This window comes from Amblyomma maculatum, chromosome 6 (assembly GCF_055883805.1).
Source record: "Amblyomma maculatum isolate TAMU_Amacu chromosome 6, ASM5588380v1, whole genome shotgun sequence".
Lineage (NCBI taxonomy): Eukaryota > Metazoa > Arthropoda > Arachnida > Ixodida > Ixodidae > Amblyomma > Amblyomma maculatum.
In genome coordinates this window covers 157,509,501-157,653,358 of record NC_139349.1, presented here as the reverse complement: position 1 = coordinate 157,653,358, position 143,858 = coordinate 157,509,501, and the positions used below count along the sequence as shown (strand labels likewise).

General features: G+C 47.1%; 4 protein-coding genes across 5 annotated transcripts; 2 read left to right on the top strand and 2 right to left on the bottom strand.

Annotated features, from left to right (window-relative positions):
- Positions 1 to 25,723: 25,723 nt before the first annotated feature.
- LOC146187254 (uncharacterized) lies at positions 25,724 to 41,891 on the bottom strand. Its single transcript, XM_084607590.1, has 3 exons — positions 41,392 to 41,891; positions 37,133 to 37,306; positions 25,724 to 26,131 (listed from the first exon to the last, which is right to left on the bottom strand). Exons 1-3 carry the CDS (start codon positions 41,699 to 41,701, stop codon positions 25,965 to 25,967), a joined length of 651 nt encoding a protein of 216 aa, XP_084463716.1. The 5' UTR covers positions 41,702 to 41,891; the 3' UTR covers positions 25,724 to 25,964.
- A 497-nt stretch (positions 41,892 to 42,388) lies between these two features.
- Positions 42,389 to 84,307, top strand: LOC146187253 (SMAD family member 3-like). Of its 2 annotated transcripts, none has more exons than XM_084607589.1 (8): positions 42,389 to 43,003; positions 47,130 to 47,323; positions 52,326 to 52,463; positions 53,213 to 53,281; positions 54,121 to 54,156; positions 54,293 to 54,505; positions 62,545 to 62,682; positions 73,683 to 84,307. In XM_084607589.1, the coding sequence occupies exons 1-8, from the start codon at positions 42,807 to 42,809 to the stop codon at positions 73,949 to 73,951; spliced, it is 1,254 nt and encodes a 417-aa protein (XP_084463715.1). In that variant the 5' UTR covers positions 42,389 to 42,806; the 3' UTR covers positions 73,952 to 84,307. The 2 variants fall into 2 exon arrangements, with proteins under 2 accessions (XP_084463715.1, XP_084463714.1); XM_084607588.1 differs by having other exon boundaries at positions 47,109 to 47,323.
- Positions 84,308 to 86,540: 2,233 nt separating this feature from the next.
- LOC146187252 (uncharacterized) lies at positions 86,541 to 130,484 on the bottom strand. The gene is made up of 5 exons (XM_084607586.1): positions 128,930 to 130,484; positions 126,478 to 126,602; positions 100,161 to 100,347; positions 94,563 to 94,725; positions 86,541 to 87,238 (listed from the first exon to the last, which is right to left on the bottom strand). The coding sequence occupies exons 1-5, from the start codon at positions 130,241 to 130,243 to the stop codon at positions 86,922 to 86,924; spliced, it is 2,106 nt and encodes a 701-aa protein (XP_084463712.1). The 5' UTR covers positions 130,244 to 130,484; the 3' UTR covers positions 86,541 to 86,921.
- Positions 130,485 to 130,571: 87 nt separating this feature from the next.
- LOC146187251 (E3 ubiquitin-protein ligase RNF180-like) lies at positions 130,572 to 132,054 on the top strand. The gene is made up of 2 exons (XM_084607587.1): positions 130,572 to 131,061; positions 131,738 to 132,054. The coding sequence occupies exons 1-2, from the start codon at positions 130,870 to 130,872 to the stop codon at positions 131,966 to 131,968; spliced, it is 423 nt and encodes a 140-aa protein (XP_084463713.1). The 5' UTR covers positions 130,572 to 130,869; the 3' UTR covers positions 131,969 to 132,054.
- The last annotated feature ends 11,804 nt before the right edge of the window (positions 132,055 to 143,858 follow it).

Below are 143,858 nucleotides of genomic sequence, written 5' to 3'. Positions count from 1 at the left end.
AGTCTTCTTTTGCAACAAATTTAGGGTGTACTACGTCCATGGTTGCGGCCGAATCCCTGAGAACTCTGCACAGCTGACCATTTACTGGGCACTAGTATACGGTTTCAGGAGGTCGTTGTTACTCGGGTGGTCTCTCACTGAGGCAAACACCTGCCTCTCTTTCGTGCAGTTTCGCTGATTACTGCTCTTCTTACTTCCTGACTCATCGGGTCTACGCGAAGTATCGGGGCGCAGTGAACCACGGTCTTTGATGCGGGGTTCTACATGAGGCTTCTGTTGCTCTCAAGGGTAGTAGAGTTTCTGACTTTGATTCACGTTTCTGAAATCCTGCCCAGCCTTAGCTGGCCTAAACCTGCGGCTTGCCACGTATTCGTCCGCAAGCTCTGCTACTTTCTCCACGGAGAGACCCCCTTGCCTGTCCCTGACCCACAAACGAATGTTTTCAGGTAAGGTCTCATAAAATTGGTCAAGGCAGATCAAATTTTTTAGCTTTTAAGTCCTTTAGCCTTGGTCTTGATACCACCGCTGCCTACCAGATTGCTGCGAGGTACGGGCTGCGGACTCCGTGAAGGTTTTAAACGGGTCTTTATTTAGATAAATGCGACCCAAAGAAAAGAAGAGGGCCCCGGGCCCTTAAGAGGTAGCGGGCTCCCCGAGCAGCCGTTCTTGTCCGCTGCCGGAGGAAGACTCTTCTTCACCGCTGCTGGCCGCACTCCGCACATCGTGGTAACGTGACCCAGTCGCGGTTCCAGGAAGCGATGGTCCTTGGGTGGCCTAGCCGGGGCCACCCCAGAGTTCCAATGCGGGAAGAGAGGAAGGTGACGGTCGCTCTTCGCGACCCTCATAAACATGTCAAGTCCGAGCAGGACGCTTTCCTTCCTAATGAGAGCACCGCGCGCTCAATGGCACTCCGTGGTGCGGAGAGTCGGCTGGCGCGCTCGCGGCACAATTTACAAGAGTTCGAGTGTTCACAGCCACCAGCTACTCGGAAGTAACAAGGAACATACGCAAACTCAACTTACCGCAACATTTTTTCTCGTTTCGCAGAGCAGCAAAAAGAGGTGGCCCGTCGCTAAACGTTGGCGAGAGTTTTTAAGAAATCTGTGACAAAGTATGCTACGTCATTCCGGAAGCAATCTATATTTAAGGCTCCGCTAAAAATGTGGATTGTGAAGGCGACATACAGCCGACAGGCTCGTTATCCGCATAGTGTAGCTCCTAATCCCGGAAGATCCTCTTGTAGCCTGATATGCTGACATATGTATTGAATTTCCTTACTAATAACGGTCGTTCAACGTGCGCAGCCTAGGGAAAACTGCATTCAAAAAGCACTTTTCTAACGGCATGACAAGGGAACGAAAGAAAACGGTCCACTGTAACAGACGGTGACCCAAACGAAGCTCTGTTGGAGCGCGGTCGACGCCAGCGTCGTCGCACGTTACGGTCGTCTGCTGCTGCGCGCATTTCGTTCATCTTGCCTTGTAAGTACTGCCCTCAGCTCAAAATTTCGTATAATTTGAGTGGCATGCAGTACAGGGAATGTAGCCTGCGCGGCAACATGATTCCTAGCACGAGAAGCTGTCGCGATTGCGAGAAGCACCCAGCGGGGCTTCTGCGAGAAGCACCACAGCCGACAAGGTTGCCCTACCGCCACAATGTCGCGAGAACATCATTGTCCGTCCTCTCCCCCGCAACATGCACCCGGAATACCACAAGGAGAGACGGGAGAAGAGAGCAGAAGCACTGGTTAAAAGTGCAAAAGAATTCAGAGTTAAAGAAGTTGGCTACGTAGACGCTGCAAGCGGCCGATCAGGGGCGGCAGTCGCCGCGGTAGTTGATGGTAGCGGCGCACCAGTCGTCTCCGCCACCATCCGAAGCAGAAACATAGACACGGCTGAAGAGGTCGCAATAGCGCTCGCTTGCTTCGGAACGAAGGCTAGATTGATCTTTAGAGACAGTAAAACTGCTCTCTGGAATATCGGAAAAGGCAGGGTCTCGAAAGAAGCCGCCCGAATTCTAAAAGCTGCAGCTAAAATCGATCGCAAAATCACCCTAATTTGGGTCCCAGCACACACGTCCGTCCCTGGCAACGAAGCAGCCCATGGTTTAGCCCGAGATCTCTACTTCCGGGCAAACGCGGAGCCACTCGACTGCCAGGCGATGGACGAACGTTTGCAAACCTATAAAGAAATAATCGAAAATTATAGATCAGGAAGACGTCTGATGCCGCCACCGGATACTAGCTTAAATAATAAATAGGCCATAGCCTGGCGGCGATTACAAGCCGGAAATTTCCCGAACCCTGTCTGGTTGTTTCACACCCAGATAGATGAGAGAAAAAATGATAAATGTAAAGCCCGCGAAGCGAGGGGGACCCTCGACCATATACTTTAGGAATGCCCTAAGTCTCCGGGCGCTATACTCCGTTTCATACATCAGGTGCAACGCAGCGAAAGCTACGCAAGTAGTCCGCAAGAAAAAAAATGGAGGCGTATCGCTACGCGCTCGTTTTGTGGCCGAGTGGTTCTTGCGGAAACGGACTCTATTCCGAGCATACACGTTTGCAATAACTTGCTTCACGTGCCTAGAGATCTTCGCAGTGCGGATCTTATAGAAAAAATGCGGAACGAATAACCATTTTCTCAAAGAGATGCGCAGCGCGGAGGGCACAGCCAGCGCCATCTAGTGGCACAGCTGGCAAAGTTGCGGGGCAGCGAAAACACGACACGAACGAAAACGACATAAAAACATACAAATTCACCGAATCCGATCCTTTCTCCCTAAAAAAGGTGATCTTTATGAAGTTGATGGCAATTATGTAAGATGTATTAAGCTTGCAGACAAAATAATTATTATTTTCTCTCGTCAAGAGCAGGCACTATTTTTCATCGCGGATGCGGAGAGCGCTAACAAGAGTTGTAGCTTTGGCAGTGTTGCACTTGATGTATGAAACGGAGTATAGGGACAACATTAAAAGTAGAGAAGCCTGGGTAACCCTGTTGCGAAGCGACGTCCCCGCTGACCAGCAGAAAGCCATCCGCCTGGCGGCTGAGGCCGCGAATAACCAATGTATATTCGCCAGTCCTTAGTCGCGGAGGTTCCAGCCCCCGTTCCTCAGGCCTGCGTGCCAGGAGCGGGGAGTAGGGGGCCTCATAAATCGGTGGAAATTAAAGTTTTAATCAATCAATCAATTTGTAAAAATGGTAGATTTTGAACGGAAATAAAGGCACGTCAAATTATTTTTCTGCTGGCCAGTAAATATGCGCTATATTAATAAAACATTGACAGCGTTCAAAAGGAAAATTTAAAAAAAAGTTTTATTGATACTAATTTCACAATCATCTATAAAATAAATAGGGGCGTCAAATTATTGGAAAAGTTTCCCCATAAATATCCTGTTTTTTTTTTTAATCTGCCAGTGATAACTATCAGGAAGAAATTGGGGAATAATAAACAAAACTGGTCGTTTCGGCGTGGAAATACTGGCGAATGGGATTATGCGTGGGGAAAGCAAAAACCCGACCTACTTCCGGCTCCATCCTTGCTAGTTTTAGTAGTCTCTAATTCGTATCGACGATTAGAGCCACACATTTGGGCTAACAGTGCTCAGCTCAACATATGCCTTTACAAGTCACTCCAAGTCTACGACTAGGAGTTTACATCAGCACCATACCACCGAATCAAGACGGTCGCGGAACAGCGCAAATTGCAAACCATATAACGTTACTTAAAAAATAGTATCATACACTCGCCAACATTTCAGAAAAGAACAAGCGAACCGATTCCTTCTATCCCGCACAATATATCCTATTCCCAGAGGTAAAACTGAGTAATTTTCGTTGGCGACGAGATGCTGGCAAGTCAACCCACCCTCCGCCTATCGAGTTAGCCCAACCTCCGAGTTCCGAACGCTATCAGCTTCCCTGAGATTTGAGCAGTCTGCGGGAGTGAGCGGCGTCCTAATTCTGGGGGCAACGGGAAGCTCTGTGACCTCGGCGGCGGCTGCCGGATGTTTCGTGTCCTTTGTGTTTGTGGTCATAGGGCCTGGACAGCGAAATGACGGGCTTTTTTTTTTCGGCTCCGCCGCGCCAGAGGGCAACGGCGACACACTACAAAGGGCGCAGTCACCATCACTATCCCATCCCCAGGAGTGTGTACGAGGCTTCCAGGCACATCTTTTTTTCCCCGACAGGTGGGCATGACCCGATCGTTGGGGAAACATGCATCACACTTTGCTGTGTGCTGGAGATAAAAGTTAGAATGATTATAATACGTATAACCACTGCATCATTACAGCGCGAGACAGGAAAGAAAGAAAAAAATTGCAGTCTGATTTCTCTCGATGTATTTTTGTGTGCGGTTTGGTATATCATGAGTTACCAAATAGCTCAGACGAAAAACTAATCTGGCTGCCCGCCTTTGGCGCCATTCCTGGCTCTGTAATAACTGAGTTGATGTAGTGCCGTCTAGCCCGACAAACGACACCTCATACAGTTGCTAGCTGTGCGCAATTCCTTATTGAGCAATAAAGAGCTAACTGAATGTTTTCAATAAAAAAACTTACTTGAATGTGATTTGAACGCTTTCCTCAATGACTCTATCGCGACTCTCATAAGCCTCTTCACCTTTCAGCCATTCGATCAGATCTGCTTTCAATTTCTACGAAAAGTCCTGAAACGTCTCGCCTTGCTTCCGTGCTGCCTCTCGAAAGCGGCGCCGGAATGCATCAGCTGATAACCGGTACTTTTTAAGGAGAGCTGTCTTAACTTTATCGTACCTTTCGGCATCCCCTTTCGACAGTCTGGCAATTGCTTCAGCCGCTTCACAAGGAAGTACGTTTAATATTTTCTGGGGCCAGATGTCCCGCTGAATTCCCTCCTTTTCACAGATCCCTTTCAAAATTTACGAGGAACAGCCCAATATCCTCGTTTGTCTTGTAGGGCTGCGGGATATCTTTCATTTCTATTGTTGCGCCCGTCGGAATAGCCTGATTGTTAGAATTATTTCCTGAGCGCGTTGCCTCAGCAATTTGAAGATCTAATTGCCTGAGTGCAATTTTCCTCTCCTCTGCTTTCTCAAGTCTGATGGCCTCTTCTTTAGACTCCCTGGACTTCTCCTGAATGAAATCCCAAGTCTCCGAAATTTCATTGCCATCCTCTCCACCCTCCTGAATAGCCTCAATAAGTTGTGGCCTTCTGTGGCTTTTCCCCACCTCAATACCGAGCTCTTCGCAAAGCAAAATCAACGCCTGTTTCTTTAACTTGCTGATGTCCATGGCCACTTTTGAACGATGACTTTCGTAAACACTGCTGCTTCAAAGCACAAAATGAAATCTACTAGTTTTGATAAAGTCCCTGAGTTATCAAACCTGGCAAATTCTCAGAGAAAGTCAAGCGCTCACCATTTCCGATGCCAGGACCACGCGTGGACGATTCCACCGCGTCGTCCAGACCAGACTGATGAATTTTATGGAGCAGGGTGATCTGTGGCCACATGAGATGGTCGGGTTCCGTCCTCACTTGCGTACGCAGGACGTCATGCTCCAAATCAAACATGACATAATAGACTCAAAGTCTAAAGATGCGAAAGCAATTTTGGGGCTCGATCTCACGAAGGCTTTCGACAACGTAAAACATGAGGCGGTCCTGGAAGGACTGAACAAGATTAATGTAGGTACCAGGAGATATCGGTACATCAGGGACTTTCTGACGGGTAGAACGGCCTGCATGAAGTTCCAGACGCTAGAATCCCCCGCAATAGAGCTAGGGAGTAAGGGTACGCCCCAGGGATCAGTGCTGTCCCCCCTACTCTTCAACGTGGCTATGAGGGAACTCCCCGAGCAATTGGCAAAGCTCGAAGGATTAAAATTTAGTATATATGCGGATGATATCACCCTTTGGGTCAACCGGGGAAGTGATTCGTGCGTCGAAAACCTGCTCCAAGCCGCCACCGACATTATAGTCGATTACGCGGCAGAGAGAGGCCTAGCGTGCTCGCCGCAGAAATCAGAATTGTTTATATACAATCCGAAGCACTTAAGGTGCAAGGCACCGTCGGTGATAAAAATTAAAGTGGCGGGTAACGAGGTACCAATAGTCGAGCAAATCAGTATCTTGGGCTTGATTCTCCAGTCACACGGACATAATGGCGAGACCATCAAGAGGCTGGAGAATCACGCGATGCAGACCCTGAGCCTAATTAGGCGGGTGGCCAACAGAGGCCGAGGGTTAAAGGAAAAAAATTTGATGAAACTGATACAGGCCTACATCTTCAGCCGAGTGAGCTACGCAACGCCGTATCTAGATTTGAAAGCGGTGGAAAAAGAAAACATTGAGTCTCTAATGAGAAAATGCGTAAAAAGAGCGCTGGGACTGCCCATATGCACATCCACAGAGAGACTGATGGCTCTAGGGGTACACAACACATGGGCAGAACTTGTGGAAGCGGTGCGAACCTCTCAAATTGAGAGACTTAGCACCACGAAGACAGGAAGAGTCATTTTGACGAAAGTTGGAATAAATCCGGATAGGGGTCCCACGGTCAAGGTGGAGGTAGCTGGAGAAGTCAGACAAAATTTGGTGATTCCCCCGCTGCCAAAAAACATGCACCCGGAATATAACAAAGACAGGAGGAAAAAACGAGCCGAAGCATTAGAAATTAGATTCGGCGAAATTTCGGAACATGAAGTGGCCTATGTAGACGCGGCGGGAGGTGGTGGCAGTTTCACGGTAGCAACGGTCGTCAGCGGCCGGGGCAATCCCGTGACAGCTGCCACTTTGCGCGGGCGGAGCATAGAAATAGCCGAGAAAACTGCGATCGCGTTAGCTTGCGTCGGAACGGAAGCGAAGTTTGTCATAAGTGACAGCAAAACTGCCATACAAAATTTTAGCAAGGGCAGGATCTCGCCCTTAGCAGCCAGAATCCTAGGCCAGAAAAAGTTGGATAGGAAAATTCAAATAATTTGGACTCCTGCGCACGAAGCCGTCCCCGGCAACGAGGCGGCCCACAAGCTGGCTCGAGGTCTCTACCGCCGAGCCGCTACAGGGCCACTTGATGACCGAGGAAGCGGAGAGCGCTTGCTAAAATATGGGGAGATCACGCAGCACTACAGATTGGATCGTAGACTGGTACCCCCACCAGACCCGAAATTAAACAGCAGACAAGCAGTGGCGTGGAGGCGACTGCAAACTTATACATATCCGCACCCGGTTATGGCGAACCACATGTTCCCTGAGGCTAGGAGTGACAAGTGCAATCTTTGTGGGGCGAGAGGGACCCTCGACCACATAATATGGGAATGCCCGTATTCTCCCAGGAGGACGAACAATATAGGCTGTAGAAACACCTGGGAGACCCTGCTGTGCAGCTCGGACCCTGAGCTCCAGCTCCTACTCGTCCAACTGGCTGAAGAGGCTGCTGGGACCCAAGACCTCCCGGCCTGCCTCTGAGGCGGCGGCACCCGCCCCTTGACCTGCGTGTCGGGGGGTGGGTACATCACCTTATCTGTTGGACATTAAAGTTTAGTCCATCCATCCATCCAACCAGTTTAAGTGTGTCGGGATCAGGGGGCGAGCTTCACTGCAGCGGGCTCAGGAGGCGATGAGGCATCGAGGCGGAAGACAGCCAGGGAGAAGAGGCAAAAAGTAAAGTTTATATACACTTTCTACATACTGAAGAAGGTACAAGTCATGAGAGGAAAACGGAGCTATCTGTCCAAACAAAATCCATCAGTTAAATATGGTTTGTTATCCCCGGTTCCCTAGCTGGGGAAACAAAGTTCATCGATACTATCCAATCAGTGGTGGCAAGGGATCACTCGAGGTGCCGCCCACTGCCGAGGGTGAACCTCTTTGCACATCTTCCGGTGGCGAGGGCGAATCTGATGTCGATGACGATTTTGTGCGGGCGATGGAGTTTCGGTACCAGGGCAAAATGGTCCGAGAAGTCGCCTTTTGACGGTGGTTATTCACCCCGCGAAATTCCAAGGGGGTCACCTGCTTGCCTCGAGAATTCGGCGAGCGGGGTCAATGCTGCTCGGCGACGCGTCTCGTGCCCATTAAGCACAAGAATAGGTGCCCTGTTGTCGCTATCGTGGCGCCACGGGGATTAAGGCTCGAAGGGCAGCTGGTCTTTATCCTGAAGGAGGGGGGAGGGGTCTGGAAGGGTTGGCCGTCGCAGCCGGAAACACCTGCCGTCGCCGCCGCTTCGCTGCTTTTGTTCGCGGTCGCTCGCCGGCGTCCGCTAAGCACGCCTCCATTGTCAGCTGCTGGAGTCTGGCCGGAACTCTGGTTACAACAGTACGCCTCAATTGTCAGCTGTGGGAGTCTGCGCATACCTCGGCCGGAACTCCGGTCACAACAGCCCGTCCGCCGCCCGAAGAGGTCTCGTAGTGTTAGCAGCCAACGCTGCACCCTGTAGAGACCTGGAGTCGGTTCAGCCTGGTCGGTCTGGCCACGTCAAACCTAGCCATCTGGTTCCTGCTTCCTTGTTGAACAGCGCTAGCAGACTCAGCCACTCAAAGCCCAAAACACAGCAAGCAGCGAGCGCAAAACAAACTCTCAGAAGTGCCAGGCTGCCTTCATAACAATGATTGCCACTTCAAAGTAAAGAAAACAAAATAAAATTCGTCCAGAGAATTTTAAGTTCTCTTCCAAAAGAGACCATGTCCGAGAAACAAGGAAAAAAAACGAGATTTTTTTTTAGCACATATACTAGCTAAAATTTTGATCTATGTTGTAACATGAAAGATGCCATAGAAGGCCACTTCCTGTGAGAACATATACCAAGGTGGAGCGGTAGGTAAACGATAGTAAGAACAGCAGCAGCAACAAAAAACAACAACTACGCATGCAAAAAAAAGTAAAATATATGATATGCGTAGCCAGTTAACGTCTGGGAGCCCAACCAGAGAGCGTTACCCAGGGAAACTTCGGCTGAGGCCATCAGCGTTAGCATTATCGCGCCCCTTTCTATAACGCACGTCAAATGCGTGCTCCTGCAAGGCTAGACGCCAACGAAGCATCCTGCCATTTTTGGCCGACATATTACGAAGCCAAGTCAAAGGACAATGGTCAGTCTCTACAAGAAACGGAGACCCTGCCAAATAACACTGCAGCTTCTGAATCGCCCACACGAGACAGGCGCATTGCTTTTCTGATGCACTATAGGCCTGCTCGCGTAGGGTACGTGAGCTTCCTACTTACAAATACTACAGGGTGCTCCTCCCCATTGTCATCTTGCTGGCTGAGGACGGCCCCATACCGCGGTCACTCGCGTCGCATTGTAGCACAATCAGAAGCGTGTAGTCTGGAGTTCTCAAAACAGGCTGACTGGCCAGAGTCGTTTTCAGGACCTGAAAAGAGCGTTCTTTGTCCGAATTCCATTCTTCTTTGACAGGTTCATTCTTTCGCAAACTGTCGCTGGCGACGCATTGTAGCACAAACAGATGCGTGTAGTCCGGAGCTCTCAAAACAGGCTGACTGGCCAGGGTCGCTTTCAGGGCCAGAAAAGAGCGTTCTTTGTCCGAATTCCATTCTTCTTTGACAGGTTCATTATTTCGCAAACTGTCGGTAAGGGGGCTGGCGATTTCGGAAAAATTGCGGATATAATATTGATAGTATCCGGTTAGTCCGAGAAATGACCGAATATCTGTCTTGGTAACTGGCCTGGGGAATTCTGATATTGCCGCTACTTTTAGTTCTAGCGGGTGCCGATAACCGCGTCCGACAATGTGACCCAAGTAAGTCACTTGAGCTTTTCCCAACTGACAAACATTTCTCCGCTCTCACAGTCAAGCCTGCCTCACGTAACCGTGTCAGTACATCCCTTAAATGACAGAGTTGTTCCTTCCAGTTCTTAGAAAAGACAGCTATGTCATCTAAATATGGAAGAGCATAGTCCCCCAGACCCTGCAGCACACGGTCCATGAGACGGGAAAAACAAAAGGGCGCATTTTTGAGGCCAAAAGTAAGGGCGAGAGGACGAAACGTTCCTAGAGGGGAAATAAAAGTTGCGATTCGGCTCGCTTTCTCGGTCAGAGGAACCTGCCAATACCCCCTAGTGAGGTCCAGCGTGGATATATAATGAGCACCACTTATGGCCTCAAGCCTTTCCTCAAGATTCGGAATCGGGTAGCTCTGATCACGTGTGATCTCATTCAGATGGCGGTAGTCGATACATGGACGAGGGTCTTTACCCGGCGCCTCAACTAATATGATGGGGAACGTGTATTCACTCTCGGATGGTACAATCAGCCCCATGTCTAACATCCGCTGAATCTCAGTTGCCAATATTTCTTTCTGCCGGGGTGAAACCAGGTAAGGCTTGCACCGGATGGGCTTGTCGCAAATTAGCTCTATATCATGTCAGATCAAGTTAGTCCTGCCGGGCCGGTCTACGAAGCAATCTCTGAACTCTCGCAGAAGCGTTTCTAGATCTTCTTTTTGTTTATCTTCAAGTTTGGCGTCGCATTCAATTTTCTGGCAAAGTTTTTCGAGTGCGGAATCTAGTTGTAGTTCTGGGGAAAAAAATCAGTTTCCAACTCTTCAGGAACATTTAGAGCGAGCTGCACAACGACTTCCCTCTGTCTGTACGGTTTCATTAAATTGGTGTGGCAGATCCTCACCTCTTTGCGTCTTCCCGGCATTCTAATAACATAGTTAGTGTCTGAAATCTGCTCTGCGGGACCCTCCCATAAAACATCTAGTTTGTTCTTCCGCGACGCAGTCAGTAAGAGCACTTTGTCTCCAACAGCAAAAGTTCGTTTTCGGGCGTTCCGGTCGTAATATAGTTTCGCCTTGCCCTGAGCTGATTTAATGTTAGCCTCCACTAGCTCGCGACATGACTGAAGACGTTCTAGTAGCTGCAACACATACTCAACCACTGTGGGGTCCTCTCCGCGCCCTTCCGATGCCTCGCGGAGCATCTGAAGCGGGGACCTCATAGAACGGCCGTACACTAGTTCTGCTGGGCTGAAGCCGGTGGCCTCATGTGGCACGGACCTCAACGCAAACATGGTAGCTGGCAAGGAAGCCTCCCAATCTGTTTTGTTTTCATGACACAAAGCCCTTAGCCCTCTTTTCAACACGGAGAGGCCTCTACACTGTTGCTCTGTGGGTGCCACACGGAACTGTGTATAATGCGAATACCGCATCTCTCAAGGAAGGTAGTTGTCAGAGCGCTGGTAAAGACGCTGCCCTGCTCACTCTGCACTTCGACCGGAAAACTCACTCGAGAAAACACAGAAAGCAGCGCTTCGACCACCTCTACCGAGCTTACTTTAAGTGGTACGGCTTCCGGGAATTTGGTGGCCGGACATATTATAGTCAAAATATATCTGCCTGACGTAGTTACAGGCAACGGTCACACTACATCTACAACAACACGCCGAAAGGGCTCTGTGATTATGGGCACTAATTTTGTAGGTGCCTTTCTGGTCTCGTGTGGTTTGTCAATTCTCTGGCAAGTGTCGCATGTCTGAACAAATTTTTCGACGTCTTTATAAAACATCCGGGCCAGTAGGATTCTCTCAGCAGCCTGTCTTTAGTTGTTTTTTTTTTATACCCAAGTGACAGGCTCAACCTTTTCCATGCGAAAGGGCGAGAACTTGAGCCCTACTTAGACGGGACAAGCTGGTCGTGTTCTACTCCTTTCCTGTTTTTATACTGGCGATACCATAGGCCAGACCGGCACTGGAAAGTGATGTTTTTGCATGACACACCCGTTTCTCTTTGGTCGCTATAGTTTTGCAGAGATTGATCTCTCTCTTGCTCAGCGGCAAACATTTCTCGGTCCACCCGAAGGAGCTCGAGAAAACCCTCTGAATGCGGCAGCACCAGATTCGTACTGACTTCCTCTCCTGGCTCAGATTGAGCAGTTGCATATAATTCGGGACAGTCAGTGCAGCCAGCACCGCTATCGGTGCTGTCTAGATCAGCGCTATTAGTGAGTAAATCCTGTTGTTGCTCGCCACCGCGATCCTGCACTTGGCTTACAGTTTCATGCTTACCCTTTTCCTCTACCTTTGTCTACGCTGCGATTTCTCGCGCCTTCGCTCGTGTGAGAGCCTGTACAGCATGGTCTCCAAAATTCAGCCCCTTTTCCCTGAGCAGCATGTCCGAGCAATTGGAAAATATGTAGGGATACTGCTTGGGTAGGTTTTGAGAGACGGCTGCCTCAGTGTGAAGCACCCCGAACGGTCCCTCGATCTCGACACGGGCAATCAGCAGACATACGCTATTCTCCTCAACCACCTGCCGTATCCAAGCGCATTCACCCGTGAATTCTCCAGCCCTAACGTATTCAGGGTCGATGACGTCCATTGTAGCAGCGGAGTCGCGGAGAACTTTGCATTGCCATTTACGGTCAGATCCCTAAGATAAGGCTGCAACAATCGCAAGTTCTCGTCCTCGTTATCCAGAAACGAAAACGCCACTTTTGGATTACGGCAGCCGGCCGGTACGTGCCCAGGCTGCTGGCAGCGGAAGCAGACGACCGGCTTCTTAGATTCGAAAACCTTTTCTTTCCTCGCGTCTTCCTTCGGGCTCCTTACTCCACCTTTTTGCTGTGCAACAGGGATATTAGACGACGCAATTCCCACTTTTCCCTGTGTGTGAGAGTGCGCCCGATTATCCCTACCGACTTTCGCACTGGATCTGATGCGTGCTTTCTCCGATTCTGGACGGGTCGGGAACTCGTCAGCTAATTCTGCCGCGCGTTCCAAAGTCTTTTTGCAGGGCCTGTCCTGCACCCATTGGCGCATTTCATCTCCCAGCCTACCGTAAAACTGTTCAAGGCAGATTACCTCAATGACTCTATCGCGACTCTCATAAGCCTCTTCACCTTTCAGCCATTCGATCAGATCTGCTTTCAATTTCTACGAAAAGTCCTGAAACGTCTCGCCTTGCTTCCGTGCTGCCTCTCGAAAGCGGCGCCGGAATGCATCAGCTGATAACTGGTACTTTTTAGGGAAAGCTGCCTTAACTTTATCGTACCTTTCGGCATCCTCTTTCGAGAATCTGGCAATTGCTTCAGCCGCTTCACAAGGAAGTACGTTTAATATTTTCTGGGGCCAGATGTCCCGCTTAATTCCCTCCTTTTCACAGATCCTTTCAAAATTTACGAGGAACAGCCCAATGCCCTCGTTTGTCTTGTAGGGCTGCAGGAGATCTTTCATTTCTATTGTTGCCCCTAGCAAAAAAATCCGATAGAAAACTAATAGCCTATCAGATTATTGATATTGGTTTTATAGGTCTGCCAGAGTATTGGTCTTATGGGTATCCTAGCCGATTGGTTTTACAGGTCTACTGGAGTATTGGTTTTATAGGTCAATTGTTTACTGGTCGTATAGGCTATGGTTTTATCGGTCCTATGGCATCTGATAAACTGATAGGTCTGTAATGCTAGTACACCCATAGCTGTCAATAATCTGATAGACCTACAAAACCAGTAGGCTTCCTATTGGTTTTGTAGGCCCTATGGAATATTGGTCTCATCGAGTAGCTGCGGGTGTTTTACCTCTCCGGACACCTGAAAGGAGAGGGCAGCTATGTTCCATTTTCTAGGGATGAGTTACGCAGCAGGTGCATGTATACACATTTTAATCCACAATGACAGCGGCAACGCATACTGGCACATAATCCAAACATTGATGCATCCAGGTAGCCCCCGATTCCAAGATTGCGGATTTCGGCCCGATGATGTAGTCTCTCGAATGCAAGGCACCTGAAAGAAATAAGAAATTGCGTTACAGCTTGAAAAATAAACGATTTCAAGAACGCGACACCACCATGACTTCAAAAAATCGGTCCACACACATACCGGCAACCGCGATTGCGCGCGTCAGTTAAGGTGGATTCACACGGCGGACCAAATCGCGAATCGCTCTCACGATTCGCTGTGACGTGGCCCTACGTCAGTGATTTCCGCTGCTTCGCTTCAGTCCGCGAGCAGCAATTCGCGACAAGGTCGAGAGTCCTTTTCACAATTCGGATCCTTCACGGACAAGACATTTTTTTATTTATTTATTTCTCTCGCGGAACGCTTTTCAGCTATGCTCCCGGTGCCCAAGCATAGACAACATAACATACATTGCACTAAAACGCTGTAGGAAAGCGAGAAGCGGCTTCTGACGACTGACGGCAGTCGTTTCTATTTTGGAGTCGAACTAGCCTGTTTTTGCCTTCATTCGCAGTACATGGTTTTCACAGAATTTACAGTGACAGGCTCTTGCACTGCGCGATACCGAATGCGTGAGTTTTGTGACTGCACAGAGCAGTCGCTTGAATGTATTCATCGCTTTCCTCAAGCGTTTTGGCATTTGGCACGTACCGGGAGCATAGGGGCAGTCCGAATGGTCGTCTTCCAAGGGTTGAAAGCAGTATTTTCATGCAGCTCTCATAGAGTAAGCGCGATCGTTTGCACTGCAGAGAACTGCCTGCGTAGTATACCACATCGAGCGAAACAGTCACCACAATACTTTGGCAAAACGGCGCAGCAGCAGTAGCTGTAGGCCGCCGCAACCCGCGCATTCACCCACCGTCCATGCATCGTCCATGGTAGGCTACCCTCGATAACAGCGCGCCAGAACAAGGCTCTCCTCTCGCGCAGTGCCTGGGAGAAAGAGTAAGTCCGCTCTGTCGTCTGCTATTCTCTCCCACCGTGTGAATGCTCGCCGCGGACGGACGGACCTCGGATCAGAGGTCACGTGACCGATCGCTTCGCTATTCGGTCCGTCGTGTGAATCCACCTTTAAGGTGGATTCACACGACGGACCGAATAGCGAATCGCTCTCACGATTCGCTGTGACGTGGCCCTACGTCAGTGATTTCCGCTGCTTCGCTTCAGTCCGCGAGCAGCAATTCGCGACAAGGTCGAGAGTCCTTTTCACAATTCGGATCCTTCACGGACAAGACATTTTTTTATTTATTTATTTCTCTCGCGGAACGCTTTCCAGCTATGCTCCCGGTGCCCAAGCATAGACAACGTAACATACATTGCACTAAAACGCTGGAGGAAAGCGAGAAGCGGCTTCTGACGACTGACGGCAGTCGTTTCTATTTTGGAGTCGAACTAGCCTGTTTTTGCCTTCATTCGCAGTACATGGTTTTCACAGAATTTACAGTGACAGGCTCTTGCACTGCGCGATACCGAATGCGTAAGTTTTGTGACTGCACAGAGCAGTCGCTTGAATGTATTCATCGCTTTCCTCAAGCGTTTTGGCGCGCATCAGTTTTGGCATTTGGCACGTACCGGGAGCATAGGGGCAGCAGTCCGAATGGTCGTCTTCCAAGGGTTGAAAGCAGTATTTTCATGCAGCTCTCATAGAGTAAGCGCGATCGTTTGCACTGCAGAGAACTGCCTGCGTAGTATACCACATCGAGCGAAACAGTCACCACAATACTTTGGCAAAACGGCGCAGCAGCAGTAGCTGTAGGCCGCCGCAACCCGCGCATTCACCCACCGTCCATGCATCGTCCATGGTAGGCTACCCTCGATAACAGCGCGCCAGAACAAGGCTCTCCCCTCGCGCAGTGCCTGGGAGAAAGAGTAAGTCCGCTCTGTCGTCTGCTATTCTCTCCCACCGTGTGAATGCTCGCCGCGGACGGACGGACCTCGGATCAGAGGTCACGTGACCGATCGCAAGGTGGATTCACACGACGGACCGAATAGCGAAGCGATCGGTCACGTGACCTCTGATCCGAGGTCCGTCCGTCCGCGGCGAGCATTCACACGGTGGGAGAGAATAGCAGACGACAGAGCGGACTTACTCTTTCTCCCAGGCACTGCGCGAGGGGAGAGCCTTGTTCTGGCGCGCTGTTATCGAGGGTAGCCTACCATGGACGATGCATGGACGGTGGGTGAATGCGCGGGTTGCGGCGGCCTACAGCTACTGCTGCTGCGCCGTTTTGCCAAAGTATTGTGGTGACTGTTTCGCTCGATGTGGTATACTACGCAGGCAGTTCTCTGCAGTGCAAACGATCGCGCTTACTCTATGAGAGCTGCATGAAAATACTGCTTTCAACCCTTGGAAGACGACCATTCGGACTGCCCCTATGCTCCCGGTACGTGCCAAATGCCAAAACGCTTGAGGAAAGCGATGAATACATTCAAGCGGCTGCTCTGTGCAGTCACAAAACTCACGCATTCGGTATCGCGCAGTGCAAGAGCCTGTCACTGTAAATTCTGTGAAAACCATGTACTGCGAATGAAGGCAAAAACAGGCTAGTTCGACTCCAAAATAGAAACGACTGCCGTCAGTCGTCAGAAGCCGCTTCTCGCTTTCCTACAGCGTTTTAGTGCAATGTATGTTATGTTGTCTATGCTTGGGCACCGGGAGCATAGCTGAAAAGCGTTCCGCGAGAGAAATAAATAAATAAAAAAATGTCTTGTCCGTGAAGGATCCGAATTGTGAAAAGGACTCTCGACCTTGTCGCGAATTGCTGCTCGCGGACTGAAGCGAAGCAGCGGAAATCACTGACGTAGGGCCACGTCACAGCGAATCGTGAGAGCGATTCGCGATTTGGTCCGCCGTGTGAATCCACCTTTAGGAGAGGCGCCGCCATTACTGAACGCCGAGGTAGCTGCTGAACCAACATTCCGCCTTGCGCCTCACCACAGGTTCTGCCACTTAAACACAGTGCGCACGATATTCGAAAACAGATTAACGCTAAAAATTTTCATCAATACTTTCAAGAAATCGTGCCGACAACTTTAAAACTCGACGCTGGGTTATATCACACCGCGCGATTCAAATTCCTTTGTTGGCGTGCAGGCAACGGCATTCTGCAACGCAAAGCCACATCATACACTGACAAAGTATAAACGTCAGCCCGAAGTTGCAAGTGATGCACACGCACCTGATCAAAAGCTGAACGTGCGCTGGAACGTTGATATCCTCGAGAAGCACCCCGAAAAACGGCGAAAACTTATAAACACAGGGCACCGACCGATCTGCGAACGGCCGCCAGCCAGACCAGTGATCGCGCCAGCGCCAATGCCTCTACGGCGCTGCGCATGCGCGCCCAGAGGAGAGGTGGAAAGGAGGATGAGAGAGGCCAGCACGGGAACGCTTGCGCGGGAGTAGGAGTGAGAGAAAGGAAACCTACCTCTCCGCTGCGAAGCGCCGCCGGCATCGCGCTACCGCGTCGGCAGCTCGAGCCGTACTCGTCGCGTGCTCGATGTCGACTCCTCTCGCTTCGGCGGCGGTTGCAGCGTTGCAGTTGCTTGGACGCGCGCCTCTCAATCCATTTCACCGTCCTGCTCTGCACATGTAGGTGATTGTGACTGAGCTGGGCCCCGACAGAACCGTGCTATATCCGCGTGCTTTCCCATCTCCATTCAGTGATCCAGTAGCAACAGCGTCGCGCGTCTTGCGGCTCCAACCGTACGTAGTTTGTTGACACCGCGCGCAGCGTTCTCAATTGTTATTGCGGCTAATATTGTACGTTACGGCAACACTCAATAAACGGGATGAATGCGTGAGTTTTGGGGATGTGTCCGAGATGGAAAAGGAAACAATGACAAAGACCTAAAATCTCCAACGTACTGATCCTGCATGCAAGACCCATAAACAAAGGCATACTGATGTATCAGACACATGAACCAATATGTAGTAGTCTACAAGACAAGCATGTATCAGCCTATAAGATGTATGGGCTTCTGCACTGGTCTGATACTTTTCTTATACAACCCACCGATAAACCTAAGAAACCAATACTATTGCCTATAGGACAAATATGTACCAGTCTATAAGATTTATGAGTTTCTGAATAAGTCTCATAGAAATGCAGATAAAACACATAGAATACCTACAGAACCAATACCGATTCTTATAAAACCAATAACGCACCCTATTGGTCTTTTTTGCTAGGGGCGCCCGTCGGAATAGCCTGATTGTTAGAATTATTTCCTGCTCGCGTTGCCTCAGCAATTTGAAGATCTAACTGCCTGAGTGCAATTTTCCTCTCCTCTGCTTTCTCAAGTCTGATGGCCTCTTCTTTAGCCTCCCTGGACTTCTCCTGAATGAAATCCCAAGTCTCCGAAATTTCACTGCTATCCGCCCCACACTCCTGAATACCCTCAATAAGCTGTGGCCTACTGTGGCTTTTCCCCACCTCAATACCGAGCTCTTCGCAAAGCAAAATCAACGTGTGTTTCTTTACCTTGCTGATGTCCATGGCCACTTTTGAACGATGACTTTCGTAAACACTGCATCTTCAAAGCACAAAATGAAATCTACTAGTTTTGATAAAGTCACTGAGTTATCAAACCTGGCAAATTCTCAGAGAAAGTCAAGCGCTCACCATTTCCGATGCCAAGACCAAGCGTGGACGATTCCACCGCAGCCAACCAGTTTAAGTGTGTCGGGATCAGGGGGCGAGCTTCACCGCAGCGGGCTCAGGGGGCGACGACGCATCGAGGCGGAAGACAGCCAGGGAGGAGAGGCAAAAAGTGAAGTTTATTTACACTTTCTACATACAGAAGAAGGTACAGGTCATGAGAGGAAAACGGAGCTATATCTGTCCAAACAAAATCCGTCAGTTAAATATGGTTTGTTATCCCCAGTTCCTTAGCTGGGGAAACAAAGTTCATCGATACTATCCAATCAGTGAGGGCAAGGGATAACTCGAGGTGCCGCCCACTAGCGAGGGTGAACCTGCTTGCACATCTTCCGGTGGCGAGGGCAAATCTGATGTCGATGACGATTTTGTGCGGGCGATGGAGTTTCGGTACCAGGCCAAAATGGTCAGAGAAGTCGCCTTTTGACGGTGGTTATTCACCCCGCGAAATTCCAAGGGGGTCACCTGCTTGCCTCGAGAATTCGGCGAGCGGGGTCAATGCTGCTCGGCGACGCGTCTCATGCCCATTAAGCACAAGAATAGGTGCCCAGTTGTCGCTGTCGTGGCGCCACGGGGATTAAGGCTCGAAGGGCAGCTGGTTTTTATCCTGAAAGAGGGGGGGGGGAGGGTCTGGAATGGTTGGTCGTCGCAGCCGGAAACACCTGCCGTCGCCGCCGCTTCGCTGCTTTTGTTCGCGGTCGCTCGCCGGCGTCCGTTAAGTACGCCTCCATTGTCAGCTGCTGGAGTCTGGCCGGAACTCCGGTTACAACAGTACGCCTCCATTGTCAGCTGTGGGAGTCTGCGCATACCTCGGCCGGAACTCCGGTCACAACAGTACGTTCAAAATTAACCAGAAAGAGTCCTATGTCCTCACCGAGCTTGTACGGTTGTAGGAGATCCTTCATCCTGGCATTTTGTGTCCCGTGTACTCTTAAGGAGTCGGGTTTCTCGCGCCCATTAGACTCGGCTAACTGTATGGTGAGCCGCTTACTCTCCCGTTCATGTTGCCGCTCCCTTTCACGCTCCTCAAGAGCTTTTCTCGCGTTCTTCTTCCCTTTCTCTATCCAGCCTCTCCTGTTCCTGTTCTTTCCTAAGAGTTTCCTGTTGTTTCTTAAGCGCTTCCTGAATCTCTTCCCAACATTCCTTTATTTCCTCTGCAGCTGCTCCGCTTTCCTCAATTGCCTGTACTATGAGCGGTTTCCTATGAAGCGACCCACAATCGATCCCCAATTCTCTGCATATCAAAACCAGGTTCACTTTGCGCAGCTTTTTCCAGTCCATGAATGCTCCGAAGTGACGGCTATACACTCTAATCTAGTGGTTAAAAAAATTACTAAGGAACTACAACCACCAGTAATTATACCGAAGCTTCACAATTTCGACATGTTTTGTAAAACCTGGCAAATCTCAAGAGAAAGACCGTGCACTCACCCGACTGGAGCCAGGATACTGCGCAGACGACCACACTGCTGCCATCCAGATGATATGAGATATGAATGGAAGACCGGGACCTATAGGGACTTCACCGCAAGGCGTTGAGGAAGGCCGAAGACGGCAGGAGTTGTTAGGAAAAGAGCAAACTGAAGATTTGTTTTAAATATTTACAAATCATAAACGTGCAAGCACGTGAAAGGAGCGAGATAGCTCTTAATCAACTGAGAGCACAGGCGAGTCACTACACGACGACTTGCCGCGGCTCCTGGTTCGCCCCGGGCCGTGGTCAATTGCAGGAGGGGTGCCGAAGATCAAGAGATGGTTGGTTGGTTCATAGGAAAGGAAAGGCGCAGTATCTGTCACACTTGCTCTGTGGACATCTGAACCGCGCTGTAAGGGAAGGGATGAAAGTGGGAGTGAAAGTGGATAGAGAGAAAGGGGGCCGTAGTGGAGGGCTACGGAGTAATTTCGACCACCTGGGGATCTTTAACGTGCGCTGACATCGCACAGCACACGGACGCCACTTCGTTTCGCCTCCATCGAAACGCAGCCGCCGAGGCCGGGATTCGATCCCGGGAACTCCGGCACAGTGGTCGGGCGTCTTACCACTGCACCACCCCGGCGGGGCAGATCAAGAGACGCCTGTTCCGGTTGCCGACAAAAGCGCGTGACTTCAATTAGCCTGTCGGAAAGATAAGGATCCGTGCTTTTTTGTACTGACGTCCCCCGTCAGCCCGCCTCGGCCCGCACTGTCGCAAGGAAAAACCACATCCGGCCTTCCAGCGGCGCTCTCCATACGCGCGGACCCTCCGCGACGATTTAGGGCCCCGGGCATAACACCAACGCGCAAGTTAGCCTTGAAGCTGCAGCAGGAACAGAATCCGCTCCCGCGAAAACTGTCTTGCTCCAAACGGGTGCAACTGTGGGTTCTTTTCGACGCGGAAGCCAACGCTCGTACATAACATATCGAAAAGAGTGGGATGCACATTTCTTAGTAAAGAAAGGCTAACTGTCGGAGTCTTTGGCGGTCACCAAGAGGAGGGAATGTTCAGGAGAGTATTGGTGGAAGTTTAATCTAAAAAGGGGAAAAGACGCAAACTAGGAAGTTCTTGAGACAGACGTCATTTGCGATCAGCATATCCCAAAATCACCCGTGACACTGATGAACAGGCTGAGAACGCTCCGTTTCAGCAACGACGGACGGCCTGGAGATATTGGGCTTCTCATAGGATCCGATCACATTTGGGAGCTAACGACCGGCCGATCGACCCACCAAGATTGGTGATAAACTGAGAGTAGTGGAAACGGCTGTAGGTTGGATCATTCAAGGACCAGTTCAGGGCATGGACGAATGACCTTACTGCATGCAAACAGTTGCCCTGAGAACATCGGTCATGGAAAGAAACGCAACTGACATACTAACGAAATTCTGGACCTAGAACCGATTTGGACAAATGAAAATGAACAAAAACCTCTAAGAAATATGATGCTGCGGACTTTTTGAGGACACCGTTCAGATGAAGGAAGGTCGTTATGAGGTAGCCCTCCCATGGAAACCTGTGACGGCTTTGGAAGGTAACAAAGAGGATGCCCTAAAGCGCCTACACCAGCTCCAATCTGGCCAGTTAGACACTCCCCAAAACGTCTATTTGTGGACGGATTAAATCATTGCATTGCACCCGAGTAAAAAAAATTCAGTGGGTCCGATTGGGAATTTCCCAATTGAAATGAATTGGTCAAAGCCCAATTGTGTTCTCGCCACCCACTGGGCCTGACCATATGATATGAATTGGTGCTCCCAATTGAAAATAATTGGTCACACATGAAGACCAAATGGTTCACCAATTGAACTCAAATGGCATACCCATCGAGCCCAAATGGTTTGAACTCACACAGCTGAGAAAAAAAACAGAATGGAGATGCAATTTCAATGTTTTGTGTCCAGAAGTTATAGGGGAGTCGACTTTTATACAAGTGAAAGTAAATTAGGTTTTTACAGAAATCATATATGAGACAAGCAAGCATTACACACACGGAACTAACAGATTCAATGTATATATTCACAGGTTGCAGACTTATATACTCCAATATTTGCTGCTAATATTGTATAATTTTATTCTTTTCATTATGTAACAATGTGAATTCACTCCTGCTTGGGCCAAGCAATGGTCTGCAGTATTTTCAAATAAATAAATAAATAAAATATTTGAACAGTGCTGCTGGGACCAGTCACACATCTTTGTTATTCAGTTAACTTATTTAATTATGCCTGCACTTACAGTGAACACGATATAATCAATTATTAAGGTTAAGCAGCATATACGTTTTATAAGAACTTAAAATTTTCACTGTTCTCTTTATTGAGGCATGTATATCTGTGCACATCTCAGTCAAGGATCTCACTGAGCTGACTTTCCCAATTGGCAACGTTTGCTTAGGACCAATTAGAACCAATGGGACGCCCAGTTGGAAGCCTGATTTGTTTCAAATGGGCGTCCCAATTGGGAGCGAAGGAATCCCAATTAAGATTGAAGTAACCCATTGGGTTTATTCAATCACAATTGGGATGCCCCGTTGGTTTATTCAGTCCCAATTGGTTTCTTCATTCCCAATTGGGAGTCACGAAACGAGCTGGGCATCCCAATTGGGAGTGAAGAAACCGTTGGGTTGGGCAGTACCCATTGGACAAACAGTTTGGGATTGGCAGAACCAATTCTGACTGGTTTTCCCAATTGGACCCATTGATTTTTTTTTTACTGGGACTGGATTAATCGGAACGCCGATCGCTGGCAGCAGTTCGTGCGCAACTTCATTGTTGAAATTCATAAACTGACCGGAGGATTTACGTGAAGGCATTGCCCCAGGAAAGAAAATCCGGCAGATCTTACCCGCGGTATACCTACACAGAAGAACGGGCTCTTGTAGACGGGTCCACTGTGGATTCGCATGGATGAACGCCACTGGCCTCAGAGCGGAATCGCGCTGACATCCAACGAGGTGGAGTTGGAACAAAAAAGTGAAACGAAGGCACTAGCTGCGGCCGCAGCTGCACCGACTACGGATGCCGTGACAGAAATACGTTTCCGTTCTCTCTCACGCTTGACTAGAGTGACCGCCTAGGTGCTGTCCAGTCAAACAGAAAATATCAACGGGTCTAGTTGGGACGAATTGGTTCTGCCAATCTCAAATGGTTTGTCCAATGGATACTGTCCAACCCAACTGGTTTCTTCATTCCCAATTGGGAAGCCCAATCGGTTTCTTCAATCCAAATTGGGATGCCCAGTTGGTTTCTTCACTCCCAGTTAGGATGCCCAGTTGATTTTGTGACTCCCAATTGGCCTCGTCTGCTGCGTCAGTGACTTGCTTGAATAGTTGCAAAGATCTCAGTAAACATGGAATCCATGACACTAATGGAGTGGGCTTGCCTTCCCGGGTATCTTGCTGCATCAGTGTATCTGCTTTCCAGATTTCGTCCGTGCACTGTGATTAGGGCTCGAACTCTTGCCTGGCATCAGTCTATGTGGTATGTAGGATGCATATTTCGCAGGATGGGGGCTAGTGTAATATATGAGCTGATCTCATCAACGATGTGTGGCTTGCTGCACTTTGGTTCTACAACTCTTCTGGTTGGTAGGTTGGTTTGTAGTGTTTAATGTCCCAAAGCAACACAGGCTATGGAGAAGCCATATTAGATGACTCCACCAGGGGTTGTGCACTGATATCGCACAGCACACCGACGCCACTTCGTTTCGTATCCATTGAAACTGTCTATCCCAGTTTCTTGAGGGTTGCATGCCCAGATTCAGTTAATGTTCCAATTGGTTGACATTGTGGGCCTTGGAAAGACTATGGCAAAAAGTGTTTTCTGTTCCATACCCAACAAATTGGGCTGCTCCATACCCAACAAATTGGGAAGTGTATTCCTTTCCTCGGGTTTGATACTCAGTTCACACAAATTGTTGTATTAGGCTATATCTGGAAAAGTGATTTTAAATTGTGTAATATCAAGACAGTTTCTCTGCAGAAAATTTCTTGATATAGTTCCCAAAGTGTGAACTCATTTTGGAGAATGCATAAGGTCATTTTATGTCCAAGGTATATTTAACAAACTGCCTGATGTTTTTGACTCAGATACACTTGCAGTGCATTACGTGATGCCATTGCATAAAACGAGAAACCGAGATACCTAGTTTTTGTTGGAAAAAATATAACAAAGTATAAAGGAAAGAGATTGTTGCTGCTTCTGGATGATGCCTTTCAAGCCCTAGCTTCAATTTGGTGTGATCATCCTGTATTGTGACACTGAAGTTAATTATTATCACTTGGATAATTACATTTTTCTGCCTATTTTCTGCCATGGCTAAGAGTTTGTTCCTGGAAATTATTTTTTCCTATCTTGCACTTGCTATATTATGGAATTTTGTGAAGTGCTTTGAGACACCCGGTATGAGGCAAGTACTTCATTAAAGCAATGGCAGCTCTGCTTGAAACTACATTTTCTATTCCATTTCTATTTCATTCTCTATTTCCTCCTCCGCTCACTTCCCACTCTTGTTTACACTCTCTCCTTGGTGGGAACTGACAAAGCACTGTTTCAACTGCCTAAGTTGCAAAAAGAAAATGGTTTACCCTTATAAGCAGATGCGATAAAGCATTTAACATTGCTTTTCAATGTTCGATACTGTGCGACTGGCACAAAGTTTGGTATAGGAGACCTACATCGCAAGCTACCCTCCAATGTGGTTAGCAGATGGATGGTAAATGGGAAGCAAAATGGTACGATACTACCTTGAATGATTCACAAAAAACTATTCTGATATGAAATCATGTATATTTTTTTTCTGGCAAGTTTCTCAATTCTGGGTTATGGTGACAGAGATGCCTTTTCGACTGAACGAGCTGTATATGCTATCGCGTAATAAGGAACGGCAAGTTTCCATTCCTTATTTCTCCTCTGACGACTAAGAAATTTATAACAGCTACTGCATGTTTAGTATCAAACCAGGATCGCGCATATACTCGAAATACCGGATTATGGCTTATTCCAAAGTTTTGTAATAACTATAAATTACAGACGGAGCAGTACAATTTGCCATATATCTTAAACAAATACAGTATGGCGCAAAATCCCACTCTAAGCGATGTCCGATCACTTTTTCTTAGTATGGAATAGGCTTTTGTATTCACTTGGTTTCGTAGCTACTTTCTATATATTCATGTAAATTGTTCCAGATAATTTACACTGTATTTGTCTCACACATTGTAAATACTTTCATCTGCCAAACTGTTCGTTGAGACTTTTTTTTTTTACCTTTTTTCTATATGCACTAGTATGCCATTTCATTTCTGTTTTGCACTGTTGTTTGTACTCCTTAACTCTATTATTGCTCTCAAATGCCATATTTTTTGCTTCTGCTTTGCTGTTGTCTAATAGTTGTACCGCCATCTGCCAAGCGATAGGGTTCCACAGCCTCATCAAGCTGTTAGAACAGCTTTTAGTCGTGGGACCCGTCCGGGATGTTTTCTGGGCAAATAAAGAAATGAAATGATATTAGACATTATAGCCATAACAAAACAATATATTGTTCATTTCAGTCATTATCGCTACATATTTTGCTATTCCTCGACGTGCCTTCCAGCTTTTAAAATTTTTCATTGAATACTCAATTGCATATCACATGCATTGCATACAATACAATTCACAGTATTTTTGCACTGCCTTCCTTATTTGCTTCAGTGAATTGTTTAAACATTAGCTATCTTGCCTTTACGCTGTAGAACATTTAAAAACGTGCAAGCACTCCTTGGCCACTGCCGATACCATCTGCACAGGAGGTGAGAACCAGGTCAAACGATCTACACTAATCTTCAACTGGTGGAAACAAACTACTGTTATTAGTCATCCAGCACTCCCCTGTCCACTGACACAAATGAAAAATGACAGCACGAAAGAAAATATATAAACAGCTTTTAATACAAGTAAATATACCAGAGCACAACAGCTACGTGAATCAAAAACGCTGTTGAGTTGCACTATGTACAAGAAGGAATGCTTTGTGGCATAGGTATATTATTGCAAGTTGCAAATGGGGGAGGGCACACCGGCCATAATCCCGAGAACTATATTTACAAGTTTAAAATAAAGAAAAGGGTACAGAAAAAAAGAAACTGCAAGACGCAGTTGAGCAGCACTCATGCATCTGGGCTGCCGAATCCGCCATAGCTGAGGAGACCGGGGTGAGCTTGGGCGACTCGTTTCTGGCAATGCCTGGCACTGCCGTAGAGGAGGAGACCCCAGACTAGAGTGGTGGTGCTCAGAATTGCTGCTGGATACAGCTTCCCAGCAGTTATGGAGAAAGCTGCAAAGAGAGCACAAGGAAGTCTGAGTCAGTTCTTTCAAAGAGGCGCCGAGGATAAATTTAAGCTTTCCATTAAATGAAACATCACTACTCTGCAATGCACTGATCCACGAACTTAGTTCTGCGGAACTCCTAGGTTCTCTCATGACACAAATTCATGCTTGCCTGCATTGTTGCCACCCTTTTGCTAACCCTATTTTGCGACTAATACTCATACCTGCCTGGCTAAAGAGACCCTCGCCGAGGTAGAAGAGGGTTCCCAGCCCACTTTATTTTTTTTTTTTTCTGAAGTTCTATATGCCTTTATCTTGATGGCAGCCTGGCTCATGTTTTGACTACTGTACTAGGCTTGGTTATAGTTCATGACTTGCATACATCCCTGGCATTACAAAATAATGTGTACCTTAATGTTATCTAGCAAGCATGCCAAGTTCTGAATGTCTGAAAGCCATTCGGAAAAGCTATTTGGGATGCCGTGACAGAAGGATCAAAATAATTTCAACCACCAGGAGTTCTTTAATGTTCACTGACATCGCACAGCACAGTATGCTCACACAGTCATAAAGGATGGGGGCTGCAATGTGAAGTGCTTGCGTCAAAGATACACGGTGTGCAAAAATGGAACATGCTGCCTTTCTTTGATGGCACGGACAACAAAAATTTTGACGTGTACAATTTCAAAAACACTTGAAAGTACTACTGACGTTCTGAATGCCCTTAGAATGGAAGAGTCTCTATGTCAGTCAAAAGCAGTCCATCACGTAACAAAAAAAAAAAAAAAAAAAAAAAAAAAAAAAAGCCCGGCCAGGGTCGACAAGAAAGACTGAACCTGCAAACAAAGGCCTAAAAAAGGCAACTGGCACAAGTACTGCAACAAGTCTGTGAAGGAAGCTATACAGCTCTGGTTACGGATTCATGCCCCTCACAGATGAAACATGCGAGTGACTGTAGTGTTACAGCACCAATGGGGAATAGCTTGAAAGCATCTGCATGATTATTTTTTGCACCCATACTGTGCCGGAAGAGACTATGGGTTTTATGAGCCCCTTTTGAAAGCTGCTGGGGCACCCCATGGCTGAATGGTCAAGAACATGTGCTCCAATGACAAAAAGGCTATGTTTGCAGGAAACAATGTTCTTTAAGAACTCGAAACAACCAAATTATTAAAGGCAGATGGTATTTCTATAAGCAAACCGTTTCATAAGAATTACTCCCAGGTACTAGCACAGACAAAAAAAAAAAAATTCTCGTGCCTTCAGGCATCTTTGCAGTGAGAGTGTAGACATCGAAATGATACATAATCTTTCACACTGATCCAAGAATGAAAGCAAGACAACACTGGACAGCAAAAACTGTTTTCAATACCAAAGTCCATCTTGCGCTGTTGTTCTTAGGAGTACTGAAACACAAGTTACACTGTGCGTAGACGTTGACAAACATTGGAATGTAAGAGGTCCTCCTGCTAAAGCTAAAAAATTTGGAGCCTACGTCTGTTCCAAGAGACTGAAGTTGTAATCTCATTTTCCCACACGCCTTTGCAGGAGAGCGCTTCTTTAAGAAACTCGGTACCGTGTTTTTGTATGTCACTGTTATTGTCACAGTCTGACTTGAAATCGTAACAAAATAATAGACATGCATAACCTACTCACACAACACAAAAAAGTCGTCCAGAGCGTGTTCAGAGAAAGACTATTTCTATCTCTTAACTTCGTCACCCTCAGGCACATGAAAGCTTCATGCTAAGTGTCAGAATACATATAATAAAAACAAATGGATTCAATATGCCCTATGAGCAGCGAGCACGTAGAGAATGTTTTCAAACCATGACTGGCATGCCTGCTCAATCAAGGCTTTTCTTTCAGACACTGTCACTGCACTCTGCTCAACAACAGTGTTCAATGTGGTGATGAAATAATGGGCTTCTCAGAACAGTGAACAAGAACTGCATGGCAATCCCATGTGGTTCTGCAAAGAACAGCCCTCTCATCCGTTAAGCATGGCATGATATGGCGCAGAGAAAACGGCGCTCCACTCAGAGGGTTCAATAGCTGATTTGAACCAATTTTAGGGTCAGGACAGAGAAACACGCTGCAACCCAACACAGCCCTGTAGCACACAAAAGTACAGACAACTTCAACGCCTTTAAAGGTGTCCTTCAATGTGGAATCGAATTCAAGTGTGCCAAGCCCTTCACCAGAACAAATAGACTTGAGTGAAGACCTAAAAAATCACTTTTTTTCTGTAGTCTCTTGGCTGCGCTTAGGAGAATGTCAGCATCAGGGATGCCCATATTCCATTTGCACCCAATAGCTGGCATGTCACATAAGCCAGGGATATGCCATATGTAATTTATGCCCATTATTTATCATTTCACATGACAACACTTTAAAGTGATGCCCTGTTGATACTTCATAAAACATTTCCGCTCAAATTTGGACCAATTCAGGTGCCCCCTCATGCACTAGGTCATAGAAAGAGACCAGTGTACCGTATCTATTGCACCTTTTTCACGATTTAAGTAATGATATGACCACACAAAAACTGAATCAGCATGTGTAACTGAGTGAAGCACTGTATTTTCCACTTTATAAGAGTCGCACACACCTGCAAATGGCACTTTTTGTGATGAAACAAAATCACACATAAGTGTGGAGTATAATAGGATGCCCCTGCTCACTCAATAAGTGCCAGAATAAGACCTCTTCACAGGAGTGCGATGCATGCGCACGATTGGGCAGTTGCCATGCACACACGTTCCTCGAGCTGTGACAAGCCTGCCTTCTTCCCGCAGCCAGCCTTTGTTGCTGGCATCACTGATCAGAGTGCCCTCACAGGTTTGCAATGGTGGCAGGTAATTTTATCGCTCACATCAAACTATCTCCCTGATTTCCGTTCTCCAGTGTACAGTCAACGGGATGAAACTTGAATTTTGTATCATAGCTTCTTTTCCACACAACCAGCGTCATGCTGTGTACAGCTGGAAAGGTTTCAAGGTGGCCACTTGTTTGCAGGCAGAACTGGAAATTTCATGCCACAAAGGAAGAATGCTGTACAAAATGCAAAATCAACCACGCTCCACTCGAGAGGTTCAACTGCTGGTTTGAACCAGTTTTCGGGTAAAAGAAGATATGAAATTCAATCACAAATGTGATTTCAGGTGAACTGACCAAAATAAATTAATTTAATTCACTATACAATGAAGGTCTTGCGACTGAGGGTGGAGATTCCCAATTAGAATGCAGGTCTACATGGCTAGAGCAATTCTTTAGTAGCTTGTACTGTGAAAGTGCGAATAATACACCGGAAAATGTGGTAATCATTGTCCTCTTCCAAGTATGACTGTGCGAGAAATGCAACAGGGCGAAATATAAGGCCCTTGCCCCAGTGCCCGATATCAGTGGCCCTTAAGCAGAACCACTAGGCTACCTCGTTCCATATTTTTCTTTAATTAAATCTTATCTCACTTGCATGCTGCAACTGCAGTATCTGGAGTGAGCTCATCACACACCGCAAGCACTGCAGCACAGCAGAACATTAATCTGGAAAGGTCGATGCTCTCACGCAAGAACACTATCTGTCAACGTGCACGTTATCTTGTGCCTTCTTTGTTCCCAAATGAGCATGCCCTTGGCATTTTTGGCCGATAAGCATGCCGAAAGGAGGGCAAACCATTCTGGGTCACACAGGAGCGAGCACAGTCGTAGGCATTAACTCATTAATGTAAGAGCTCTGTGGCTACAAGTATGCAGTTAATTCAATAAACAATCGCTCTATTGTAGCTTCAAAAAGACTGTTTGAAAACATACCGGAAATAATAACATGCTGAATTTTTTGTTTAAAGGTGGTTGCTGAGCCCGAGGCAAGACAAGGAAGTATTTTTAGTTATTCCGACTACACATTTTCTTCAGCCGCTTTGAGTTAAAATACACAGCTACGACAGTAACACAGAACGCCAGTTGTAGACTATTATGCATAGATCCATGTTATATTTTAGAATGAGAATTAAAACTTCCAACTCAGTACTACTGAAAAAAGTTAGACAGTAGAAGAAAGTAAAACGGCGCACTCTGCCCTGATTGATTGTTCAAGTGGCCTCCTTCGCTTAGACCTGCCTTTCTGCTCCGACCGCACAGATATCAAGCCACGCCTCTGCTCCGTCGAGTTTGTTCGCCTACCGCCCGAAGCTGCCATGTATGTTCCTTTGGCCCCATTTCCTGCTATTCCTGATGGTACATACGTCACTTGTCCAATCACCGATGTTCTCCACCGTAGCGTCATACTCCCTCACACTGTCCTGACCGTCACGGATAACAGAACCTATCTTTCCGTCCTTAACTTTAGCTGCTCTGTCCAAGTTTTGCCCCATGGCATTGCACTCGCTAACTTTCTTCCGTTGGCTGACTGCGAAGTTTCTGCCCTCAAACCTGTGCCTCTGTCTGAACCCCCCGTATCAACTTCTCGTTCGACCCTTTTTACTCCCATGATAGCACTGGATTTGACACCTCAGCAAGCCAGTGCTCACTCCGACCTTTTGTTTTCCTACAGCGACATTTTTGATTTTGGCGACCGACCTTTGGCCCAGACATCTGTGGTTACCCATCGCATCAATACTGGTGATGCCAGCCCTATTCACAGAAGGCCTTATCGAGTCTCTCTTGCTGAGCGTCTTAATCGTACCCTGACCGATATGATGTCAATGTATGTTTCTGACCATCACCGTGACTGGGACATCTCTTTACCTTTCATGACATTCGCTTATAACTCCTCACGGCATGATACCGCCGGATACTCTCCCTTTTATCTACTCTTCGGCCGCGACCCTCTACTTCCCTTCGACACCTTACTGCCTCTTGATGATTCCTCCTGCAGTTACGCTTCTGATGCCATCGCCTGCGCTGATGCCGCCCGTCATATTGCTCGAGACCGGCTTCGTGCGTCCCAGCGTTCTCAAAAGCACCGTTACGATCTCCAGCACCGTGACGCCTACTACCCTCCTGGCTCCCTCGTACTCCTTTGGCTCCCTGCTCGACGTGTAGGCATGTGCGAGAAACTTCTGCCAGGTCTTGCGGCAACTTACCGACGTGACGTACGAGATTATCCCTGTGAACCGCCACTCTCCTGCAAACCATCATCCAGAAGTCGTGCATGTCGCCCGTCTCAAACCTTATATCTCGCGCTCACCTGTGTAGTCTACGCACCGGGACTGTGTTTCTTCCGCGGGGGGGGGGGGGGGGGGGGGGTAATGTTACGGTACGCAGCGAAAGAGACGATGACGAAGTGCTGGGCTAGTGGAGAGAGACGACGCTGCAGCTACGTCTGGTTCTCCTGTGAGTGTCCCTGACGGTGAACTGTTGCGGCTACGACGTACCATCGCCTCCTAACATCTCGACGTGCCTCGTAACAATATGTCTACTTTTTAAGTTATCATCATCATCATCATCAGCCTGACTATACCCACTGCACGGTGAAGGCCTTTCACATTTCTCTAATTAACCCGGTTCTGTGCTAGCTGCATCCACATAACCCCTGCGAACTTCTTAAACTCATTCGCCCACCTAACTTTCTGCCGCCCCCTGCTACGCTTTCCTTCCCTTGGAATTCAGTTTGTTACTCTAAGTGACCATCGGTTATCCTCTCTTCGAACCATGCCCATCTCTTCTTGACTTCCACCGGAATGTCAGTAACGTGGGTTATTTCTCTGACCCAATCAGCACGTTTCCTATCTCTTAATGTTATGCTTACCATTTTTCGTTCCGCAGCCCTCTGCGTTGTCCTCAACTTTGTAAAAGAATGTAAGAATATGTCTACTTTTTACGTCATCATATTCATCAGGTTATACTTCTTACATATTCAGTGAGAAAGTTTACAATGGTATTCCTGGGAGACTGTTTTTCAGCTGTACTGGAAAAATATTAGCTCTTAACACAACTCATCCTAGTTATGGATCATTTAGAGCTGACTTTACAGTTAAACAGACGCTCTCATTACTTCTAGCTCCAGTGATTCCTTGCAAAAGTGGCAGCCTCAAAGAAGCTCCAAGGCCCTTTTGATGCAGAAGAATGGCAAGGCAATTTTAATGACATGAACATGCCCAAAGATTTCTGCCTTTATAAAAAAACACTTCATTAATTCCATAGCTGAAAACACAACCGGGCTTAGTTCTCCAGTATAAACTTTCCCTGTAAGCTTGAAAGGCTTGATACCACTGTCTACAACACTTTCCGAATAACTGCACACAGTTAGGCCTGTATAGACTGCCACTTCTTTTCTGATCCGAATGCTAGACACACTGCAACAATGTAGTACACCTTGTGTCAGATTTTCTTGACAACTACTAAAGCTGGGTAGATGAAACTTGCAAACAGTGCTACGTGCTTCGTTGTTATGAACTGTTATTTACACTAGTAAAACCACTCACATAAACTCAGTTCCCAATAGGCACCCTGCAGGCATATCTCCCCCACTGACAGCAGCGCCCCTTGCGGCGACACGAGCGTCCGCTGACGGGTCAACCGCGAGCAGCTCCGCTCCAGCCCTCAGGGTGTAATGGAGAAGTTTTCTCGTATGTTTTGATTGTTTGGGTCCATGTCCAATAACAAAAGCCACTGTGTTGTGGTGCGCAATACCCTGTACAGGAATTCTCAAAGCGAGAAGTCCCTTGTACTGGTCCTAGGGAAAGTATACAAGAGTTGTATCTTATCTGCATTCACCTACGGGGCTGAAATACGGAGGCGAACGAAAAAGGTTCTACGTAAGTTGAGGACAATGCAGAGGGGTATGGAACGAAAAATGATAGGTTTAACATTACGAGATAGGAAGTGTGCAGAATGGGTCAGAGGAATAACCCAAGTTACTGACATTCTAGTAGAAATCAGGAAGAAGTGGGAACGGGCAGGACATGCAGTGCATAGAGAGGATAACCGAGGGTAGCTAATGTTAACAAATTGGATTCCAAGGGAAGGAAAGCATACCAGGGGACGGCAGAAAGTAGGTGGGTGGACTAGGTTATCGCAGGGGTCAAGTAGGTGCATTGCGGAATGCATTTTATGGTGATAACTCAGTTTGAGCAGTAGCTGTTGCCGTTTCAAGTTTGCAATGTGATAAAGAGGAAAATGGTTTTCTGGAGCTCTAAGAATCCTCTTGAAACTGCAGTGAAACCGCCGTTTTCCTATACCACTGCCTTGTGCGTGACACGTCTGCTAGTGTTATCGTCAAGTGATTGCAAAAGTGGCTATGTTGAGTCTCTTCGCAAAGCCCAATAACGGCAGCACCTGGTGGATGCAAGGTGCCAGTATGCTAGTGTTTAATCCTTTATGTTGCAAGGGGTTAAATTCCACCTACTTCTCAAGTTGGGTTTCCCCACCTGCAGACAAGCATCCTCTGTGACTCAGTTTGTAATGCGCTTGAAATACGAAAAGCTATTTTTATAGTTTTTATAGCTGTCATTGATCATAGTGGGATCAAGAGCAGACCGAATTTGGTATGCACAAATTCTGCTTTTCAGACATGCCTGACAAGTTTTTAGGTTCCCGTTTTTGACATAACTCCTCCATGTTCTAGAAAAAAATATGCAGATACTATACATTCACCGGTACTGACCTTACACATGAACTGCTCATACCAGTGCTCGTAATCATCATCCTCACTTGAGGAACAAAGATTGCAGCCTTCCCTATCACTTGCGTCAGCAGCATCGCCGCTCTTGTGCTCTGCCATGCTTATTTGTGTAGAGACAAGTTACTACTTTCAGGCTAAGTGAAAGCAATAGGCCCTTCAGTATCCATGCTGCTATCTGTTGGCACTCCAAAAAATGCTTTGGACGAGCCCTTCTCATCATAGAATGTAATTAGGGTGCCAGAAAGTGCATGCAATCTGCACTTCATGAGCCAAAAATGACAGGCTGCTTAGATGAGAATGGCTAGCCCAAGTCCACTAAGGGGTTAAGGGCTTAATAAAGTGTGAAGTTTCCTAAAAAGCCACTTATGCACTAAATCTGGTGCCTTTAGGCAGAGTTCTGTCGATCCTACTGAGAGCCTTATTTTCTAGTTTGCAAAACTGCTCCTTGAGCCTACAGAAATTTCTTTACCACTCTGCAGGGACTGATCTGCAGTCACTTATGGTGAATTCCAATCGTATAACCAGAGCGGTCCACACACTCCGCAACAGAGCGCCCGTATCTGGCGGAGAGCATGTGTTCCAACTCATACTCGGGCTGCAGCAAGTAGGTGGCGCTAGCAAACTGATGGAGGAAAAGCCAGTCATTCCTTGCACTTGCCTACCTGCACTTCATGTCTGTTTTCAAACATTTGCATCAGCTATGCACTGGTGGCCTAAAACAAGCAAATTTTGCATAGCTGATACCAGCAGCATTGAGTGCCTACCTGCGGACGCAGCTGTTTTCACCTTTGAAGCTACAATGCATGCAGCGATGTGTAGAGGGTGGCAGAGTGAGCGGCCTTTTGAAGGTGCTTTCTCTACCACTTAAAAAATATTAAGCGCAAAAAGAATTGTCTTCGCAAACTGCCCCAACGTTCAACAAACTTGGTTCCTGCCTGCCGGAATAAAGTGATTTAAGCGTTCCGTTCAGATGCATTACCAGTGCCACAGGTTAGTTAAAAGAAACTTTTTTTGAATTGCCGATGCCACTGATGACACAGATTTCTAATGAATTCTGCTTGAATCAGGCAAGTATGTAATCCAAACAAAATATTAAAATGCATAGACAGTCGTATGCCACCCCTGTGTCAAATTTCTCCATGAATAAGCAAGCAAGCAAGCAGTTTGACCGAAAGAATCACTTTGCAGTTTGCACTCAGTGTCGCAACCGTCAGTAGGGTGCTTTAACTGAAATTTGTGTGGGAGAGGCGGGGATGGGGCAGACGCAGAGTTCCCAGAAAAAGCTTCAGAAGACTCGGGAAAAACGTCTCAGCAGTCTGAGAACTTGACATGAAACCATTGCGGATATATGCAGATTATGTATACGCGTTCACAAATTCCTGCAGTCCTAAAACAAAACAACAACAAAAAAAGAAAGAAAGACTGCATTTCAGGGACTTGGGATCTACAAGCCATCCTCGACACACTGCCATTGTTTTATGATAAGAAACACATTTCTGTCACTCACAGATAAGCTGGAAGCATAAGGTGGAAAGGAAGCCCTTACTGTTGCATATCTTTCAAGCCAGAAAAATTGTGCAGCACGTGTTTTCAAGCCTATCACACAATAAGATGCAACCTTTCATGCTTGTGGTCCTAGAGAAAATTCAGTCTATTTATTTAAGAAACTTCCAAAAAGAAATTTTTTGAAACATGAACTTTAAAAATCAAGCATTTGGATAAAGTAAATGCTTCTTCCAATACCTCAATCCTGGTTGCAGTGATGGCATAACATTTGTGGTGATTTAAAAGAAGAGCTGGACACAAGAGCAGAAAAAATGTAAGGGGTCAAGCACTTTAGCATTCTGAAGCTGCACATGGGCCATGAGAATCCCCACAGCGGTGTACTACAAATTATCGACCATCCGAGGCTGTTCAGTGACAAATACAGCCCATCTTCTCATGCACCTTCGTTTGAAATGTGGCTGCTATGTCTAAAATCTTATGACCTGGCATCACCTTTGGCTTAAAGAGAAATGCTGGGGAAATTTTCAACTTGACTTGCTACCAAATCATATTTCATGGAGCTCCCTGTCTAAGCTCAGATGATTTCTTTCCCAAGATAATGAGGAAAGCAGCGATAAAACAGCAAAAATCCTAAAATTATTGCCTTTCAAACCTAGAACAGAGATTGTATTCTGAATGAAGCATAGATCTCAGACAATATCAAGATCCTCTGGCGTGCATGTCGCTTGCTTAAACTGGTGACTAACTGAAAGTTTTGAACACGATTTTTCTGAAATGACCAAAAACAAGCTCAAAATTTTCCCTCTTGACATATGCAGAGAAAATATCAATGAACATGAAACTTATACAAGCCATGCAAGGTTGTCCAAAGAAACAGCACTGATTAAGGCTACAAAAAAAAAAAAAAAAAAAAAAAAAAAAAAGTAACATGTGCCAAACCCAACTCTGCCTGCCTGCAAAACTTTGCATCAGGTGTCAGAGAATCCAAACAACCTGCCATGAATGTCTCAGCAAAATGCGTGCAGGCAAAAAAAAAAAAATTCCATTGAAATTGCCCATTAAGCAGCCAAATGCCATAAACAATAAGTTACAGCGGTGTGCTCAGGGGTGAGACTGAAAGTACACTATTTCCCAATGTTTCACATTTTTCATCAATATGAAAATATTATAAAAATGCATTCTCAGTATAGCACACATTTGAGAACAAAAAGGTAGTATTCATGCAATGTTCCCACCTTTGCAGAATAAATCCCTGAACAAGCAAAAAGTAGACAATTTGAAAAATAGACAAAAGGTGGTAGTTAGCCTGCCCCACTTGCTAATTCTTCCTCAGGGCTAAGCTTTAAGTAAGGTGCACTTACTTCACTATAAAAGCAGGAATAACATAGTCATGAAAAATGAAACTGCTGTCCTGATAGGCCAGCACATATAGAAATGAAAACATTTCAGTGCAGCCCCAGGAACCAATAAAAAAAAACAGGATGCAGGCAGCAACACTGTGGTACTAATGTGTTCTGTAATGATAACCTCCCAGCATTCCTCTTGAATTCTATAATGACGAAGCAAAAGCATGGCTTAACTGACAGCATATGCTGACAGCACTTGTATCCACTCATTACTAATTCCTTTCTATGCACAGCCTGCATATATGGTACAGGGCTGCTCAAATAAGTCTGTTCTGCAATGCACTGCAAGTATAGCATCAATAAAAGATATTGTGTGCCATTAAGCACTTCTTTGCCAAGTCATTGCAATGCTGTGGTACTGTGTAAAATAAGTCCTCGTCAAAATACTTTCCAACATGTATTACAGGGTTCACAGACACTGAAAGCTGAATTTTAACCCTAAGAAAACAGACACCTAACCCACAAGGCTTACATTCATGCCGAACGACCACCAATGCCCAGTAAGTGGCGGAAGAAACCAGGCTGGTAGTGGACACAATGACACCGAGAACCTTCAGGCCTCCAAGTGTGTGGACATCGTGCCAAAGGTCAAGCCTCTTTGCAAGGTGTAAGATCTGAAGGTGAAGGACTCCTCCCGAAAAGATCCCTGTAAGATATGACATCACATGGATAGGCTATAACGGCATCTGCTACTACATGCTAGATCACGCACATGAAGAGCCTTTTATTTTATTACGCAACCAGTACACCCGTGCTACTGAAACTATGATGCAGTGAATAACATGCAGGCCTTGCAGGATGATGATGTCCTCATTCATAATGGCACATACCCATGGCGGGAGATTGGCCAGGCTGCACTGCAGATACTAGAGTTTTAGCTTACCGTGATACGCCACCGCGCGTTCCACTGCGCATGCCTAGACCCCCCTTGACGCCGACAGACGGCGCCACATACTGGATGTCGGCACACAGACCTACCGCGTCGAGCCCAATCAGCTTGAGCGCCCCGCCCACGCGCGGTAGAGAGTCACGGTGGCGGATCGCGGATCACGGTAAGCTAAATCTCTCTACTAAAGATATGCGGACAAAGAGTGGGGTAATAAGATAATTCATCATCATCAGCAGCAGCAGGACTATACCCACTGAAGGGCGAAGGCCTCTCCCATGTTCCTCGAATTAACCTGGTCCTGTGCCAGCTGCATCCAATTGACCCCTGCGAACTTTGTAACCTCATCCATCCACCTAACTTTCTGCTGCCCCCTTCTACGCTTTCCTTCCCTTGGAATCCAATTTGTTACTCTAAGCGACCATCAGTTGTCCTCACTAAGCAACACACATCCTGCCCATGCCCATTTCTTTTTCTTAATTTTCACTAGAATGTCATTAACTTGAGTTATTTCTCTGACCCACGCTGCGCGCTTCCTACTATTTTTCGTTCCATAGCCCTCTGCGTTGCCCTAATTAGATAACTGTAAGTGTTAAACTAGAATTTAAATTAAAAAATCGCAGAATTATCATTCTAGCAGAGGAATCTACCTGATAAGTTATATAATTGTGAACAACGCTCGTTTCAAGGTGTATCCCTTGGCGCCGAAGGAGAGGAGAATCTGAATATTTAGAGCAAGCCCTAATCTAGTGAGGGGAGGTCCCAAAGTAAATTCTATGAAGAAAAGCGAACCGCTAGCAGAACAGAAAAAAAATGGTCTATGGATTTAATTTCATCACAAGACTCACAGAGGTTGGTAAAAGACAGACCCAAACAACATAAAAAAGATTTAGTTGCGGTATTCTGCAATGCAAGAGTGCCATGGAAACCTCACATTGCCTTGAACTACACATGCACACTCCACAGACATTTCAGGGCCCGTATTTAGAGTTTGCGTCATTATCAAAGTGTCGCTATCTCACGTGACCCCGAGTCATCTGATTGGCCGAAACGCCGGAACCGGGTGTTGCCACAGCGGAACCGGAAAAGGCGGCAACACCCGGTTCCGGCATTTCCACCAACCAAATGGCTCGAGGTCACACGAAATAGTGATCCTTCAATAACGACGCAAACTCTGAATACGAGTCCAGGTGTTCGTAGTCCGCTTCAGCAAGGAGAGGCTCATGGCTCAGGTAGTGGACACGTTGGAAGCCTTGAAAGCGTGCTATAGATTATAGACAGTATTTGGGACGTATGGGACAATAGGTCCACCAAGTGCAGACTTTGCTAAAAAAAATCTGCCCTCTACATTTAATGACACAGTGGCCAGGGATCCAGTGAAAGTGTACTTCTGTAATATGAGGTGGAATAAAAGAATACAGGAAACAGCTAAGCACAGTATCTTTTGAATTTTGAGTGCTATCAAGACTGAAAGACTGTCAGATATTGCAAGGAACCTTGGCCAGAAACTCAGTGACAAAAATAGTCAGGTACTCGAAATGAATAACTCCAGTCAAGAGCCCGGGAGCATATGCCAACAGCTGCCTTTGCAATATGCAGAGAGGCAGCTGTAAAAATGGCAATATGGTTAGTAAAATTGTCTAGATAATCCTCTAAAATGCTATTTAATACATTGATAGACAAATTTTTAGCGTTATCTGGGATGGTGTCATCAAATGAGAATACTGTATCAGGCCATCGGTGGTAAACTTGTACTAAAGAAGCTATTGATATAGAAATTTTTGGCAGTAGGAAATTAGTAAACAACTTGAGGGAATTTATACCTAGGCCAAATATCAAAAAAGTGAGATGAGCTCGAAGTATATATAGGGATAAACAATCCAGGAACAGGCACCAAAGATGTTAAAAACATCATTAGGTATCCACGCTTTCAAGTACAACACAACATTAGCCACTGGTTTGGGTGAACCTAAGCAAAGATGCAGAGCTTGTCGCTCCAAAACAAACAGGACTTCAGGCTTGTACCTTGGGCATCCAGAAAAAAGAATGGAGCCGAATTCAAGTATTGGTCGTACATAGGTCTTATAAAAAAGGAGCAGAGCTTCCTAACGCATACCGTATTTTTTGTTGCTTATCCTCACCAATCGGCCAAAGACACGTTCATCTTTAAGCCCAAGGCTTCTAATTTGGGGCCTCCAGATTAACTGCGGGTTGTATATTATACCCAAGCATTTAATAGAAACAACCTGCGGGATTAGGATAGAATGATACGACAAAGAAATGTTAACAGGGGTTGCCAGTAGGAAAACGAGGACGGCACATTTGTTGACATATAAAGCTAGCTTCAGGTTGTCCAGCCAGACCTCCAAAGCATTTAGATATTTTTGCAATGAACGATACAGGTTGTGAACATTTGTGGCAGACGCTAAAAAAGCAATATCATCTGTATACACAGACTTTGATGGCCGGGTGAATAGGAATATCATGCATTAGTATATTAAACAATAACGGCGAAAGCACCGAGCCTCGTGGTACACCTCTAGAATGGGGGTAAGTGTCGGAATTTAATGTACCCTTTGTGGAAAAGAATGATCTGTCCTCAAGGACTCCCTTATCAACGCTAAGAGGTACAAAGGAGGTTGTATACCAGCTAGTTTATGAAGCAAAATACTGTGTTCTACGCTGATGTATGCCTTGGTAATATCCAAAGTAGCTAGAGCTGAAACCTCTTTGTGCCTCATAGCAATTCTTATACAGCTCTTCAAGTCTATGTGCGTGCTCCAAATCAAGCATTCCCATCGGAAACCAATCTGTGCCGCGTTAAAGCCTCGAAAGGTCAGAACATGACCCATGAGGTGGCCGTTCTACAAGCTTAACTAAATTTGAAGTGATAACAATCGGCCGAATATTGTGGAGATCAAAACCGTTCTTCTGGTCTTTCAGTGGTACCAGTTATTTTCGCAGTTTTACAATCTTGTAAAATCCAGGCTTTTCTAAAAAGACCAATTCACAATCTGCAAGAGGTCTGAGGCAAAGTCTTTGGTTAGTAGGCAGCAGACAATGCAGGCAATTAGCTACAGACACTAATTCGGTGTTCTTGCAGGAATTCAGTATGCAAGGCCAAATCTGCTTTCTTCCACGCAGCGATGGCCACAGCGACCTCATCCCGTGCCAATGCTGCTCCTTTGTTGCAGCCGTGTGGGGACATCCGCTATACGCCCTGCCTGATTTATAGGAAGGGAAAGGCGCGCTAGCTGTCTCACTTGTTTTCTGTGGACACCTCAACCGTGCCGTAAGGGAAGGGAGGAGGGTGGGAGTGAATGTGGAAAGAGAGAAAGAGGAGCCGTAGTGGAGGGCTACGGAGTAATTTCGACCACCTGGGGATCTTTAACGTGCGCTGACATCGCACAGCACATGGACGCCTCTCCGCTTCGCCTCCATCGAAGAGCAGCCGCCGAGGTCGGGTTCGAACCCGGGTACTCCGGCACAGTGGTCGGGCGTCTTACCACTGCACCACCCCGGCGGGGCTATACGCCCTGAGGTTCTAATAAGCGCCAATGCACAAAGGGGAGGGGGCGAGGCGGCATTCGAACGCCGCGGCACCTTTTCAACGTTTTCACTTTTGCGCAACGGCAGGGACGAAACAAGCAAAGGTCATGGGCGTCCAGCTGAGAAAGCACGGAATATGATGGCAACAGCCAGCAACACGGGCTCACGCAAAGAATGTAACAGCACGAACGAACACAGCAATGAAATAAGGGAGCTACAGCAGTTCTTCACGCCTTCCGTGCGCGAGAACGGCTAGAACTGCGACTAGTACAAGCAGCTATAAGCAAGTGACTCACCCGACGCCAAGGCCCATATTGCAGCTTGATAGTGTTTGTAGAAGAAGAAAAACAGACCGAAAAATGCGGCACCAGCGAGAGTCCACGCAGCTGCCAATATCAGTAAGATGAAGAAGACAACGCCAGGCTTTGGTGGAGGCATGCTTATCGTCACATTCCCTTCGAACACTGAACTTGACAGAACTGTAGTTGTTCCTTTCTCCGAAAGGGGCTGGAGGGGGATGTCACCGGCATGGATCACAGGTGCCGTGGGCACCACGTCGTCCGACGGAAACATTTCGCCGTAATGCGCCGAAGACGCGGCTGACATCCCTGTGATCCATTCATCGCGCTATCGAACTGCTTATCTTATTACGAAGAACAAAATCGGACTCGCTGGAGTAGAAGGGGTGCGCTCCAAGCGAGTTATCACGCGTGTGCTATCTACCTCTATCCGCCTCCTTATGTTCCACTGGGACTAACTGGGACTTAGTTAGCTACCTAACTCTAGGACTCTAGTAGTACTAAAAAAAAAAAAAAAAGAATTCGACTGAAAAAACAACATGAAAAAGATCTACCGTTGACTGATCTACGTTATTGTTGCGCGGCTCGATGTCACACAGTTACTGCAGTTACCATGGCGATGGCGTTACAGCGTAATAGTACTGAAAAACTAAGATGCAATACTGGTAATAGCAAATCTACTCCCGCAGTCTACGGCTGCGACGACGCTCATGATTTTGAGTCGTCGAACGGTCTACCTGACCACAACCGTCGAACAAACTCGACAGTTTTGACGTTTTGTGTTTTGGCACTTTGGCACATAGTTTGATACAATGCGCAAACAAGACCACGCCCTCTTGTAAACTAATTTATAGCTAAGTAACAAAACAGAATCACTTTCGCTACTTTATTACAAAAGGACTATTATTTTTATGTTCTGTGATTTGGAACTACGCAACAGTGTTTCGCTTTGTAAAAGTATAAACAGGTGGCGACATCTTTCCGTTCGACCGTGTTATCGTTACGCGGGGCAAGTGTCGGTTGGTCTGTATGCGTGTGTGTGTTTTCATTACAACTGCGTTTGTGGTGAGTGTGTTGGTACGCTGAGCATCACCTTGAGTAGCTGTGTTTGATGTGCTCACAACGCCAACACGACCGGAGATGCCTTGGGCGTTGTAGTGTGTTGCGAACTCTTCGGGACTCACGGGATCTCTTTTCGTAACGTAACGGTTCACGTGCGCTGCGCACAAGAGTTCACAGCGGCCTACGGTGAGACCATGGTCGGCAGATTACTGTGATCCGAGCCACTCAGCAGCCCGTCGAAGCCATCACTGCGTGTCTCGCGCTACAGCCTTTCGAACTGTTGCAGTATCGGTTTACAAGCTATGCTTCTGTGTTGAAGAAGGAGCCTTGCAGTCCTGAACACCGTTGAAATGATATCGATTTTACCGTTCACACCCCCGGTCGTTAAGCGACTCTTGGGCTGGAAGAAGGGCGAAGGAGAAGACAAATGGAGCGAGAAAGCCGTCAAAAGTTTGGTGAAAAAACTGAAAAAGTCTGGCGGAATGGACGAACTTGAGAAGGCGATCTCGACTCAAGACGCCCACACTGCATGCATCACAATTCCCAGGTTGGTATTTTGAGACTTTTTTTTTTTTTTTACTTTTATTTTTGCCTACGGCTGTCATTGCAGGCGTTCGCACAAACACATACTATGCCATTGTCAGTAATTTTGCGGCATATGCACAGCACAGGCTTGTATTGGGGGCTGTTGGGTTATTCCAGCGAATCCTAAAATAAGAGGCAAAAGTACAAGATATTCGCTTAGCTTGATATACGGAAGGATTCGCAAAACGAGGACACTATATCGGAGCAAAGGCGAGCGCCCACAGCTTTTCTCTAGGCGCCTCTCGCTTATCAAACGAGCGCTTGATAAGACGAATGGTCAAAAGCGTGATCATTTCGTCCGGGGACAGAGCCGCGGAAGAGACGAACCTCTAGACTTGCCACTGAGCCAGCTATTGCTCTTGCTATCTGCGGCACAAGAGACCTGGGAGAATTGGCTTATCTACGTGCACAGCACAAACAGTTAATCTTGAGAACCGAAACATGTTTGCGCCGCTTGCCTGGCGACTGGCCGCGCGATGTTTAGACACTGCATTGCGCCTACAAAACTGACGACGTCGTCGGTCTCCTCTTCCATTTTCTGTCATTATTTACTTCCTCTTATATTGCCTTTCCTTTTTCAACGAGGCCGTAATTGCCGGTTAATCGTCGCGTGCCTTCGTTCGACCTCCTTCTGGCCCGTCGTTAATCGAGGAATTTGGTCCGGTCGGTTCGGCAGTTGCCGCCACCGTGATTGCTGCTGTGAACGCATCGCATGCCTCTCTCCCTCACCCCTGGTTTTGGGCAAGGGCAAGCACATGCCGTCCGCGGGCTGCTTTGTGTTGCAGTCAAGCCTAACTCGCGAACGCTTTCTTGAGCGTGCGAACGGTACCCGGGTGTCGCCGCGAAAACGGGCTCGCAAAGCTTAGCTGCTGGCGCGGAGCTGGACGCGTGAGCGCCTTCGACCGTGTCGTATCTGCTGACGGAGGCTGCCAGCGACGTTCCCGCCTGTTTTGTGGCGGCTGACACCGATAGCGGCCACCGAAATTCTGAGCCGAAGCGGCCCGAGCCGCTGCGCTTGCTGGTAGGCCTTTGCGGTAAGCCTTTGCTCTCTCCCACCGGGTTTTCGCTTAGCAGCGTGCAGACGGGCTGCGCTTGCATGTTCGCTCGCGGCATCAGCGCATCAGTGCCTAGATTGGCGTCGAAGGGTTGAAAAAGTGCACTCGAGCCCTACTGACTGTAGAGTGCCGTGTTTCGAGGTTGGCTGTTAGCTGTTCGGCAAGCAACCGCGTTCGTCTTGCCGCGCACCCGGCGACCGGCGGTGTCCCATCGAATAGAGTATCTCAGTGAAAATCGAAATCAACAAGTGACTCCCGCTGAGGTAGGGGCAGTCAGGCCTTCTGTCCGTTGCCAATTGCATGCGCTCGCAGCTATTTCCCTCCTTAAGCGGCGCGAGCGTGCATGCGCGCCTATGCGTGTGTGTGCCTCGGGGCGTGTTGAACGGTGCTCCGTGGTGGTCGTAGTAGTAGTACTACCTCGCGCAGTGCTCGATCGGAGGTGTTGCTTTTCGAGCCGCGCCGTTCGCGCTGGCGACAGCAGCTGCTCGCTTGGCCATCGCAACTTAGCCTGAACGCCGCTGTCGTGCGTGCACTCTGCGTGATCACAGCTGGAACTACTCATTTGTCGTTACTAACTTCGCCCGGAGCCCGGAGCGACGACGAGCTTAGGCCTAACGCGCTCGCAGCAGCTCAGCCAGCCGCCGAGCCGAGAAAGAAAGGGTGCATTGCTCCCTCCCCCGCCGTCTGCCGAACGTCTCGTGTGGACGTCGGTCTTGAGCGGGCTTTCCCACGCGGTGAGATCGTCGTTTTCGTCTTTCGGCTTCTGCTCTTATTCTTTCCGTACTCTATTTCGGTTTGTAGCGGGCGTCTATTTTCGATGCTTTCTTTTTTGCTCTGCACGCAAGCTTCTGTCGCTGCCGTGGTGTCGTGCTTCGGGTGCGTGTTTGTTCAGCATCTACTTCAGCGTGCCGCTATCCGAGCCCTAGTGCGACCCTCCAGTAAAAAAGAGCCTGATATGAGCTGCGCTGCCGGGTAATGAGCGGTGTTGAAGGCCCTCACGCAGATCGGTCAGGACCGATGCCTGTGAAGAGACGGGAGGGCGTGCGCGCGGTGCATAGTAGCGTTCTCTCGCCGGAGCAGAACAAGCTTGAAAAAAAAAAAAAAAAAAAAAAAATCTGTGATTGCACCGAACTCTGCAGGCGTGCGTGTTGGCAGCCTGCCTTGTCTGTCACACGTAGCAACAGCGCGCATTCGTTGAGGCGAAGGAGGCTGCAGCGTGATAATTCGCGCGCGCCAGATGCCCCCCGCCTTGCTTGTTTTGCTTTTGTAATACAGTGTTTTGTCCAATCAGGAAGCGCAGTCTGCACAATGCCGGGCCTGCATTAGAGCCTACGTTATCGTTATCACGCATGTCTTGAATAGAGAGCGGTGCACAAACAAGGGGCTGTCATCGTGGAAAAATCGTGTTGGAACCGCACAACAGGAAACGGTGCACTCATCCTTGCACAGTCGGCAGTGAACCTAGTTAGAAATCTCCTTATGTTCATTTAGTCAAAGTCGAGTCCGGAAGTTTTTTTTTCTTGCTTTTGTCTTTGGGGTAATTAACAGCAATATGGCGATTAACGTGGTGAACTCTAATTCTCTTGTGCTTCTGCTGGCAGTCTTCTGATCCTAGAAAAAATGAACAGTTGAAATTCTAAAAGCCACAGCTGAAAACATTCAATATTAAATTGGGTTCAATTTGTATGGAACCTTTAGTCTGCCATTTTTAAAACAAATGTGTGGATTTAACATGAAGGCAAACCTCCCTCTATATTGTTTTTATTTTGCATTTGTTTCATCATCCTAGACAAGCTTTGCACTCTTCTTGCTGGGCAGGCAGTTGAATTTTTGGGCTGCCATTACCAGCAGTTGAAACCCACTAGAACGCTTTTGCATGCACATCATCAATGCGAATTTCTTTTGTCCTCGGATGTCTGTTACATTTTGGAGGGCAATTCCACCTGATTTTTGAACATTTTAAGCTGATTGTTACATATATTTTAAGGCCTCCTTAAATCAGTCCTGATCAGCAATTTTTCACACTAACTAGAAGTGCTCTAAAGCGGCAAATACAAAAGTGTTTTTACCGCAGTATAAACAAATTTGAGACATGACACATAGAACTGGCAAGAAAGGAAATGCTCATCTCCTTGGTGGTTAGCTAAACTGACAACTCTAATGGACAGATTCGATCACTATTTCCCTAAAATGACCGGAAACGAGGCACATTTTTTTTTTTTTTTTTTTTTTTTATCTGGCAAGTAAGTACAGAGGGCTTGTTAGCAGGAGTGCAGCTCGTGACGTCACATCACAAGATTGTCAGCAGATTACAATGTGCATGGCATGAGTTTGGAGAGTTTTGCAATTCATTTGTGCTGAATCAAAGTGCTGCCTGATTGTGAAATTTGCTACTACGGACATGAAGACTCCAGGGATTCTCTGCAATAAATGTTTCCGTTAAATGCTTGAAGTTAGAAAAGTAAAAAGTGTTCATGTTGGCCTTTAACCAATGATTGATTTTAGATCATTCTAGAAATTTTATTATTGACCCTAACATTCAGTGGCCACGACTCAGAGCTAACTTGTGAGGTGGCTATAGCTGTCATTGTGTCACTAACATCCTCCCCTTACCCTTTCTGACTACTACTACTATAATTCATACCTGCAAAATGTGCAGTTAACATACCTTTTGCCAATATGCTTATTTGAATATGAAGCACTTGTTCACTGGCAATATACGTCACTTAAGCATGACTGGTGTGTTCTGACACTGCAGTGCACATTTTGTATGACCATGGCATTTGCTTCTTGTTTGCTTTTTGTGTTTTCCGTGCTTTTCCTTGGAGTGTTGTGTGTTTTGCCTGTAGTAGCTTTTGCTCAGGCTTTGCCCTGAGAGGGGTATTTGTGAATTTCCTTTTTTTCCTTTTTTTTTTTTCTTTTACGAGCATAGAATTAACGTGCAGAAGTGTGCTATGTGTTGTGCTGTGTTGTGTGCTGTGTTGTGTTCGCACTGATGCCAAGGGTGATCAGTGGGGGGGTGGCCGTGGGCAGGTCGCTGGACGGCCGGCTGCAGGTGTCCCACCGCAAAGGGCTGCCGCACGTCATCTATTGCCGCCTGTGGCGCTGGCCCGACCTGCAGAGCCACCACGAGCTGCGACCTACCGACAACTGCCAGTATGCCTTCCACCTCAAAAAGGACGAGGTCTGCGTCAACCCCTACCACTACCAACGAGTAGAGACGCCCGGTGGGTAGCAGCAGCAGTGATACGATTGAAACGAAAGCTTTTTGTTACTGAGTGGTGGCAGAGCCAGGCATAAGCCCTATATAAATGGACTCGACTGCACCGGGTCGAGGTCACCATTACTCGACCCGTTTGGTGTTTACATAAACTCGCTTCTAGCGTGCAAGTATCAGCAGCGCCTAGCATTAAGGTATTGTGCCAGCTTCCTGTTCGTGTTTGATTCCATTGCCTTTTATTATTGAGACTTAAAGTAATTTTTATCATTAATGAGGGCTAGAAAGCATTCAATTTCGCTGTCGCTCTTAGTCATGCTGGAAGCTTTTTTATCCCAAAGTTCCCCATAACTCAACTGCCTGACTTGACAGCGTTTGCATGCTTTTAGACAAGCGGGTCAAGCGAGTTAACTGGACGCACTTCACCGCCTATTTTACTCGACCCGGCTGCGTATACGTGAATCCAGCTCTGCCGAGTTCTTGTATACAGGGTTATAGCGTGAACGATGTTACTGCCAGGATTGATTTTGCCCTGCACGGTTTCATTTCCTTTTTTGTGTGCGTGCTTGTGTGTGAAACATTTGAGTTTTTCTCAACCTTTGTTTGAACACCTTTAAACGGACACTGAAGGAAATTAAGTTCATCCTCTGTTGGATAGCATACCACACCCTAATCACAAAAGCCTTTGTCACACTACAGAAATGCAACAGTGACATCAACCGAGACAAGTTTGTTGCTACGTTCTGGGTCTGACCGACCAGGCACTTGAGGCTGGGCACAACATGAGTGCTGGTGGACGAGGCATGCGAGTTGCTGGTGCAAACATGCTGTTGTATTTTTGAAAAAGCTGTAAAAGTGGGCTAATCATAGTAATCAACGGCAAGCATTTTTTTGTGAGAGATAATGTACTCTAGGCATCATTGGCTTCAGTTTAGGCATAGATCATTTCAAGAGATCGCTATTAAGTTTAGATTGGATTTGATTGGTCAGCACGATCTGTTGAGATTTGCATCATTTGCTTAAAATATTTGGTGGCGGTGCAGTTTGCTTAGGCAGTTCAATTTGTATTAGAGTTTAAGGTGCTCTTTTGTTTTTTTTAAGGGTAGAGGCATAAGGTGTAAGTGCATTTTTTTTTCCCGTGTGGTGAGAACCAAGAGCTCCTGGCTGCCTAAAAGACTCGGACAGCCTATGCAAGCTGGTTAAATGAGTGTTTATCTTACGTGTCTTCTGTTACGTGTAGCATCATTCAAGCCAGAACGGACAGTGCAAGACATGACCAACACCTGCAGTTATTTGTATAGCATCTTTATTACCATAGAGGCGGCAGAGAAGTTCTGTCAAAATTGCTTTTCTGCTGTGATAGGGAGCTTGCAAACAGTGGGTGCACAAAGTTTCCGATATCTGTTGGGGGTGACCAAAGGTGCATTGCCAAAGAGTTTGTGTTGATGTTCGACACGACTGCCATCACGACACGAACATGGAGCTCATTGACGGAGTCTACCAACTTTTTGCACTGTGTGCCATGGTATTAAGAGGCCACTCTCACTGAAAGCAAGGCATCTTTTAGAAAGTATTGATGAAAAGAAATGTGGGTGTTGCCATCAGTGGTCGATTGCTGAGATGAACGGCAAGCGTTCACGCCAATTTTGGGGCGAAAACCTCCGTTGCTAGCCCTCGCTGACATTATTTTAAAAAATGCTGGCTCTCAGTCCTTCTTGGTGTACTTGTCATGAGTTTGAATTTGGCAGCGGGAAAATATTCAATCACCATTGACTAAAAATGATAATCTTTATTTTTAATGCTTAAAACATGACAAGATTCCTGTATGACATGTCTTTCAAATATTATGCTCATAGGGCTGTGCTTTGTAATATGGTACTGAACCGCATGCACAGTGCCATGATAGCAAGGGCAGTTTCGGCAACCTCTTCAGAAAGCACGTATGAATAATTCGTCGGAGGCACTTAGATCTCTCTTAAGTGCGGAAAGGCAAAAGCATTGCCAGTGATTCTTTGCACTTTTTTTCTTTTTCTCTTCTCATCTTTTTTTCACAATTTTGACGTCCGCACACTATATTGACATCCTTGGCTATTTTGATGTCGAATTTAGTTTTATTGGCTTTATTTAATAAACTAATTTTGCACACACAGTTTTTTCACCCTCTACCGTACACATTCATTCTTTTACTCATCAATCTATTCATTTCTTGACAATGACTGTGTGACACCCTCTGCGGACGCACAAATCCTGTCTGCACTCATGAGCCTATGCCTTAAAAGTCCTATGTCACTGAAGTCATAGGGAGTGTTCCTATTTTCATGCAGGGTGTTTAGCAACCGGGAAAATTGAGAATTGTCAGGGAAATTTTATGCACCAGAAAAAAATCTGGAAATGTCAGAGAACCCATCAAAAATTTCGCCAAGTCAAGGAAAATGGCACGATATATTCTGCAGTGCATTTTCATTTTAAACTGGGGCATAGCAAGTATGTTATTCATGCAATTTTTATTTGATTTTATTAATTAATTTATTATTATTTTTATTTATGTATTTATTTATTTATTTTTTGCCGTCTTGTCAGCGCATGGCGGCCGTGCCGTAAGTTGAGGCGTGATATATTACTTTGGTGCCAGCTTATGGCTGAACTGCCTCAATAGAAGAGCCAATAAGCACACCAGATGGGTGCTAAATAAAATATGTGGAAGCGCTGCATGACAGTAGTATGTGACAAAAAGCAGGGATAACTGTGCCGGCAGCGGCCAGCGCGAAAGTGATCGGCGAGTTGTGCTATATATAGTGCTGCCAAGCGCACGCGCAGCCATATTGGATAAGATTGGCTCGGCTGTTTGCGGGGTGGGCGGCTCGCATGCTCTGAGACTGATATCAGTGCGCTTTTAATTTTCAGTAAACTTTTGACGTTCTTAACTGCCATTAACACTAATGACAGCTTTTTCATTATTGTGAATTGCAGGATATGATTAATGAATAGCTTTTTGATGTGAATTATTTGTCTATGCTCATTGTCGTTAGCAGTGATATTTTTGAGCCTCTTCACTAGTCAGGGAATTTGAACTAAAATAATGAGGGAAAACCTGGAAAAGTCGGGGATCTTGAAAATATTGTTTGCTATGCACCCTGGTAGGGTAACCATTCTTTTTACCTGAAAGGAAATTGCTTAGAGAAGAAAAAAAGAACTTGCTGCTAGAGCACAAGGAAATGCTCAATTTAGAATTTTCTGAAAAACTCAATTTTTTTCTATGTAACCCAGGAACACTGTCTTCGCTGCCAATGCACCTCTGCTTTTTTTAGATTGTTTTGCCCGACTGGTGCATATACGACTTTGCTAAATACCCGTGTATTTCATTTTCAAACCCCTTTCGTAATTTCTCTTTGTAGGAAGTGCAAAAATGTAATCATTACTGATTTAAAGAAAGCTCCAGAAAGCAATTACTGTAATACCCCTGTCACACTAGCAAATTTAGTGTCAATCAAACCGAGTGACATTGGCCTCTGCTGTCATTAGGTTCGAATGACGTTTGGGAAATTCGTTCTCATTTGAGCCCAAACAGAATGTGTACTCTGGACGCCAGATACACAGCAGAAAGTAGCAATGTGATAAAATGTTCTGCGCACAGTCAAAGTTATAAATTATATTTCGTGAGTTTTGTTTTAAAAACTGTCAGTTAGATGCAAAACTATTCGCGCTGCAGGCTCTTGTGGAATGCCATTGCTCTTGGTCACAGCAGCAGCCCAATCATGCCAGTGACTGGCGATTATTTTAGGTTCTCTGTTCCTTGGTTGCCGCTTCTCCCCGTGAATTTATCTCAGAGATATTTAAAGCTGTAACTTAGCACCCAGCCTTTTGGATGTGAATTGCATGCTCTATGTGTCTCCGTGCATCTCTGCACTGTGTATCTGTGCCCCGCTCTATCAGCCATATTGCCTGTTTACATTTATTAGATTTGTGGGCTACTTGATACTTGGCTTGGATTTTGGTGGCTAAAGGACTACAGCAGAGCTGAAAAGGGTTTTCATTTGAATTATCTTAGGGAAATGTTTTAACTGGCTTTAAAATGCTGCTCAATGATTAAAAATGCCTTTTATGCACACTGATGTACCTTAATTGCATTTTTTTTTATTACTGATCGCAATTGCCATCAGTTGCGAATCTCATTATGTGTTGCTATGTATCATAGAAAGCAACCAAATGTCATTTAATGCATTCAATACATTGAATGACATTCGATTTAAATCATATTAAATTTGCTAGTGTGACAGAGTTTAATAGTGGTTATGATGAACGCCCACATTCCAATTTAGATTGCTCAATTTTCCCTCTTTGAAAGTGGGAAAAAAAAAACAATTTATTTCTGAATTCCTTCAGTCTGCTTTTTCTTTTTTTCCTTTTTTTTTTCCCTTGAAGCCTTGTAGTTAGAATGTCGTGAAATATTGTCGGCGGTGCAGAATTTCGATTCGTTTTCTTGACCAGAAGCTGAAATATTGGCAAAATAAATTTATTCATCCGAGTGCAGGCAGCTAGTTTGACTCTGAGCATGCATTTATTTCTCACAGCAGTTGTGTAGCACTTGTGGCTTCTTATTGGAAGGCAGGGTGTAACGGCAGCTTGCCGAGCTCCACTTCCCGCTCAACTTGGCAACGTCGGTGGCAGACTGGGCGCGCTGCTCGGGTGTCGAAAGACAAGGGCTGCAGGGAACCAGGATTTTCATGGTGAAAATCATGTGGGTGAGATCTGTCCACGAGATATCGGTGGTATCCTGTCCAACCTTTAAGAAAAATAGTGATAGTGATGGCTAAAGACATATGGTGATGGTGAGGATGATGACAAAGCGTTTGTGTCTGGTTGTCTCTTCAGGAATCGGGGAAGTTTCAAGGAACGCAGCAGGGCAGCCGGAAGGCTTTCGCCCTTCTGCACTTAAAAGCGCGCCTGAAGTTTTTATCACACTGTCCGGCACAGCAGAGGCCATTTAACAGTGAATGGGTGGATGTGTGCAGCCCTGCCGCCCATCCTGGTGCCTCGGCAGACGGGTGAGCTGCCCACAGAGCTGCCCAGCTTGGATGATTATGCCAACTCGGTGCCCGACAACACAGACTTCCCGTCGAGCCTAGACGTGCAGGCTTTTCCCCTCACAGGTGTGTATGTGCGGACCCATCTTCGGGGTAGTGTTCATTCTTGATCGGGGGTGGCAGGCAATTGGTACTCCCTTCCGAAGGGAAGGAATTATACTAGGGAAAGCTGTTCCAACTCTCCCCCCTCTCCAAAAGTCAGTGCAGGGTTCAGTTGGAACTGATAGGACTCCCCCCTCTAAGGGCGGCCCCCCTAAGTCTGACCCTGCTCATAGTATGCTTTACATGAAGTCTTGTGTTTCATCTGAACACATAGTGCTTGTTGGTTGACCACACGGCACACAAAGCATCTTTCACTATCAGATGGTGTGCTACAAACGTATTTTCTATTTCATCATCATCATCGTCATCAACCGGATTACACCCACGGCAGGACGAAAGCCTCTCCCATTTTCCTCCAAATAACCCGGTCCTGTGCTGGCTGCATTCCACTTGACCCTTGCGAACTTCTTAACCTCATCCGCCCAGCTAATTTTCTGCCACCCCCTGCTATGCTTTCCTTCCCACAGAATGTAATTTGTTACTTTTAGTGACCATCAGTTATCCTCTCTTTGCACAACATGTCGTGCCCATGCCCATTTCTTCTTCATATCGACATGTTGTACTTACGACCATTATTCGGACTCTGTAGAGGCTGAAAGATTGATTTTTCGGACTAATTAGGCAAAGTGAGCAGTGCTGCTGTTGGGTGAAGCTTTTGTATGTGTTTTTTCATGTGCTTGGTGCAACTGTTTGCCATGTTCTCCCTTTTGCAGAGACACCTCCGCCGGGTTACATGAGCGAAGACGGAGAAACCACTGATCAAAATGGTGCCGACAGCATGGGTGAGTGATTGAGAGGATAAAGGACTTCTTTTGTAGTCAAAATGACACTTTCCAGATTGCTAATTATACTCATAACAGTCTAGTCCCATAGCTGCCCATATTTCCCTAGTGGTCTCTCCTTCCTTGGTTCATTGTGTGAACTGAAGTAATTTCTCATAGATATTAGATTGGATACCTTCTGAAGCTTTCACTCCCAGTTTGGTTTGGTTTATCAGGTTTAACGTCCCAAAGCTACTGAGGCTATGAGAGACGCCGTAGTGGAAGGATCTGGAAATTTTGCATGGGCGCCTCGCTTTTCGCCTCCATCGAAATATGGGCCGCCGTGGCCAGGATTCGATCCTGCATCCATTGGTCGCAGTAGTCAAGTGCCCTAACCTCTACACTACCGTGGCGGGCTACCCCAAACTTCACTTTATCTGTGTTCGAGAAGTGTCATCTGGGTAAACGTGTCCAAATAGGTGTGGCTTGAAACTGTTCCAGAAAACTGAAAATGCTGCTGCGGCAGTCTCTTACTGCCAAACAGGACCATTGGTTTCTGCTCTGAATGCTTTGATGTAAAGGACAAGTTTTCATAGCAACGTCTCGTAATGCAACAGTAGCTCATCAGTTTGAACCTAAACAATGGGGGAGCAGTTCCAGCTGAATGCCGCTGCGACTGCTCCCATTGTATCCGTTGATCAGTGCAGTAAAGGATTGGACCCTGATGGAATTAGAGCCAGGATACATATATAGTTTCCAAATATTTGCATGGGTAAGCTCTTAATTATGTTACTTGAATTGTTGCAGAAAGCTCTTTGACTGAGCGTCCCCCTTGTTGGCACTTTTCTTTACTGTTACAGATACAGTACTCCTGTCTTCACCCAGTCCTTCACCAGGTTTGTATTCATTTCAACTCTTGCTGTATTACAGTAGTAACTTGATCGCAAATTGTTCGACCCAGTACTACCGAGGGCTCGGCACTACTCTTGCACAACAAGAATCTCCTTGTCACACTGCGTGTGTGCTTTGCAGAGGTGCAGCCGGTAACATACACGGAGCCAGCGTTCTGGTGCTCCATCTCATACTACGAGCTCAACACGCGGGTCGGAGAGACGTTCCACGCCTCGCAGCCCTCCCTGACTGTGGACGGATTCACGGACCCCTCGAGCTCGGAGCGTTTCTGCCTCGGCTTGCTGTCCAACGTCAACCGTAACTCGGTCGTCGAGCAGACCCGCAAGCACATCGGTGCGTCCTGAGTGCCTCTCTTATAACCCTGTCGCATGAGCACTTTGCATCGTGATCAAGTCGGTCAAAGTCAAGCTCAGTGCGAATCCGGCGTTGCTACACGGTGCATTCCATTGCGATAACCCATGAGCCTGCTCTACTGCCGCCGTGCTGTCATTGCCACTCTTTCTCATTCCTAGACGTTAATCAAATATACAAACTAAGTGTAAAGATTATTCAGAACATTGAGTATGAAAAACATACAATTAAAAAGAAAGAACATTGTATTTAAGTTTCATCATCATCATCAGTCAGACAATACCCACTGCAGGGCTAAGGCCTCTCCCATATTACTCCTATTAACCCAGTCCTGTGCAAGCTGCATCCACTTGACCCCTGAAAACTTCGAGACCTCATCTTACTATCTGACTTTCTGCAGCTCCCTGTTACGCTTTCCTTCCCTTGGAGTCGAATTGGGTACTCTTGGTGACCATCGGTTATTTTCTCTTGGCACTGCCTGCCTTGCCCTTGCCCATGTTCATTTCTTCTTGATTTCCAATAGAAGTTCAGTAACTCGGATTATTTCTCTGACCCACTCTGCATGTTTCTTAGCTCTTAGCATTACACCTACCATTTTCAATTCCATAGCCCTCTGTATTATCCTCAACATAAATAGAACCCTTATTGTTACCCTCCATAGGTGAGTGCAGGCAAGATGCAACTGTTATATACTTTTCTCTTGAGCGATATCAGTAAGCTGCTAGTCATGATGTGTTAGTATGTTCCAGATGCATTTAAAAAATGTGTTTAAATTTACGTGATTTGAATAGCATCTTTGGCAGTGGCAAACAAGCGTGCTGCTTGAACTGACTTTCCAATTCCCGCTTGTGCTAATCGGCTGGGTCTGTGTTCTAAATTTGCCTCGTATGGACCCTGGTTGCGTGTGCAAGGTCAGCCATTGCTCTTTGGCAGAATGGAACAATGATTGCGAAGCGTGCCGTGTAGCACAGAATCTCAGACTTTCCACAGGTAGAGCTCTGGAACAAAGGGAACAAACAGAGGAACGAGTCATGCGACTGGACACGGATTTTGCTACTGTTCACTGTCGCAGTGTCAGACTATCATTGCAGTGTGCAACTAAAGTGCCAACCTCTCTTTTTCTGCTCATAATTTGAAATTTTGATACAAAGTTTTACTCAAACTGGTGCTGTGCCATTTCTTGCGTAGCAATCTAACTTGATCGGAATCTAGTAGGCTGTAACGGGTATAGGCCGTTTCACACTTAGAAAGGAGACTGGGACCTCGTCACCGCTGTGCTTTCAGAACCGCCGTGAGGTGGCGGAAAATGTTTGGCACAGTCTGGACGTGCGGAAACAGCAACCATGATTATTGCACGTGCACCTTTACCTTTGCACTGCCGGTTCTCCCATGCTTTCGGGGGTGGTGCTTCACAAAGTGCGTCGATACTCCTGAGGTGTAGCTTTGCTGAATTAAAGCACTGCAACATGATTTACTGTGGCAGTAAAGTAGCAACCGCATGAGCCAACAATCCTTGGCGATCCGTTGTGCGACGCCACCGCCTGTCGTTGACGCTGGTGCACACCACACGGATCGATGGGACTTGGGACTTGGCGACTTGGCGTTTTCAGCGTTGCCTTGTTACCGCCGCCGCGTCGTTCGGTCAAGGGGAGTACAGTTACGCTATATCCAGTTTCTAACAATAAATAGCATCGAGTACGATAAAACACAGATACAGTCGCCGACCGTTTTTTCGGACTTGAAGGGACCCGAAAAATGGTCCGAATAATCGAACAGTCCGAAAAATCCATGAAGCACAAAAAATCACTTTATTCAGAGGAAATCGGGTTAAAAAAGTCGCCGATTTTACCTTGCGGCAAATTTCTTTTGCTGGCGACGATTTGCGCTTGTATTTGCGCCAAAGTTGTCGTTTCGCTGTACACGCTAGACAGCAAGTTCACAGCGTTCGTAATTTGTGCAAGCGATGGCTGTGGTAGGCCGCCCGAGTCGTCGTCGGAGTCCGACTCGTCTTCAGGTTGAAGAACCTGGCGTACAAGTTCGTCGTCCGTGAGGTCCGCACACATATCGAGGCCGTCGTCCACTTCAACAAACTCCCGGAACATGCAGCCTGTTGGAATGTCCATTCCGTTCCCGCGAAGATCAACGATGAGGTCTTCGCCGCTGTCTGCAGTCAAATCCTCAGAATCGTTGCAGTCTTCTACGTCATCGACTTCATCGGCGGAGAATCCAGCGTGCCTGAAGCAATTAGCAATTGTTTCCGCTCTCACTGCCTTCCACACGTCAGCCAGCATGCTAACCGCCGCAAAAAGATCCGTGGCGTACTTTTTCCCGTTGTCAAAACAAAGGACTGTGCGCCGCAGAAGACGGGTCCGATAATGCACCTTAAGGTTTTTGATCCATTGGTCCATTGGTTGGAGCACGCTGGTGGTGTTTGGTGGCAGGTATTCGAGCCGAATGGCTTTCAGGTTGTCGAAGGTGCCGTGAGCCGCGCAGTTATCAACAAAAATAATAACTTGTCGCCCCTGCCGCTCGAAACTTCGGTCGAGTCGACGCACGTAATCTTCAAACAAAGCATGAGTGATCCATGCCTTGGAGTTGCTGCAGTACCACACGGGGAGGTTCTTCGCGCCCTTAAAACACCTAGGATTTTTGGATTTGCCTATCACAAGAAGTGGCAGCTTCTCAGTGCCAGTGGCATTTGCACCTACCATTACTGTTATCCTTTCCTTGCTGTGGCGGCCCCCTGAACAGGAGTCACCCGAAAAAGAGGGTGCGGTCAGGCAGCATCTTGAAGAAGAGGCCGGTCTCGTCACAGTTGAAGGTGTCCTCCGGGCTGTACTGGCTCAACAAGGGCTTCAACTTCGTCTGACGGTAGTCTGCTACCGTGGCTGGGTTGGTGGCTCCGCTCTCCCCGCACATCTTCTTAAAAGACACACCGTGTCTCTTCTTGAAACCGCGGAGCCATCCGTCCGTGAACTTGAATTTTTCAATTCTCATTTTCACGGCCAGGGTCTCTGCCTTTTCCTTCAACGTGTCGCCCGACACTGGAAGGTTTTTCGCTAAAGCAGCTTTAAGCCAGAGTAGCAAGGCCTTCTCCAATTCGGGGTGGTCGCCTTTCCTGTCGTTCTTCTGGCTGCTGCTGTGGGACGCCTCAAAGGCGGAAAAAATCTTCTCCTTATTTTTCACGTAATCCGAAATAGTTAGCTTCGACAGTGCGAACTCCTTGGCCACGTCAGCTTGCGTTCGCCCACTCAGCACTAGCTTTATGATCGCTGCCTTTTTCTCAAGGGTCATGGTAGAATAGCTCCCACGCTTCTTTGACGGACCCGGCAGCACCGGCGGGGCCATGTCCACAGCCCGAGTGCGCACCACACCGCTCGTCAAACACGCAAAAATGAGGCACTTTTCGTTCAGAGCGGTGGAACTGCCGGACGCAATCACAAAACGGCCAAAGGATTGACGGCGCGCCACTCGGTTGACGCGGTCGGAGAAACTCGTGTGACAACACGGCGGACGTATGAGACAAAGCACAAAGAGATAGCTGTCAGCGTTGGCGACAAAAGCAGGTTGACGGCGATGACAATCCGACTGCCACCTCGAAGTGGCAGAGATTGCAGGGGCCTCTCCTGGCAAAAATGGGGCACCGAAACCATGTCAAGCCAATCCAACTGCAGAGCCAATCCGCCTCAATCCAAGATTGCGCTTGTTGCGCCGGCGAAAAGCCGATAAGATGGCAGATTTTGGCCTGCAGGGGACTGAAATTAGTCCGAAAAATCGAACTTTCGGACTTTTAAAGTCCGAAATATCCGTCGCGAATATGTATGCGCTTCTATGGGGTGACTGACGGTGCCTCACTGAAGTCCGAAATATCCTACAAGTCCGAATTATTGGAGTCCGAATTACCCGTCGGCTACTGTATTTCGAAATTTCTTGTAACACATCGTGTTTATAAAAAGGTCACAGCGCAGCGGTGCACTACTACACTGCGATTAAGACTTGCATTGCAAGCAGTAATGATATCTAACCACACTAGCTTTTTTTTCTCCTTTACTACCCTACCAAGCTTTTACTGAATTGTCTTGATGCGCTCATATATGCACGGACCAGATGAAGTGAGCGTCTGCTGGTTCCTGAAACCGGACTAGGAAAACAAACTTCGCTCGCAAAATATAACGGAAGTGGAGTACAGTCAAACCTCGATATAACAAACACGCATATTACGAATTATTGAATATATCGAACTCTTCCGAAATTATTTTGTCAAACACGTGTATTTTTAAATTCCCATAGCGAACGCGGTTTGGCATAAAACTGATATTACGAACTTCGCGACGCCAAGCACTACCTCATTTTAATAGCAGGAGGCAGGCTTCGTTGCACTACATGTGTGTTGTGCGGCGCAGCAAACGGTCAGGACTACCTCGCAGGCGCTGACAGCGCCACAGATGCCACGACGGCATTGGGAGTTGACAGCCAAAGAAATCCATGGCCTCTGAGATCACCCTCCTCGGAGGCCATAAGAAATTGTTCGCATCTCACAATCGCTGACACCGCCGCTTCAGCAGCGGCGGCAGCGGCGCGATCGAATGTTGCTTTTGCCTTTTTGGCTTTTCAGTCTTTCGCGTTTTTAGTGTTGGCAGCGGTGTCGCGGGCCGCGGCGTGGCCATAGAGAAAGAGATTGGTGTGGCCGTCGTAGCGTTCGGCGAAGGCTGCGTCGGTCGTCGTGTCTTCGTCGTGTCGGGTGTGGTGCGCAGGTGTGCATAGTGCTGTGATGGCGGTGAACGTGAAAAAAAGAGCAGCACTGACGTTAAAGACCAAGCTCAGGATAAAATCAGGGCCTTCAAGGCAGTTTACAAGAGGAGACTGATTGACACTCTTCTCGTGAAGCTTCTTAAGAAGCAGGACAAGATTGACTTGCTGGGAGCATTGAAGTGGCATCGGACAGCGTGAAAGGAGAAACGATTGCCAACTGCTTTCGGCACGCAGGTTTTGTTCCAGCAGAGGCCCGTGCATCAAGTGACGATGGGGACGATCCCGACGAAACAGAAGCAGAGCTCCGCGAGCTCGATGAGCCTGGAACGATTTTTCGCGTTTTGTTGGTGACATGCCCGCAACAATGACTGTAGAGGACTCCGTAGGCGGCGGCGACATCGCGGTGACCACGGCTGTACTGACGGACGCCGAAATCGCTGTGGAAGTTTTTGAACATTCCGCAGACGAAGCTCAGACTGACCCTGCAGACGATGAGAACATTCCGACTTCACAAGAAGCGCTTGCTGCATTGGATTTACTGCGCCGCCACTGCAGTGCTATTGAGAGCAGTGGGTTTGCCCTTGTTGAGTGTATGCAAACCGTGGAACAGGGCGTGATACGGAACGCGATCAACACAAAAAAGCAGGCCGCGATAATGCAGTTCTTTGCGCGTAAATATATGGACGTGACCCAAGTAGGCACCCTCCGTGTTGCTGTGCCTTCTCCGATTGAATTTCGCTGCTCTTGCGTGTATTTTCTACGAAATTTTATATTACGAATTATGGATAGAGCAAACTATTTTTTGATTTTTTAACTGTTCGTTATAACGAGGTTTCACTGTACCCCAAAGCCTTAAAGGTATACTGAACAGATATCCAAGAATATTGAGAAAGCACTACAATTGTATTCTCAAGACCTGATTGCACTAGTACAGACACATAATTTGGGTTAGTTTTGAGCGGATGGCTGTATTTTTGACGTTTTCTGAGCGGCCCTCGGGTCAGAGGCAGCGCGCTCCCGACTGTGAGCCGGTGGGTGTGGCGTCACAACTACCCTCAGCAGCGTCATGGCCCCGCGGTCCCGCCGCCGCCGCCCCCACATCTGAAGTTGGTTGACCGGCTACACACAGTGTTGGTTCCCCCACGTCACGCCGTGCACAATGCTGCGAAGTGTGGAATGCTGCACACGAGAAAAGTCGAGGAGGACGCGTATTGCGGACAATTGTTTGCGCGCTGGGAGGAAACGCAGGCACACGAGCAGCAAAAAAAAAAAAAAAGCATGTTCGTCTTTGCGCTTTGTGAGTGCCAGGGGGAAAGGAAAAATGAACAGGTGCGACCGGCCGCTATGGGGGGAGTTGTGACGTGATATCTGGTTTTGTCGGAGCATTCACAGGAGCCCGCTAGGTGCGGCAATTTGAGAAATATTCATTAAAATACTTACTTTCCACTCATTTATGTTCATAAAGGGGATTGTTTTGGTCACTCCCAATGCGATAGCTACCATCTACACTGGAAATCTCGGCGGCAATTTTTTTATTCAGTATACCTTAAATTGCGATTGGCTGCCTCATGAGCTGCTTCTGAGCGACACGCGATAGGCAGATAGGGATGAAGATGGAAGGCCGGGATGTTAACCAGAAAGGCCTCCGGTTGGCTACTCTACACTGTGGAAAAGGAATAAGGGCAGGGGTGTGAAACTCCCTATACCTCCCAGCGGCCACGAATTACAGACGCTAGCGCCAAACTCCCCATTATAGGATTATAGCGGGAGGGGGCGCGTAAAAAATGGACTTGACAGGGGAGGCCGTGTAGCGGACTGGTCCAAAAAAATGGTGCGCTGAAGGGGGTGTCGGTAGGTTGCTTCAAGCAGCGCGGGTCACGCGCTCGCGTGCGCCTGCGCTCGGGAAATCGCTGTGCCCGTGGATTTCGTACCGCATCATCGTTCTGCCGCGGCGCGACCGGCTCGCTGCAGGAACAGTGTGATGGAAAGAAAAACCACAAGCATAGCGCTCTCAAGGGCGCAGGCGCTCGTGAGCAAGCGTACCCGACCGCAGCAAGAAATAGCACAGAGAACAGCAGATATCGTTTCTCTTTTTTATTAGCTGCACGTGAAACAGAAAATGAAAAGATGCGACAAGGTATCCCTCACACACACGCACTTTACATAGCTAACAGTTTACAGTAGTGTTATGTGTTCTGCGCTAACATTGTAATCTTGCATGCTTGCTTTATCACTACAAAAGAACCCAGTTTGCCGGCACTGCTTCTGTCAGCATGTGTACAGTTGATATGAAATTAAATAAATGATGCAACATATTCATCCTACGCATTCCCTACCATCAAAGCAATGTAGAAACATGAGCAAATACCTGCGTTCTAGTTACCTAGTGGTTGGTATTTGATGTAAGTAATCACATGTCGCTGTGCTATATATAACCCAAATACATAATTAAAAATTTACACTACCCTTCCTGGAAGAACCGTCTTCTTCGAAACGCACGTCTCTCCACAGTACATGAAGGTAATAAGTTCAACAACACGAAACACAGCGGATATCGCCGACTGTAATGGCCAGCACAATCAGCAGACGAGATGGGTCCATGGAACTGGAGGTGCACGCAGACAAGTCTCTCGTCTCACGAAGGGGCGAAGAGCCAGCAGGAATGAGATGCACAGAGTAAAAGAACCGCGACGAAAAATCGCGACTCTGGCCGATAAGCCAACACGCAGAGAATTCACAGCGCTAGGCTACGCAGACGACGGTTCTAATTCAAAACGAGCGGAGTCGTAACGGTTGCAGCGGTTCACGCGAGGACGAAGCAAGCCACGCAGCGCAGTCGGCGGCGCCGTCAGTGCGAGGGGGAAATTTAGGCGCGAGAGAGAAGTCCTCCTCCCAGCTTTTTCTTTCCTCCTTTCGCCCCCGCTTGGGAGAATTAGACGGGACGGAAGTGCCCCTGACTTTCCGCGGCCTGATAAGGGGATTAAAGAGGGGAAAGAGGCTTGTGGACACACAAAATTTTCTAAAAACCCAGAACCGGAGTGACAGCGACAAGCAGCAATGCTTTGGCGGCCCTCAGCCCACCGCGCGACACTGTGAATTGTTGCCTCATGCGGGTAGTGCTTAAAGCTGCTCAGTGAAGCTTTTACTAGCTTAGGTATGCTCCTCTGTCATGCATTTTGATTTACTTTTTTTTTTGGCATTGAATGACTGGCAGACAAGAAAAAGACTATTATTTTGTGTGCTTTTTTTCCCCCCTTCTGTGTGTGCAGGGCGTGGTGTGCGCCTCTACTACATTGGAGGCGAGGTGTTTGCCGAGTGTCTGAGTGACAGCAGCATCTTTGTGCAAAGCCCCAACTGCAACCAGCGGTACGGATGGCATCCCGCTACGGTCTGCAAGATACCTCCAGGTGAGCTTAGTAACCAGTTGTGAGGAGAGGATAGTAACTGTCGAAATAAAAAGGCTCCCATAAAAGAAGGGTGCAGATTGGTTTCGACCATCTGGGGGTTCTCTGTCTGCTCGCGTTAGATGGTACACAGCTGTCTCTTGCGTTTCACCTGCGGTGAAATGTGGCAGCCACCTTTTTTTATTGGTATGCTCCTGCTATGGTCTGCAAGATACCTCCAGGTGAGCTTAGTAACCAGTTGTGAGGAGAGGATAGTAACTGTCGAAATAAAAAGGCTCCCATAAAAGAAGGGTGCAGATTGGTTTCGACCATCTGGGGGTTCTCTGTCTGCTCGCGTTAGATGGTACACAGCTGTCTCTTGCGTTTCACCTGCAGTGAAATGTGGCAGCCACCTTTTTTTATTGGTATGCATGTCTGAATGCAATTGAACTTGCAGTAACGACACTGTTGCAAAGCTGAGCAACTGTGGTCCTGACCCTGCAAACACAAACCATTTTTTATAAGGATGTCTGTCATGGTCATCTGCCTTTAGAGGTTGACAAGGAATCGAGATCCGCCAAAAGTACCGTGGCGTAATGGATCCTCTTGCATAGGGAACCAGCCCCCAGCTTGGTCATTGAGAATTCACGTTTTGTTTTAATACAAAGAAATCTTGATGTAACAAAACACGCGGGACTATGAAATCGCTCATTATTTCGAAATATTCTTGTCATGGAAAATTTGCACGTTTAAGCCTGTGGCCTAGGTAGGAAAGTGGAGTACCTTGGCAATAGACACGTGTGCCGGCAACCAAAATCTCCATATGTCGCACTCGCTTCAAAGCTATTTGTTTGAAAAATCGGTTATTTCATTTGAACAATTAAGAATGCCTCTAAACCTTCCACTTTGCGGAGCACCTCTTCGGGTATGTCATTGCAACAAACGATGAAAGTGTGGATTGTTTGATGTGGATTTAAAACATCAGAGTTTATAACAACCTCATCTTCTTCAGTATTCAGCTAAGCTTGACAGTCCTGTCTGTCTTTTAAATGGCCGCGCCAGTCGGTGGGGCACAGTGTCTGCAGAGGTTGGCTTGCTTTTTTCTTGTGCCGATTTCGTGTAATACATCCACTTTTTCCTGCAGCGAAAATTGTTTTTGCTTCTTCTTGGCACCATCGCTGGCTGCATTGGTCAGATCTCGCTTGAACTTGTGATAAGATCACCTGCAATAAAAAAGTACCTAGCCGCACACGTGAATGAAGCGAACAACTGACTGGCAAACAACAGACAACACAAAAAGGCAGGCGCTTAGGCATGCTAGGCTTCCGGATATTTAACCGCTGCTTCGTGGTGTCGCCATGAGTTAGCACTAGATATGGTGATGCTGGGGGCTACCGCCCATGGAAATGCACACACAAATGGCAGTTTCTGTGTCACTCAACAGTTGCGGCACTGTTGAGTCAGATTTGTGATACTGATGTTCCTTGATTAGAGCGGAAGATATAAATTACGTACATTATTTTGAATAAAATGCTTCATAGTTGTGAATTATTTTTACTACACTGAGAGTGTTGCAACTCTGGTGGGGATTTTTTGAAAAATTTGTTAACATAGTCTTCGTAGTAAATTAGAGATTTGAGTGTAACAGCGCAGAAATTGGCAGCTTGCAAAGATGCTACGCGTCGATAGCATTGCTTTATGTTTTATTCTTTGAGGAGGGTGCGGGTTGGGGGGTTGTGGAATGAGCTTGATGGAGCATCTAGATGCCTGTGACGGCATTGCTGGCGGCGATTGCTTGTTCGGGACGCTGCTGTGCAGTCAGTTGGGCCAATTTTCACTTGAAAGCCTAATGTTCTGCATGTTCGTTTCATCTCACTGTGATTAGTAGGCAAGGTGAATGATTTTTAAGTGATGAGGTTTTACTTTATCAATTAAGGGGGGACACAGGTCTTTCGAGCGAAAAAATTGCGAAAAAATAACCTCTTAGAAAATGTTATTTGCAAAATTAGTAGCTCTTTATCTACCTAAGTTTTTCATCTCTAGGATCTGTATTTTAGTCACAATGCCAATTTATATAATCGATGTCGCCCGAATTTGGGCTGTAAACGGCCCCGAAACAACCATTTTCCGCGATACGTAGCTCCCATTTTGTGCGTGGCGCCGTAGCCAACTTGATCTCATTCGAAAGAGCCGCCTTTCGTCTTCAAATTGCCGCCTCTGCTGTTTACATTCGCCCATTGGTCGCAGAAAAAATAGCAAAAAAGAAAGCGTGGCATTTGCAATCCCATTGGCTTTCAGGGTGCACGTGACGATAAGGCGTCATCGCATTGGTGGAGCTGGCTGATGGCGTTTGCTCGGCGCACCCGAACCGCGGGGAGACGGCGGAGATGTGACGCCGGCCGCGCTTGGTTCCGAACCGCGAGGTGCATTCATGGCAAGAACTTGTGAAAAAAGTGAAAAAAATTGTTGATTAATCATCTCAAGTGATGATGCCCTGCCCAGCTGTGCGCGCTCAGGCCGACGAAAGTCTTGCGCCAAACGATCGTGTGTATGAGCCTGAAGTAGGCCTAGCGTGTTCCCCATCACGGGAGACTGCTACTGCCAGCGGTTGCACCCGCCGCGACAGTGATATTGCGGGCTGCAGATGAGCAGAAAGATAAGGTGAAAACAGAAGAAGCTTGAACTCTCGCCATTTCCAGCAACGAAGCGGTAGTCAGATTGCTTTCGTGACGATGATGGCAGCACGGCGGGGTGAGGCGGAGTTCATGATCGTCAGATCTAAACAGTTTGCCGAGATTGGCGAAGTGTAAAACATACTGCGGCGATATTGCAATTTAAAAAAGTGAACGTGGATAAGAAATCGCCGTCAAACTTATTCTCCAATGCGTAAACTGCAAGACACGTCTTCGTAGAGCTCGCCGTGCGTTTGCGTCAAACGGACCTCGTTCGTAGTCCTTAGTGAATGCACTTGCTTCCCGTGCAATGCGGAGCACTGGGAAGCAGCAAACAGCTCCAAATTACATTTCTTTACCGCAATAAATGTTCGTCACCGCGGTATTGATGTCAGGACGTGGCAAAATGACGTACATAAACAAACAAAAAAAAAAGTTGCTGCCTGCATGCGACTACCGCAGCCGAAAAAGTGACAACTGAATGTGCTGCAACTGCAAATCAAAATTAAAGAGGCGACACTTGGACGTTGTAAAGCAAAGAGACTACATTCCTGAAGGTTTCTAGCTATTTGAAATTGTAAATGTGTGCATTTCATCAGTGAATGTTCATTAAATAATCACGTTTCTTTTTTGCTCTTTTCTCAAAACATGCATTGTCGACCACTTGCAGTTTTGCGGCCTTAAGGGGGGATGCGGGGATCAGATCGCGAAAATCGCGGAAAAAGTCGATTTTTGAAAAGTGCACTTTTCGGAATCTACAACATTATTTCTATGTTGTCCTGAAATATTTCACCAAAAAACAAACTCTAAGTAGTCTAAATAAATATATTTATCGGTGCCGGCGTCGAGATAGTCTTCCCAAACCGCGAACAAGCTGCCAAGTTCACAGCATGACTGCTTGCCTTTCCCGCCACGGAGCGCCGCCATTTTGGCATCGTTGGAAAGCCCGACTCTTCAGCTCTTTGTCCCAACCTCTCCCTTCCTTCTCCGCCAGCTAGCAAGCGCACGAAAAAGGAATATCCGCAGGATGGCAGCACGAAGCAGCCAATGAATACCGCGCCCCGATTGGCTCTGCGCCGCGACGTGTTGCTAGGCGCCTCCTCATTGGCTGATGCCGCGGCAATAATGGCAGCCAGCGCAAGGAGCGTCTGCTTTGTCGGCCGCTGGAAAGCAATTCTTTTTCTTGCGTTTCGAGTCTTCGACCACGTGCGATGGATCAGCGAACATTCGAAAAGAAGTTCCGGACAATGCATGCTTACGGGAAGCGAAAACGCAAGCCTGTTACAGCAAGGAAGAAGCGGCGATCATCAACAGGTGGTTCTACCGAGCCGAGCGTCCGTTCGGAATCGGCGGAGTACGCGCCCAACGTGCTACGCGATCTCTCCCAATGTGCTGTGCGATCTCATGCTGAGTCGGGCACCAGCCAGCAATTGTGAGAACAACCAACAACGTGCTGCGCTGTCGAGGCACGGGTGCAATGTTACTTCACCAGCGACGATCGACATGCCAGAGAGCGTTGCCGCACACGTGCGTCTCGCCGTGCACGGACATGCCACTGCAAGTTCGTCAGGTGAGGCACCAGCCAGCGAAGGTGAGACGGGCCACGATTTCTCGCCGTTGAGCCGTGGGCGCAACGTTAATTTGCCAGTGAGGATCGACACGCCAGTGAATGTCACCGTATGCGAGCGTCCCGGCACAAGCTCGTCGAGCGAAGTGGCCTTGCAACAGTCATCACCGCCTGACTGCAGAGCAGTGGAGACACGTTTCCACGATGTGTTTTTCAACTCCAAAATGTGTCCACAGCCGACAACCGCGAGTGAAGGCAATCCTATGCCATCGACGAGTTACGGTGTTCGCGGACGTGCCGGCGGCCGAGCCATCGACGAGTTACGGCAATTGCAGGTGCACGCTCGCTTCCATGGACTCGCCGGTGGCCGCTCATCGCAGTGACGAATATTCATCCAGTGAACGTCGCACTATTCAAGCTCACCTCAGAACACGATTTGTGTCCGCGGAAACGGCAAAGGTGCAAGCATCGAGTGCTTGCGAATCGCTTCGCACGGTTTCAGCTACGGAGCGCAAGTTTGCGCTGACTGACTCAAGGGAAGATGCCATTTCCGCACCTCCAGAAGAGGAATTTATGCTTGTGCAAGTAGCAGCCTTGAACTCTCTGATTAGTTCCATGCTTTGCCCAATTTGTCACCAGCCTGGCCTAACAGTGCATCGGAAAACTAAATTAGGGCTAGCTGTGAAGATGGTACTTTCGTGTATTTCCTGTGGTGCCCTCCAATCTGAATGGTCTTCACAAAGGCATAGTGGTTCTAGAGCCTTTGATATCAACATCAGATCAATTCAAGCGATAAAGAGCATTGGTAAAGGACCAACTGCTCTCATTGACTTCTGGGCCACCATGAATGTTTCACATAGAGGATTACACCACAAAACATATGAAGAGCACCTAAAAAAAACTTTCAAGCCTGCTGCAGAAGCAGCTGCAAACAACATCTTTGCAGATGCTGTAGAGGCAGTGAGAAAGGTGTACACAGAAATGGAAACCACCTTTTCAAAGAATATTACAGTCGTGTACGATGGCACGTGGCTGACACGTAGCCACAGTTCTCACACTGGTGTAGGCTGTGTAATTGAGCTTCATACAGGGCTTGTGTTAGACTGTGTGGTTCTCTCAAACTTCTGCCTTGGGTGCAGCAGACAGCCAGCTGAAAGTGACCCCACTTATGCTGAGTGGAAGCAACAGCACCAGTGCCAGAAAAACACTGATGTGAATTCTGGACAAATGGAGGTGGAGGCTGCACTGCAGCTGTTCAGGCGCTCTTTGAGCAAGAATGATCTCCGGTACACAAACTTACCCCCGTATTCACGAACCAACCTTTACCTTCCCTTTCGAGGTTCTCACCTTTGCGGCTCCTTATCGCGTTTCAGAAACCAGCCTTCCCTTTAAACTACACCTTTAGCCGGCCTTTCGGCCTCGGAAAGGGAGCGTTCGCTAAGGTAGCGTCTGACCTACCTTCAGCAGCTCCTTTATACCACGGTACCGCTTCGGTGATCGGTGGAACGAAGGTGCATTTACAAATATCAATTTATAACGTGGTTTCAAGAGTACCGGAGTGCCGTCCAACGAGGCGTCAACAGCGCTGTCAAACACCCCACGATGGCAGCACCTCCCTGACCGCCGTAAACACTGCCGCGGGGTAGCCCCTCCTCCCGCAAACCGTGCGCGAACGACACGGCGGATCGCTAGCGCCGATGTCCAAAATAAAGCGTGATAAATTTGTTGGCGTCTGGAATACTGAGCCGAATATCAAGAATATGAAGCACTCGTGAGGGTCGTTGACCAGCAGCAAACTGCTGGTATGCGCGATAGCCGCGATACAAGCAAGTTTCTGCTCAAGCCAGCTGCCGCTGGTGCATTGCGGTTCATTAGATCTGCTTGTACTAGCTCTGCGATTAATGCGTCGCCAGACATAATCCTATAATTCTTTTACTATGGCAGAACAGGTTAAAAATAAGGCAGTTTCATAAGTAGACTATTTACGATAGCGTTGATCAGTTCCAAAGCGCCGACCGCCGCGGCTTCGAAGCGAAACGATATTTAGGCCTAGCGACGACTAGGGACGGTCACGCACGGCGCCGTCGTGCGCCGCGCTCTCGGTAAGTGTAACGTGCATCCCGTGCTGAAAGCGTTGCAAACTCGTGTACTTTCACGATAGAGCTAAGGCCACACATTCTTTGGCGTTCCGTTCAGCAACAAGCCGTTCAAATGATACTGCAGACAGGACGGGGCTTCAGTACGCAGTCGCTGCGCTGTCGGCCGTAACCGAAGACGTCGGGCGGTAAAGTAGACAACGCCTGTTTTATGCATCGATCCTTAAACGTGATGAAGTTGGAAAATGAATAACATTGTGAAGCGGACCCGCTCGCACGCCTCGCGCACTCGGGCGCCGACGATCGAGTAGCCTCCGTCAACAGACGCCTTGCAGTTAACGACGCAAACCGAGGTCGCGAAGCTCGGTTTGCGATAACCGCGGAACCACGGTTTGGTCCGCCGTAGCATGGTTTCGCGTAACCGTGGTTAACCCTGCCCGTCCGCTCCTGTGACTGCTGATCGCCCTGTGCTTCTATGGTGCAGGGACATTTCAAGTTGCGACAGGTGATCCCGTGCTGTATGCCGTACCATCTGCGTTCTGGTGATCTCGCCCCGTGGTTTGCCGTCTGCATGCCCCTGTCGACTTATTCTCAAGGGAATTTGCAGACAATAAAATAAAAACGATACAAGCGGAGCTTTATCTTAAATTCTTCTTTAAAAAGAAAAGGTTGGCGTTCGCGCAATGATAACCACGATCACCACTTGTACTACGTTTTCCGGCTAGCAGACGACGCGCACACTGTCTTGTAGTACTGTTGACAAGGTCTACTAGAACGCCACGCTCATTCTCCGCAAATAAGCATCTTTTTTGTTTTTGGTTCACATTCTGAGACAGCACAAAAAAAAAAAAAACGAACGCTCACACAATGCAGCACGAAGCACATGACAGCTCTTGTATATATTTAACTGCAATTTCTAGGACAAAAACAAGCTGCGCGAACATATGCTGCTGATTGAAACATTATTATTTGTTTAGCCTCGCTACCATATCGCTTACAACCGCGCTAAGCCGCCCCTTCCGGAAGGCTGCCCTAAGGTGGGTCTTTGAAACGCGGCTTGGCTTTTGCGTGACCATCCCCTTTCCGTTACCTTTATGAAGGTCGCCTTTGCAGTTGCAGGAAGGTAAAGGTTAGGCCGGTTTGTGAATACGGAGGATAGTCTGTGATGGGGACAAGCCGCATGTTCCGCACTCTGTGTGACAAAGGAGTTTATGGTTTTGTGCAGCTCTCCAAAGAGGACTGCATAAATCACGTGAAAAAACGGATGGCTGTTGCACTTCGCTCCCTGGTCAGCAAGGCTAAAAAAGGAGAGCCACTAGGTGGAAAGAGGGGCCTGACACAGCAGCTGATGAAAAAACTGAGTGACTACTATGGCCTCGCTCTGCGGAACCACTCAGAAGTTGAAGAAATGCAAAGGGCAGTAATGTCTACCTATTATCATGTGACGTCGACGGATGGTGAGCCCCATCATGAGCTGTGTCCCCCTGGCCCCCTTAGCTGGTGCAAACATCGATCAGCAGAGGCAGAAGGACAACCACCACCCCCTCACAAGTACAAGTTATCACCGAAGGTCGCTGAAGCACTTCTGCCAGTGTACCAGCGCCTCTCAGACCCTCAGTTGCTGGCCCGGTGCAGGGGAGGCAAAACTCAAAATGCGGCTGAGAGCCTCCATTCAGTGATTTGGTCACTATTATCAAAAGACCAACATGCCTCACTGTTCGCTGTGGAAACAGCAGTGCACGAGGCGATTTTGAAGTACAACTCAGGCAATCTGAGAGCATATTCAAACCTGTGCACAACATTGGGCCTGCGCCCTGGAGCCCTTTCTCTTCAGCGGGCCGCCGAGAAAGACTGTCAGCGCATTAAGAAGGCGCACAAAGCCCATCTTTTGAAAGGACAAAGGTCTAAGAAATTGCCTGCTGCCAGAGACATGAAATTTTACAGTGCAGGAGCATTTTAGACAGTGTGTGCCAGTTTGGAACTTTCGGGCTTGTTTTCTGAAAACTTCGTTTTGAACTTACCACGTTGCTTTTGGAAAGCACAGCATTGCAATGGATGCATGGGCTTTTATCCCTTTTGTCTTGTAGTAATTGCTGAAATGTGCTTTACATCAAGACAGTCTCAGATTTTCTATTTAGGTTCACCATTTTTTTATTACACAGTAATTAGAGCATGATACCTTCTAAACATAAAGAGAAGATGTATAATAAGTCATTTAGGAAAAGAGCAGAAAAGTTTAAAAAAGTTTAAGGAGAATCTTGACCTAGACCACACTTCTTAGTAACTATTAAGAACATTTACAGACCCATAGCCCATTTTGCTGTCATGCTAGGCTTTCCACGAGCAAGCAACATGTTACCAACATATAAACAATGGTAAAATAAAAACTACTGAAGCTATCATTTCGAAACTTTATACCTTTCTGTTTGATGCTATTCAAGCCAGCCTGCCAAATTTCATCTCTCTAAGTCAAAAAATAAAAAAGTTTGCTCCGATCCCCTCATACCCCCTTAATATCACGGCACCTATTACAGATAGAGTAGTAATTTCTTTTTCAGCATAAAGCCAAATATGTGGAGCACACAATGTTGCAAGTAAACTTTTTAATTTCTTGTTCACAATTTTTAAAATGGCTTTTTTTTTTTTGCGACCATTATAGTGCTATATTTTGACCTTTGAACCTTTTTATGCAATAAAACAAGAAATAATTGCTCAGTCAAGAAACTGCTTGTATCATTGTGTTCCTCATTTTTTCTAGTGTCCAGCAATGCGTTCATCTGAAGTTTTTCTTCAGTGGTCATTTTGTAATTGCTCTTGTAAGAATTAGACTAATTGGAGTAATCATCTCATGAAATAATTGGATCGCAAAATAAATAATTACAGTTTTGGAATCTACACAGAAACCTGCACAAACCCATCAAGTTGCATCAATTTTGATTGGTAAATAGGAAAAATAGTTTTAAGACCAGTGAGTTTTCTTTTTCGAAATGAGCCAGATCTACCAAAACAAACTGAGAACAAGGCCACAATTTCTTGTCTGAAAGGAATGCGCTGGTATTCAACCTGGTACTTCACAAGTTTTAGGGGGCAGATAGAGCACTCAAACAGCATTAATCGGCGAAAATATACGTGCATAGTTTGGCCTGGACAACAATGGAAGTATTGGATTTGGCTCATATCGAAGCGAAGCATTGGATTCAACTCGGTTTTCTTCTCAAAACTTTTTTATTACTGAACTATATTTTGGGTTACATTCAGAACAATATTTAAAAATGCTCTTACTGTGATTTCAGCAGTAAAAAAAAAATTACAAAGTATCCGTCACTTGCTTTAGACTCGTACATGAATCGCCGGTCTGTCTTCGTAGCAGCATAAGCAGCCTTCTTCACAATCTTCCATGGGCTGCTTTTCTTTGACCGATGTTTCTGTAACAAGTGCACACTTCAATCTTCTTTCTGTGTTTACATTTCGGAAGCAGCAAATTCTTACTTGCTCCGTTGCGATAGTGCAGTGGTAAGACGCCAGACTACTGTGCCGGTGTACCCGGGTTCGATCCCAACCGCCGGCTGCTGCGTTTCGATGGAGGCCAAACGAAGTAGCGTCCGTGTGCTGTGCGATGTCTGCATGTTAAAGATCTCCAGGTAGTCAAAATGACTCCAGAGCCCTCCACAACGGCACCTCTTTCTCTCTTTCCGCTTTCACTTCCACCTTCCTCTCTTCCTCTGTGGCGCGGGTCGGGTGTCCACAGAACAGAACTGCACCTTTCCTTCCCTGTGAACCAATTAATATTATTATTAAAATTCTTGCTTTCTCAGCGTCTTGGCAGGCAATTTTCTTTCCTCGTCTGGGCACGGAACGTTCACCGATCTCATCCCTGTGGCAATCCATGTGGAACTAAGTCTGTCAAAGCAAAAGTCTTGAAAAAACAACAGCAAAGGAGCTCGCGAAACAGACCATGCAGTCAGCACTACCAGGCACGAGCCTACAAGGAGGCTGCCAATAGCAAAGTTTTTTAGTCAGTCTCCTATTGGTTGAACGGATTTGGCTCGCTTTCGATTTAAAATGTGATCTGTGGGCTAGCTTAGTTGGTGTGATTTGACCCATTTTGTTCTGATCTGTTTTTTAAAGGAAAGGTGACTGGATTAGCTTGCCACTACAGTTGGGTTTGCGTTAGTTTCGGTTTGTGGATTTGGCTCATTTCGAAAAAAAATCTCCAGTGTCCCCCCTTAAAGTACACCACGGAGTCTTGCCTTACAGACTATGTTGAGCCCATTTGCTGCCAACGTGTGATGCTCCTGTTTGTTATAGGTGGATACAGTGAATAATTTCTAAGTTTCTTTGAGCTTAGTCGATGAGGGCATCTAGCATGTTAAGTCTGATTGTGTCTCGCAACTGAAGTTAATTTTTCCTGCTTCCTTTGTCCCTTAAACTGTTACGTCCGTCAGGGTGTACCAACTAGTACTAACCAGTTTCACTGGAGTTAATTTTGCACTGCACTCGGTAGTTAGACATTTAAGCCTGCACGTGTTTTGAGCGCCCTGTCGGGAAGCTTGCGTGTTTCCTCTGTACACTGGCTTTTCTTGCAAAACGTCATTTCATAGGGTGTGTAGCAAAAGGCTAACTGAGGCATATTTTTGTTTGTTGTTTGTTTTATGTATCATGGCGGCTTGCCTTGCTTGTGTTCTCCAGGCTGCAACCTGAAAATCTTCAACAACCAGGAGTTTGCCGCCCTGCTGACGACGTCGGTGTCGCGGGGCTTCGAGGCCGTCTACCAGCTTACCCGCATGTGCACCATCCGCATGAGCTTTGTCAAGGGCTGGGGCGCCGAGTACCGCCGCCAAACGGTCACCTCCACCCCGTGCTGGGTAGAGCTGCACCTGAACGGACCGCTGCAGTGGCTCGACCGGGTTCTCACCCAGATGGGCTCGCCTCGAGTCCCCTGCAGCTCCATGTCCTGAGGAGGTGCTCCTCTTCCGCCTCCTCCTGGTCTATTGTGCGTCGCCACCACCTCCCCACATAGTGTTGTAGCGGGTGCGTTCGTCTCTTCTTCTCCGGTGTGTGTGTGTGTGCGTGCGTGCATGTGCGTGTGTGTGTTGGAAAGGGGAGGGCTTTGCAAACAGTGTCATTCGGTTCGCTTTCAGCCGTGAGCTTCGTTGTAGCCTCCACCTTTGTTGCACCTGTAGCCACGACCTCTGTTGCGTTGCCAACATTCGTGTGCTGTGCTAGGAGTGGGTTAGCACGACTCCATTCATAAGGGCACCTCTGCTTCCGATTCCAGAGCGCCATCTGATATGGAAGACAAGGAAAAGTTTGTTTTGTGAGAATGGATGAAGGCGTGTTTAGATGTATTCTGGTACTGTTGCTTCGATGGCACAGTGGATTAGCAGCGATGCATTTTTGAACGCGTAGACATGCAATTCGCATACTCTTGCTGGAAACAGCTTCTTTTTTCATGTAATCGCTGCATCCCCGGTTTTCACTGCAAATCTTGGGGGAAAGAAACCTGCGGCCATTGCATGCATATATACAACAGTTATTGTTAGATGTGTTTTTATGTTGCATGCTAAGATGCTTTGAACCAAAATCCCCATTTAGGAAACTGTGATATGAGCCAAGAGGAGTGGCTGGAAGTTTGGGTTTCCGTTCCCGTTAGAAAATGGAATAATACCCCAGTCACATCGCACTTCTTCAAGGTCTTTACTGTAAAAAAGGTGTATTGCATTGTAGGAGCAGAACTAAAAAGGAGGAGCGGCGCAGCTACACTGCAAGTGCAAAAGAGGTAGATAACGGTGATGATGATAATTCAGGCATTCTCTGCGAGCACCATCTGTCGATAGGCAATCACAACGGCTGTCAACCGCTGCGCTGGTCATAGCTACCAAATTGAAGTAGATGATATCTTTCAGCTTAAGTAATAAGCGAACAAACCTGCTCTTGTTTATGTTAGTAAAAGTAGGCAACTCATTCATAAAGAAAGATTCTGAAGTTTTGAAGCGCGTGTTTGGTAACAAAAGTTTATGTCGATGCGGCTGCTGAAAACATTCGAAGTCTATCAGCACTCGAGATTTTTAATGTTCATTGAAGTGCAAGGTAGAATCAATTAGGCTTAAATACAATATTAAAAGTTATATTTGTGTCAATTTTTTTGTTTCCGTTTTTTTAGCCTGTTCGGTGGCGCTCAAGCTCCTTTACGCTGTTGAAGGCCGCTGATGACCGCCTTAATCGCAAAGGGCTGACGACTTTGCCGTGTAGCTGCGTTTCAGCCGCATTCGGAACAAAGAGCCTTAATTCTCAAGGCCTTACAAGTGCCCATGTGACAGGGGTATAACACGGCATGTAAAGGGGGGAAAGGTGCAACTCTGCATAATCTGTCTGCTGCAGCAGTGTGTGCAGGCTTCGTTGGACATTTGTTTTGTAGTGAAGTGAGGCGAGCTTTTTTTTTTCCTCAGGTGTTATGGTGGGCAGGATTCCTTCCCCACCCTCCCTTTCCCTGAATGGGGACAGAGGTTTAGAAGAAGCCATACGGAATGACAATCCGCAAATGCCTGTGCCCTTTATTTGCCCTCATTGTGTGACTCTATCATGATGAATTTTCTGTGTTTTTTTATTCTGTATTTCATGAAACTTGTAGTGAAGTTCAACAAAATGCTGGAACAAATGTTGGTATTGTTCAGAAATGGAGTGGAGACACGGCGTGCATCATGCCCTTCAGTTGTGGCAGTCCTTTTTATGAGTGTAACACTGGATTGCTTAGTCTAATGATGCTTATCCACCGGTCAATCAGACTTATTCTGAAGTGCTAAATGCCATCGCTGGCCTGCGTGTCCTCTGCCCCTTCACTCCCCCTTACGCACACTTTGCCTTTGTGATAACTGCACAGTTCTGTAACCATGGAAGCTGCGCAGGATACCCAATGCTACAGCAACACCAGAAGTAAATTGATTTTTTGCCCTACTTCCTGTATTGTATTTTGGGAGGGCGTTGTTGACAACACTAGCACTCCTGCTGCTGTGCAACTTTGGGCGCCATTTGCGTGTCCTATTGTGTAGGCTGCGGGATTAGTATGTTATGATTTAGATGTATGCTCTCGCTGCTTTACTGCAGACATGCAGTTGCGTAGCAGGTTTTAAGGGACCTGGTTTTACTGTGCTTGCTACTAGTGGAACCCCTCTTAGTAAAATCACTCTTACCGGCAAAAATGTTTACTATATCGGGGGGGGTCTTCTACTATATTAGTTTTTTGTTGACTTGTCCCTGAAGATGCTGTCTGGTAATTAAGTGGCTACTTACTTAACATGTCTTGCTGCTTTATGAAAGAAACTTTGAAAATATCTTCCATTCTTCGGTTGTTGTCTCTCCACACAATCTTTTTCTTTTTTGTTTTGAAGTTGTCAGATTTTATGTTATCAGGTTTTCAATTTCGTATACACACCTGGGAGAATTACTGCTTTAGCATGAATACAACTTGGCTATGAATACAATGAGAGTTTGGTTTCATATGAAAACCAAAGGTTTGCATGAGCACTGCGCTCTGTTCCACTGTTTGCGTGTCACACAGTCATGTGCAGTGGATCCTCCACTTCTCTTCACCGCTGCTTCTTGCTGCACTTTTACTCTCCATTACTCTCTTAGTGGACTGCACCGCCTTCTTTTTACGTTAGCCAGTTTTTTTCCCCTCTGCGCACCGCATGCTTCGCCTCAAGTCTCCAAGGCCCTTGTAAAGCCGTTTTCTCCTCAAAGCTTATGAGCCTGGAGGTTAAGTCATCTCAAAAAGTGCCATTTTATCTTGCTCGCATTTCTCAAAAAAAGAAAGAAAGAAAATTTCCCTCGCACACGTGCCTCGATTCCGTTCCGTGGGAAGTATGTTATCACTGTATCTGGTTTTTATCTTTACTATAAGCAAGAAAAGAAAACAAACGTACAGTCTATAGAAGGCGAACTGGGACTGCTGGGACTTTAATACATCCGAGTTTGCTATGGCGAGGTTCCCCCTTCCTCCCACACCTCTGTATTTTTTATTTTATTTGCCACACATTTTTGCTTCTCCCGAGTTGCTGCTAGAGCTGAAGATAAGATTTTCGAGGCACAATTAAAGGCTTTCAGATATATTTGGAAGAGTAAGAATAAAAGAGTATGCTTGCATGGATCATCTCTCTCTCTCTCTGGTTGCAAAATTACTGCATGGGTGAGCTGTTTGTGACACATTCTGCTGGCGTGTGCGACCATTGTGTGACTATTTTCTTCAATAACTGTTCCCGTAATACGGATTGGGGCAGGTAACAGTTGCTAAACATGGCTGGCGGTGCTGTCTCGCAATCAAAGGAAAGAGAGGGGAGGGAAAAGAAACTTCATGGAAGGAAGAGAGCTACACGCAGTTTTTCTCTCTGCTCTTTTTTTTTTTTTTTTTTTTTTTTTTTTTTTTTTTCTCTCGTGTTTGTTGTCTTTTACGCACAATGAGGTGTCCATAAGGAGAAAAGTCATCTTTGCTGTTTTGTAATATAACCGTGCACATTCTCTCGCGCACAGGAGTAAGTCCAGGAAGCGTGGTCCACTCAGTTAATAAATACAGGGTATCTTTTTATCTTCATCTTGTCAGTGTGTATGTAATACTACAACTTGCCCTGCAGTCTGAGAAAAGACAATGTGCATTCTTGACTTCTTTTCGGTGAGGCTGGAGACTCCACTCTGTCCTTGTGTGTGTAATGCTGGCCTCCTACAGGGAAACTTTGTCATAATGGAGTAGCACTTTTCGCAGAGGGATTGTGGTTCCCTCCAAGACACGATATACGATGACATGCAGGTGCAATGGCACAATTTGTGCTTAAAAGAGTATAAGTTAGACGTGTTCTGTTTGGTTGTTGTGTTGTAGTCGGAGAGAGGCTACTTTCACTGAAGACCTAAAATCTTTTCAGGCTAGGAAAGGGCAAAAAAACGTAAACACAGCCGTTGCTGCCACCAGCTGTTCTTAGATGGTGGTATCGGTCCTTTTATCTCAAGCTAGGTCACAGTGCCGTTCACTTTTGAATGGCGATCACGAAGTCATTTTTGCCATTGATGTTACACGCTCAAAACAAGTGGCGAGGCGGGGGGAAGGGGGGGGGGGGGGGGGGGGTTGTGAATGCAGTTTCTTCGCAGTACTGAATGTGTCCTGTTCTGCTGAACAAACGCTGTCCCAGCTGTGAAGACGTGCAGTAAAATTTTACTCCAGAAAGTGGGTGGCGTTCTTTCCTCCGTTCCCCTTGAACCACGGCAAGGAATCTGCAGGGATCTGACGCCACTTTGATCTGTTGCACTACTTTAATTCTTTAAGAGGTTTAGCTATGTTGTCGTTGCTAAGCTCCTGAGCTCTTGCAGCATTGGTTGCTTTTCTCTCTCATTTTTTTATTTGAGAGATGCAAAGGCACGCTGTATGTTTACACAGTGCCGTTGTATTATCTAGCCCTGTTGCCTTTGTTGTGTTGCAGTTAGTCTTTTAACATATCAAGTTAACAGCTTGCAGTTAACTCCAGTTGTCGATGTGGATTTACCCCCACCCTGCCCCCCTTGTTTTTTCTTCTCTTGCTGCATGAAACTGACATGGTATTGTAGCTAGTGTTGCTCTTGTGCAGAACGATGGGCAATAAACAATGAATGCTACGGTGTGTACCACCTAGCGACACTGGTGTTGACCGTCGTGTCTGTTAACCTTGGTGTATTTAGCTTCGATTGGTTGAACTTGTGCACAGCAAAGAAAGAGGTAGACGCACATGTCCCCGTGTTACTGTATCAAGGCTATCTACCAGTGCTGGGGACTCCGAGTGCCTTTCTTTTGTCTTATGTCACTGCGACAGGCATTCAGAGTTTAAGTACACACAATGGGAACTGCAGTGTTTGCTGTAGGCGAGCGTTTTACCGTTTGTGAATTGCAAGCAGAATTTTAAAGAGCTTGGCACGTGAAGTTCATGACTGCATTGCCATCTCTGGCTTCATTATTTTTTTTTTTCCACCTTTGCTGGTTCTTGTACACCGTGCCCTCAAAAAAGCAAAGAAAAAAAAAAGTGTTTTTGTGTTTGCTGTACAGTCGAACCCGGATATATCGACCTCGAAGGGGATCGGGAAATAGTTCGATATATCGATAATTCAATACACAGAAATCGGCTTCAGACGCCACTTGCGATTGTGAAAAATGATACTGTATTTGTCGCTTAATCGACACACTCGCATAATGAACCCAGCCTCCACTCTTGCCCCTGAGAATTAAAAAAAAAAAACGTTCGGAGGCGCGTCCCAATCCCCAGCTCATTTATTGGCAGCGCGCCAAGGGGCTACGCAGCGATAACGTCAATCTTTTTTGATACACTTATGATAGATCCTGCGGTGACAGGGAGCGAACTTGGCAGAGTGCCCGTGATGGCTTGATTGCACAAGCCTGGTTCGATTTATCACACTGCGCTTGGGGCAGGCTTAGTCCACTGCCACAAAATCATTGGAAGCGTGATTGCTGCAAATGCCGTTTGAAGAGAACGGTGCTAAACATGATCGCAGCTGACTGAGTGCTTTCGTTGATTCATAGATGTAAGAATAGATGACTCTCGCAAAAAAAAAAAAAAAAAAAGATTGCAGCTTCTTAATGTCTATAGCCGTCATAGCATACGCTACGCCGCACGTTCAGCATGACTGCAATGATGAACGACTCCCGCAAAAAAAAAAGAAAAAAAAAACAGTTTCTTAGCGTCCACAGCCGCCGTGCAGAGCGTTCACAACACACACTGGAGAAAACGTCTGCTACGGGCTGAGCTGGCTTGTCCGCGCATGCATAGTGCGTGCTGCTGCGAACGAAGACCGGGAAAGAGAGGAAGGGGAGAGATAAAGCTCAACAGAAGAGTAGGCACACCCTTGCGCTTCGCTCTATCGCGTTTTTCTCCTCTCCCTAACACCGCGCCCCGCCGGGTGGTGTAGTGGTAGGACGCCCGACTACTGTGCCGGAGTACCCGGCCTCGAACCCGACCTCAGCGGCTGCGTTTCGATGAAGGCGAAACGAAGAGGCGTCGTGTGCTGTGCGATGTCAGCGCACAAATTACTTCGTAGCCCTCCACTACGGCTCCTCTTTCTCTCTTTCCACTTTCACTCCCACCTTCCTCCCTTCCCCAACGGCGCGGTTGAGGTGTCCACAGAAAGCAAGTGAGAGTTATCGCACCTTTCCCTTCTTATAAACGAATTCCTAGCACCACGGCTGCATTGGCTCCCTCTCGTTTCTTCACGCACATGGCTTGCTAACGTCACGTGCTGGCGCACCGCAGCGATCCGGGCTTTTGGGGAAAGGGCGCGGCGCTGCCCTAGACCAGCCGCTGCCGGACGGTGCCCTCTCATTCCTTCTGCGCTTGACTTGAAAACGTCATGGGACAAACGGCCGAGGGTGATGCGATCGTCTTTGGGGAAGGCGCACCGTCCAATGCGTGTTGCAGAGTTCGATATATCGAACAACCGGTGAAATTGAGTTCGATATGCGACGCAGCTTTCCTATACTTTTACATGGGATTTTCAAAGGGATATTCCGTGAGTTCGATATAACCAAAATTCGAATTATCCGGGTTCGACTTATTAGGCACCTTTTTTGTGGGTGCACATATTGCCTATACTTTTTTCTCCATTTCTTTACTGTGCCATACTGAATGAGTCTACAAGATGATTGTTTCAGAACTGTTTCTTGCTTCGACTAGCGGGCGCTTGTTTTCACTCCTTACTCGCGTCTTTTCAAGGTGTGGCCTTGTTCCAGCACCGTGTCATTTACCTCGTGTGCAAGATTTATTTTCAGCGAGTCATTTTATGCCTGCCTTTCTGTTTTTGTTTGCAAGTTGCATGCCACAACGCACACTACTCTAGACTATATGCTCCTTTGCAACAGGGCATGAAATTGAGTATTCCGGTGCGGAACAGTTTGGAATGTAGCAGGTGTTGGCACAGGTAGAGCTGTCATCTACAAATTCGGCTTCTCTGCTAGATTAAGATTGATATATAAGGCCGTATGAGAGTGCTTCGCACTTTCACAAATCTAGAGTCTGTGATTTCGCACACTTCACTATCGACTGAAGAAATTGACTTTTTTTTTACTTGTGAACTAACTTGGCATGCTTTAGGCCTTGCTGTCGTTAAATGCAGAAACGAGTTGAGTGTTGCACAACTAAAAGGGCGGGAAGGTGCTACCGTCGCCACATTGTTGCATGCGCTGTAATCTAGTGTCTTTTTCCCACGCTTACACCTGACAGCGTTTTCTTGCTGAGTAGCAATGTGTCAAAGGTTTTGTAATGGAGGGAAGTCTGTCCCCACACCCTCACCAGGGTGTCTTGCATTCTCGTCCTTGAGACCTTTGCTACTCGACCGTAACTCAACAGATTGTTGACCTTCACTGTGACAGCACTGAAATGAGCAGGCTTGGAGTGTTTTGCTTACTTGGTTATGATGTGATTGAGGTGAAGACTTACGACCTGGTTCGCGTCAAGTTTTCAGGGGTTGGTCTCACTTGCCAAGGGGTGCAGTCATTGTCCATAGTCAGTGATGGTTGTTTGCATTGCTTTTTACACGTGTGTAATAGATTGGCCAGCATTGTTGACGAGGTGTAGACTTGCTCGGTAGTCGTTCTCCCACAGACTTTGTTTGAGAGGGCAGTGCTGTGATTCGCTCTTTGGGCATACCTCTGTTTTTCTCTTTGTTGCAGAGAGGATTTGTTTGCTTTGTGCCATCATACTTTTGTCATTATACCGCGAATTGCTTCCAGGCAAGCCACATGTTTTCAGACTTGTGGTTGCAACTGTTGAGAAAGCTTTCTCTTCGCTAACTTGATTGTGATGTGGCGCCTCGTGCCCGGCAGAGTGCATGTGGAATTGTGGCACTTAATCGGTATCCTGTTGTGTAACCTTCCCTCTAGTTGTTTGTGTTCTCCAAGCGGTGTTTTCTTTCTTTTTTTATTCTAACTGGCATTCATTCACTGCTGGAGGGAGGGCAAGCAAAAATGCACATTGTTGACAATTGCCCTCCACTGTTGCTCAGAAAAGACCAGAGATTAAGTGACACAAAGAAAGCAGTGGAATAGCGAAGTGTGTTGCTATGTTGAAGGGCTTTGCAGCTAAGTTCTCCTAAGCATGGATTAAAGTAAATGCATCCACATGGCGAAAACAATGGGCATTGTTCCCTTGGAGGGCTCGGCATCGGTGTTTCATACTTTGTTTCCACTTCTTGTCCATTGAGGCAGACAGGCCTGTGCTGACCAAAACTCTCGCCTTGAAACTTGGACCACTTCAGGAGGTGGCTAGTGCACAAGGTGTAGATTTGACTGCTTTAAAAACTCCATGTTATCACTAGCAGAGAAGCAGAGAGAGACTTACTGGCCTGTAGATATCAGCGACAACTTCACTGCGCTTGTGAGTTCGCTAGGCTGGCTTTGTTACAACTGCTCTGTAACGAGTACGCACATTCCTAGTCAAATGGCTGATGCTGGGTTGCAGGTTTAGTCCCCCCACCCCCCACCCTCTTCTGGACTAGCATTTTCTGCTCGGCTGCGATTTAATTGCTGTTGGACATCTCTGAGCCTTGGAATCAAACTGGGCTTTTCTGTATTTTCTCCCCCTCTTTTTTTTTTTTTTTTTTTCCCCTTCCGACTGACACCCGTTTTGTGGACTTTTACCCTAAACGTGGGGGCTTGGCTTGAAGAGAGCTTCTTCATCCAACATAAAGATGCTCACTCCATGTAAGACAGCAGCTTGTGTGTGCAATACTTTTGAGCCGTGCTACAGTGGCCTTCTTTACCTTGGCACATGCATACAAGTGGTGATTGTGAGTGGTTGCGTCACCTTGCTTATTGTTCTCCGTCATTACAGTGTGCGTTCCCAGATGTTCGTTGCTGCGGCTGTTTCTAACACTGCCTAGAAAAGAGCAGACCGCTGCTCGCTCTGTGCAGGGTGCGATTACCTGCTGGCCGGGAATTCAGTCCTTGTCGAGTGCTCTGTCCCTTTATTTAACGTTTTAATCTGAACTGGCGAGGTGGTGGCTGTCTGGAAATGTTCTTCCCGCTGCTGTGCCTCCCTCCCCGTGCTGTTCTTTTAACTTTCCCGCTCTTTTTCATGGTGTGCTTCCAAGTTCTTGTAGCATACTATCATTGATGTCACTGCTTCCTTGGCAGCATAGGGGGAGAAGAGAGACTGTGCTCGCTAGCACACATTCTCTACTGGCAGGAACAAAGAAAAAGCACCTTCGGGGGCTTGCATAGACAGTTCACCTGTTGGGTTCTTGTTCTCTAGTGAGGCATGTCTGCTTGTCTTTTATACCGTGCTTGTTTCTTCTTTTTTTCCCTCCTTGGTAAGTAGTGTGTGTGTGAGTGTGCACCTAAATGTCGCGTTTCTCCTGGCGGTTCTAGTGAAGCCTCGTTCTGGGTCGTGTATTCTTTCCTTCTCGTTCCTTGCCGTCATCTTTTTGTATGTGAAGCTTTCTACATAGCGGCTGACCTTGTCACACAACGCCACTTGTGATATTGCGCGTCGGAGTTAGTAGGCCTAGTGTTGCTCTGGGAAGCAGTTTGTAGGTGTCTAGTTCACGGCTCCCGCTGGCATGCGGAGTGGCTCGGTGCATGTTGGCAGGGCATGCGTCGAGAAGGTGTCATGTTGTACAGCAAGTCTGGCATGGCCCACTATAGGGGAGAGAAGGGCGGTCATTGAGAAAGATTTTTTTTTTTTAATTTAATTTTTTTGATGTTGCAGTGACGAACTAACCTAGCATTGTTGGTCTTGAAGGGCTGCACCACACTGAGCCAGCTTTGGTGGACAGAGGCTGTGAAACTGTTTTTTTTTTTTTTTTTCTTTTTTTACTTAGATGGCATTCCCTACTGGACAGTTGTTTTATGCTGGCCACCCCCCACAAGATGACTTAGACATGCTAAATTTAGCCTTGCTGCCGACATCGCACTGTTCAGGCTCAGATGCTTGTAAATTTAGCAGACTGTTTCAGGACATTGAACGCATTATTTTCTGTACAGCTTAAGTTTCCTTGGCCTAGGTGGCTTAAGTCCAGTGCTGAAGTAGGGGGGACGGAAGTCGCGATGGCGGGTGGCTCATGGTGCTGCAGCCCTTGCCTCGATATTGGCCCAATGCCGGCATTTCACTGTTTCTTGCGTGGCTGGCTGTCACGCCGGTGTTGTGGCTCAAAAACATTGGTCAACTCGGCTTTTTGCAATACTGTATCCATTTTTCAAGTGTACATATTACATGGCCGTCTTTTGTGTAATGACATTTTGGATAGCACTCTTTTTCTCTGCTGTGACATAATAAAACTGCTTGACAATGAAATCATTGGTCACTGTCATTCTTGTGATTTAAAGTTGAGCTCTGAAGTGCGCAATGTCTGCTTTCACCCTGGAAAAGAGATGACTGGCAAAGAGGTTATTTGTGTCGAGAACTGTGCTTTGATAAGTTGGTAAAGGCCAAGAAAATGATAGGTGTCGGTTCCAAGTAGCCATCGCTCAGTCCATCTCAGTATTGGTGTTGAGCGTTTGTGTCTAGTGGACTGGAAATGCTCCGATGACAGAGTCGAGCGGTGAATTTCTGCCAAGAATAAAAATGGAACCGTCCTCTGTGAACTGCATACATTTAGCTGCATTAGGAATGTTTGGCCCAGTCTGAAAAATAAAGGCTGCTTTCACTGCATTTAGGCTCCTTTCTTGTTCATCTAGTGTTGCATGAAGTGCACAGAGACTTAAAACTAAGGAACGGTTGATTTTTTTCAATTTGCCTATTTTCAGAGTTTGACAAAATTTTTGCAATGCTTGCAATTTTAGTGCAGTGCTTTTTTTTTTTTTTTTTTCAAGGTGGTTTTAACAGACTGAATACCTTTTGCTTCTTTGGCAATAAATTGTATTCCTGTGGAGCAAAATTTGGTGTACCAGTAGTTCAAAAGATTATTAATGACTGGTGAAGCATATGAAGCATGAAATGCTGTGCCTGATGAAATAAAATGTGATGAATGATTCATTGGAGAATAGCATTAGAGAACTGGGAGTTAATATAGCACCTTTCCTTAGATTGCAATGCCCGAGTATACTCTTGTTGCATTTTGTACTAGCTGCTGCAACGCTAAACTACAACTCTAGCACACATTCTATTGCTGCCGTCAAACGGCCAAGGTCGTGGGACCAGAGCCTGGCTGCAGTTCAATGGAGGCACAGTGTATGTACCTATGTGCTGTGCAATGCCATTGTGGGCTAAGGAAGCCTGGATAGCCGAAATTAATCTGTGGTCCTCCACCGAAGCAGCATGGCCCATATGCTGCTTTGAAGCATGAAAGTCGTGCCTTCATGCATACTTCGTTTTAATAACAGCATTGAAGCCGATTCCATTTAGTGCTAGTTTCTTTTCGTTTATGGGACCTTTATAAATAAAGAGAGCATGTTAGGTCATCCAAGAATGCTTGAAGGCTAGACAACTCTAGCGTGGTGCAGTATGTATTGCAGCTTTCAAAAAAATTCTGTGCAGATTGAAACGAAATGCTAATGCATGTTGACAGCAAACATTTCATGATAGAATCTAGTCATCCAGGGTACTGGTGACTCAACCTAATGGGCACTGAGCGAGAGAGGAAAAGAGCCTTATTGGAAGTGCTGGCAAGCACTAGGAGCGCAAGCATCACTTGCAATGGAGCTGTGCCAAAAGCACTGATTGGCTGTGCCTGCACTGAAAAGTGGTGTGGGGTTCTGTCTAATCTTTAAGAAAAAGTGGTAGTAATGATAGAGGTAGTTACTTTAGTTGCTGGTATGTAGAGATAGTTGGTGATGAGAATTCCTCTTTGAGAGAGAGTAGTTAGTGATAGCAATTACAGTCTGACTCTCTCTCTATATAGAGGAAGAGTCTCCTTCTCAAAGAATTGTGTTCCACAGATCACGGCAGGGTGGCCACGGGCGATGGCATTTGGCTCGCACGTCAAGCCGAGAAAACTGCCCATCAAATTTTCGTGCAGCTATTGTATTTGCACAGTAATTGTAGCAGTCTGTCGGCTGCTGTTTAGCAATTGGTTTGCAGTGGATTCTGCATAGGGTAGTGAAATAGCAGCATTGCGCCGACAACGCGGCTTGTGTATGATGAAACTCGGGGAGGGTGAACTTGGAGCAAATGCAATCTAACCATGATTGCAAATGGAAGGAAGCCAATGTTTTAAGCCCCGCAACACTTGGCTTACACTATAGCACTAAGCTGGTAAACAACTAATTTTCCTTTTGGCATTACGCAAATTATTACCAGTTCAGCATACTAATTTGTTTCGTGTCATTTACCTTGTGTGGAGTGACTGTACTTTCTTTAATCAGTAGTACTAGCTGTAATTTTTTGCATGCTTAGCTATACTATGGTGCTACGAAGTGTACCATTCGAGAGCTGTGTAGTGACGTAATCGGAGCCAAAGTATGTGCATTTGCACAAACAGCCTTAAGCAAAGATCCCACTAGCTGTTTTGTAATACTACACTGTGTCCAGTTAGTACCAACTAATAATGCGGCAGGAGCGTTTAACAGTAAAACAATACATACAAGTAAAGTGACAATGTACTTTTCTTTTTTTCTTGAACGAAATGGCATATATTTTTCCACTGAAACAGCGACTCCATCATCAGTTCCACATCAAAAATGCACTACAAGAACAAGTAACGAAAACAAGCTGCGGCTTCTGCAGATAAAACCTACTCTGCACTTATAATTTACAAATGCAACACGCTCACAGCAGCTCGGTGAGGGCAGTAAAAAAGAACAACAATGGTTTAATGATGGCACTGAAAAAGAATGTGGTCCATGTACACAATGAACTATATAAAGTGAAGCCTCAAGCGCACTTCCTGAAACCTCATTCCTTCGTCAGTGCACGACTCCCCTCTCGGTGAGGCTTAGCATGATCCCCATCGTGAGAGGCACAGCATGGACTAAAGGTCCCACAGGATCTTCTTCCTGGCCACCCTTTCTTTCTTGGAGGGCTCTGGCTGACCTGGGGCAAGGATGGGAGGATGCTTCTGGACTTTTGTCGGTGATCTGCACTGAGGAGCACGGCCGCTGCTGCTGCTGTCACTGCCTGGCGCGGGGGGGTGTTGTGATGGTGGGGGTGGCAGACGGACTGGAACATTTTTGTTGGCCACGTTGGGCAAGGGCTTGCCCTTTGGCACTGGTGGCGCTGTGGTTGTGCTTCTGATGACGATGGTTTTGATCGCAGTGGGGGCAGCCACTTTTGGAGGCTTCAGTACATCTGCAAAGCAATGCATGAGGGGTTGTTATCATGCTAGGAGCAGAGAAATGTCGCAACGGTCAATATGCTAGCATAAATTACTGCAGTAAGAAAAAAATGCACGGGTAGTTTTGTATCTGTATAAAACATAGTTGCTGAACAAAGAAGGCATAAATAGCTTATTCTAACTTGTGCGAACAGCTCTGAGAAAACAATTTCTGTGGCGTTACGCTAAAGCGAAAGATTGCTGTCCTGTTGGCATTTATGATGCTACAATTGAAGACTACATAGAGCCGAGGTCAATACAAGTACAGCAAAGCGCTTACACTAAGGCATGTCAGCAACTTGTATGGATACCACATAACTTTTAAAGCTGTGCTAATAATTTGCTACTGCACCTCATCTCTTGCATTACCCTCCCAAAATGCTGCACGTTCTGTATCATGCAGACAGGACACCAACTGTCCCTTGTACCGCATGAAATACTGCATTTGCTCTTCAAAAGTATTCTCACACTGTGCTGAAACCAATGCTCTGGCACTTGAAACTCAGTTTATGAATGGATTATCGCACGTTAAACCTTTCAAGTGGCACATCACAAGGTTCACACTCTGTTTTAAATGAAACGCACTCTGACAGAGCATGTATATATACATGCTCTGCATTGAGGGACAATTTCTCACTGTCCCAGTGTAGTTTTGCTTGTACTAATGCCTCTGTCACATAGGCAATCACAATGGTCATCGCAATTTTCGAGGGTCATCGGGATGCACCGCAGTAAAACGACAAATTTGAATAATCATTAAGTAGTGAGTGTGTGATCTGACAGATGGCGCCACTGGTAACAATTTTGAGTAAAAGTAAGAGGTGGAGCAAGATAAAACAAGGCAGATTGGAGCGATTGGAGGGACTTGGAGCGATTCTTAATTGAAACTTTGTTCTGAAAATGGTATGCAAATACTCCAAAGTTTGACACAACTTACAGGCAGCAACAGCGAGATGACAATGCGGTAACAATGTGCATTTAGTTTCAGATGGCTCGGAAGCATTCATCATGCGCTGGCAAAGCTGCCAAAGCTCGGTGGTTGTCTTCACTGCGTTCGTAGTTTCTATCGTTGCAGCACTTTTGACACTCTTCTTGGTACCGGTTATCGCAAAACGCGCTCAAAGGCAAATGTGGGCGAAATGCTGCGGGATGCTCCAGAAGAACAGCGTTGGTTTGTTTACATGTTACCACTACACATTTGGCAGAGCGAAAACTGCCTCAAAACTAGTTGATGAATTGGTTAATGTAGCCTAAAACTTTGCACTTCATTGAAATATACTTCCCTTTTTGTTTCTTGTTTTTCGTCTCATGGTGAGTGGGGGACTGCTGTCAATGGCCATTGACATTCCAATGGTCATTCGCGGACCTCACTGAGTCAATGCCCATCGAGCTCAACGGTCCCTGAAAGCTGCCATGTGGTAGTGGCCGATCCCCTTTAAGTTCAATCTCCATCAGCTCAATGGGAATGACAGGGGTACAAGAGTAAGCTGCACTACACCCTTTGCCCATCTACCACAGCATATCATTTTAACAGCCAGGACAATATCATCTCCAGCGATGGTTTTGGTGCCCGTGGAGTAATATTGTAGCACAGAAACGCCACAAAACGCGTTCGCTATGTTGGCACGGTCACGCTGACCATAATAGCAGGTCTGGTTGCACATCCCAAGCCACCAGGCAATGCTAAAATACAAGACGTATTGTTGGTACCACAACTGCAGTGCGGAGGAGACACAAACAGCATTGTTAGCATGCATGCATAATACTGTTCTTGCTATGCACACAACTAAGAATCGGGCATGTTTCATGCTGGCCAACAATGTAACGCAGCCCTGCTTGCACTCACCATAGTTTTCAAAAAAGATCCTGCTTAATGGCCCGTTTGTTTATATTTAATGATTTAATGTCACAAAGCGATTCACTGTAGGGGACGCTGTAGGAGAGGGCACCAGAATAATTTGGCTACATGGGGGTTCTTTCTGATGTCACCTATGCCTTAAAGCTGCTGCACCTGTGTGCTGTGTGATGGCAGTGCACGCTAAAGAACCCCAGGTGGACGAAATTTACGAAACCCTACAATCGAACCCACATTCTTGGGTTCGGCAGTTGAGCACCCTAACAACAAAACCGCCATGGTGGTGGCCTCTATGTTCATGCTGGCATCAATGAAAACTCTCCATACGTGCCACTGCTGGCAAATCAGTTGGGCATCAGTGACATTAGCCAGTGAGTCATCATCGGCCGGACTATACCCACTGCACGGCAAAGGCCTCTCCCATATTCTTTCAATTAACCTAGTCTTGTGCTAGCTTCACCCACTTGACCCCTGCGAACTCCTTAACCTCAACCGCCAACCTGACTTTCTGCCGCCGCCTGCTACGCTGCTAGGCCTGCTTCCTTTCGAATCCAGTTTGTTGCCCCTTTCGACCATTGGTTACCTTCTCTTCACACTACATGCCTTGCCCATGCCTATTTCAATACAACGCCAGGTCTAACCACTCGTTGCGTGGTCCGTGGCCCGCGGACACCCCTGCTTCTCGACCTCCTCGATCAGCCTGCTATGACATTTGAATTGCCACAGGCAGGAACTGCCAACTCGGGTCGCTCCTTTCATGTGGGAGGGTGATATCAGAACCAGCCTGACAGAACCGTTTGCATTCTCGTTACCCCTACGACACGCAGGCACGTCCATACAGCTTGGTTGAAGCATGACTTTATATGTGGGCAGGTAACTTACCATCTCGCATCATACCCTAAGAGGATGAGCTTCAGTGTCCCCATTAATGTCGCACCTTACACTGATAGGGCATGATAGGGGAATAATGTAGCAGGCAAAAGAAGCTTCCACCATTGCTTTCGCAATTCAACTAGGGTTAACCAGAGCTAAACTAGAACTAATTATTTTCCTCTTGATTTATCTGACCCACTCTGCACCCTTATCTCTAGACATTACCCCTACCATTTTTCGTTCTATAGCCCTCTGCGTTTGTCCTCAACTTAAGTAGAACCCTATTCGTTAGCCTCCACGTTTCAGACCCATAGGTGAGTATAGGTAAGAATGCAACTGTTATAAACCTTTCTCATGAGCGGTACCGGTAAGCTGCTAGTCATAATGTGCGGGTACTTGCCAAATGCACCCTATCTTATCTCAATCTTATTGTCCAAGTTATTTCCCTTTCGTGGTCCAGATCGGGTTACTACCTGTCGTAAGCAGACATATTGCCTAACACAGCATAGACTGCTTATAACATAGGTCACGGGGGCAGCAAAAAATCCACACTATAACTAAAAAATTATTTTTTTCAGGTCAAAATACATGTCAGGTGGGTAGCTTCCCTTTCAACAATGCCTTCCTTATTAATCGGTGAATAAAAAGCAACCCACTAATTCCGCTGCACACTGCGCAACACGTCCGCGAATATGTGCAACACGTCCGCGAATATGACCATGATTGCAGTTGCGGAAATGCATATGCACTTGTTATTAACACATGACCAGTTCCGCGAAGGAGGTTGCACGTGGCATCCTAGAGCGTCACTTGGCTCTTTTCGTTCCAGCAAGGCATCTCAGAATGAGGCAGAGACCTTTAGCCTGGAAAACAAGGCTAAATTTTACTTCGCGGGGCCATTCTGTTATAGCAAAAATACCGCCTCGCACAAATTGTTCAGCGCACGTCACAGAAAGCTAATTGAGTGCCTGTTCCAGCGGCCCATCGACGTTTTATGGTTTGCCGTCTCGCCAGAAATGAGGTGCTGCCATTGTCCGACAAAACCTGGAACGAAGATACAATCGCAACAAGTAATTCCACTCACTCTTTTAAGAAAAAAGCGATATGTGAACGAAGCCATGGTGGGAAAACGTGGTGCGACCCAGATGCATGGAAAGGAGAAAAGCAAAAGAACGACAGAGAAAAAGAAAAGCTGTTGAGCAATCCTGTACAAGATGAAAACAGGGAATGGAGACTGAAGGAGAGGAAAGGAGTGGCGCGTGCATGGAGCGTGCAATTGTGTCGCGCCCTAAACAAGTGATGCAATGTGCTGTGCCATTCAGAGAAGTGCACTTGCTATCCCTCACCATCACGGAATGGATCTCAAAACAACACTACAACCGGTACTTGGCTTCACGCAACCACATTGAGTCCTATGGCAGGCAGACTGGTGGCCAGCAAAAACCGCATTATAACCGATCCTGCACTACAAGTAGTTACGTTGTAAGTGGTCTCCACTGCACTTCCAATGCTTTGCTATCTATTGTAAACTGCTGTTCCTTCTCGAGGCTCCTGGACATTACCTTAGCCTTCTGCACATTAATTCTTAGGCCTACCTTTCTGCTTGTCCTGTCTAGGTCATCAACCATTCTTTGCAATTCACCCTCCGACTTACTTAGCAAGGCTATGTCATCAGCCACTGAGTACACAAGCCGTGAATTGGGCCCCTTCAACTAGTCAGCTCGGATATGGTTCAGAGAGGGTTGACAGCAAGGTGAGATGGCAGTCCAAACAACTGGAGGAGATCCATTGCTGTGTAATTTTGTTTTCTGAACTTTGTTACTAGAGGTTACTGGCCGTGCACCAGCAGCCCAAGTCCAGCTGCACACCGGTCCGGGGTCAAAGCACGCTCATCACGAGCTGTTTCTTTTCTTGAGGTGAGGCACATGATAAAGCAGCACACAGAAGGACCAACTATTACCGAACAGTCCTGCTTTGATATTTTAGGCACTGGGGGTGCGATACAACAAGGAAGAATTGCAAAAACCAATATTACCGCGCAGCCCTTAGAAGAAAGTATACGACCATTGCCTTTTTTTTTTTTTTTTTTTTGCATCAACTAAATCTGCGGCAAGGCAAATTGCTTTCTTTAAAGTGTTTTGCTGTCATTTGACAATTTACCCCCCACATAATTTAAATGTTCCCGATTAATGCAGATTTTACTTACTGGGAAATCAGAGCACTATAGATGATCACAAAACCAGTTCGAGATGGTTGTCCGAGTACACATATTGGTGCCTTTCAACCGTATATTGCCATAAAGTTCCGAGCGAGCGTCCCCCCAGCAAATTGAAATCACCAGCAAGTTGGGGGAGGGGGACACTATACTGAAATTTAAAATGGCAAGAACAAAAGTTTCCCGCAAGAAAAAGAAAAGCAGAACAGCGCACATCAATACTAAATTCCATTTGTCTCTTATCGAGCTTGGAGGGGTATGCAAAGACATCGGCGTGCCACGGCAGAGTGTTCTTGCTGCGCCTCTAACGTTCCGTCTAGGCGTGCCATTTAAATATGCCAGCTGCTTCATATTTCATTCAGGCGCCAGCTTCCACCTAGATAGACAGTGGCCACCTGCTCTTTGGCGCCTGCCCACTGGATTGTCTCACTTGCGGTGGTCAACTGACACTCTGCGACTAACTCACACACTATCTACTTTTGGGCTGCTGAATACTTGCCATCACATGCTGGTGTTGTGGGCAATTCTTCGCTAGCACACACAAAGCTGACCTAGAGATATGCTTCAAGCTTTTTGGGTGACTTTTCAACGCTGTTCACCCATTGCCACCACATCAATCGTCTCTTCTCTATGTGGACTGAGGTCTATTCCCACAGACCTGCCGCAAACCACAAGTTCAAGGCCGCCTGAAATTTTCATCTTCTACGTGACATGGCGCTGTCGTTCACACTGCACAAGTCAAAGGCAGAATGGTGGCATGTGTTCGATGACGTTAGGGCTAGCATTACTAATGTTGATAATAGGACACCAACCATCAGAGGCACAGAAGGGAAAAAACAAGCACCCCAGCACCGGAAAGATTCTCACTCAAGGCAGCAATGTACTCTCAGTGGGTTTCCACTTTGAGACTGATTTATTTGCAGCAGTTTGCACAATCACAGCAAAAGAAAAAACAAAAAGAGGAAAGCAGGGGAGAGGGTCAGGAAGCGCATGTCTTGATGAGCTTACGGCCCATCAGGAAGCAGACTACTCGTAACATTTGTCACTTCGACTTTTGTTTGTTCTCTCCCCGTCTTCAATTCCTCCCCCTCAAAGGCAATCCTAATTGCCATGTAGCCTTGGTTTTTAAAGGTAAACCACAACAATCCAAATATTAAATGATTTTAAAAAGTGCATCAAAATTGAAGCACCGTCAAAAGCAGCATTTTGAAAATGAAGGGTATTCAAGAATAACTGAGGCCCCACTGTAATTTTCGTTGAAAATTACTTTCTCAGTGTGGGCAAGAAAAGCACTGCAAAGAGCCAAGTTTTGGCCTCGCAAGCACCTCTATGCAAGGCTGACATGGCTTAAGAAGCAAGCAAATGTTACAGAGGTTTGTAAGCCTTTTTTTTTTTTACAGCTTTTCAACATACTCTTTTGTTAAAAAAACGCTGCACAAATGGGCAACAAGTTCCACACAGCCCATAATCTGTGTTTATCAGCCAGATGTCAAGCAAAAAATGTCAGCAACTGATGGACTGTTGGGACAATCAGTAGCATGTGATGTCATTTTCGCTAGACCTACTGATGATCTGGCACTTAAAACTGAGCACAAGCAAGCAGGGCACCACACTCTGACTCTGACAGTTAACCAAGAGTGACGTAAAAGCATAGCTAGAGAATCAACGGTCACAAGGTTGATCCACTTCTGCCAGAGACAAAAACTGGGTATTATGGAATGCTCAATTCTTGCTCCACAAAATCACAGGAAAGGAAAGAAAGACACTATCCTGGTTGGGCATTGCCTTTTACAGACAATGAATGTGCATGAGAACCTGCCCTGGGTGGGGACACAAAAATAAGCTTTAAACAAGTAAATTAAGATTAATTTTTTTGAATAAGATGTCAGGCCTCAAGTACAGGCTTTACAAACCTAATCTGAGCTTACAGATAAGCACCATAATTTGCTATGCTATTTGGTATGCTACCATAATTTGTTTTTGTAAGAACAAGATTACAGAGCAACAGAAAGCCATTTGGTTCCTTAACACAAGCTAGCTAAAGAAAAAAAAAAAATAATAATAAAACTCTCAACTTTTAACTACACGGCACACATACAATGGGAGACTGACTACAAATCAATAACTCAACGGAAACCCTCGATCAGGTAAGAAGTACAGTCAGGTCAGGTACGCTGTTCATGCTTCACGGTATAATAAGACATAAAAGGAACATCTCCAGGGCTCTGTAGGAAATCTGCAGGCTTTCCGTAATGATGCTGAAAATCTGCAGGCTTCCCGTAATGATGCTGAATTTACCTCCAATTCTTTGCTGCTCACTTGTACAAGATAAGGTTGTTTTGGTTCAACTGCCTACCAAAGTCTCCTCTGAGCATTCGATTCAGCAGCGGGACGTCCACTGTCCTCGATGTTGGGTAGAACAGCACCTTCCGCAGCACGCAATCCAGGTTCAGCTGTTTCTGATGTCCATGGACCAAAAACTTGACCCTCTGAGGCACTTTCTGGTCCATCCAGCTTATCTGGAAGCCAAGCACATAGTCACTGACCTAACATTCGCTGCTGAACAAAGACAGCTACTTCGAGGGACACTGACAGAGCGCAAGCGGCCAACACTACTCAAGGGAGACTGCACATTTTCCCTCCTGAAGACCTTTTGCAGCCTGTCCGACAGCTGTCCAAGCGATGACTCTCTCTGCCCCACACTACTGCCCCATGCCAAGGGAGTGCTTGTGTTCACCTGAATAGAAAAGGCCACCCCTTCAAAAGGCCACCCCTCTCGCTGACCCCAAGAATCTTGTCCCCCCCCTCTGCCAGCCATGGTCATCACCCCCAGTGGCGAGCAAATCTACGTGAAGTTATCATTTGCGACACACTACACCAGCTGATGCCACGATCGCCACAGAACGTCCTCCACGCAGGTGCTGTCATCCAATGGCAAAAAGTTGTGGAACCTAACGCTGCCAGTTAGGAACATGGGCCACTTATCAATTCTGGTGTGGTGCAAGGTCACCAGACACATTCTGTATCGGGTCATATTTTTTTATTCCCCTTTGGATTAGAGCTGGCCTTCAAGCAGCCACAGGCACAACGGCCACCAAGTGGACACCAAGCACCAGTTTGTCATGTCTTACTTGCATACTTTTGAATTGTCACATTACACAATGATGCATACGCAGGAGTCAAACTTGAGTCGGATGCCTATTTTGCCCATTTTTTGAAGATGGCACCACAGAGACCATGACCCTTCATCATACCTGGGACTGTTCCCAGCCGCTGGCTAAAAGCAATGCTATGAACTTTAACCTTGTGTTGCAAACGTACTTGTTAAAGAATCCATAAAAAAAGCTAATTACTAAAACAAGGAAATGCACACGAGCAGCAATGGGTATCCCATCAGTCCTCACTGTGTGTCCATTAGGACCGATCATGTCAGTGATGAAAATGATATTCCACCTCCCTCCACTCAATACGGCCCACACCAGCACTCAAGAAAAGATCAAAACATGCCACGGCAACACCTCGCCGCGTCCCGTCCCGCTCGCGTCACTTGGGAGCATCTACTGAATGGGCGCAGCTAGCAAGCCCAGATGATGCCATCGGGAAGGGAGCACGTGGGTAGGTGTCGCCCTAATCTGTTGTGAGCGGTCGCCAGAAGCGCCTTTTAAAGACAATTTGTAGATTATAGTCTGCATTCTAAGCTGTTAATTTTGACTCGAATCCTCACAAATGCCACCCTCTATGGCTTTATTGCATTAGAATAATACTGCAAGTACCATTTCAGGGGCCCGCTAAAAATTAATCATTTTTATATCAATTGACATCTTAGCATACAAAGCAAGTGGCTGTTTATTTTTATTTATTTATTTAATTACCCTCAAGGCCCGAAGGCATTGCAGAAGAGAATGTAGTACATTCCAATTAAGTCAAAAACAGAACAGTACTGAAATAAACACATACAACTAAACATAAGTGCGGTTCACAGTGTAAAAAGCGAAGAAGTTACATCAATGGAATAAATAAAATCAATGGAATAAAAAATGGTTCTAAGGCCGAAACTACTGCTGCTCATAATGTTCCAAATCTGTCGTGCCGCAGTCACAATGCGCTGGTCCCAACAAAACGGCACTGTGCGTAGTTCACTGCAGTAACTTTTAACAAGTGTGCGTGGCACACTGCCCCACGCTCTCCGAAAGGCACATGAAATTAAGAAAGTCTGATTCTGCCTCACTTATGTTCGCGTTTTCCAATTTACATCCACATTGTGGGGCGAATGTTATGTGAAAGCTTGCACACATCTTTGGCCAACAGGGGAGAGCACACAATACTATGCTGCTGTTAGCCCTATTTTGTGAGCTAGCATCTTTTCCTTCACTGCAGTACATGGTTGATGCCACGGAATAGTGGGGACCAACACACACACTTTCTCACAAATCCAGTTACCACAAATGGATATGCAAGGGCAAACTCATTTATAGGAGCGAGGCAGAACTATATTCCACAGCTGCATTGCACTTTGCTTTATCGGATCAGTGTATTGTCTGAGGCGAGAAACAATAGACGACTAAGTGCATGGCGGTAGCTGCTTTGACTAGGTTTGGTTTATGGGGTTTGACGTCACAAAGCACTCAGGCAATGAGAGACGTTGCTTTGATTAGTTGCAATGTCCCATTTCCACCACAACTATGTCGAGTCAGGGGCAAGCCACTACAGAGACAAGTTAGAGACGATAAAGCAGTGCACATTCAAAAGAACACCTAAAAAGCTGCCAACCGGCAGTGACTTTTCCCCAGTGGTGGTACTTAGTAGAACCGAACATGTGTTTCAAACCTCTATTAGCTCTTGCTAGTGTTCATAAGTTCCTCCCATTCTTGCTTGTTCCCTCCTCAGTGGTTTTAGACGCAAAGCACTTCTTGCTGTGTACCATGACCATATTCGCACTTTCACAAAAATTTGGCTGTGGTTTAACTCTGTTATACCTAGTGAGATGATTGGAACCCCTAGTTAAAGCAAAGTTACGCATTGTTTTGCCTAGTTTCCGTGCTCTCACTAAGGCCTAGCCTCCACGGCTGTGTGGAGCGAGTGCTGGAAGTTAACTTATCTGCAGTGCTTATATATTGCATGGGCAGCGGCATGACGGTGGCCGAAGCGGCGGCGCATCACACGGTTAGTGACGTGATCAGGTGACCGGTGGTGGCCAGCGCAGCTGTGGCTAGTGACATGGTATGGTGTTAGGCCACTTCTCTGGTTTAGAGGCCAAACAGCATCTTCCCTGACCTTCAAAGTTGTGGTTCAAAAAGCAAGAGCTTCACCCAGTTACATGTACTCGGGAGACTGTGGAGCCAGGCCACGTCAAATACACGCCGACATGGGCCCGGTCCCAGCCCAAAAGATGGGTCGAAGGGTTTCAGAGCTCAGCTCGTGGGCCGTGCCAGGTACGGGCTGGCCAAGCCCCTTGCACAGCTCTAGAACTAAGCAGCTGTTCAGTTTGTAAAGTTGGCTTCGTATGTGGTGCACAAGCATGCACACAAGAAAAATCTTGCGCATGAGTGTTTTTGCAAGACTTTGTGCACATGGCAGCTGTCTTCTCAAGCGATGAAACAGCAGATGACATGAAAAAGGCTGATTGTTCTCATGGGTCTATACAAAACATGTTTCTCTCGAAGTGCCTAATAAACGGTTCCCAGCGAATGTGTTTCATATGTGCTTGTCTCCTCCATAGCTTCCTAATATGTTGAGCCCACTTGTAACGGCTACACGTATAAGGAACATTCATTTATTATGGACGCTGGTAGCGCCACTTTCAAAATGTGTACTAGGGCGATGACAATTTGAAAGAACCATAATGTCATGACTTGATTAGAGCAAACCAGCTCTGCTTTAAATAAAGAAAAAAAAAAAAAAAAACGTGCTTGCTGTTGGCATGGGTCACAGAACAGTGTTGCCATCTCCCATGACACCCCAAAACACCCCACAAAGAATGCAGTGATGCCAAGTAAGGAATCGAAACACTGCCATTAGCACTGCGACTGACTGACCGCCAAGTGTATGCGGATGGGACACAAGGTCCGTCAGGTGTGTACACAGCACTGGCTGGGCGAACTCCAAGAAGCTGAAGCAGAAGCACGGTGGGTGGCATAAGGGCAGCGTTGAAAGCAAAACTACCTCTAATGCAAGGTCAGCGATTAACTTACAGTAACGGTGCAAGAACTATTGAATACCCCAGCATGTGGTATGCCCTGCTGTCTCAGCCTGTCATGAGGTATGTGTCATCAGCCCGTTGGCTCTCGACCTTGTGCGCCCCTGTTGCGTGAGGGCAGCATGCAGAAAGGAGGCAGTGCGTTCTGTGCGGACGTGCACTGGGCCGACTTTGGTCTAGATGAGTAGGCCGACACCAACCAACAGTTGTCGGGAATGCTTCAATCCCACTTAGCACTATCTCATCCCTAGAGCAGCAAGGGTCACGGGAAGAAGCACATGGCTGCATCACTGGGGAGCTTGTAAAGTGCTGCCATAGGGCCTGCTTTGATGACGCTAACGACACGCATAATGGCGATTCTTTATTTTTTTACTACTGCATGTTTTTTTGCCATTCATAGTAAAGAAACAGTTATAGTAAAGACCACCTGGCCATGCTGATGCAATTCCTGTAGAATGACGACACCATGGCATGTGCACAGTCCAGGATCATAAGATAAAAATTCGGAAACAAACCGGTACTGAAGACAATAAAACAGCACTCTCCATGATATGGCTTAAACACTACGCTGATAAGCTACAAGGAGAAATAAACTTTGCGATGGCCCTGGAGCTGTGAGGCGAAGCAGAGAAAGGAAACAGAGAACAGGGTTAAAGTGCACTGAGGTGTAGGGAATGGAAAGAAAGGAGGAAATTGTTCACTGCACTGGGCAACGGGAAGCACGATGCATAAAATGAATTGTGACAGCGAGAAAAAACACTACACCACCCTACAAAGAGACATTTACAGCAGGATGGAAGGCATTTCTAAGTGCTTCCTTTACCAACTAAGTCCATGTGCTGAGTAAGTAGCCAGTTAATAACCAAGCAGCACCTTCTGGGCCATGCAATCAACATTAACAGACGATTTTTGCTGGTCCAAGTGGCTTCACTAGAGGGATCCTACTGTATGCCCTTGGTATTGCTCAGTATGCAAGTTCACGTGACATTTCTTCACTGCAATAAACAGGCACAGCCAAGCTCAAGCTGCCAAACTCAGCATAAAGGCAGGATTTGAAGCATCATTTCACTTACCTGTTACTCTTCAGCAAGTCTGTACTGTTTGTTATGCATGCAAACTAAAAACGAATTATTTAAAGCAAGTACTCAATAAGCTAGATCTGACTCAATGAAGGAGAAGCTTGCGAAAGCTAGAAAACACCAAGAAACGGACATGTTGCCACCACCAGCAGCTTTCAATTGTTTCAGGATAGCGAAAACGTAAAGAAAAAATCTGTCTAAAGCGGGAATCGAACCACTATACCTTTGATCCCCAGCCGAGCATGTAAACCCCTACCGCACTGGGCTCGTAGGAGACAAACCATAATTCTCCTCGTGTAGTGTGAGGATGATAGTAGCGATGACAATGACAATGTATTTAGTTTTTAACGATTAAGATGACAGTACCCACGATGGCGATGACGATGATAGCAATGACAATAACGTTGCAGTTAGGGAAAACAGTCCTGTAAAATGGCTTTCACCATTTCCGCTCTTAAGCAGGTTTAAGCGCAGTCCTGTGATTTTTCTTTCAGTGTGTGCGCATGGATTTCAGAGGCTAGGCAAACACTGCCATACACCTTAAACAGAATGTCGTCATCAATAAACTCTTTTTTTTTTTTTTCTGCATCAAACAAATACCAAAATGGCCAAAAGAACCCACAGAATTGATTTCTTGCTCAGGATTGATGCACCTCCGACCCAATGTGGTGCCACTTACCACAGCGGGGGCGGCCACCAGGAAGGAGCCGTAGTCGGTTCCACAGTCAGGGTAGAAGTAGACACAGCTTTCCTTGTTGTCCTTGTAGAAGGGGTGCTCCCTGGTGGGCAAAAGCACGGATGGATCTCCGTAGAACAGGTACAACAGTGTGCCCGGCAGGAATGGCTGCTTGGCTTCATCAAAGAAACTGCACAGAACAACATGCACTGAGCCCTACACCTACCCCATCTCTGCCCTCAGTTAAAGCCTGTGAGTTTTTAAGAAAAAAAGACGAACTTAATTATGCTCGATTTTCTCCGATGACCTTGACACACCACTTGGACTATGAAAACATGTTGCTCACAGTGAGAAAAGTTTATTATTTTTTTTCAAGCAATAATAATAATAATAATAATAATAATAATAATAATAATAATAATAATAATAATAATAATAATAATAATAATAATAATAATCGGCTGCTGTAAACTCGAAGTCAGTCGCATCATTCATAAAACATGGTAATCATGAAGCTATGATGCTGACTTTACCACCGCGACGGCGCTATTGTTATGTTACTTTGCGTCTCTTTGTATGCACACCTGTTTCCCTTGTTCATGTTTTTTTCCTTTGTATCCACTCTTGCACAGGCTCTAGAAGGTCTGCAGTATTTGTAAATAAATAAATAAAAAAAAAATAATAAATAGCAAAGTGTTAGAAGGAAAAGGAAAGCAGAGGTAACTGTCCCTATTGATGAACACCAGAGCTCTGACAGGAAGGATGGGCTGCAGGAGGAAGTGAAAGGAGGAACATAGGGCAGAGAGAGAGAAAGTAGACACAGTGGATGGCTCTAGGTGAATCCTGACCATCTGGGGCACTTTTAACATGCTCCAGGTAAGGACTACCACCAACACATTGACTGTACGGCACATGGCCGCACATTTCACAGCAAAGCACTGAAGAAAGGGTCTCAAACACAAAGCTTATGAGCACAAGAACAGACAAGACAATCAGCGATGCATTTTATTACTCACACAGCCTTTTATAGGCTGCTGACATAGAAAAGAAAACCAAACAGACAATATGTTAGACATGACTCAAAAAGGAAGTTCCTTCTTCTCGTGGAGATAGAGGTGACCAAGCAGGCGCCTGCTTCTTTGTAGACATTCATACATCTTTGTGAACTGGCTTTTAGATCTCTCCAGTACTGAACGTTCTTTAGGTTCGCCTTTGAACATGTGGCTTTCTGCTTTTCCTTGTGCGTAGACATGCTCTTGCGACCAGTCGTAGGTACAGCTTTCCGCCCCACCTAGTAGGTAATCATAATCACAAGATCGATGACTATTGGCAGATGACACATTCCTTGAATTTGATCAATCCCTCACAGCACCCCTTTTTGGCAGGTCAGCTTGCCTGTGCAGTCCCGATTGGTCTTTGCAGGTGGCTCTCTCAGCATGTTAAGCACTGGCATAGAAAACTTGATGCTCTCATTGGCTACTATTATTATGGGGCAGTAGTCTTTTCTGGGCTGGTCTTCTGGTTACAGCAGTTTTCCTTTCTCTTGCCCCGATTTTTATAACTGAACGTACATTTGGTCCTTTCAACAACTGAAGCTTTGCTCAGCAGAACAGTGGTAGAAACGAAGCAGTAATGCCTTCAGGAAGTTCTTAGTGATGTTTCGGTCGGAAGAGAGCGGGCTGGTGTAAAGAAAAGAAGTCGGTTTTTGAAACACGGGCTATACCGTCAGACTTAAATCCAAGAACGACAACGCATGGCTTACCAAAATGGTGCTTGTCGTTATCTCACTGCCATAGCTAACATTCTCCCCGTCTCCGCTTGTGTTCTCATGCTGTCTTGCAGGCTGTTCAGAACTCTCCGTTTCACAATAACTATCCACTTTACGACATTAAGTTAACGACATTCTAGTGGAAATTAAGAAGAAATGGACATGGGCAGGACATGTAGTGCGAAGAGAGGATAACCGATGGTCGCTGAGGGTAACAAACTGGATTCCAAGGGAAGGAAAGCGTAGCAGGGGGCGGCAGAAAGTTAGGTGGGCGGATGAGATTAAGAAGTTCGCAGGGGTCAAGTGGATGCAGCTAGCACAGAACCGGGTTAAGTGGAGAGATATGGGAGAGGCCTTCGCCCTGCAGTGGGTATAATCAGGCTGATGATGATGATGATGATGATGATCCACTTTACGATTGCGGTTTTCGATTGCCTGCTTGGAATAAGCTTCGCTATTCATGAACTGGCGGAAGAGTGTTTTGCACTTCAGAGAATTGCACGGGACTTCATACGGAACTTCTGGATAGCATGAACACTTGATGATTGTGATGTGAACAGTCCAAAAAGTAGCAGAGGCAGCTCTGTGCGATGACAATATTTATCTAAGATTGTAAACATACTTCAGAAAGCATGCACAGGACAGCTTGCGATGTATGGCAAACAGGAAACGATAAGGCCAAGTGCTCGCCGCGATCAAGGAACTCTCTCTGAAAGTAAGGGCAATGAAACGCAATGAAACATTGCGGCAGTTATGTGCATACTTAAACATAAAGGTGACATTTCTACTTTAACGCAATACCACTGCAATGCAGTGAATTACTGGCTGGTCACTGCATGTGCGTGCACACACAAATACAAGGGATGCATGAGGGTCAGGGCTATACTAAAGATTTCATGGTAGCACTTAAGTTACCTTATATGCAGCAAGGAGAAAGCTTTTTGGCTGCCCTGCTGTAATCTTTGGAACACTCCCAATTCCTCAAAAGAGAGAGACTATCCCTCTCTCACTAGAGGGAGAGAGAAAGTAGAGAGTGAGAGTATCTCTCTCTCTTTCGCATCACTATCATTATCTATCACTAACGATAACTATCGGTCACTATACACCAGAACCCCACCAATATCCAGAGGAAACTCGCGAACACATATCGTGCACACTTTCTGCTTACGTCACCCGTGAGCTGTTAAAGGCTTTCGTCTTAAAACTGAAAACCTCGCAGCACGTGCATGAAAGGTATCTCAAAATAATAACTTGAGGGGCTAGTTGGTGCTGCATAGTATTCAGAAATGTGGCGCAACAAACACAAACACAAGAGAATTGTGTCTCTTCTCTTGTGTTTGTCGCGCCACATTTCTGAATACGTTCATGAAATCTGTGGCAAAAAGGCTTCGGAAGTAAGTCTGGCCCAAGACAGATCAGCTGGGAGACCCGCGTCCAACCACGCTGCACAGATGTTGCAAAACTGCCTCTTATTCCTCCTCCTCCTTTTTCCGCAGCATTCAGTGGACACACACTGACTACTGCACTGCAATAACACAATCATCCCTCAACAGGTATGTTTTTCACACCCCACAGAAGCTATACGAAGTAAAGTGGAGTGAATGTTGTATCGCTGTTGTGCGGACAAGCAGTCAGCTAGCGCTTACGCCCAGATTCGCTGCGAAATGTTCTTCCCAAAAGAGAGCAAAAAAGCACGCTACGCTTTCTAAAAAAAAAGAAAATATAGAGATGCTCACCAAGTCCCCTGTATTATATCTGCTCCCAGTTATCATGTACGACAAACGGAAAGCGTACGCAACTGGACTAGAGATAGAAACTGCATCCGGTGGTGTGCACATCAGAGCAGGTGGTTTTTGCATAACCCTTACGTAACCTGTGTTTTGGTCTGTATATGGACCAAATGGATTTATGTCCGGGATAGCATGCGTGAGTGCCAGTGAAAGTAGAAAGAGTTATCAGTGGGCATCTGTTGCTATCAATTGTATATTTCCTTATCTGTTTTGCGGGGTTCATTTTTCATGGCTCTACCTCTTCATTTCTTTTCTTTTTTTTTCACTGGCCTTTGCTTCTTTGCTTCTGAGAAATTTGAGGCGCACGCTGAGCTTAGACGATAGATGGAACTTTGAACCTTCAGATGGGCCGATGCTCTAGGAGCTGCCGCTGCCACAGTACACACGTGTATTTCGCTACGTGCGGGGTTCGGTGCACAAAGTCAAGAACAAGAAGGACAAAGCGCTGATCCGCTTCGTCCAGTTGTCCTTCGTGTTCTTGTGTTTCAGGCTTTGTCCTTCTTGTTCTCGTGCTTCGCCTTTGTGCGCCGAGTCTTGCAAGCATAGAATCAAACCAACTAGCCCAACAACAAAAGCCGTCATATGAAATGCTGCGTGCCAGGATGCTAGACTGATAAGCCGCCCGGGGCTGTCGCTCCAACGGTGATTATCCTGTTATCCGCACTCCTAGAAAAAGGAGACGTTTGCTTGTTAGGGTATGTGCACGTATTGTTCGAGACGAAAATTGTCTGCTTCATTTATGAAACGCAGACCTCGAATACATGTACTGCTGCAGCCAGCATGTAACGCACTTTATTTCAAATCCGTAGTCTTCCTGACGAACCCATGGTTTAAAAACCTACCTGAGGCTCTCACAAGTGTGCCTATAAACACGCGAGTACAATGCAACATTTGTAAACAAAGTAACATGTGTTACGACGAGATGCGCAACTTTCGGTAGTCCACTCCGGTAGGCTTTCCGTTGGGGCATCCACAGTTACTACAGAATACCATGTACACAGCTGCTTTTGAGTGTGGCAACTATGTTGGCTAAAGAATCATTGCGCGCAGGAGAGAGAAGGGATCGGCGTCAGACGAGGTTGGCTTGCGGAGGCTGCGCCCGGTCCCTCCTACTTTTTTTCTTCCTCCATGGTGCCGAGTCATGATCTTCCTTCGATAAGCACTTAGGGTAGGCGCAGCTGCTGCTCCGAGCTCATATTTCAGGCGCCGCAGGTCCAAAACGAAACTATCCGAGCACGTACGAAGTGCCTGAGCCGGAACATAACCGAAACTGAAGTGGGCGCCTGTGGCGCCGCCACGTATATTTTTATATTTGCCTTGCAACATTTATTGTCGTTTCGCCATCGTCTACGTGTGATAAAAGCATGTTATCATGTTCGAGACAAAACCTACTACTGCGTTCAAACGGGCAATGTAATTCGCATTTGTCAGCCTCCGGGATCCCTTGCGCGTCCCGTGATTGCTAGTTGCGAGTCTCGGCCGTTTTGGCTGTGGCGGCGATACCTGTATTTCTGTTCTTCCTCTTTACTACCTTATAACAACTCTGTTTTCAGTAAGAGAGGCTTTTTTGTAATCAGGAACTGGCATTCTATCGATGCAAGCCCACTTCTATTTTCTCTTTAGTATCCCTTTAACATCAAAAGTTCCGGAACACTATAAACGTATTACAAGCCGCATGAAGTGGCCCAGAAGCAGACACGCTGGGCTCTACAATTCTGATAAAAACTGTACTTGAAGCCTTTCAAATGACTTCTGCCTAAGTCAATTCCGTAACAGTTGCCTTAGTCATTTTCAATCCAGCCATCATTATCCACCAGTTTTCAGGCTTTCTGTTAGCTCCTCGTATTTCACTCCATTGTTTTCCCCTGTCATTTTTTTAGATGGCTGCATGTTTATTTTGTGGGTCTTATCAGAAGGAAGGGGGGGTCAGCTATTGTTGCCTCGAGTTTATATTCTTTTTTTTTCATCACGTCGATCTCTTCGTCGATACAGTGCCTCTTTGATTCCCTGACATCATCACACTGCTTTTTTTACTGCCTCCAGGTGTGCAGCATACTGCTACCGGGCAGCTGATACAGCAGTCCTTAGGTCTTTCGTAATAAGGACATTAAGAACGCCCCCTGCTTTGTCCGCAGCGTCGCATACAATACGTTGCGAAATATACGAGAGGTCCTTCAGGTTTTCTACGGCAACCTAGCAGTTCACACTAAACCCTCGCTCCACAGTGGCCTGCCCGTGGCTGAGCACAAGCGAAAGTTTCACAACTTTCCAGAGTTCCCCATATGATGATTTAAACTTCACCAGCTCAGACAAGAACTCGTCCAACCTGTTTACATTCTTCTCAAGCATTCGCAGGTTATGCATCTCTTCCCGCAGGAACTCAGTGTACTCCCCCAGTACAGCGTCTCTTTGGTGCTCAGACATTCTGCCTGCTGTAATGAGGGCATCCAACACTCTTCTGAAGCCGGCCAGGCACTCATATGGTTTAGTACACATTTGTCGTGGGTCCAGAGTGGACAAACTCCTAACGATTGAGAATCTCAGTGGGCTTCTCTAAGCACCTTCTCTGTCACACTGATCAAGAAGTGTTTGCATTCCACGGGGAACTGTAACACGTCCTTCTGGCTTGCTTTAGTTTTCCTGACAGTCTGTTCAGCGGCATGGCCTACATCCACCTTTTCAAGCGGAGTGTGGTTCTCGGTGCTTTCAATGTCCATCATCAGCACACCAGTGACTCCTTTTGCTGAAGACAAGACCGCGCACTTCAGAAACTTCGTCAGTAGCTTCCCGACTACTGTTTCTAAATCCCTTGCAAGAAAGAACATCATGGGCTGATCCGTTTGGTACTCAGTGAGGAATGGCTTGAGGGTCATGGCCACACCTAGTGAAAACTGAAGCTTTGCTAGCAGTAAGACATCACTGGCAAACTCGCACAAGTTGTGATATGATCCACATTTTGGCCGGCTTACTTCCTTCTTCCTTGCAGCTGCAATAAACTTTATATCACACCACAATAGCAAGGCTCTCTCTATCACAGGGATATTCTCTAATCACTGGTGGGTAACGAAAAGTCTCCTGACCGGTAACTGCTGAGAAGTCTTCCCTCCTTGCAGGAGAACCATGGAAAAGCGTGCTCAGACTAGAGAGCAGACAGTCAACTCCCCACTTACTTGCTGTAACACCTGCCCTGTAGGCGTTGTGCATGGTGTGGAGGCCACAGGTCCCAATGTTCAGACATCGAACTTGGTATGCTTGATGCAGGTGCTCTTGGAAATTCTTGAGTAACTTAAGATTAACATTAAGACCATCCATTCAAATCTGAAGAATTTTCTCAAGAGGGAAGAGAGGGATGCTGTCGGATGTTGAGCGCCCCATAAACAGCGAAGTATAGCACAGTAAAACCTCGTTAAGCCGTAGTTTGCCGGAACTCGGAAAAAGTATGTACTAAATGGTACTACGGCTGAACAAGAATAGTGTACAATTACCAACTTACCTGCCAGAAAACAAGTGGAAACGGGCAGTAGGTTAAAAAAAAAAAAAATGCAGCCTTTATTTTGCATTGCAAAAGTCGGTAATCTTAGTCTGACGCATAGGTGCTCTAGCAGTGACAACAGCAGCTTCAAACTCATTCAGGTCGCGAGCCAGCTTTTCAGCTAGTCCCCTTTTTTTGGCGAACAGCCGCATGGCGCTCACAGTGGGCGCAGCTTCTGCCACTGTTGGGCCCGGGTCTTCCACACTTTCTGTGTCGTCGTCGTCATCGCTGTCAGTTGGAGCCACTTCCACCACCACTGAGGCAACGATAGCTTCATCCGACATGTCTGGCGAAGTTTCCACTTCGTTGTCGACGTTCCTGAATTCAGAGAAGGTAATGCTTCTAAAGAACCTTCCCTCTCAAGTACTTCGGTCAGCAGGTTCTCACATGTATTGTCCAGGACGCCGGTAATATTGCTTGTGTCGTCTGTGTCACCCGTGCACACTTAGCGAAAACCTGCGTACTTAAAACAGTTCTACTCGGTAGCAGACTAGACCTGCCACCATGAGTTTTCCAGCAGGTGAATCGCACCCAGCAGGTCAATGGCGTAACACGTGCGAAAGAAAGTGAACCAAGGCCTAGGCGTGCAAGGAACACGGAGCAAGAAGGGGTGGTCGCTCGGATTGGTCCAAAATAGGGCCCGCTAGAGGGAGGACAGAGTATATGGATGACTCTGTAATCGGCTCCGGCGGCACGGCGCTCGGAGGCCACAGTTATGGTGTCTTTGGCTGACAGCACTCGTGGAGCACTGTTGGAGTTGCAACATTTGGCAGCATGCACCGGCTTTTCTAGTTAGCATTAGCTCTACACACCATTTGTAGGAACGTAGGATAGCCACCAAGACAGTTAAGAATCCCGGAGGCTATGCAGGAGTCAAGGAGGTTATATATAAAGACTTCTGGAGTGGAGGTGACGTCCAAAAAGTGACGCCAACATGCCGCCATCTTGGGAGGAGCAAAACATACAGGCGGCCACACTCACGGCAGCAGCCGCAGTCAAGCGCGCGGCCCGTTTACGGATATTTCTTTACTGCACAGCAACGCCGCTTGGATTGATGTTGGTGTATGGTGTCATGAATAGTTCCTGAGCATATTAGTAGCGTTTTGACACATCATGGTCAGTTCGTCCGTCGTATTCGGCTGTGTTAACCGTGTGAAGACACCGGGGATAACGTTTCACAAGTAAGCCAAAGCTGTGTTCGCCGGCGTTGGCAGCATGTTTCAAGTGCTTAAATGATTTTTAGATTTTGATGCAATGCTGCAAACTATCAGGTGAGCCATACTGGACGTCTCCGAATCGATTTGAATTACCTGGATTTTTAAAGATATAGGTGATTTCCGAGTGCTGCGGCGTTTTTTTGCTCTACTCTGTGCAAAAGTAGCAGCTCAACATCAATGTCAAACCTTTGAGTGAAGCCATAGCAATGCTTTATTGTATAGCTGCGTGGCTTAAGTTGAGTATAATAGCACTTTATTAAGTGCGTCTTAATTAAACATAGTGAATTATATACTGCTTTCAAACGTGGATTTTATGCGACATCAAGTCATATGTCGCTAGATAGCATATGTAGAGTATAACTGCACTGGGCTAATTTTAGGTCCTAATTATATAACTTCCTTGGCCCTAATTAATTACTGCTAATTGCATAATTGTGAATAAATAATAAAATACATGCTATAGCTACAAGTCGTATATCGTTGGATAGCTTATGCCAAGTCCAACAGCACTAGACTAGCTGTGCGTTTTAATTATTTACCGCTAATTGCAGTAATTATTTACTGCTAATTGCATAATTGTCAATAAATATTAAAATACATGCTATAGCTACAAATCGTATATCGTTGGATAGCCTATGCCAACTCCAACAGCACTGCACTAGCTGCGCATTTAAATTTTTTACTGCTTATTGTGGTAATTAATTACTGATAATTGCAATATTAGTTTAGTACAACTGTACTCAATATAAGCTACACCACAATATATGACTTTAAAGGATAGCATACATTTCAGGTTTAATCACAATTGACTAATTAGCGGTAATTAAGACGTGCAGGTAGTCTAGAGCACTTGTACTAGGCATAAGCTATGCAACGATATGACTTGTAGCCAGTGCATGTATTTTAATATTCATGAACAATTGTCTAATCAGCACAACTAATTAAGAATTAAAATAGGCCAGTGTACTTACACTGGACATATGCTAACGACATGGCTCGACGATGTGTAAAATCTAAAGTTCATTAGCAGTTAATTCACTATGTTTACTTAAGACATGCAATTAATGCAGCATACTTGACATAAGCTACACAACTACGCAATACTAGCGTTGCTACGGCTTCACTAGAAGGTTTGACATTGATGTTGAGCACTGAATAAAGCGAACGCCTCAGTATTCAGATATCGTCGATATCAATGAACATTCAGGTGGTTCAAATCGATTCAGAGACGTCCAGTATGGCTCAGCTGGTAGCCCACAACATTGCATTAGAACTTAAAAATCCTTTAAGCACTTGAAACACACTGGCAACGCCCGTGAAAAGCGCTCCCAAGCGCTTGGCAGGCCTCTTCTCGCCCCCCTCAAGATGGCCGCCACAGGCTTCACCCCAGCCCATTGGCCGGTATAGAGGACTTCCACTCCAGAAATTTTTATATATATAACCTCCTTTGCAGGAGTGCACAGAAAACTCTACGAGTGCCGTCAGCCGAAGACACCATTAGTTTACGGCTTGGACTGGAGTGCTCGCCACAAGATGGCACTAGTTGTATTATCATCATCGCAGCTGCATTTGGTAAACTTGGCTCCAATTTGTCATTGGCTATGTAGCTTGCTATCGCATCGGTCGCGTTTATGGAGGTTTGTCACAACACTAGTCAAACAGTCCTTTGTGAGGCAGTACTACCGCCGTGAATTGTACGACGAAAAGTGAAAATGGTACGTGCTGATACGTCCGCGATAAGCTGGCACAGTTTATGCGGATGCGAAATGCATTATATTGAATAGAAGCCGAGTCGGGGACTTGACTTTGCTATTTTTAAAATGAAACTACTGTTAAAGCGGGTACGTTTTAACGAGGTTTTACTGTACCTCGTTGCCACCTTGTGAGACGAATTTCAAACCGGATGTGAACATCCATTTGTTTCCGCTGGAGATAGCTGTTCGTGGACTCGTCGAAAAGTACCACGTAGAAATCACAATCCTTTATCTCTCGCTGCAAAGCAGATGAAAAGAAGGGTCTCAGACCATGGCACATCACGTAGGCACATTTTTTATTTGCAAGAAAATGCTTTGGCCACGTCACTGTCCAGGAACATACGCTGGAATAGCAGGCCTGCTTCCGATGATGACCGACAAGCAAAATGCGATGTGACAACCTTTGAAGACCACAGAATCTCAGCGTTTGTCACCAGCTACCGTCTAGCTTTCCCGATTGTGAAGGAGGCAGGATGGCTGACTGTTGGCTGCAATCTTCATGACACCAGCACACTTACCACTCTTCATATGGCTCTTTAACGCCGACTCGCTCATGGTGGTGATATCGTAAGTCTTGCTGCAAGGCCTGCATCTGGCGCGGTGCTCACTCGTTGTATCTGGTGCAATCCAGTCTTTGTAAGCGTCGTTGTGAAGCCACACGCCTTGAAATTTGCATTTCCCAGGCATTTTGCTTTGCAGTGGGATGCTTTTAGCCGCAACAAGTCGGGTGCAGAACCGACGTAAAAATGCAATGCCGTCAACCATCATCACGAAGCAGCAAAATCGGGTTGGATTGAATCGGCTCAAGTCGGCTTTAGAGCGAGTGGCTCCAATGTGGCTAACCGCTGCCGCACAACGTTGGTTATATTAGCACAAACTATCTTTTGCGCCTGAAATGCAGATACTGAAACACAATATTGAAAACACAAATATTTTAACCGCATTTTTTTCTGATTAATAATTATTTGTATGCAGAACGCAAGGAATTTAAGAATTTTCAAGGAGCAGCAAAAATTCCAGGATTTTCAAGGGCCTTGAAAACAAAATTTTCAAATTCAAGGGTTTTCAAGGACCAGTGCGCACCCTGTGTGACTAAGATTATGACCATCACCAAGTATGACTAGAGTAATGTTAAGAAATAAGAAGTGTGCAGAACAGGTCAGAGAAATAACTCAAGTTAATGACATTCTAATGGAAATCAAGAAGTAGTGGGCATTGGCAGAGTATGTAGTGCGAAGAGAGGATAACCGCTGGTCGCTAAGGGTAACAAATTGGATTCCATGGGAAGGAAAGCGTAGAAGGGGGCACCAGAAAGTTAGGTGGATGGATGAGGTCAAGTATACAGGGTTCAAGTGGATGAATTTAGCTAGCACAGGACCAGCTTACCCCGCCGGGGTGGCGCAGTGGTTACGGCGCTCGATCGAATCCCGGCCTCAGCGACAGCTTTTCGATGGAGGCAAAAAGCAAGGCGTCCGTGTGCTGTGCGATGTCAGTGCACATTAAAGAACCCCAGGTAGTCGAAATTTCTGGAGTCCTTCACTACGGCGTCTCTCATAGCCTGAGTTGCTTTGGGACGTTAAACCCCACATACCAACCAACAGAACCTGCTTAGATGGAGCAATATGAGAGAGGCCTTTGCCCTGCAGTGGGTATGACCCGACTTTTGATGATATACACGTTTAGAACACTGGCAAAAAGGTGAAAAAAAAACACGGTGCAGAAGGTGATGTGCATTGGGGTTAGTGCACTCCAGAAGCCGTAGGCCATACAGCCGGGTTAGCTTAGCCAAGTAAACAGAATAAGCAAGTGTTTTTTTCCAGGCATTTAAATGATGGTGGCAGTGTGAAGGCGAACTTCTGCTGCTAGAGCCCACCTGGCTGAAAAACCTGTAACTGACGAAGCAGGAAAAAATGTGCCCACATTTAAAGCCCCACTTTAACCAAGCCATATGAAGATGCCTGCGTGGCCTAAGGGTAACATCAATGCATGAGTCCTGGCAGGATGATTCTGATATCGCCCACCCATGTTAAAGGAGAGGTCAGCTCCTGTCAAACAAACATAACGCCAGGAGTGCAGCCATGTAAGCTGCCAGGTGCCATTCTCATGACTTCTCTCTGACAACACCACCACCAGCCTTCCTGGTGAACAGGGCCTTTAAATCATCGCGTTAAACTATGCCGCACTGCCCCCGGAGCAAGGAGTGCGTGAGTGAGGTGGAACATTGGTCGTGTGACTAGATTTCAGTCCAGGCAACAACACTGGCAGCAGCAGCAGCAACAGCAACAACTGCAGCAGCTGCAGCGGGAGCCCCAGCAGCAATTGAAACAATTGCAGCAGCAGAAGCGGAACCGGAACCCGAGTCAAGAGCGCCGAACCAGGTGGCTGAGCTCTGAGCGGGACCATGGCCGCTCCTCGAGCCATGGCCGTAGCATAGTGCAAGATCGCAGCCAGAGCCGATCCAGGGATGACTCTTTCCCGCCGCTAAACCGGTCAACGGCCAAGCTGGAGCAGCAACAGCAGCAGTCGCAGAAGCAACAACAGAAGAAAGGCGGCGTTAAGGTGAGCTGGGGAGCGGGCCCTCCAAACTCACTGTTTACGCACTTGGATCAAAAGAATATTATGCGTAATTCGGAAGAGGTTAAAGCTCTAAGAAAGGAGAATGCATATCTCCGTAAAAAAGTCAATGACCTCATTAAAGAGATGCAGGCCCAAAGAACAGGGCAGGTACCGTGGCCCCCGATCCAGCAAGTCGAAGTGCAACGACCCCCATCCGCCTTAGACGTGAGCCACGAGGAATTAAGAGCTTTCATGCAGCACATGGAGGATTTCACGGTTCGCATCAAAGAAGAGTTTTGCCAAACTCACGCAAGATTAGATGCTATGTATGTCAAAACCAACCTATTAGAACAGAAAGTTACGTTAATAGAGCAAAAAGTTGCGTCGAAGGGCCACGTCAAAAGCCAAAATACGCGACGAATAACAAACGAGGCCCGGGACAGGCTCACACAAGAACGCCGTTTCGGCACTGAAGACTCCAATCCGAACAACGCCCAAAGCCATGGCTAAACAAACACCACTAGAAATCTGGCAATGGAACTGCAGGGGGTACCGCCAAAAACAGGGACTGCTAATGCAGTTTCTACTCATGCAAGACTCCACACCCGATATAATAGCTTTACAGGAAACTAACACGACACTGACACTCAGGGGATATATGTGCTACGATACCGGACGCACGGCAACCCTGGTGAGCAAAAAGTTGGTAACCATAGTCCATGACCTGATTCTCAACACAAAAATTGAGCACTTAGTGACGGAAATTATTCCCAAAAAGAAGCACAAGGAAAAGAGTGTCTTTCTCGTAAACCTCTATAGCCCGCCTCGCCAGAGGGACGCGAATTTTCGTAAACTCTTTCTAGGGGCCAGCAAACTTGCTAAAAGCAACACCCTGCTCATTGTAGGCGACTTAACGCTCGCGGACAGCAATGGGGATACTCCACAAATAATCAGAAAGGTATAGAGGTCGAGGAAGGATACATGTCCGGACTTAACTTTTGCCAGGGGGGCGAAACATGCAACGTGGGAGAATCTGCTGGAGAATCTAGGCAGTGACCATTATATCTTGAAGATCACGATAACAACCACCAACATCAAGCGCAAGCTCGGCACGGCCAAGATCACCAACTGGCCGGCCTTCCGCAAGGCATGCACGGACCTGGAAGGGGGGATTACTTCCATAGACAACTCAAAGACATCCAGAAGCAGTACACTCAGGAAGTGCATGGCACCGAGCAAACACCAGAGGTGGACCCTCGGCTCCTCAGGCTATGGGAGGCACGGCGAGGGCTCACCAAGCGCTGGAAGAAGCAGCGCTTTAACAGGAAACTCAAGCTGAAGACTGCAGAAGTCACCAAGATAGCGGAGGAGTACGCAGCCCAACTGGCCAGGCAGAGCTGGCAGCAGTTCAGTAGCTCGCTGGTCGGCACCCTCAGCACGGCCAAAACGTGGCGTATACTCAAGACCCTCCCCGACCCTATCCAAACCAGGGCCGAAAGTGGGAAAGCTATCCGCAGACTCATCCACACCTTCGAGGGTACGGAGGAGGAACTGTCAGATAAAGTAAAAGAGAAATGCTACGGCACGACCTTGCCTGTAGCATACCCAAAACCATACCTGGGAAGACTGAACACCCACCTGGACAGGCCGATCACCAGGGAAGAAGTGTTGGCTGCCATAAAGGTATGCATGTGCAACACTGCGGCGGGTGCAGACAAGATCCATAATGTACTCATACGCAACCTCAGCGACAGGGCGGTCGACCAATTGACCACCTTCCTCATGGGCACTGGGCCGCAGGAACGGTTCCTGAAGAGTGGAAGCATGCAGAGGTCGTAATGATCCCAAAACCGGGTAAGAAAACTCCAGATCGAAAACCTCCGACCTATCTCACTCACCTGCCTAGGCAAGCTCTACGAGCGTGTTGTTACTCGGAGGCTCCAAAATTACATGGAGGACGAAGACCTGTACGCCCACAGCATGTTCGGCTTCCAAGCTCACCTCTCCACCCAGGACATCCTCATACAACTCAAAGAGGAAGTCCTCACCAATGTCCTAAGCGCTGGCGAGAACGCGGTCATGGCCCTCGATATTAAAGGGGCCTTTGACAATGTTAGCCACGCGGCTGTAATGGAAGGACTCGACCACCTCCACTGTGGCGAGAAGATTCACAGCTATGTGAAGGCCTTTCTCTCCAACCGAACTGCAACAGTTGGGCTTGGAGACCTTCGCAGCGATAAATTCTCGACCCCCAACAAAGGCACACCTCAAGGGTCCGTCATCTCACCACTACTTTTCAACGTGGCTATGATCGGACTCGCTAGACAACTTGAGAAGGTAGAAGGCATACAGCACGCCATGTACGCTGATGACTTCACGGTTCGGGTTACCTCCGGGTCGCTCGGCCAGAAAGAAAAACGACTGCAAACAGCGGCTACCTGCGTAGAAGAATATGTCCGTGCACGAGGTCTCGCCTGCTCCACAGAAAAATCCGAACTTCTGAGAGTTCACAAAGGGAAACAGAAAGAAGGGACCCTCAATGTCTCCCTCAAAGGACAGCTACTTCCCTAACGAGACAAGATACGAGTCTTAGGAATGTGGCTTCAGAGCAATCAGCGATGCGGCCATACGCTCGGCCTTCTCAAGCAATAGACCACTCAGGTCGCCAGGATGATCACGCGTGTGTCGCAGAAGCGGAGCGGTATGCGAGAGGGGGATACCCTGCGCCTGGTTAAGAGCCTGGTACTCAGTCGCGTGGGCTATGCCCTCCCGTATTTCAACCTCAACAAAGGAGAAGTGGAAAGTGCAGATATCATCATCCGCAAAGCTTACAAGACAGCCCTGCACCTACCAATGAACACCTCCAACGCAAAACTACTAGCTCTTGGTGTCACCACACCTTCGAAGAGATCAAAAAAGCCCAACTGGTCACGCAGATAGCCAGGCTCCAGCAGACTCCTACGGGGTGCTCGCTTCTTAGGCGACGGGCTAGGTGCAACTGCGGAAATCGAGAATCGTACTGCGAGCATACCGGACGCAATTCGCCAGACGCTAAAGGTTAGCTCCCTTCTCCGGAACATGGACCCCAACTTGCATGTGGCCCGTAGAGCAGCCCGGGCGAAGTATGTACAAATAAATTTAGTTACAAGATCCACAACAGTATACACGGACGCGGCTCCGTATACAGGAAGCTCACATAACAGCGCAGTGGCGGTAGCTATTGATTCCAACCTAAAGGAACTAGCTAGCGTCTCAGTCAGGGATTGCACGGTAACCGAAGGGGAGGAGCTGGCCGTTGCTCTAGCGGTGGTAGCCGGGTATTGAAGCAACACGTCCCTTACCATTCTTACAGATTCGAGAGAAGCGTGCCGTAGCTACATGAACGGCCGCATAGATCGCGCCGCGCTCAGGCTCCTCCAGAGCGCGACCCCATCAAAAGTCAAACACAACATCTACTGGGTGCCAGGACACACCAACATAGTGGGGAACGAACGCGCCGATGAGGTAGCTCGAGGGTACACGAGCCGAGCTTCCTCCCAATTGGACGATCTACCCGAGCGAGTCGGGCCTACGTACTCACATTCTGAACTACTATAAGGGGGTATGGATCCGCTATCCGCCGCCTCATCGGGATCTAAAACAACAAGAGGCAGTGTACTGGCGAAGACTGCAGACAGAAACATTCCCTAACCTGTATATCCTAAGCAAACTTTATCCGTCACAATATCGGGACACCTGCCCATGGTGTGGTAGCAAACCTTCGTTATACCACATCACGTGGCAATGTAGAAATAACGATAGCTTTCGTAAAGACCCGAGTGCGGAACAGTGGGAGAGCCGGCTCTCCAGCGCCGATTTGGAATGCCAACTAAGTCTGATCCAGCACACCCAGCGAGCAGCGAAGCTCAGCGGAGCCGTGGAATAGGGGCACCGACCCTGTGAGAAGACGGAAGATAGACCTCTTCTGCTACTAGCACAAGACCTTCCTAGAGAAACAAACGGATTTCCTATCCTATCCTATCCTAGATTTCAGCTTCTAGTTTTGCATTTTGAGGACTGAGCATAAGCGAGAGATGGGCAATTAATAAGAAGCTGGTTGTCAAAAGCAAGAAAGCAAAAAAAAAAAAAAAAACAAAATGCTCACAAAATGAACTAAACAATAGAGAAAAAATGATGGGTTCACTGTCGAGAAACAGCATGATAATGATTTTGTAATTGTGTTCCTTGAGGCAAGAAAGTTTGAGAACTCCTGCATCATCTTGAGGAGGATACACCAAAATCCTCTGTCCCCATATAACGGCCGCACGTATTTATCGTGCGAGATTATGCGCGCTGTTAGGGAGGACCGCGAGGAGAGGGCACACTAGCCATCCCTAACTGCCTCCCAGTCTCCCGTGGCTATGCCACCGCGGGTTTCCCTCTCTTCTCCCAGTCTACCCAGGACAGCTCCTCTCCCCGGTCCAAGACGAAGAGCATGCCTTTCGAAACTCTCTCGGGGCTTTTCAGTAAGTGATCGCGCACGCGTGCACGGTCCACGATTCTCGCTGAGGGGCTGCTACCGCCACCCAGAATCGCCCGGTCAAAGTACGCACTGACCGTTGTGGACCATGAGCGCGAAGCCATGCCAGGTGAGCAGAACTCCTTTCACCTCCTTGCATATGCTTCCCCATTCGGTGGTTTTTATTTCACCAACAGTATGCAAGTGTGACATTCGCTCGCTATGGCAGTTGTATTTGAGTGCTGTTGATTTGCCGTGTATAATTACTCAGGCAGGCAGATTAAATCTTGTTCAAGTGCACAACTCGGTGTTTTTCCCCTCTGGCCCGAACCCGCCGTAGTGGCGACTTCTCGCACCGCGGGTTGAGGAGTCGCAGTTCTGTCTGTTAGGGCTGCATGCCGGGGCTAGAAGGCAACTGTAGCATCTAGCTCCCTTTAGTGCATTATCCTCAAGAGTAACGCCCAGGTGTGGGGATACACACGAATACCCAGTCCCACTATAATGGCCGCACATAATTATTACGCAAGTTTATGCGCGCACTGTTAGGGAGGTATGTGCGAGGAGGGCACACAAGCCACTCCCACTGCCTCCCAGTCTCCAGCAGCGACGTTGCCGCAGGGTTTCCCTCTTTCCTTCCGGCCTAACCCGGAGAACTTCTCTCTACAGTCCGAGACGTGCACGTCTCTCGCGAATGTCTCGGGCTTTTCAGCAGTTGATAGGGCACATGCGCAACAAACCGAGTGTCTGTGTATCGGGTTGTCGACACAGACAGGCCATGGAAGCGAGCAGGTCCGACTTCCAGTCCCTGCTAATGCTTTCCGATATGGCTTCCCAACGGCAACCTATTGGTGCGACTGTATCTGCTACAGCCGGTCCATTCACAGAGGCTGACGCTAGCCCAAGTCATCTGATATCGTTTGAGCCAAGCTGTGCTTCACGCGACGCACTCACTCAGATGCGCGGCGACGCAGGGCACTTTTCGCCAAGCGCTGCGCCGCTAGGTATGGAGTACACGGAGCGGCCACTACCCTGCACATCCCAGCCGGTCGTTCAGCCAGATTTCTCTGGCCAGACCAATCCCCAAGAGGCTATGCTGCGCAACGCTTTGCGCCTCATAGAAAGCCTCACGGGTGTCGTGCAGAAGACTCTGCATACATCCGCGCCAGCTGCGAGACCGAGGTTAGAGGTGGATTTGCCCAGTTATAGCGACTATCATGATAATATCAGTGCCAACGAGTACCTGGACCTCATGCTGACATACCAGCAGGCGACAGGGCTTACCGATGGCGAGATTCTGACACGGACCGTGCCAGTCTCACTGACCGATCAGGCTGCCCGCTGGTTCCGCCTCACTGGCCACCGGTTAAGCACGCTGGATGAGTTCCGAACGCACGAGGAATTCTTGCCCGCAGATTACGAACGGCGTCAGCGGCGCGAGCTGGAGCTCCGTACTCAGCATCCGGACGAGTCCTTGCTCGAGTACGTGAGGGCGATGGACGAGTTGTATCGTCTCGCATACCATTGGCTCCGAACGGCGAGAAGGTAGAGCGTGTCACTTGACAAGCTCACCCTACCTTCGCAGCCTACCTACGACTTCAGTTCAGAGATTTGGGCGAGCTCGCCTCGGCAGCCAAGCGCATACAGGCGGACATACTCGCTTCGAGCACCTATCGGCCGGCTTCGTACGCACTTGAGCCGCAGAGTGAGCCGCGATGCGCCTGGAACGGAGGCACTTTCCGCCCTCGTTCCCGGGGAGCCGAAATGATTGATTTCAGTGACGGACAAACGAGAAACGGTTGGGACTTGTCTGACCGAGCTCATGACCCGTACACGTATGCCATGCGGACAGCACATGCTACGCCCGGCCAAGACACGCAGAGTCGTGGTCGGCATCCCGACACGAGGACGCAAGTGCAACGCGCACCTGCAACGGTAAACCCGGAAGGGAGGTACGGTCAATCGGCGCGCGACGATAGCAGCCCTGCCCGACAACGGCCGACTACCCTCTGCTACCGGTGCAACCAACCAGGGCACTACGCCAGGGAATGCAGGCGCCCCGCTGCTTGAGAGCACGCGCTTTCAGGAAACGAGCGGAGCCGCCGCTGAGCACGACTGCACAGCCGGCGGTGTCAACAGCGGTTCTGAGTCACTAAAACTCCTGGTCCCGTTGACTTGTCGTTTTGGCTCCCCCAGCGACACGCCAGTGCCACTCATTGAGCTTACTGTCGTCCGGCGTAAGTTCATGGCTTTGCTAGACACAGGAGTGTCCGCTTCGTTGTTTGGCGACGAGGTATGCGAGCATCTCCGTCGGAGTGGGATCCGTCTGCGAGAGAGCAACCTCGCCTTCAGACTAGCCAGCAGCACGGCGCATGCGAGCGGTGCCGTGTGACTTATGGTGCAATGGGAGAAACGAGTCAGGCTTCAGCGCCTGGCTCACGTCCCCGGCCTGTCGGTCCCAATCATTCTTGGTAGAGACTTCCTCGCTAAGACGGGCATTGTTATTGATGTCTGCAACGGAGGATATAGGGAGCGAGCATGTGGCACGCTGAAACCTTTCGTTTAGCCTCAAAAAGCATCAGAAGTACCCTTGCTATCAGATGCTACGCACGCAGACGTACGCAACAAGCGCCCGAAAAAACTCCTCGAAACGCCTTTGGCCGGGCAGACAAATTTGCCGGTCGACCGCGCTGAGAGAAAAGGCGCGGAGGGGATTGACTCCCCTTCCGCGCGACCCCCTGCCCCTTCTGCGGTTGCACTCTGTGCCGCGGGGGAAGGCAGGCCTCCCCACCCTCTGCTGAACAACTTGAGCAGTTTTTCAAGGGAGGAAAAAGCACGCTTGTCTCAGCTCTTGTACGAGTACGACGCAGTATTCACTGAGCTGCCTGGCTATACTACGCTTGTAAAGCCCAAAATTGAGACAGGCGACTCCGTTCCTTGGAAGTGCAATCCCCGGCCAGTCAGCTTGGCGAAGAGGAAAGTGCTGGATGACGCTCTGGATAAACTTGTCGATACAGGCGTCGTGGAACGTGCAAACAGCCCCTGGGGTTTTCCAGTGGTGCTGGTGCCCAAAAAGGACAGAACTACCCGCCTTTGTGTGGACTATCGCCGCCTGAGCGAGGTGACGCGGAAGGATGCCTATCCACTTCCGAGTATTCCCTCAATCGTGTCCAATGTTGGCGGAGCGAAGTACTTTACTACGCTCGATGCCAGTAGAGGATACTTTCAGGTGGAGATGGATCCCAGTAACAGAGAGAAGACTGCATTCACCTGTCACAGGGGTCTTTTCCAGTTTACCCGAATGCCATTTGGCCTGGTCGGAGCTCCGGCAACGTACCAGCGTCTTATGGACCGTGTCCTAGGTGATGCAAGGTGGCACTACGCTCTTGCCTACCTAGATGACATTGTGGTGTATTCGGCAACCTTTGATGAGCACTTATGCCATCTCAGGGACGTGCTGGAAAGACTGAGGTCTGCGGGAATCACTCTGAACCTGAATAAGACTCAGATAGCGGCGACCCGAATAACCTTGTTAGTGTTCACGCTAGACAATGGACGCCTTCTGCGGTGTGAGGAAAAGCTCCGGGTGATTCGGAAGTTCCCCTCGCCGACAGATGTAGGCAGACTGAGACGCTTTCTGGGGATGGTGAACTTTTATCGCCAGTTTATCCCAGATTGCGCTGCCCTGCAAGCCCCCTTAATGACGTTGTTAAGGAAAGGTGTTAAGTGGCATTCAGGTCCCGAGCAAGAGGCTGCATTGCGAGGCCTCACTAATGTGCTCGCGGAAACCACAGAGCTGAGGCTGCCTGGCCTGAACAGGGAATTTGTGATCCACACGGATGCATATGACCTGGGCTTAGGAGCAGTTCTGCTTCAAGAGCACGAAAGTAGCCTGAGGCCGGTGGCGTTTGCCAGCCGCTCATTAACTCCCACGGAGAAGAATTATTCCGTGACAGAGAAAGAGTGCCTCGTGATAATCTTCGCTCTGTGGAAGTTCGACTACTACGTCGACGGAGTTGCTTTCGTGATTGAGATTGATCACAGGGCACTCACATGGCTAAGATGCCTAGGCGAGCCAAGCGGACGCCTAGCGCGATGGGTGCTACTTCTCCAGAGTACCGACTTTACCGTGCGCTACAGGAGAAGTAAGAACAACGTGGTGGCGGATGCACTTTCGCACGCGCCAGTTTGCGGCATAGGCAGTAACCCTGCTACCCCCTCCGCGACGCCCCTTAGTCGGAGCAGCGCGACTGCAGCTACGCTCGTTCACAGCCCCAAGGGAAGCGCGGCCGACTCGCCTTCTCTGGGCGAAAGCGTTAACCACTTGGACTGCGTCAGTTCAGTGGGGAGCGTGTTCAGCAGAAGGGAGCTATTAGAGGCTCAGCGAGAGGATCCATTTTGTCAAAAAGTGTTTGACGGGCTCAGAGCCGAGTGGCGTGGCCGCGGCGCACATGGAGGCAGCTGGTATTGCTGCCCGTGCGGAGCGCTCGAACACAGCTGGTAATGCTGTGAGTGCGATGGATTCCTATCTGCTTGACTCTGATGGCGTCCTGCTGAGATACATCCCCTCCAAGAAGGATACACACGAGTCCTTCAAGGTGGTGATTCCACGCCTGCTGAGAAAGGCGTTGTTACACTACTTTCATGACATGTGCAGCGCTGGGCATGCGAGCGGCCCTAAGACTTTTCTTAAGTTGTGTCGCTTCGCTACCTGGCTTGGCATGAAGCGGGAGGTGATTGGCTACACCCGCTCGTGCGACGTGTGTCAAAGGGTCAAGCCACGTGGTGGACGCACACCTGGGCTTATGCAGCCAATCAATAGTCAGGCTCCCTGGCAGATTGCGGCTTGTGACGTCACGGGACCCTATCCCAGGACTCTGAGCGGGAACCACTTTCTGCTCGTTGTCACAGACCATTTCAGCAAATGGGTGGAGCTTTTCCTGCTATGAAAGCTGACAGCACACATAACCATGGGGAAGCTGGCTGAGGTGTTTACACGGTTTGGCTACCCTGAGCAGTTGATAACGGACAATGCGTCATACTTCACTGCTAAGCTCTTCGTGGACTCCTGTGTTGCCCTCGGCATTCAGCACAAGAGAACATCCACATACCACGCCCAGGCAAATCCCCCGGAACGCATGAACCGCAACATCAAGCACATGCTAGTCGCGTTTGCGGAGACGCACAGTGACTGGGATATCCGTCTCCCTGAGATTGGGTTTGCTCTTAGATCAACCGTGAATGGCTCAACTGGGTACACACCTGCCGCCCTCAACCTCGGCAGAGAGCTGTCAAACCCTGCAGACCGTAGTCTACAGGTTCGTAGCAACAACCCGAAAGATGACGGAGGCTTTGAACAAAGCACGACGAAATCTGAGAACTGCTCGTGCTGAGCAGAAAGCGCAGTATGACCGCTCTCACCGAGAAATTCAGTACAAACCGGGTGATCTCGTGTTGAGGCGCAGCCATGTCCTGAGCGACGCCGGTAGGAAGTTCTCCGCTTCTCTGGCGCCGAAATGGTCAGGACCGTACCGAGTTTGGCAGAAGGTCTCTTCACTCGTGTACAAGCTGGCGGACTTAAAGTGAAGACCGACTGGCGGATCGGTGCATGTCTGTGATCTCAAGCCCTACATTGACAGAGGGAATGAGTGGCCCGAGGAGGACGCACTCCCCCGCCAGCAGGCAACTGTACCAAAAGGCCAGGCTCGTCACTCGAGCATCACGCCTCATTACAACTTGCACCCATGGCAGACGTAACTCTGACCGGCGCGCAGAGAGTAATTTCTCGTGCTGAATACGGACGGGACGCCCTGTCGATATTCAGTGCATTTTGCTTCCAGAGCAAGCACGCGCTTTCTCTTGGAAATGACTGAGTGGGGTTAGATTAAAAAAAAAAAAGGAATACCGTAAACGGTAAAAAAAAAAAAGTAGGGAAATGACAGCATTGCAGCCAGCAAGGAGGGGAGCCGGCGGAGGCCGCGGCAACCGTTGCAGCATTGTGGGGCAAGCCGTTCCAAGGAGTGGCCGCGTTCCCGCACCCAGAGCCTGCTGTCACCACTGACGAGGCCAAGACAAATGTTTTCCGGTCAGCTACCGAGCGAGCGAACCGGAGTTCGTGGAACGGGTCCCTGCGTCTAGCACGACGAAAGCTAAAGCAAAGGGGCCGCCTCGGCGCCGTTCGGTGCTCACGGCCGTGGCTTCACCAGCGGGAGCAGCTTGGCACCCTGCTGCCCTCGCCATCGGCGGCATCGACGACGGAGGGAAAAGTGGTCGGCCAGGAGTGAGCGGTCGACCCGCTGAGGGGGGCCTGCAACACGCTAGGTAACGCGAAGACGCAGTTCCCGTTCCCCGGCAAGCTGCCCTGGCTGACCGACGATGAATGCAGAGGCGCGCCTGCGGCCATGCCTGGCCAACTGACGGTGAAGCAGGACCTGTGGTTGCTGCGGTCATCAAGACTTCCACCCTTGTCCCATTGCCGTCTCCTGTGGTCATCGGCCTTGCCTCCCCCTCCGACACCCGTGGCTGTGAGCTGTCTGCAACTCTTTATATATTGACGCTTTTCTTTAAATGGGTTTAAAAGTTAAAGGGCCACTGTCCAGGGAAGGACCTTTTAAGCAAAGGAGTCCAGTGTTTCGATCAGGTACCGGAGATAGTACTGCAAAGCAACGAAAATACAAATCAAAGCTCTCTCATGCTCTCCTTCGGGAAGCCAGCTTTCCCGTTCCCTGCGCTGGCCCATCGAGCCGCAGCTGTAACATATTTATCGAGAACGACGTCCATTGGTCCGTCTCGCTGTCTGAGGGTGAAGGATGGGTGTCTACCACTCGCTGCACGCTTTTCCCTCGCCACGGCCAGACTGAATTCAGCGGCACGCACTCCCTCGCCAGTTTTGTTTGTTTTTTTTTGCGCGCGCGGAGTGCCGCGCCCCACCTCCCGCCAAACGCGGAGGAGGAAGGGGAATTTGCCTTGAGGAGGCTAGACGACCGAGCAGGAGAGTAAAAACCTTTGCGAGGGAACGGAAGGAGAGAAGCATGACAGAATCGGGCGATTGCGGTGGCTGTAACTGCGTTATTAGTTACACTTTTCAAAAACATTTTGCGGCCTTGCGTTCTGGGGGCGAAGTCTCACAGTCACCGGGGAAGAAAATATTTTCGACCGGAGGGTGGACAGAGGGCCTTTAAACGGCGTCTAGCCAGCCCCACTTAGTATATCCCTGGGTGAACGCGGTTACTTTTAGCCATACGGCGGTTTAGAGGGGGGGGGATTCATAATCCCCTGCCCCCCTTATAAAGGGCCGCGCGTAATTAACACGCGTGATTATGCGCGCTCTTGGGGAGGATTGCGAGGAGAGGGCACACTGCCCACCTTCCCATCCTCCCAAGCTCCCGCGGCGGCACCGCACGGGTTTCCTTCTCTCCTCCCGGCCTGCCCGAAAAACCTCCTCTCCCCGAGCCGAGGTGAGGAACACTTCTGTCGCAACTCTCTGGGTGTCTTTGGACGGTTGGGCGTGCACGCACACGGATCAGCATTTCCCGTCGGGAGACTGCTGCCTTCACCCTCTGCTCCCGGTTCAGCGTGCACTTACCGCCGCGAGCCGTGAGCACGAAGCTGCACGCAGGTGAGCAGACTACCTCTCACTCCTTGTGCGTGCTTCCCCCTTAGGTAGTTTGATTTCACCCCTGTATGCGGCGTTCGCTCACTACACGATGGTTTTTCTTGAGTGTATTTTCCTTGCCGTTACTCGAGCACAATAAACTGTTCGAGTATGTAACTCGGCGTTTGTCCCCTCTGGCTCGAACCCCCCGCAGTAGCGACTTCTCTCACCGCGGGTTGAGGGTCACAGCTCTGTCTGTCAGGGCTGCACGTTTGGGCTAGAAGAAGATAGTAGTGTCTAGCCCCCCATGGCGCATTCTTGCGAGATTAACCCCCATAATGTTTACCACAAAAATTTGTCTATTCAATAAAAAATAAAATATTAAGAAGAGACTGATATGAAAACTCGACATATGCGGCGAAAATGAACTGTCACAGAGAAATTGCTTGAGGTTAGAAAATGCGCACTATCATCATCGCAGTTGCTGCCGCGCACAGGATGTGGCCATAGTGGAAGATAGCGGTGATCTAATTGATGGCGCAGTAGCTCTCAAGATGAAACAGCAGACTTGTCACGATTTCTGGCAGGGTTTCAAGGTTGGAAGCCTCGTGAAAAAATACGGGCATTCGCACTCTACAATTTTAACGATCATTAAGGCTGAGGATGTCATGCCTGCAATTCATCCCGTTGCTAATCGGTTTCGTGCATGGAAAAGGACTGCCGCAAGTATATGCGCTACTGGAAGCGATGCTCACAGCGATTGCCACGCTTCAGCTGCTGCTCAAGTGAGCGCGAATTTCCGACATTTTTAAATATGCTTAGGTTATTTTATGGCTATTGATGCATCCTGTAATAAAGTGCCTAGTGCTCTTTATGATGATTAGCGTTGTTCAACCCGATTTACTCATCGCTGGTAAGCAAGCAAGCCTACATGTATGGGAAAATACGTACGTGTGTGCCTTTTTTTTCGATTTTCCTTTTAATTTCTGGCAGTCAAGATATAACGATAATCAGTTAGAACGATTGAATTTTCCGGTTTTTATGCTTAGGTTATTTTATGGCTATTGATGCATCCTGTAATAAAGTGCCTAGTGCTCTTTATGATGATTAGCGTTGTTCAACCCGATTTACTCATCACTGGTAAGCAAGCAAGCCTACATGTATGGGAAAATACGTACTGTGTGTCTTTTTTTTCGATTTTCCTTTTAATTTCTGGCAGTCAAGATATAACGATAATCAGTTAGAACGATTGAATTTTCCGGTTTTTTCAATATCGTAATAAGTGGACTGCACTGTATAAATCAGACTACGCTCACCGCCTACTGCTCAATTTTGCTGAAAGGCATTGCTATATGCTTAGAAGCAAATCATGTTTGTTGCTAGTTTTTAAACTTTCATGCCTGCAATTCAAGAGCAAGCACAGCATGTGAAAATGAGTAAGTGGGAACGTAACCAAGGGCGGGGCGGAACCAGGCGGGACGATGAGGTAAGGATTGTAAGAGGCTTTGACTGACACAAGAATGCGAGTCACTACAAAGGAGCAGCCTCCGTCCGGCAGTGGACCTCATTCCGACCGACGACGATGGGTGCTGAAGTTTGTGAAGCAGCACTTGCCTTCTCCTGTCAATGTCGAGGAAAATGACGTAGCTCACAGCTTCCGGGTCGACATCTGGAGGCCAAAGCCGGCTCTCATCAACTTCGTGTACGTCAGTAGTATGGGGCGATGGAGCAGGGTCATTCTGAAAGTGAAGACGGGAGAAAAGTGGCGAGACTCTGAAACTTCAAAGCGCAGTACCAACAAATGCACTGTTGACAACACCCTTTATTTCCTCTGAAACTTCAAAGCGCAGTACCAACAAACGCACTGTTGACAGCACCCTTTATTTCACAAACTATGCACTGGTCTGTACCAATGTGCCAAAAGTAATGCACTTACAAAAATGTACAACTAAGTCAAAATTACATGCCATGCAAAAGAACTATATCTTCTATGTAGTGTAGGCTTCCAAAATCATATGGGTTTTCATATAGCAAACTTCACCATTCTGTCATAAAATTGGGCACCAGAAACGCAGAATAAAAGGTCTGAATGCACTATTAAATTGAGACAGTACATTTGTAGAGGGAGGAGACACTTTTAGTCCTTTTACTCCCTGAGCTGTCCTACATTTCAAATGCAACATGCACATACACCGCACAAGATATCACTTGCTATACCAAGATAATTGAAGATATCTAAGGATAAGCATCAAAGTTGTTTTGTATCCAAGATTCCACAGGGGAAAAGGATACACCTGAGTTATAAAAACTAAAACCTAACAGCGGGATATCACACGCAGTACTATCAATTGCCAGTAATATTGAAGCTGCCAGGGTGCTTTAAAGAGACACCGAGAACAATTCAATTGAATTATCACCAGCAAAACTCGAATGTCTGGCTCTCTATGCCCTTACCGAGTCTTGGCTGACAGCTAAAAGGTGCCTCTATTTGCATTTGTTTTGTGTTGTTTTATTGTGAAAAGCATTTGCTTTTATCCAGCTGCTCAAGTCGAAAGTCATAACGTCACAACTAGAAAGCCCTCCATGATCACCATCTGGAAGTGAACGGTGCCATAGCCTGGCCCTCATCACAGTTTATCTGCAAAATGGCCAGTAGCAGTGATGACACCCGTGTTCAGTTTTTTTGGCCTTTCCTAACTCATAAAAGCTCCGTCTTGAGGTGAAAGTAGCCTCTCTGTCATCAGAATGTGGTAATCTACTGATGTAGGCCAGCTTCAATCTGCCCTCATAGTACCTGTGAGGCACATCATGATGAAAGGCTGCGGATAAGTTTTGAGCAGCACCAGCTCTTTAACCCTTTCAGCGATATTGATGTACTTGTATGTACCCTACACTGTATTCGAAGATATGTGCTGCAACGCGAAGCTGTCATGCTTGGGGTGGTGCCACAATATGTAATAAATTTCTAGAAGCAAATTGCGTGAAATATTAATGCAGCTGCTTAATCAGGGGTGACGCATTTTGCTGTGCAGTTCGCATGGCCTAGCGGCTGCGCTAAACTCAAGTATTATCAGTAAGATTCAGTACCTGCCTTATAATTTCACTTTACTTCCTCTGCACAGCACCACTCGAGTGCTCTAGACAAGTGTGATCGACTCTGTATTATCACCTCGCAACTGAGTCTGTCAGTTGAAGGTTGCAGATCGCAAAGAAACTGCATCAACCCCTTCTACCCGGGGCTCTTGTGTAGGGAGGGAGTCGCTCAACTTGCGAAAAGAGCACAGGCTTCTCTGTATGCGAGTGCTCCTACGCTTGCAATTCTTCACCCAAAAGTCTGCGAGGGTGGTTCTGCCACCTGTTGCATCTGTGAAGGAGTTTTCTTTACCTCATTCTTTCTCTGTATCCACTACGGGGCGGCAAGGGCACGCACTGCTAACCCAGGCCCGCTCAACGCCTATCAATGGCAAGCCAAGGCTGTTGCATTACTCTTTTACCTTGTCCACATTACTGAGAGTGCCCCTCTTGGTGGGTGCGCCACTCAAGGAAAAGACAAAACACTGCAAGGAATTACGGCAACCCTAAAAGGTTTCTGAACAGTTAGAGTTGACTGAAACTAACTTCTTCCAACAGTCGCTCACACCCAAAAACTATTTTTTAAACATAAAAAGTGACATTGTACTGAAAAAGGAAAAAATGAACTGAAACGGATATTTGGTCACATAGCCAGAGGCAATGCTTTATAAATTATGGCTGTAATGTAAAACTATATGCATTATCGGCAAAAAGGTTTGTACGCACGCTGAATGAGTAACTAGTGACCTCATGTGATGACCACCATCGGCCTGGCATTCCTTGCAGAACAAGCTGGGAGTGGCTATAAGCATGCAAGTAGAGAGTATATCCCAAAACACATTAGTGCCCTAAATGAGATCACCTCGCTTGCTAGATTTAAAGCTTAACTGTGGAGGAACAAAATGTGCCTGCTTTTTTGCTCAAAGCAAGAATTGGAATGCAACAATGAATACACTCCATGATAGAGCCCTATTATGCGAACATTCAGTGTTACCTGACAGAAATGATTTTCCACCCAGTGCTTCGTGTCTTGCTGAAGGTTCTCCATCAGGGCCATTTTGCTTGACAGCTGCGCAAGGTCTGGAGATGAGCCGACATTGGGATGGGCTTCACAAGGTTGTACACTCTCCTTGCCGTCTTCCTCGGAGGCACACTTTCTCTTCCTGTCAAGGACACAACGGGCATCACTAACACTTTGGCAAGCCATGCGGCCTCTTGATCTCTTAGTACCGCCTCCTGCACTTGTGCTATTTGGACGACCATGCTGCTGACGGCGCGGTGTAGGCGGACGACCACTCCAGGTGCCTCTGCCACGGCTCCACAACTTGCCCCTCTCTGCAGTTCTTCCTCTCCACGTTCCCTGAATGCTAACATGATGGTCACCTCCAGGGCCGGTGGCATTCTGGGAGAGACGAGTGTCGGCGCCTCTGTTGCCATAGCTACCGAACGTCGGTGCATTGTTGGAACTTGAGAACGCTAGCTTCTGAGGTGACACGCTGTCACCGCCGGGTGGGGGCTTCTCCAGTCGGAAAGTGCCCTGTGGCCCATGGCTCTTGCCAAACATGTTTCTCTCCTGTTCGCGCTGCCGTAGAGTCTCGAAGTAGCCGCTGCTGGGCGGCGTTTCCAAGAGCGGGTGCGTGTTTCTCGGTGGAGTCTGCGACCTCGCGATGTTGGGCGCGGGAAGCAGGCCTCTAAAGGGCTGGCTCCCTGCATTTGGGGCGCGCTGCGACGGTCCAGAGGATGGAGTACTGTGAAACTCATTACGGACGTTCGCAGGAGAGAGGTTATATCGAGTCGCATCGTTGCACCCACCTTCTTCCGTCTTCCACGGATTAGACGTGCTCTTTTTCAGAATAGGCACAAGCGGCTTCTGCTCCTGCGCCGTGCGAGGCACTATCCTGTAAGGGTTTACGTTGGGAAACGATCTTTGCGCTTCTTGACCGGGATGCGGGCTAGGTGAGAAGCGAAAATCGGTGTCTGACGCAGCTTTCACTAAATCGTGAATTGCATAGTCAGTCTCTACGCTGTGTTTGGCGTTACTAGGCGGACAATAAGGCTCACTGTCTCCGCTGTCAGTGTCGCGATCATACCGCGACTCTCTCCGATAATAAGTGTCGTTGTAGCTCTCACCGTACACTGGAGTCTCCTCGGAGGTGTTCTTCCAGAGCGTGGTCGGAGAAGGTTTATCGGCCAATTCATGACGGCGGTAGCCGAAACTGGAAACGTTTGAACGAGGCTGCCAACGTTCATTATTGCCATTGTGAGGCCATGGAGACTGCCTGGGGCTTTTGTACCTGCTGCCCATCATATCTGTGGTGGTTGTCAATAAGAGGAACCAGCAGGCCCCACAACACTGTCTTTGTTTTGACACCGTCGAACACGTTTTTCAAAGAGCGCCTAAACAACCATTTTCTTTCTGTCGCTGAGTGACGCGGTTAAGCCGCAGTTGCGTTGCCATTTTGATTTACCTGTAGAGCCTGTAGGCCTGTAGAGCTTAATAAACTTTGTAATTTAACAAGTCTAATATTGATACCTTGCCAAATTGCTGAGTAGCGTATTGTATTTTACAAGGAATATCGCAATTGATGGATATAATTTTAAGATCTTAAGACAACCACCATCACTGCCTGCTATCCTGCAAATAGCCATTTACATCCAGCATACAGCCATTTAGATCCAGCCGAGAGAGAGAACTAGAATATTTATTCTAGTTCACTGTAGTAGTGTTATATTTTGTGTAGCAAGTAGTGTTTGAATGCGGATTCTTGTTTACTCTGCCAAAGCCTCCTTTCATTTCATTCCTTGCTGAGCTGAGGTTTTCGTTGCGCTCAGTAACAACCGGCAACTCTCAAGATGCAGTCAGGTCGTTTGTGATTCGGTGTGCGCCCAAACTCGCACACAGGAACAGCTTTTTCGGTCGGTTTCTAGACTGCGATGAGTGAAGAGGCAGGCTTTCGCTGCAAAAAGTGCCGCCGTAATCTCTTCAGCAGCAGCAACATGGTTTCGTCCCACGGTGAACCGTGGTCCGGACATGTAGGCTTTACGTGCCCGATCAACAGGGCCGACACTGTATGGTATGTTCGTGACGAAAACCTTCCTGACTGGCTATTGGACCAGCTTGACAACGTAAGTGTGCTCTGCCTAAAGTGAGCTCATCGCTTTCCTTGCAGCCGTGGATAAAGTGGCTTGGTTCACATTCGTCAGCTGTAGAGCGCGATAATGTTAAAGGCCCCATTCACCGAAAATCCAGGGACGGCGGCCGTCCGCCGGCGTTGGCTAGGTGAGCGAAAAATGACGGAGCTTGGCGCTGGCAAGCGGTAGCTGACTTGGCCGAGCGCTAACTGGACGTAGGGTTGACTCTCCTTTCAGCCTGCCAGGACCCTTTCATTCACGCGGGGCTATGTGGGCTGGTAGCCTACGCTATCGCGTCATACTCTTATCCCTCGCATTTCTCTTTTTCGTCGACCGCATTTACTGTATTTGGGCAGTAAATAGCTGCTGTATGGATAGTTGATTTTTTTTTTTAATCAAACACCTAGCTCCGCTTTCTGTAAAGCTCGAAAATATTCCTTAGCACCTACGGCACTTCTGCTTTTAGCCAAAGTAACCTGTTGCTAGCAAGAAAATGTGCATTCAATAAGGAATTCTACTAGCTCAATGTATATTCACCAACTCTTCCAGACTAAAGAATCACCCGAGACCTAAATAGCAAAAAAGCTCTGAGATAGATAGCTAAGCTGTTTGCTTCTTTGTTGCTTTGTAGCTGTAGACAGTAATTGTATTGTTGTTCTTTCCTTTGTAGGGCGAGTGGGTGAAAGGAAAGCTCTACTGTCCTGGTTGCGGTGCTAGGCTGGGTTCATTTGACTTTGTGACTGGTGCAAAGTGTGACTGTGACGAGTTTGTTCTGCCTCCCATACACATCTCCAAGAGCCGCATAGACTGTGAACAGATGCACAAAGTGGCATCTATTATGCAGCACATAGTGAAGCCATCAGAGAGTGTGTTGCTTGGCGAACCAAGTGTAAGCTCATAACTGCACTAAAGAAATTGGAACGCCCCGATTCTACATTTGTTGTACATTGTGTGCTATATTTAATAAAGCCTGTTGATGTATTGATACTGTGACAATGTTGTTTCTTGATGACATGCCCTTGGAAGGTAAAGGCCAAATACCATGATTGTAGAAATGTGAGGAAAATTGCTTTTTTTTCTGTGTTTGGAAGGGACTTGAATGTTCAACATTTTATCATTCTTTCGTATATGATTTGCAATGATTTCACATACAGGGCTTAAAATCTGGCTCTATCAAAGAAAGGGTCTCCAGCAATTTGAGCATAGGTGGAGAGAGAAATAAAAAGAGAGAAGCTGGCGACTTGCTTTAAGCATCATTTTATACAGAGGAGAAAAATGATTTTAATAGATGGTCCTTTACTCAATTCCTGACATAGACCTGTAATGAAAGCAATCTCCATGCTTTGCTAATGTACAGTACTTTATATTAGTTGACAGGAAACAGCTCGCAGTGAAACGAAATGTTGGCCCTTGTATATATTATGAGGCAGAAGGACGCACCAGCAAATTCACTTTTCTATTTCAGATAGGCCGAAGCAGCAGCTACCGACTAGCTGATGCTCATCAACACAATACTTCATCTTCTTCCCACGACACGATCACTGATGATGATTACGCTCAGATGAAGTTGAAGTTCACTCACAGTGCTTATAATATTAATTGCAAGCCCATTATCTTGCAGTACTCTTGATACCGAGGGCAAACGTAGCACTTCTAAACAGTCCTGGCGGGCTGGTTGGTTGGTTGGTTGGTTCACAGGAAGGGAAAGGCGCAGTAACTGTCACACTTGCTCTGTGGACACCTGAACCGCGCCGTAAAGGAAGGGAGGAAGGTGGGAGTGAAAGTGGAAAGAGAGAAAGGGGAGCCGTAGTGGAGGGCTACGAAGTAATTTCGACCACCTGGGGATCTTTAACGTGCGCTGACATCGCACAGCACACGGACGCCACTTCGTTTCGCCTCCATCGAAACGCAGCCGCCGAGGTCGGGTTCGAACCCGGGAACTCCGGCACAGTAGTCGGGCGTCTTACCACTGCGCCACCCCGGCGGGGCGCGGGCTGGTGCGACGAACACTTTTAAATACACTTTCTTAGAAAAAGTGCGAGCTATTATACGAACACTTTTAAATACACTTTCTTAGAAAAAGTGCGAGCTATTATTGCCTTTTAAGGAATCAATCAACCCAGAAAGAAAGTTGCTCTGCAACAAAAAAAATGCTACAAGAACAAAGGTTGGACTGCTCGACAAGCACCACTTCCTAATCTTTTATTAATACCGTGCAAGCATGTGCAGTTCACTCAGTCAGCACAAACCAGCAAAATTTGTGAGTTTGCACATGTGCAATATACATAAGTTCCAGACTGTTTATATAGTGTGAACAACTGTATTTCTGTATTAGGACGCCGCTTTTTGAAACTTGATGCGTCCTAATATGCGTTCACCGGAATGCGCTTTTTATATTTGTTGTTGTTGCAATGCCAGGAAACTCCAATAGTAAGGGTATAATACATTAGCATTTTACATACAGAGACAGTGTTTTTCACCTTTTTATGCCTTTTAAATTTTTTTATGCACAAATACTTAGCATCAGGAAACATTGCCTTTGCATTCTGACACCTTTATACCCTACTTTTTCCAGTGTTCATTTTTTTCAAATAACTGATCAATTATGCATCTTAAATTGTGTCAATAAGCATTATCAGGCATTGGATTATTGGGTTTCCATTATGAGCATACAGACACCTTTGATTCCCACTTTCTACAATTTTTCAATTTTGGTTATATAAGTTGATTCCTTAATTAGATGCTCCGAGTTCAGTTCAGTTCAGTCGTTCAGTCGTGTCCGACTCTTCGTGACCCTATGGACCATGTCACGCCACGCTTTCCAGTCTCTCACTATCTTCCCAACATCACATAACTTCATCTGCAGTGCCTCGAGGATGCCATCTAATCATCGCGTTCGCTGCCTACCCCTTCTCCGGAGACCCTCAACCTTTCCCAACATCAAATCTTTCTCCAGCGACTCCTCTCTTCTCATCAGATGACCAAAGTAGCTGAGCTTTAACTTTAGAATTTGACCCTCCAATGAGCAGTCAGGGTTTATGGTCGCCAATATCGACTGATTTGATCTTCTGGCAGTCCAAGGAACTCTCAAGAGTCTTCGCCAGCACCACAATTCAAACGCGTCAATTCTTCGGCGGTTAGCCTTTTTCACAGTCCAACTCTCGCATCCATACATCACAACTGGAAAGACCATAGCACGAGTTATACGGATCTTGGTTGGCAGACTAATGTCTCTGCCCTTTACTAGGCGGTCAAGGCTAACCATTGCTCTCTTTCCCAGAAGCAGGCGTCTCCTAATTTCATGGCTTCAGTCTCCTTCCGAGGTAATCTTGGAGCCCAAGAAGAGAAAATCTGTCACAGTTTCCACTTCTTGTCCATTGATGCTCCAGGACTTGATAGGGCAAGACGCCATGATCTTTGTCTTTTTAATGTTCAGTTTAAGCCCAAACTTCTCACTCTCTTCTTGTACGCGCATCAGAAGTCTCTTGAGTTCCACTTCACTTTCTGCCATTAAAGTGGTATCATCCGCATATCTAAGGTTGTTGATACGTTTTCCAGCAATCTTCACTCCAGCCGAAGACTCGTCCAGACCGGCCTTCCTCATGATGCACTCTGCATATAGGTTAAATAGGCAGGGCGACAGTATGCAGCCTTGCCTCACTCCTTTCTCAATCGGAAACCGATCAGTAAGACCATGCCCAGTTCTGACTGTGGCCTCTTGTCCTTCATACAGGTTCCTGAGGAGACAGATGAGGTGAATTGGAACTTACATGGAGAGCTTGCCACAATCTGCTGTGATCTACGCAGTCAAACACTTTCGCATAATCAATAAAGCAGAAGTAGATGTGTTTCTGAAACTCTCTTGCTTTTTCCATGATCCAGCGAAGGTTGGCAATTTGGTCTCTAGTTCCTCTGCCCTTGCGAAACCCAGCTTGCACATCCGGAAGCTCTCGATCCACGTACTGCTGCAGCCTACCTTGGAGGATTTTCAACATCACTTTGCTAGCATGCGAAATAAGCGCGATCATGCGGTAGTTGGAACAATCTTTGGCACTGCCTTTCTTTGGAATGGGGATGTAAACTGACCTCCTCCAATCCTGTGGCCACTGCAGGGTTGTCCAAATCTTCTGACATAATGTATGCAGAATGTTAACAGCATCATGGTTGAGGTTTTGAAGCAACTCAGCTGGTATGCCATCAATTCCGCTAGCTTTGTTCTTAGCAAGGCTGGCTAAGGCCCATTCAACTTCACTCTTCAGGATGCCCGGCTCGAGATCAGTAATCACAACCGTCTTATGTTGGGTTTGCACATTCGGGTCCTTCTTGTACAGTTCTTCTGTGTATTCCTGCCACCTCTTTATCTCTGAGGCTTCAGTGAGGTCCTTGCGTCGTTTGTCCTTTATCACGCCCAGCTTAGCACAGAAGCTTCCTTTGATATCTTTGATTGTCTTATACAGAGCTCTTGTGTTCCTTAATTGGCTGTTGTCCTCAACTGCTTGGCACTGTATGTTCAGGAAGGCATTCTTATCTCTCCTTGCTATTTTCTGAAAATCCGCATTGAGAACCTTGTATCTTTCTCTTTCCCCCATAACTTTTGCCATCCTCCTTTCCTCAGCTATTTGCAAAGCCTCTTCAGATAACCAGTTTGCTTTCTTGCATTTCTTTTGCTTTGGAACTACCTTAGTAGCAACTTCTTGTATTATATCACGAACATTAGTCCACATCTCTTCGGGCTCTCTGTCTTCTAGATCTAATTCTTGAAATCGATTCCTCACTTCCACAGCGAATTCTAATGGAATTTGATCCAGATCATACCTGAAAGGCCTTCTAGTTTTCTGCGTTTTCCTCAATCGAAGCTTAATTTTGGCAACAAGAAGCTGATGATCGGTGCCACAATCGGCCCCAGGCCTTGTTTTTGCTGCTTGTATAGCGCTTCTCCATCTCTGCCGGCAAAGAATATAATCGATCTGATTTCTGTACAGACCATCCGGTGAAGTCCATGTGTACAGGCACCTCTTGTGCTGTTGAAAATGAGTATGGTCAGGTTGTTTTCCTGACAAAACTCTACTAGCCTCTGCCCAGCTTCATTTGGCTCGATAAGACCGAACTTGCCTATAATTCCGGATATTTCTTCACTCCCGACCTTAGCATTCCAGTCTCCAGTCTCCTATGAGAAAAACGACGTCTGATGATGGGGTGCGGTCTAAAAGGCATTGTAGGTCCGCATAAAATCTTTCAACGTCAGCTTCTTCAGCAGTAGTGGTCGGTGCATAGACTTGGGTAACTGTTATGTTGAAAGGGTGAACTTGGATCCGAAGTGAAATCATTCGGTCGTTTTTGGGGTTGTACCCTAGCACTGCTTTGCCCATTCTTCTGTTTACTATGAGAGCGATCCCATTCCTTCTCTTGGATTCGTGCCCACAATAAAAGACATAATGGTCGCCGGAGTTAAATTCTCCCATTCCGGTCCACTTGAGCTCGCTGATACCAAAGATATCAATGTTAAATCTGTCCATTTCTCGCTTGACGACATCCAGTTTACCTTGTCATAGATCTTACATTCCATGTTGCTATGTGATATATCTCCTTGCAACATCGGACTTTCCGGTCGCTTCCCGACACATCCACAACTGAGCGTCCTTTTGGCTTTAGCCCAGCCGCTTCATTCGTCCTGGAGCTACTAGAAATCGCCCTTTGTTCATCCCCAGTAACATGTGGGACGCCTTCTAACCTGGGGGGCTCATCTTCCGGCGCCATATCATTAATGGTATTGTGACTGGCCATAGGGTTTTCTTGGCAGGAAATACTGGAGTGGGTTGCCATTGCCTTCTCCAGTGAATCACATTTTGTGAGAATTCTCTGCCGTGACCTGTCTATCTTGGGTGGCCCTACACGGCAGAGCTCACAACTTCATAGAGTTTTGCAAGCCCCTCCGCCACGACAAGGCAGTGATCCATGAAGAAGAATTAGATGCTCTAAATATTCTTAATTAGCATTATCAAACATTGGCTTTTCATTCCGACACTTTTGAACCCCCCATTTCCAATTTTTCAGTTAATTCACCAATTGCTCAAAATGTTTTAATTGGCATCGCCATGCATTGGCTTTTCATTCTGAGCATTTTGACACGTTTGAACCCCTTTTTTTCAAAATTTTCATTTATTTACATCGTAAATTAATTACAATGATTTCATTATCTCGCTATTGCCTATTACACTCCAATCGATCATCAATTGCTAGATCACAAATTACTGTGATACAATTTTTTTCAGGCATTCCCAGATTATTTTCGACATGCAGTGCCGACAACTCTTACAACTACTACTACAACGCTGATGGCATTTCAGTAGAAAGCAGTAGCTGCCTGCTTCGGATCCATGCAGTCCTTTTGTTTGAGCAGGGGGAAGTGGGTCTAAGACTCTCAGGGCACCTCTCAGACCCGTCTGACTTTAAAGGAGTATAGACACCAAATTTCGATTTCATTTTTCTCATTAATGATGCGTACAATATTTCCGTACATGGACCACTATGTAGTTTCTGTCTACAACCTCTAAATAATTTGTTATCGAACCTTCTTTCCTCTCCAGTTACAGTCTTGGTTTCAACAGCCCAGAGATGGCTGCGACTTCACAATAAAGTCTAGGTCACTCATGGCATGTAAAAATAATGATACAATCACTGAATCTTCACTTCTTTTCATTGCTCTTCATGTGCCAGGCTGGCTTTAGCATTGTGGTGAATTCAAAGAACATAGGAATAATTACATAGCTGTTATTCTCATCCCTCACGTGACCTAGGCTTGACTGACAGCCATCTCTCGGTTGTCAAAATTGAAACCGAAAACAGCTGAGAAAAGAAATTTGGTCATAGATTATTGAGAGGTCATAGGTTAATATGACATACTGATACGTGTACAGCAAAGTCTTGCGCATTATTACAAAGAATAAAACTTGAACCCAGAAATGAGGTGTCTATACCCGTTGAAGCAATTTCAAACCTTCCACTTGTACATCAGCTTTTCAGATTCAAGCCTGTTCACCGTGATATTGGTTCGGGATGAATACTGTCTGGTTATTTGCTTCTCAACCATTATAGAAAGCTGTACCAAGACTTCAGAGTTACTCTCAAGTGTCAAAGTAAACATTGTAATGTCAACTTTTGAAGTCACTTCAATGGAGGTATATCGTTAAAACTGTGGCAAGTATTCATTTGTCTTTGAGTCACATTGGGCAAGTGCTGTAGCTGACAGCCAAAGGCTATCAGTATGAAGCCAAAAACAGTGCCACGATTATCTTTCCTGGATGGTGGAAACCAGTGCCTCTATTGCAGGTTGATATAGATTTGTATGGCATGGTAGATTGCAGTGTGTTTCATTTCATTTATTGATTCCTTAAGGGCCCGAAGGCATTACATAAGGGGGGGGACATATACAGTTTTGGAACTTTACCTCTGAGGTTTGGTGTGATGACCTGGTGTGCAGGGGTTGTACAGATAAGTGGACAAATATGTACAAGTGGCCATGCTTTGTTTGGTGATGAACAAGGTGACGCTGCCATGATTGAGCTGAGCACCACATGAAGTTGGGCGAAGGCAGATGGTGATTATGACTGACTGAGTTAAGGTAGGTGTGCAATGAATAAAACATTCTACACTGCCGGATATTTCATAAAAAGTTTGGTTAATTATTGGCTGCACATTTTACTGCCAATTAACAGAACAGTGCTACTGTTAAGAGAAAATGGCCTCCAGTAGCTATGCTTAGCCGTCCTGGCGTAAGTGGACTGCAAATGAGTCATTTTTTTTTTTTTTCAATAACATGCCAGGTATGTGGGATGGTAGGACAGATGTCGGCAAAGAGGTGTTCCATGTGGAACTTGTGGTCCGTATGCGGTTACAAACATGAGCAAAGTCAACTCTTATTTGCAAAATGTGTTAATTTAGTCATGATTTTGGCATACTGCCATGTCATGGCAGGAGACCTTGTAGACCAGTGGTAGGCTGGAGTAAACCACTAAATCATATATCCAAAGGAAATGGTGCTTGCCATGTGCCCAAGACACGTGTCTTCCATGTCAACGTTCCAAGTTTCAGCGTCATACTGTAGCACCGTTGGAGGAGTTCCCAGGGCCGGATGCTCGATTCGACCACATTAAGGCTTCATTCAGACAAGTGCTTGGGTCAGGCCAGCAGGTGGCTAGGCAGCGGGAGAGGCTCGGGACTCAGGTTGCCATCAAGCGGCAGAAACAGCAGATTTCCAGGTGCATCTATCCAGCGCACCCAGTATGACGCTGAACGCACCTGCTGGCTACGTGTTCCAGGAGCACAACAGGAGTTGGCCACTCTCAGGGCCCGTATTCCGAGTTTGCGTCATTATCGAAGTGTCGCTATCTCACGTGACCTTGAGTCATCCGATAGGTCGAAACGCCGGAACCGGGTGTTGCCACTACAGAACCGGAAGAGGTGGCAACATTATGCTCAGGCGTTTTGACCAATCAGATGACTCAAGGTCACATGAGCTAGCGACACTTTTGATAATGACACAAACTCGGAATACGGGCCCAGGTCTGGTCTTCCAGGTCGTCATCTGGCGGGACGCGATCAGCCACAGCTCCGTAACCACCCGTCCTCCAACAACGCTGCTCCGCCATTCCCTGTCTTACGTGTCACTCTCTTATATCCTGCACACGCCACATACTTGCGTCATCGTCTTCGTCGCTTCTCCCTCGTGCCGGAAGCTGTAGATACCATGTGGCGCTAGCTCTTTACAAATGCCCCCTCTCAGAAAGTTTTTTCTAGGAGAAAAACTCAACCCAAGGAGCATATCACATGATGTTCTCGATGATCAGTCTACATAATGCACAGTACATTGTGCACATCACACGCCCTAGGACGGTCACCAGTGTTCAGAGCAGAGTGTCGACAGGAGCTCCACACAAAGCACAACATACAGAAGAATGCTTCTAAGGTCCACGTCATCTACACAGTGTTCTGAAAACACGACGGTCATAGGAACATGAAAACGCCGAAAAATACACACCAATAAATGATTGCGGAAGATATGCACAGAATCAGACGAACACTTCCAATTTGTTTAACTGTCCAGCTCAGACTTTCCAATCATACAGTATATCGTAACCGACGACAACAACACTGTAAACATTCAGTAATCTACCTCACGAAATTACCAAAGACAGTAATTTGTGATCTCTTTCAACAGCACTTGCATACACAGTCACCATTATATAGGTAGCAAACATTCCTTCACCCAACGTGAAACATACATGGGTCCTTGACTGTAAGATTTCTTGTCCTGAGCCAGCAATTTTCAGCGAATGTGTCACTGAGATGGCCCAGTAGTTATTCATGCATTTCCTTTTCTTCGAGAATAAAGTCACCGGAGGAAAGGCTTTTGTACATCCCTGTGATGACTGATTGCTAGTTTGGCCCTAATACATCTTGCAGAGCGGTGCATGTCTGCATGCATCCCGTAAAAATGGGTGTAGGACAACGACCCCTGTAGCTTCCAATGTAGTCCTTCTGTCCTACAATAATGCTGCATACTTTGGCTGTCTCACTGGGACCTTCACGAGAAACAGTCATCATCCCTGTTTCTCTGATATCAGTGCCTGGAAACTCATGCAAAGATACACTTCTCTCGCTATTTAGCTTGGCATTCCTCTTTGGCACAGTATATCAGCACATGTTGCATAACCTGGCCAAACTTTTATTGTCAGTTTGTACCCCGGGCCAATAGAATTCACTGAGCACCTTGGCTCTGATTTTCCAAATCCCTTTATGGCCTGATGGTGGACTCTCATGCGCTAGCATGAGGACCCTAGAACGCAGGCACTTCGGTACCACTACTTGTTTAACTATTCGGTCAGGACATATTTGGTATGACCGCAATACAACCCCGTCCTCAAGATGAAAAGTATGGGCAGTCTGTCTCTTGTCAAGACATGTTTTTTCTAGCTTTCTCTAACACCCCTCTAAGGTGGTATCCTCTTCCTGCTCAAGACTTAATGCTGAACATGACACATCGAGTGCATTGTGGGCAAGAACTCTGCTGCCCTTCGAAACGCTCGCCACTAGAGTAGGGGAAGGAAGATTGACTAGACCTACCGTGACAGGGGAAGTCACCTGCTCCACAGAAGCTGGTGAATCATCTAAAAATGGAGCCTTTGCACTAGCAACATTGCCAATTATGACATCATAAAGGGGAGTGGGTAAACCACTCCCTTGCCCAAGAAGTATGGTGACGAGATCATCACCTCTGCCTCTGGAAGTTCAATTTTAGTTCCATCCACCAAGGGCAACATTGCTCTTTTCCGTGTAAGCATTTTTGCAGGCATGAAAGCCTGATGTACTACAACAATGCTGTTGCTGCCACTGTCACACAGCACGGAAGCTGCCGTCCGAACACATCGTCGCGCATCATGGCATCCCAGCATCCACAGGGGTCGAAGTATGGACCACCTTTTCCAGCTGGCTTTCTGGGTACCTTATCCCTAGAGGTGCACTGGGGGAAGAACTCCAAAGAATCAGGCAACAGGCAGAATCCGCACGTTCCCGTGAATACTTATGCATGCATGACTGTGCATCATGTCCTTACCTATGGCAAAATGTGTCGTAATGTTAATTTAACTTCATTCGACAATCTGCGGATCTGTGCCCAGTTTTCTCGCAAATGAAGCACCAAACCTGGGACTGTGCTCGAGGAGCATAAGTTTTGGGTCTCACTTCATTTTGTTCTGACTTCGCCTTGAAAATTCATAAATTTATCTGCCACTACTGCCACTATGCCTCGAGGAAGTGATCCGCCGCCTCTGTCAGTTTGTCAACCGTCTTACAATCCCGTTCACGTAAAAACACAGCAAGATGGGAGTGGAGTGACAGTTGTTTATGAACTGCTCGGCCACCACCATATTGCGAACATTCTCAAATGTGCGGCTCTATCCCCACATTTTGACCCAGCGGTCAAAGAAGCTGAACAGCCTAGTAGCATACTGCGATGCTGTTTCGACATCCTGGAGCTTGCTTTGGTGAAATTTCTCACAATAACCCTCAGCAGTAAACTGAAATCTCTGCAGTAAAGCAAGCTTAGCCTTCTCATAGTGAAGTAAATCCTCAGGTGAGAGCCGTCCAGAATATTGAGGGCTTCCTCGCAGAGGCGTAAGTTCAAAGTTGTGGTCCCACTTTTCTCTTGGCCAACTCTTGTCCTGTGGTACGTGCTCAACTCTCTTCAAGTAGGCATCTAAGTCATCTAGACTTTCATTGAACAGAGGTATAAGGCTATGGGGGTTTACGGAACGGGCATGAATGACACTGCGTTCTGCCTGTTGCTGAGAAGGAATTGTGCCACCTTCCATGAGCCTTACTTGCAACTTCAAATTCATCATCATCAGCCTGACTATACCCACTGTAGAGCAAAGGCCTCTCCCATATTGCTCCAATTAACCCGGTGCTGCGCTAGCTGCATCCACTTGACCCCTGCGAACTTGTTAACCTCATCCGCCCACCTAACTTCCTGCCGCCCCCTGCTAAGCTTTCCTTCCCTTGGAATCCAGTTTGTGACCCTAAGCGACCATCGGTTATCCTCTCTTTGCACTACATGCCCTGCCCATGCCCATTTCTTCTTCTTGATTTCCCCTAGTATGTCAGCAGCTTGAGTTATTTCTCTGACCCACTCTGCACGTTTCCTATCTCTTAATGTTACCCCTACCATTTTTCGTTCCATAGCCCTCTTCATTGTCTTCAACTTAAGTAGAACCCTCTTCGTTAGCCTCCACGTTTCAGCCCCATATGTGAGTATAGGTAAGACGCAACTGTTGTATACTTTCCTCTTAAGCGATACTGGTAAGCTGCAAGTCATAATTTGCGAGTGCTTGCCAAGTGCGCTCCATTTCAATCTTATTCTTCTTGTTATTTCCTTTTCATGGCCCGGATCTGCGGTTACTACCTGTCATAAGTAAACATATTCGGCTACTACTTCCAATGCTTCGCTACCTAACGTAAACTGCTGTTCCTTCCCTAAGCTGTTGAAAACTACCTTAGTCTTCTGCATATTGATTTTAAGCCTACCTTTCTACTTTTCCTGTCTAGGTCATCAATCATTCTTTGCACTTCATCCCCAGAGTTTCTTAGCAATGCAACGTCATCAGCAAATCGCAGATTACTGAGGTATTCTCCATCTACCCTTATTCATAGCTGCTCCCATTCCAAGTCTTTGAATACTTCTTCTAAGCAAACTGAATAATACTGGGGAGATCGTGTCTCCTTGCCTAGCACCTTTCTTTATAGGAATTTTGTTACTTTTTTTATGCAGAACTATGGTTGCTGTGCAGCCACTATATATATTTTCCAGTACTTTCACGTACGACTTGTATATACCCTGATTTTGCAATGCCTGCATGACCGCCGTGGTTTCTAGAGAGTCAAATGCTTTTTCGTAATCAATGAATGCTATTTACAAGGGCTGGTTATATTTCAAGATTTTTCTATTACCAGGTTGATGGTATGGATATGATCGATAGTACAGTACCCTTTCCACAAACGTGCTTGACCTTTTGCTTGATTGCAGTCTAGGGTTGTCCTGATTCTATTAGCGATTACCTTAGTAAATACTTTATATGTGACAAACAGTAAGCTGATTGGTCTGTAATTTTTCAGGTCCTTAATGTCTCCTTTCTTATGAATTAAGATAATGTTTGCGTTCTTCCATGGTTCCGGTATTGTCGATGACACCAGGCTCTGTGTATAACTCCAAATTACATGCCTCTATCTCCTTCGTA

Bases quoted from the DNA above. Each gene is read 5' to 3' on its own strand.
- LOC146187254 (XM_084607590.1), bottom strand. From the start codon at position 41,701: ATGTCAGCCGCGTCTTCGGCGCATTACGGCGAAATGTTTCCGTCGGAC. The intron at 37,307-41,391 runs GTGAGTCACTTG...CATATCTTACAG, and splicing joins AATATGGGCCTTGGCGTCGG to GGATCTTTTCGGGAGGAGTC. The intron at 26,132-37,132 runs GTAAGCCTTGTG...CTCTCTTTGCAG, and splicing joins GGTGGTCGTTCGGCATGAAT to CTTTCTCCATAACTGCTGGG.
- LOC146187253 (XM_084607588.1), top strand. From the start codon at position 42,807: ATGATATCGATTTTACCGTTCACACCCCCGGTCGTTAAGCGACTCTTG. The intron at 43,004-47,108 runs GTTGGTATTTTG...AAGGGTGATCAG, and splicing joins GCATGCATCACAATTCCCAG to TGGGGGGGTGGCCGTGGGCA. The intron at 62,683-73,682 runs GTGAGCTTAGTA...TGTGTTCTCCAG, and splicing joins GGTCTGCAAGATACCTCCAG to GCTGCAACCTGAAAATCTTC.
- LOC146187252 (XM_084607586.1), bottom strand. From the start codon at position 130,243: ATGATGGGCAGCAGGTACAAAAGCCCCAGGCAGTCTCCATGGCCTCAC. The intron at 126,603-128,929 runs GTAACACTGAAT...CTTCACTTTCAG, and splicing joins TGGAAAATCATTTCTGTCAG to AATGACCCTGCTCCATCGCC. The intron at 87,239-94,562 runs GTAGGCAGTTGA...ATTGCTTTGCAG, and splicing joins AATGCTCAGAGGAGACTTTG to ATGTACTGAAGCCTCCAAAA.
- LOC146187251 (XM_084607587.1), top strand. From the start codon at position 130,870: ATGAGTGAAGAGGCAGGCTTTCGCTGCAAAAAGTGCCGCCGTAATCTC. The intron at 131,062-131,737 runs GTAAGTGTGCTC...TTTCCTTTGTAG, and splicing joins TATTGGACCAGCTTGACAAC to GGCGAGTGGGTGAAAGGAAA.